Source organism: Pezoporus wallicus, unplaced genomic scaffold (assembly GCF_028554395.1).
Source record: "Pezoporus wallicus isolate ANWC-B61680 ecotype Strahan unplaced genomic scaffold, APGP_CSIRO_Pwel_v1 contig_6872, whole genome shotgun sequence".
Classification (NCBI taxonomy): domain Eukaryota; kingdom Metazoa; phylum Chordata; class Aves; order Psittaciformes; family Psittacidae; genus Pezoporus; species Pezoporus wallicus.
The window spans coordinates 196,974-341,152 of NW_026642757.1; the positions used below are offsets into that span (position 1 = coordinate 196,974).

The 144,179-nt window shown below is 39.7% G+C and overlaps 1 long non-coding RNA gene across 2 annotated transcripts; it reads left to right on the forward strand.

The window, feature by feature from the left end:
- Window positions 1-3,307: 3,307 nt before the first annotated feature.
- LOC130611483 (uncharacterized) lies at window positions 3,308-47,928 on the forward strand. Of its 2 annotated transcripts, none has more exons than XR_008975245.1 (3): window positions 3,308-3,534; window positions 16,857-16,968; window positions 47,764-47,928. It is a non-coding gene; the product is annotated as an uncharacterized LOC130611483 (long non-coding RNA). The 2 variants fall into 2 exon arrangements; XR_008975246.1 differs by lacking the exon at window positions 47,764-47,928 and adding an exon at window positions 17,185-17,280.
- Window positions 47,929-144,179: the final 96,251 nt, after the last annotated feature.

Sequence of the window (144,179 nt, forward strand, 5' to 3'; positions counted from 1 at the left end):
TAACAGAGACAGGAGTGTACAATCTGCTTTTGTGCTGGCTTTGGTACTGATTTCTTCTGTGATTTTAGTTAAGCCACTAAGGTTGGGTGTCAGATATGAATGGTGATACTTAATTCAGAAGTCTGAATATTTTATGTAGGGGTCCATCTAGGATGCTAGAAAGCAAAGAGCTTCATTCACAAATGTGGACCAAATAAAATTAGACAGAAACGGAGGTATCTTTCATAGCCCAGCACCCCTGATCCTTGCAGCAATTATAACTCAGCTGACTGGGGCAGCTGCTGATGTACCCTATGGAAATTGGATACAATTGCTGATTTCCTTAATATTTGTCAGTGTGCATATAATATCCTGATCCATTCCAGCGGCAGGGGTGAGGACCCACGAGCCAGGAAGCAGCAAACACAGGAATCCCTGGAGAAACCCCAGGGCAGGATGAGTCCAGGTTCTTCTATTCAGGCACTGAATTTGGAAAAAAACTGGCCTGCTTATCGTGTATCTTAGTGCACTTACCCGTGAAAAAAGGAGAATAATCTCTGTAATGTGTGAAGTGCTTTGAAGTCTTTTCTGAGCTGGAGGGTCAGACCATTTAGAGCCTTTTCCTGTGATGGCTTTCTGATACTTAAACAAGCAGCAGTCAGTCAGAAGAATCAATTTGTTGCTTCTATGAGGGCCATAATTCATCCTCCCTGATTGAAATGATCAGGGATGCAGAGGCGGCTCTTTGCTTCTGAGTAAACACTCCTTTTATGTTCCTTTAGCACAAATACCTGACACTAAGCAGGGATGCATAAAAGGAAGTCAGGCTGCAGGCTTTTACTTGAAGTAGGTGTTTTGTGATGGATTAATGGCAAATCATGATACATTATTTATTAGATAATAAGTGTGATAATTGTTCTTATTTATCATGAGTCTAGCTCAGCTCGTTCTCCTGTCATTCCTTCAGTCAAGCTGCCCCTGGGGATTCGCCAGATAAAAAATAGTCCAAAGGTCATTCCAACAATTTTTACTCATAATAGCATGCTGATTACCTCCTAATTGAAAAGTGTAAACTACAGACACTGTAAGTAATGCAAGTGACCCCTGTCTTCATGGCATAATATGGAGAGTCCCTGTGTGTCTCACAGCCAGCCACAGAGAACAGCATCCCCTTCCTGTACTACTCAAGTCTCCAAAATGAATTAGGAAGAAAGTTCTGTTACCATTACAGGGGAAAAAGCAAAAACTTTCTCCATAGCAAGAACATGATGTTGATGTGTAGATAACATGTTACGGAAGCAATGCAGATGTGATTTGGGCTCAATTCTGGGGTGCAAAGTAGCACAGCCTTTTGGGTATCTGTCAAAACCCATCTGTTCTTGTTCAGAAGGTGTGAAGAAAGTGTTTCAATTTTTGCTACCTCTGTTTATACTTCTTGTTGCGAGGTACTGCAAAGAGTCCACATGCCGAATATGTTCGTAATTGTAGGAGTAGAAGAAAAAAGTGGCATCTATGTCAAATATCTTCAAAAACTAATTTGCCAAAAAGCACAGATGTCATGATGCAGGAAACTCACTGGTTTATTCTCTTATCTCCCTAAGGTGTTCTGGAGGTATTGTCTTGATGGAAAACCTTAAGATACTGTGGATGACCAAATGCAGTATGAACAGTACTTGGCTCCACAATTTCTCTTTAAAGCCCATACCAACTCTGCACCATCATTTTCTACTAAATCATGCTTTTCCCCGAATTATTATCATGCATTCTACTTCTCACACTTCCCTCTGATTGTCAGTCCCACAGTTCTTGGGATTCTTCTTGCTAGAGTCTGAAACATCAAGTTTTTACGTTGCAGCTGCATAATGTTTGGCATATAGCCTCTCTCAACCTCCCAGATAAAATTCATATAAAAAAGAGTGTAAAAGACTTGTCTAGGTCTGTAGTTTCTATCAGCACAAAAGGAATGCCGAAGTGCAGAAAGCTTTTCTGAGCAGCAGATAGAGCAGCACATCTGTGATTCGCCTTCTACGGTGTTCCCTTTGGAAATACTTTCCAGCTGCTGGCTGGCAGTGACTTCACTGAGCTAATAATTTCACATTCTCACACCAAAATGGTTTCCTCTGGGTTTATTCTTGGAAATCTGGGAGATGTTCTGAGCCTACTGAGACTCAGGAGTATCAGAAGCCACCCAGTGCCAGAGCATGGCCATCCACAGGGCACTAACCACATGCTGTTTTTCTTGAAACAAGGCTCCTGAGATCAGCTATTAGGACACTGTATGCCTATTGTATTCTCCTTGGGTTATTCATCTTCCCCCTTCTAAAATATAAGAAGAACTTCAAGTTACCCAGAGTAGAGAGAATAATGCATAAAGCAACGACTCTTGTTTCTATTTAAAATAGGCCTGAATAACTGTTGTGGATAAACGGCACAGAAAAGCTGTTCCACATGGTGGGCTTTTTTATTACAGTTTGTAAGCAATGCTTTGTACACCACAGATCATATCTGGGTGGAAAAAATTTTATTAGCTTTATGCATGTACAAGACAACTGTTTACATTTGAGTTAGTCAGCTTGCTTTTCCCAAGAGAAATACATGTTCTTCATCTTATTTCCTTCAGATGCCTGAATGAGGTTAATTGTGCCCTAGAAGTGCCACTTTTATTTTCATTGATTATTAAAGGAGCCTTGACAATCAAGTCAGATAGAGATGTTTAAATCTGATCAGATGAATTCCAATTTCTAGTCCAGAGTAAGCACATCCCACAAGGAAATGAGAATGAAATTTAGTCCACTATAAAATTCATACTTTCCTACTAAAAAACCCCTAACAATATTCTTTGAATACAAGGAACTCTTATTTGCAGCTGTGTAGGTTGTTCAAGCTACACTTCCACATTAGTAATGCAGTTTAGTCCTTTAAACCAACAGTTTCTTTTTTTTTTCAGAACCTTCTATAGATGTTAAAAAATCAACAACAAAAAAGAAAAATAAGGAAGGAAAAGAAAAAAGGAGTACAAGATAAAAAAAAATTGTTGATGGAACCCAGTCTGGGTAATAGCTTCCAGGTGTGGTCACAACCATAAATGGTCAGGTCAAGATTTAGCAGCCATTTTCTTCTGAGAAGCAGTATGTGATCTTGTGTGCTCATAGTTCATTGCAAAGTGAAAATAGGTAAGCCTAAAGACAGAGATTCCTGACATCATTAAAAAGCATTATCTTGGAATGTATTTTAACATGATTCTCTGTATGTGGTCATGTTGGAAACATGCCTGTTATAAATTGCTGCCTTTTAGCTGAGATTTGTAGCTCCCAGGGAAAGTATGGTAATTTCCATGGAATGTGTTAGTGTAAATCTTTGCAGTGGTGTGCTTTATCCTCAGGTTCCTCAGAGTGGGATACTTTCTGATAGGGGGGGCACAAAGTTGCACTGCTTTGAATTTACATAGAAACTGTGTCTTAGTTGTTTGTTTTTTTTTTTTTTTAATGAACCAAAAAGTTACAGGGATTTTATCAACAGATAGGCTGTGAAGCAGAAAAGAGGACTTTTGACAAAGTGAGTGCAAGTTCATATCTTAGCATCTTTCTGGCCTAGTAAAGAGATCCTGCAGGTACTTTAGCTGATGTCAAATCTGTTTTAGCAATGAAGCTCCTGTTTACAACTAATCCTTCTAGGAATGTGGGTCTGTCTTGTTGACTTTTAGTTTATATTAGGATGAGAGAGCATAACACTTGTTAACCTTAATGCTCTTTTTCCTGATCGGTGGCTGTGAAACTACTCAAGAATCTTGCACGCTTACATCAGCAGAAATCAGGCTCCAAGATCAATACTTTTTACTTCAGAAAATCAAAGCATCTATTTATATTGTTTATCTTGCAATGAATAGCTGAAGCAGGTATCTAGAAACTTTGTATTTGATGTGTCTTAAAACTTAATCTATTTCACTTTTTTTTAAAGGATTTTTTAAGTATGCTTATCAGTATATACAGAAATAATTTGCTGCATATGTGACTGTAATTTAAATCAGCACTTATTATCTGCATATATGTTATTACTTTAATGTTTTTATGTTAATACAACACACCCTTGTTCTTCATTACCAAGCAGTAATGGGCCTTTAATGAAAAAGGAAAAGGTCTGGGACATAACCCTGCAAGAAGCCCCTGGCCTGTGGGCAGAGCTCTGTAAATTGTTACAGCTCCATTGCCTTCAATGGCTAGAGGTTAATGCCTCCCACAGCTAAAGGCGATCTGCATGCTGTGAGATACACCATGAGCTTTTTTCCAGTGGCTTATCCTCTGCAATGAATGTAATAGCAGCCTGAAGGACCACATCCAGCTGGCCTAAATTTGTTTGTGCCTGCTCAGTCATTGCCTGTCTGAGCTTGGATGACCCATCAGCCCCTTATGGTGAAGGTATGTTAGTGGTTTGTACCAGAAAGCAGGGAATTGTAGCTGCCTGCTGCTGGATTCACTGGAAGCAGCCAGTGGTGTGAATCCAGGGCCTGACTTGGAATCATGCTTCAGGAGTTCTTGTGAGGTGCTTTTGCTAGTCTATGTTTATGTTTTCCTTGGTAGGTATTACTGCAGTGGTACTGACTGGTGTAATCGCAATCTATCTATAACTGGAAAAGTACAATTTCTAAAAGGAATGTGACTCGGTGAAAAAATTATGCAGAATATGAAAAGGGCATGCAACGATTTGTTAAGGTGTAAATATTGCCTGGTGCTCTCTGCTGAGCAGTGGCATGTAATAGCACTGGTAGGATCCCTTGAGGCTTCAGAAAAAATGGATTATTACTGGATAATGCCTTATATTGCTGAGCTGATCCAAGTTCAAAGGCATGCGCTTCTACTTTGTGGCTCTTGAAAAGCTAATGATATCTCTCTGAAAGAATTATGTGAACAGAGAGATGTATTAATGCAAGCTGGAAATATAAGGAACAATGCCTTCTCAAAGGCAGATGTGTTGCTAATTCATTTGTTACCGGGCTGCACTTACATGTGATAGCTCATCTCTGGTCTCATAGTGAGAGTGAGCACAAATGTTATGTGTTACAGACCCAGACAGCTGTAGGCACTCGGAACATCTGGAACCTTTATTTTTCCTTTGTCTTGGAAGTATTAAAGGTAATGTAAATGTGACCTGCAAACCTGTGTCTAATGGTTTTAAAATTGTCTCTCAGACCGATTTGCCCTTTCTATTGTTTGTCTTTGAATTGTGTGGCTGTGCAGAAAACTCTCCAGATCCCGTGTCCTGTGAAGAGGGTTGGCTTCTGCTTTTTATGGGTAGTCTCAGAGAAGAAGGCAAGAGGGAGCTGGAAAAAGGACTTGAGCTAATGCAGGTATGGGCACAGCTGTACAGAGAGTGTAAAGGGATGCACAGTAATGCTACTGAGAATCGACTGCTTTGTTTATAGAAAGATATTTTCTTCTATTTTTTTTTTTAAGGGGCAACCTCTGATCCCATTTACTTGCTTTTTATGTGTGTTTTCAGAAACACATTCTCAGAGTATAATTTAGTGTATTTACAATACACCATTCAAACTAGAGCAGCATAAATGCATGATGTGACTGCAAGTTACCACACTGTTTATCTTGATATGTCTGCAACTTTTAGAAAACCCAGGGACCGGTGAGCATCAGGCAGATCATTTGGCATTGTGAGCTCTTGTTTTGCATGACAGAGATTTTTCTGAGGATCAGGAGGAATTTCTAAGCAAAGTTTGTTGTTTGAGCACATACAGTTCTGGGTCTTCAGAGTGTCCTTTTAAGCTTCTCTTGCTCTCAACTCCAAATCCTGCTTGAAGTCCTTGGAGGCTACCGCCAAAGGGTGGTTGGGATTTCGAGCCAACCTGTTTCATCCTAATGCTAATCAGTCTTGCCTCTTCACAGTGAGTTAGGCGTACGTATCTTTGTGAAAATGAGTGTTGTTTGATAACTGTGACTTGAAACAAAAATGAGTCTCTCTAAGGCACAGTTTTTAGTTTACAAATAAGTATCTGTGGTCAAATTTTGGCGTCTTTCTGCATAATATTGGGAGGGCTGGATTGTTCTGCAGCCATTCTCCTGGGTAGGATCATTGCTAGACACAGGTTCTTATACTGGAGAGGTTGTTGCTTTATACCTGTTAGAGGGAGAGGGCTGTCCCTTCCCTAGTGCAGTTTGCACTATTTTTTTTTTTTTCTTTCCTGTTCTCCTAATAGCAACAAAAGTCCAATTCCATCAAAGCTGGTGTGAAAGGATCTGACTAGACGTCTGATAACGAATTCAGTGGTCCCAGGATTACATTCCTGGTTGGCACTTACTTTAAGGTGGTGTTGCATCATGTTTGACATTGTTGTAGATGTATCAGAGAAATTGCTAGGAAGTTTCTCAAGTTGGTTTTAGTAGTGCAGAAAGGCAGAAGAAAACGTAAATTTTCTGTATTTAATGAGAAATCTGTCAGTGAGGGAGAGCCTTCTGAGATTGCATCTTAGTGCTGTATAGTCTGCTGGTAAAATGGGACTATAGTTGTTAGACATAGCATGATGAAAACACTGATAGGAAGCAACAGAGGGAAGGTGTCCTGATTTGACAGTAGAGAAACATTGTCAAATAGAAAGAAGCTAAACCAAACTTCCTATTAGCACTTTTCTGCCAGTCTTGGTGAGGAAGGGTTTCTTTCTTTTTAAAAGCAAAATCACATGCATACAGGCCGAATAATGAAGACGATGAGCAGTCCTCAGCTGTACAAGGAAAAATTATCTTATGCTGTGTTGTATGCAAGTGGATTTGTGCTTTTTGATGATGCACTCTACCAACCTAACTATTAAAGTAGTAGCACTTAAGTCTGGGTGAAGTCCATTCCCCTGCAGCCATCCTTATGGAAGCTGAGACTCCTTGCTTTGTCATAAGGATCAGTCACTGCACTTGCTTTTTTGTTGGCTTGATTTCTCAGTGGTATCTGCGTCTCTGAGTATAACTGGTTTGTAGAAACAGGTTCCTGTGCTTATCCCAAAATGATATGGCTTCAACCTATGCTCTCTTTTGCAGTGTATTTATGTTGGAAAAAATCTCTGCAGATCTAGTGAGAAATTCAGTGGAGTAGGGAGTGTGGGAACTTAAGTTATTCTTTTTGTATAAGCTTAGTAATGATCAGTAGTGCCACGAAGGGATTGAATTACCTTCAAGTACCAGACAGCTTCAAATTTTGATAGTGGTGTAGATCGTGATAGTGGTATTTTTCTAGATTCTACAGTGTTCAATTTCAGATGCTTGCTTGCTATCTCAGGAACTTGATGCGTGTGGCAGAAGAGTCTCAAAGTTTCTGGAAGCCAATGCCACAGATTATTGTGGGTTTTGGCACAAACCTCCAACAATTACTAGAATAAAGGGGAGAGAATTTGAGCAAAGAAGTGTACCTGCCTCTCATGAAGAGTACAGTGATCTGCATTGAGAAATATAAGAAACACTAAATTCTTCATGCTTCTGCATGAAATGTGCATAAAAAAAGACAAAGTCTTGGCGGATATATGTATTAAATACACAAATGCAGACACATATGGCTTACAGTATCAAAGTTCCATTATTACTTTCATAACCAATGGGGCATGTTTCTCTGCACTTCTTAAAGTTTTAAAAACTTTTAGTATTTTGGCCTTTGATCTTAAAGCCTTAAACTGCCTATGTTGGAGGATATTTTCTTTTCCTGATATTTTCTTTTCCTGTAAAACCAAAAGGGACTAATTTACCAAAGATAACACTGAAGGCTTACATTTACATAGTGTGCCCTTTCTTCCACAAGATGCTGGTCCCTGGGATTGGATTATGACTATCTGCTGGCTGTAATGGGAACTTCTGGCACATAGCAGCTGGTCAGCCATGCTCACTGGCAGACGTTTCTAGTCAGAACTTAATTCTGTATCTTCTAGTTCAGAATGAAAAAGGTTCTTACTATACCCAAACCTGGAAAAAAACCCCAACTGTATTGAGATCATAAAAGGAATATAGGGATAGGTAGCATGCAACTACTTAGCTGGTATTGGGCTGAGTTTTGGCTCTGTAAGTACCAGTAGCCTATTGACATCATAAGCTTTTATTGTGAGCTATGTCTGTGTATATGTCTGTGTACATGCTTCCCATATAAGCCAAGTCTCTTGTGCTGTGGTCTCCCGTCCCGTCCCCCCCTCCAGTCCTTTCATACATAAACTGCCTTGGGCTTTGACACTAACAGCAGCACAAGTTAATCAAATTCCAAGAAGTTTTGCCTTCTGTGTGCTGTTTCACTTCAGAGCAAGATTTGGGATGTGGAGACTCATATGGCACGTACGCTGTTTCAGGAAAAGAATGGGGAAAAACAGGACAGACTGATAAGTGACCCAGCTAACCTCTCTCCCTGTACACACACTAGCTTTTTTCTTCAATAAAGTCTCTTTCAAAGCAATCTCACTTTTTCATCAAAGAGCTTTCCAGTGCACTCCCAATGGGTTTACATAAATCTCACTGTTCTGGCTCTTTTTTTTTTTTTTCTATTGCAACCCCCCCCCCCCCAAGTCCTTGTGTTTCCATTTCTTTAAATCTTTTATCCTCAGGTTGGTACCGATGGCAGTAAGGATTACCTATCAGCACCTCCAAATATTCCACAAAGTCCCTGCTTGTTCTCACCCTGCAGTGCTTACAGTCACAGATGTGATGAAAGAAATTTGAAAGGCACAGCTAGGCAATCCTGAACCAGGCTCACTGCATTCCCCTTTTTACAGCTTATTGCTTTCTGGATGTTTCTTTTGACCGGTCATCAATCATTGTGGTGGTAACTCTGAAGTGATTCCTGAAATATCTGTTCCTCTGATAAAAGTTAACAATAGCATATATAGTATAAGCAAAGAAAGGCACTTTGGGCTTCAAGTTAAACAAGTGCTTTGTTCTGACACTGGTTTTCTTTTCTTTGTTTTTTTTTTTTTTTTTCACTTTTAAGGTAAAAGATTTTTCCCAGCAGGACCCCACTAGTTAGCCTGAGAGAGACCTCTGTGTGCATAAGTGACAATCAGAAGCAGTAGAGCAAGACTATTGAAGGCAAATGGAGACGCGTACAGTCTCTGACATGAGAGTTCCAGGGAATGAGAGAGGAGAGAAAAAGCAGAACACCAGCTTAGAGTTTCCTTTCAGTCCCTAAATCTTAACCCTTCTGAGAAGTTTTCTTAAAGAACACTCAACTTTGAAAGCCGGGCGAGCTCAACAGCAAAGGCAGATCATTGCCTAGCTGATGAAACAAGCCCTAAGTCCCCCTGTGTAATCTTTATAAATTCAAGTGTAAGGAGCTCCAATGCAGCCCAGGCAGCCTGGCTGTGCTTTACAGGAGCCTCTGCGATACTGCCTGCCCTTGCACCAAGGGATGGTGGGAAGGCTGGTAAGTAATTTGAAGATGCTGCAGTAATTTGTAAATGCAGGATGCTGCAGTAATTTGAGTTACTGTATATTTCTGTCAGGAGGTGCTACAGGCCTGGGTCTTTGCTTAAACACTTCTCCCACTGTTTGTGTTGCATTCAGTTTTTATGGGATGGGAGTTAGAAGTGAGTAAAAATAACTCTTGTCTTTACCCTGCTTCTGCACTTGTAGAGCTTTTCCAAGAGCTTTGATTTTCTCCTCTCCTTTGCTTGGGTTATTTCCATTTTAAGGCCTTGTACCCTTAGAAGTGAATCACCCTTGTAACTGAGTGGCAAGCTTTGAATCTTCCTCTGTTCTTTGATTAATCTGGTCCATTGATCAGAATCATTTTTGGGAAGCTCTCGAAACTTCTGAGTCAGGCTTTTGGAGATTAAGATGTTACCATGCTTTTGATTAACTCAAATAAAAGAGTTCTAGCAGGACTGATGGATTCTTTTGCTCCAGTAGTGAGACTGACAGTTCATTTTTGTCCATCAGCTCTGTGCTTTACAGAGAACTTGTAAATGAAGAAATTTATTTGTCACTAGTGGATAGAAAGGCAATGGAAATGGGTCCAGTTTAGTCAGACTTGAGTGGCTATTTTCAGCAAAGGGCAGTAAGTTCAACCTCTAAGCTGTGAAGTTAGGTCTAGAGAAGACTGAGGGCACATAGTGTGATAGCTTCCAAGTTGGCAGAGAGGAAGAAAATTATTTGCTCATCAAACCCAATGATAGGACAAAAATAGGCTTACATTGTGATGGGGCAAATTTGGATAAAATATTCAGAAAGCTTCTCTGAAGGATGTGATGGTAAACCACTGGAAAATATCGTTTGGCTGGCATGGACTCTTCCCTGCTGGAGGCCTCCAGAAAGAGTTTTTGAGACACATCTGTGGAAAATAACACAGGTACAGCAGAGCCCTCCTTGGGGCAGGGGGCTGGAATTGGTTATTCTCTGTGGTCCCTTCAAGCCCTATGACTGCATGACTAAGAGAAACCCCTGTAGCATGAAAACAGTAAGCCTGGCATTAACTTCCTTTGCTGAAGTGAGATAAGGGAGAAAAGATGCTGGGGCTTGATTTGTGTTCCTTCTAGAATGTCTCAAGGTGCTGACAGTATGTATTTCCTGCATTATGTAGGATGAAGAGGAGGGACAAATACAAGGGTGTCCTAATACAAAGTTCTTCATTTTAGTTACCTACAAAAAAGAAAAAAGGTAATCTGTGCTTAATGCACGTGCGCTACACACTACCTTTTAGTACCTTTAGCTAAATATAATTCTCTAGGCTGTGTTATGAAAAAGTCATTTAGGGAAAAAGTTAGCGATGTGTATGTTTGGTTTTTTTGCAATATCTGAGATGCCAACAATTAGGTGTGATTTCTTGCTCAAAAATGATAAGCTGGGGAAGACAGCTGTAGGAATTTCTTGGAACTCTTGAATGGCAGTGCCTTATGCTGTGCTTATATTGGAACAGAAAAGAAATAAGTTTCCTTGCCACATCTTGCAGGTTATTTTTGGTGATAAACCATGGGAGGCCAGTAAATGACTGGTTAACTCTATCAAGAGTAGTACAGGAACTATGCTCGCTGCCCTGGGCAGGGAGTGCACCAGATGCCCTTTCTGGTCCTGTTTTCTGTGCTTATATGGTGGTACTAGATTGTGGTGCAGGTCCAGGCTTACCACTATGTCCACCCAGTGGAGGTGTATTTATAAAGGAGGGTTGGATAGGCTTATGGGCAGGGCAAAGGCTTTAATGTCTTTCTCCGCTTCTCTGTGCCACCAATCTGAGACATGTAATTTTGCATCTCTGATGCAATTGCAGGTCTCCTCACCTGTACATCCATCAGCATCTGCTAAATGATAGGTTTTTGTTTAGGATTTGGGCAGAAGAGACTGAGATGTATGCATTTGGCTCCATGAGGAGACCTCCAGAGAACCATTGCTCATTTTCAGGATGCCCATTGTCAGGACTGGGTATGATTTCTGAGGTTACTAGCACTTAACATGTATATATGGTTCTGGCATTTAAAAAACTCTGTATTAGTTTTCTCCTGTGTTCCTCCATTTCTGCTGTTTGCTTATTGCTGACTGGGCAACAGCTAGCAGCATGCTTCCTTCGGTAGTTAAAGACCTAGTTGTTTTAAGGATGACTATTTTTATAGTGTTCTTTTTCTTCCGTAATGCATCCAGGTAATACGAATATAAATATCAATTGACTGATTGCATCTTTAAGGCTGAGAGAACAGAATTACACTGGATTAATGTGACTCACTAAATTGTACTGTGGATCTCATACAGTATTTCATCAACAGGCAAAGCCATTTGTCCTGTGTCTTCCAACTCAAGATAAGGCTCAGGCTTTCTCCTATATACACTCCTTTCTCTTATAGTCTGAGCACCAAATTTACCACTGCTGTAAAATGTGGCTTACTTAGTGTCCTCAGCGGAGCAATGTCTACCAGAGGTTAATCCTGTGGCAAACATCCTCTGTACTATGTACTTAGCAGCACAGATCTTGTGGATTTCTGCTTTCTTTCTTGTCATATGCCTTAAATAAGAGAGGATTTTAAATCTGTGCAGGAAATGGAGTCCTTGCTGTGGGCACAACATTGGATCCTATAATTCATAGGACAAATCTGTCCCAGGCTTGTACAGCTTGGGGGCTGCCTGCTACGAAGACAGCCCTTCCTTATGAGGTGTTGCAGCAGTTGTGTCAGCAGGGAGGGCTGAACCTGTATGTCTCCAGGATGTATGAAACCTTGTTTTATCATAAATGTTTAAGCACCAGTCTATCTGAATAAAAGTTGAGTTTTGTATTAGATTAGATTAGGTTTTACCAAGGTTATCAGGTTTTACCAAGTGGTTTGCGTAAGCTCAGCAGAGGGAGGTATTGAGATGTACATGAATAACCACTAATTTATAGTCTTAGCTTTTTGTGGGTGTTCTATCTGTGAGATGATTACAGCCGAAGTATGTGTTGGTGGACTAAATAAAAAAATAATTAAAAGAAATAAAATTAAAACTGTCAGTGTACAGATTATCTTGCCACTCGATCTTTTGCATTGTCTCTGCAAAAATTTCTCTGTACTTTCTGTATTGTATTTCTTCCACAACATTTGCCTGAAGGGCTGTCCTGCAACAACAGGAGAAGCAGAGCAGTTACTTTCTATGCAGGAAATATTCTGTTTTTAAACAGAATTTTCAAGAACTGTCATAACTTTTGTAAATGAAGAAGCAGTTGCTTCCTGAAATAAAGCATTGTTTTTATTAGCTGGCTCATAGTTTTAGTACCTAGATGCGAGACAAGAAAGGAAAGGTGTCTGCAGTATGTTACTCATTACTTTGACATCTCACTATTAAAAAACTTAGGCATCTAGTCTACAATAGATAATATCGCTCCCTCAATAGTAGATGACGACAGAAGAACCTGAAGGGATTGGTCTATCTAAAGACCGGTTTCTAAGGTAAAATGGCTTCTAAGATGCAATTTGCTTCTAGAGATTTTTCTTTCCCATGACTATAGGCAGAGCTCAGGTACCTGATTAAAAGTAAATGCCTTCATTTAAATGGTTAGTATCAGTTGGGTAAATCCAACATTATGAAGGTTCTCCCTTCTGGGAAAATAAGCAAAATAATTTAATTTAAACTTCATATCAGAATTGTGAGCTCTGAGCAAAATCAGAGTAAAGCATTTGTTTGAAATGATATTTGCTCTGGAATTACTTTGCAGTGCCTCCTTTTCCAGTGTAATATAAGTTTTCTGTGGTACAGTATGTGAGAGAGAGCCTGGCAGATCTGAGTCATAATGAGGACAGGAAATAACCCAGGTTGTTCTTTTTTTAAATAAAACATTCTAAGTTTTGGGTTTTATGTGTGTTAGTGGTGGCAAATGAAAAGATGCCACAGAAGAAAATTTTTGGTTTAAAAGCAAAAAACTCCCAACTTCTAGCTGTCTTTCATAAGTGGTTTAGAGAGAACTTTTTTTTTTTTAGCCTGTTTTACACGTGAGACTCTTGTGTCTCTGGAATGTGAGTGCTGTGATGTGCATTTTGTTTTAAGTTATAAATTCAGGCATGTGTGACTGAATTTGAATTTGAGGAGTATGCAAGGGAAGAGTGAGGTGAGGCAGCATCTATGTGGGTAAAAGATGACAAAGCTCTGTGTGTTGTAGGTCTGAACATTTTGTGTCTCTTGGTCTGTAGTTTCAGAAGAGCATGATGGCTCTAGAAGGCAATATACACCGCCTTGCCAGCTTCCATTAATGAAGAAACTTGTGAGCGCATATGGGTCAGGCTGATACAAGCCAGCAAGCAGGGCACCGAGTTCTTCGGGCAAGCTGCTGGAGGCAAAATGAGAGAGAATACCCATGGGATCAATTCACGTGTAGGAACCTTTCCTCCCAAGTTAAGATTATGGAGAAAACAAGGCAGCTCTGTAATCTGCCCTAATTGCAACAGATTAGGCTTGCAGTTCTTCTCTGCTTTCATCCGTTTGCAAGATACTTCTTTGGTTAGCAGAAACACCGTGTCAGTGATACATGAAAGTGTCATCAGACTGCTCTGTGGCCATTGTGCAGCCTCATCAGAATGCATGTCTGCAATAAATGTGAACTGCAGATAATTAAAGGAATAAAAGAAAAAGAAATGCCAGAATCTGAGTGGTTTGCTCAGCCTTAGTGGATGGAACTGGGGGACATTGGATCTCCTGCTCCACATAACTGTATAAACAGACTTCATCATATCCTTCCCAAGCAAGTCCTCTGAAGGAAATGTAGATGAGTGGAGCATTGAAGGCTGGCAAACAAACCTCTTTCCATCTATCTTTTTTTTTTTTATTATTTTCTTTCTTTTTTTTTTTTTTTGGTAATGAATAGGGGTGTTGTCAGCTGCCTGCATTGTGTTCATCACTGTCAGGGCTGGCAGCGTAACAGATAACTGTATGGATTCAAGGCCACCCAGGGAATGGCGCCTGACAGGACCTCATTCATCACTTCCATTTCAGAGGTCTCTATGGAAGAGCTGGCATCAAAGAAGTAATCAAGGCTCACAGGGCCATGTGAGGGTTTGGGAGGAGTGCTCTGCATTGCAAACAAACTGAGCTGTCAAATCTGTTTTGTAAATGAAGTGTTTTTGTGGAGACAGTGTGTTTATAACTGTCACCTTCAGCATACTCCCCATAATATACATCTACTGTGGCTACCTAGGTCTTTCCCCAACTTCCAGATAAAAAAATTGCAATTGAAGTGAAAAGTTAAAAAGGTGCATGTGGGGGGCATTTTAAAGTATGGCTCATCCTTAATGGTTTGTTTAATCAGATAGCCTGTCTGTCTTCAGCTCTGGTCTGGGCATTCAAGCTCCATTCATCTCATGTAATTGGCCCCGTAAGCATGATGCCTTGCTTTTGCGGTCTACACACATGGTGCAATTTGCCACAGGCTGCGTGGACTTCATGACAGTAAATGAGTCTGCCCTCAAGATAAAAATATTCTGTTAATATGGGACCAAGAGCACAAAGGAGGAGGCATTTGTCAGCCGTGAGAGGCTCATATTCATAGCCCTTGTATATGAAATCGTTCTGAGCGCTTTAGGTTCTTAGAATAAGAATAGGTGAGCAGTCTGCTCAGATGGATGCCTTCTCGCCTGTCAGTCTCTTGCGACAGGGAAGTTGTCTAGCTATCTATACATAAATTCAGTAAAGAAGGAGTTCATAAGAGGAAGTCAGTCTGCACTAAATTTTTAAGGTAACATTTGCCTTGGTAGTTCTTTCATGATTATTTTCTTCAGTACTCCTCTTAAAGCCTCGTGTGCAATGCCTAGCTGGGTATGCTTTGTTTTCTGGCAGCTGAGGTTGTGAAGGGGCACTGTCATTCTGTAACCTGTGTGTGTCCTACCACTACATCCGTGTGGCTGTTCACTGGAGATGACCCAGTGATGATAACCACTTTGTTCAAGAGAACAAATGTACTTAGGCATGACAATCTGAACATGCCCCTGTTTATGTGATTTCTGCACACAAGTTCTACGCTTGTCCTTGATACCCGAGAACATCAGATTCCTACTGAGAAATGTGCACAGTTTGACATGAACTTATGTGCCTTAGACTGGCAGGGTAAAAACTTACTATTAGATTACCAGTTTTCTTATGTACTTTAAAACACAGTGATTTATGCTTCTTAGAAATTACATGTGTGTGCTAAGAATAGCTTTACATAATACACGGAATGTTTTCTTCTAAGTTGCCAAGTTTTCTCCTGAGTTGTAAGCTCTCTTGAGGCAGCAAAATCTTAGTAAATCCTGGAAATAACACTGATTAAATGCAGCTTTGGGTGAGAGAATAAAACAGTGAGAAACAGTTCAAGGCCTTTCCCTATTTTGGTAGGATGGGTTACAATCAGTGTTAGCTGCCCAAACAGTTTTTAAAGGCTGTCCCATGGCAAAATATTTGCCACAGCTTGAGAAGAGTTCCCTAAGATGACCATGATCTTTATTTATACAAGACCATGCCACAGAAACCACCACCAGAGGACAGTCCACTCCAGAGTGAACCACAAGCTGCTTAACAGCAGCACTATTGCGTGTATAAAATAATAAAGCTATTTGAAGAGGAGATAATGGCTGCCATTGAGAGGGTCATTGATCAACAGGCTGTTGTAGGTTTTGCTGAAGGTGATGTGACTCCTGAACCCCTTTGCTTCCAGGAAAGTAGAGGAAGCAAAGGAAGGAATACACATTCCTATGTGCAGTGAGCACTGGAGGGAGCTGCAAGGTCTCCATTGGAAATGGACCAGGGAGCATGGGGTTCATCAGATGCTGAGGATGCAGGTTGATGGCTATGTTAAAGAAAGGGGATAAAAACAAAGAGACGGGTGAATGGTCCTGTCCCCTGCTGCTTTTCACTTTTATGCGCCTGTGCAGCCCAGAGGTGAGTTGGCATGGCTGAGAGCTGGTAGTCTAGGGGGAAGGTTTCACTTTCAGATGGGAAATTGATTGGGCCACCTCAAAGACCAGGGGAATAAGGGTATGCTTTCTAGTAGCAGTGAGGTTTGAAAACCTCACCATAATGTATGCTAGATGAGGGGTTTCTCTGGAACTTACTACAAACTCAGAGCAGGAGTGGTGAGAAGGAACTGGTTGCTCTTTAGTTGTGCCTTCATGCCCCAGGCTCATCCACCTTGGAGCTCTGTCATTGATATCTACTGTGTAGGATTGTGTTTACACTCTTTGTAAACAAACGATGTTGTAGCAAAGGGTACTTGTGTGCATACAGTTCCACCTAGCAGGCTAAGAAACAAGCTGAGAAGTCTTGAAACATAAGCTAGGTTCTCAGGCTAAAGGGTTTACAATGATCTAGCCCAGTAAAGAGGCACAAAACCCATTGCAGCTGTGGAGTCTGAGCAGGGTAAATTAATTTGAGAAATGTTATGTGGTTGTACTGTCACAGCTACCTGCAAATTCTCCTTCACATTTCTTTTAGGAGTGGCATCTCTGGGGACAAGTCACTACCTCAGTGGTAGAAGGATGCTTTTATTCAGGGAAGGGCATGTTGATGACGAGACTTCCTCCAGAACCTCACCTGTTTTTTAGAGGTATAATCATTCACCTTCATTTAACTTTGCTAACTGATCATACATAAACTTCAGTAGTCAGCTGGTGAGAACGTAAGAAGGTTTAACAACATGTAGGATGGGAATGTTGATTAATAGAAGAACCATTTGTAAAATTCAGACACGTTTGGGCTTGGCTCTAAAACTAGAGAGTATTCAGACCTGCTGTTGTAATTTAGGACCATCTTTTGTTTACAGATGTGTTTATTACTGGCATGATAACTTCTTCAGGAATTTTCTATGCTATGGCATAGTGGAAGTCTGTCAATAAGAATCACTGTGTAAAAGTCATGATTTTGGAAAAATTAATGTCCGAAATTTGGGGACAAACGGGTCTGAGAGGAAGAAAAAAAAACACCCCATGAGTATATTGAGAAAGAATGTTTGAGAACAGTGTTGGGTCTCTCAGTGAAGGACTCAGACTACAGACTAGAAGCTAGTAGCTTCTGAGATCATTTTGTTAAATGAACAGTTCTGTCTGGACCAGCTGCTATACAGTGATGGAGCTTTAGACAAGGGCATTGAAACTGTTAAGACAAATGATATAGTCGTAATAGAGTGTTATAATGGATACCCCGTCCAATTAGCTGACCAGAAGCAGCAGAAAAAAAAAATCTAATTTGCAGTTATGATGCTATAAAAATCTTGTAATCTGTGGGTGCAACATCCTAACTGCAATATTCACCCTTGTTTCCTTTTGCCACATGAACATGTATTTTTGGTATGAGTAATTGGATTCATTGCTACAGACCTAGTAAGAAATACATGTATTTCATTTTATTCAACATGCTTGGTCGTGTGATGTTCACAGGATGTGTGAAGCCATGCAAATCCAGTCACAATGTATATAGTAGAATCAGATGTCAGAATTTAGCTGTTTTTAAAAAAATAAAGTTCTCACAGGGACATATCTGGATGTTCATGTGAATCTTGTCTTATGGTTTGAAGATGAGTCTGGCTTTGGCTGTATCCCATTGCCTGGGAGCAAGGTCTGAGATTGGAAGGGTGCTTCTTGGAAAACAGCTATGTATAGAAGCATCATGCTCAGTGTATAGCAAGAGCTAATTTTTGAAGGGCATGAAAGCCCCACAGTTGATAAATGCCTTAGCCTTAGAGAGTTCAAAACCATTTTGATATTATGGGTCAGCTAGTATACTTGTCCCTCAAGTTATGTACAGAGAAAAGAAAAATTTCCATTGCTTTCCCAGCAATTGGAAACTTTAGAAAGAGCTTGTACTCCCTCATTTCCTCAAACATACTGTAATACTGAGATCAGCTATGCTTAGATAGAATTTGAACCAAGAGGCTGGGAATTGTGAATTGGGGATGAACTGCTCTGAGGTTACAAAGAAGAGGAGGGAAACCGGAATCTTTGCTGCTCTTTATTGCAATAGAGCCTAGAGCCAGAAACAGAGGCACAAAACAGAAGCAGCAAGGTGTCAGTTGTCAGCGACTTGTTACTGATCTGGATTTGATGTTTATGGTATGTGGACTGGCTGTGGGAAAAGGAGTCTGTTTTTCCTACTGCAGAAGGTGGAGCTGATGACGGTGAAGGTCATGCAACTTTATAGTCTCCTAATGAGGTAATAAGGAAGCAAGAAAAAAAAAAACCTATCTTATTACAAAAAGTGCAAGATAATTGGCATACCCTGGTTTTAATTAGTAGGTAAGATTTGCTATGCTGGTGAAAGGGAAGTGGGAAGACTGGGTAAAAGTTTACTGGGGTTCACCTATGAAAAAATAATTATGCTACAGCAGCACCTAAAACATAAATAACTAGAAGCAATTTGCTTTGATAACAGTGTACTAAATACCTACAAAATAGGAGATGCTGTGCTGTTGCAGCAAACTGAAGAGAGGACTGCCCGGAAGGGTATGGATAGGTTCTGCACTCTGCAGGGCTCAGAGGGAAGTTTAGGACAGAAGAGAAGAATAAACAGAGGCCTCAGCCATGCTGGCCTAGGCATTTTCTCATTTGTGTACTCCAGGGCTAACTATAAAGGGTTTCATATGCTGTCAACAAGACCTTGTATCATTATGCATTGTATTGTTGTATTGACAATCCTTTCTGGATAATGCAAAAGTTGAGGTATGCAGTTTATAAGTGCTAGGAGAGAGACCTCTATTTCTCTGCTAAATAAAACTGTTTTTCCATTAAAATTTGTGGTTGCAACTATGTATTATAAAAACATAAATATGGGAACACATTGAACTGGGCTATCAATACATTTCATGGCAAAGGTGACATCATATCCCACATATGTTTTGTGGTTTATTATGATAGTCCCAGAACCCTGGGAAGAATTTATGGCCTTCACAACTCGCCAATTATGTTTATAATCACTTGGAAGACTCGTTTGTATTTGGTAAGAATACTTTTTTTTTATATTTGTTTTAGATTTATTGTTTTTATTTATCTATACTACACTTTTTGAGTTTAAAGCTGACATTCAGCAATTACTTTACAACAGTTTTTCTATCATGCACCCAAATAGGATTCACCTTCCATAGCATTGAGCTATTTGTTAGTATCCCGTACAGATTTGAGTTCTCTGGCTGCAGTGTGTGGAGGGGGAGTGTTGGTTGGCTTGTTTGATGCAATCAGCAGTGTGTGAAAGAAATATTGCATGCTCAAGGTCACACTTGCGTCTCTACAGCACGTAGCATGAGCAGTATCATTTGAAATCTTACGTGACAGTTGAAGTTGCCAGAGCTAAAAGAAGAGGCTTCAGAATAGCATTGATTCAATTTTATTCCTCAGTTGTAAAAGATTTCTGTGCTTATGAAACCCTTCAGGCTTCCTTTTCCATGGCTGGCTTTGTGTTGGTCCCCCAGCAGGCATGCTGGGAAGGTGATAAGGCACTTGCGTTGGAAGTGCTCACTGAGGCATCTTCAAATGTAACTTCAAATAATTACCAAAGTGCTCCTTTTTCTATGCAGCCATTTAGAGATGGAGCCCAGGGCCAAATGGGTCTGTAGGACATTATCCCTCTACTTCAGTGGGTTCTGCATGAAACCCTCACCTGTACAGGTCCGCTTTTCTCTATTTGAATGTATTTCTTCACTCAGAGTACATCCAACGAATTTACCCTTTGTCTTTCTGGTGGGTCACTGTCAAATTTGGCCAATACAGAGCCAAATATGATAATTTGTTACTGTGGTACTTAATACAGGAGGAAGTGTAGTAAATGAAGGGAAATGTGTTTGTTCTTGGATTCTTCTCAGTTGATGCTAGAGTAGCCACTGCTCTGCTTTACATTCAGTGTGACTCCTGGGAAAGAAATTGAGCCCTTCAAAGAGACTTCCCCCGTGAAGTCAGCAATAAGGAGCTCCTGCATTTAAAGAATAGGCAACAGAAAAGGAGCATAAATCTAACATAAATGGGATGTGGGCTCAACTCTTTAGTTTGAAAACCAGTTTAGCAGGCAGTTCTTCACCAGAGAAGAGATTCCTGGTGATGTATGGGTGGAATCTCCATTTAAAAAAAATCTAGCAGATAATTTTTCTTAATATGTATTTTGCCATGTCATGTTTTCCGGTTGCCCTAGTGTGCACTGTCTCTGAGAGGACATGCTTTTCAGTTCCTCAGGTATCCAGGGAGAGGGGTTATGGAATTATAGAATTATTTAGATTGGAAAAGGCCTGTAAAACTGAGTCTAGCCATTAACTCAGTACTGCCAAGTCCCCCACTAAGTGATGCTGTTAAGCACCACATCTACGCGTCTTTTAAGTACCTCCAAGGATGGCTGCTCAAACCCTTCCCTGGGCAGCCTGATGATCCTTTTGGTGAAGAAATGTTTTCTAATATCCAATCTAAAGCTCCCTTCGTGCAATGTGAGGCTGATTCCTCTCATCACTTGTTACTTGGGAGAAGAGACTGACGCCAACCTTTCTTTTTGTTCTGATGCAGACTTTGTTCTTTCTCATGCTTTGAGCTTCATGACTGAGTTGGTTGTACTTTTGATTAAAAAATATATTTGTGTGGGTAGAAAAGGTCTTGGCATTGATGAGATGTGTGAGAAAAAAAGTATCAGATGTTTCTTTTTCCTCCTTTTTCAAACTAATCTGTTCCTTTGAGCTGGTGGGTAAGAAGGAAGGCTGCGCATCGGAAGCCTGCTCTTCCGAAGTAGTAATTAAAAATGATTTTGCTGCACTGTATTTGGCTAGTTATTTCACCTTTCTTAATTCTGAGAGCAAACCGTCTGCTGGCATTAGTGATCCTCAACATAAGAAGGATTTGGATCAAAATCCCACTTCTTAATCTTGTGCAGTCTGAAGTGTTTAACAGTTGATGAGGTTTGTTTTCTGAAGTTTGATATTTGTGCCTCTGGGAGTTTAAGCAGTGGTGTAGTCCCTTCAAAATCAAGAATTCAGAGAATTAGGTCAAAATGCAGTCGGCAAATTTTGCACAACTCTTTTCTTCACCTTGCACTGTCCTATTTAAATCTCTCTAAAGCGGCCAGGAAAAGTCTTGTCTTCACTGTTGAAGGAAGGATTGTGTTTTTTGCATTGCAATATTAAATGTGTGTGAAGAGTCCCAAACCGAAAACACAGGGAAGAAATAGCTTGTTTTATCACACACTAAAATAAAATTGACTTGTGGCTGGAAGAATGATGCTGATCTCTTATGCTTTCAACTTCCTTCTGAGGTAAAACCAATTTACTTTTGTTCTGGTTTTCTGTATGTGTAGTTATCCAGAAATGTCACTTTCATAATAATGAAGAGAAAGTCTTCCATATGGTTATGACCTCAGTTCCCAAAAGACAAAGTTTGTCAGTGAAAGTTTTTGTAATAAAGATAACTAATGAAATATAAACCTTTCTAACATTGGGAACCTGAACTATTACTGACAAAAGGTGCTGGGAAAGGGTTTCCAGGAGGTAATGTAACAGGTAGATTAATATTCCACTGAAGGGATTCAACTTTTTTTGTCAGTCCTCTATGGGAAGTGTAATTAGTGAAGCCTAACCCAACAAATTGACTTTAGTGAGTGCATAGTTCTCTGTTAAACCACTGTTAAAATAGCATTACAGGGGCATCTTTGCAGAGAACTTTTTTAAACTTGGGCCTGACTTTCCTTTGCCCCTTTCATTCTGCATAATAATCAGAAGAAATGTCGTACAAAGATTGCTGGTGTCACGCTGATTGCTGTTCTGCATGTGTCCCAGGAGAGCAGAGAATGGGTTCCTTTATATCTTCTTGCCTATTAAAGTCTCATTCACTAATTAGCCTAAGAATTCCCCTCACCTTTTTGCACTTACACTGTCGATGACTCTTTTGCAGCTCTCTAACCTGAGCCTAGGCATTTCTGCAGAATGTTTTTCCTCATAGCTCAGGCTAACCGCTGTTCTGGGCTGACAGGGCTATTTAGTATGTGAGCACTTGGGGTTGCCTAAAAGGCATCGCATTTAGGATCAGAAAATGCCTCGGAGGTGTATAATTAAACTTTAAGACGGATGGAGTTTCCCTTCAGACACAGAAGAATTTTTTTTTGTCAGGAAGAGATCTGAGATGTTACTTGAAGGATATGGGACTACAGCTGATGATCTGGGAGGAGGCATCTGGTTTTTCTGCTTGTGTCTTTCAGAGTTACCACAACTTCAACATATCTAGGTTGCTGCTATTGTGGCTCCAACTGAGGATTTTGGTTTAGCAAATACTGCCAGGTTAAAAGCCCAATAGCTCTTTTGTTTTTGTGCAGTTCTGCCTTCTTCAAAAGGTGTTAACCCATGGCTACCTTGAGCTATGATATTAACTCTGTTAGTATGTCCGTACGCTGCACACAGTGTTGTGACTGCTCCTCAGACTTGACTTTCCTGGTCTTTAGGTGATACAATCATTGCAGTTCTGTTTGGATGGTGAAGTATGGAGATTGTGAAGAGGTATTTAAAATTTCTTGAGTGTATTATTGAAAAAAAAGTAAAATAGTTTTCTGTAGAACCACAAAGTACCAGCCAGATCTTGTTTCTGTGATGTCTGCTGAGAGACGAGGTAGCAGTTGCCTGGATGTCTTGATGTGTCTTGGGGAAGAAAAAAAGAAAGCATTGCCATTTAAGTGAAAACTGTAAAACCAAACCCAGTAATGGTCAGTACATGGACTAGAAAGGTGCTAGTTTTAAGTATGAATATTCCTGCAACTGAACTGTGAACTTTTTTATCTTACCCTACTTATTTAAAATGTTTCTCCATGGAGTAAATAGTGTTAAGAATAAGGGCATTCTGTCACATGTTGTGCTAACTCCAGTGGATACAAGGGGCTGATCTTACCCAAGCTGTATGAAATCAGAGAGTTGGTTACTCTATAAAAGTTACTCGGTTCTAAGACCAGTTGTAAGTATTAATAAATGAAGTAATACCAAGCATCTTAAATTTTCATTGCATTTTTCAGTTCATCATATGGATTTATTCAAATTTCCAGGAAGAAGTAGCATAGGCTTTATGGTGTTTATCAGGAGAAGCTGCTGTCTTAAACTGTGCAAGGGTAATGTTTTAATATCTGACTGAATGTAATTCTTTTCATAATGAGTATGATTACTTGCCTCTGCTCAAGCCAACTTCATTTTGCTGGCGATGATGAAAGAACAGTGCTGAATTCCAAAGCAGCTCCTTCCCAGCTCAGGTTTGTGGTTCTTTGTTCTCTCTCTGAGTGTGGTAGTTAGTGGTTTGCATGCAGAAAGACCAGGAAAAGTGGTGATGAGGTGAGGGATGTGTCCGTTTGCTTGCTCAGTCTAGAAAAAAATATTTGGATTTTGTTTTTTCCCCTTCTGGATATTTAACTGAGAAGGAAGCTATACCTTTGTTAGGGTTTAACAACGTTGAAAATGTGCTTCTCTGATCTTTTCTTCCTTGAGCATCTTCGTGCATTTGTTTTGTTAGCTGTCTGTTCTCATAAAATAGAAAAAAATATTTGTAAATTGGTCTTCAAGAGATTAAGCCACCTTTAAATGTCTAAGGAGTAAATGAAAATTTTCATGTTTAAATGGAAAAAACCAAGCTAGAGGTAATAAAGAACTTCTACAGGTAATTAGTGTAAATTACGTTCTTCGATATTGGAAGAAGAAAACATTTCCAAAATGATTATAGAAGAATTTTTTTGTGAAAATTTTATGGGGAATTAAATAAAGCTTTACTATGAAAAGCGGTGTCATTTAGCTTAATATTTGAGTATCAACTGTGGTGAAGTATGGATTTCAACCCAAGCACCTCCTTGAAGCACTCAGAGCACAACACAATATATTTTAAAACACTAAAGGGCTTTTCTAAAATGTCTTATTAAATTTGTTTTTCAGAAATAAAATTCTGTTTATACCAAACTTATTCCAAAATGATCTCTCAACATGCCCTGGTTGTGCATATGATGATTTTGTTTTCCCTCTGTGTTTTGTCCAAAACAGATTTCTTAGAAACTTTATTTGTTGTTTGCAGTAAGAGACATTAATGTGAAACAGACTTTAAACATAAAAGTTAGCATCATCTTTCTGAATAATAGGTAATATAAAACTCTAACATAAACCAGGAGTTCTTATCTCTCTTAAGAGTCTCTACACTGTTTGTTATGGCTGCTGAGTCTCACCCTCTGATGGGTGAGGTGATCTTTAAGAGATAAAGGAGAAATCTCCAGGAGTGCCCTTAATTTGCCTCAGCATTTTGTTAAACAAAATATATAACCACAAGCATCAGCAGAAGATTGCTCCATCTCTCTCACCATCTGTGTATAATGGTAGATAACCTATTAAGAGTGCAGTGGTGGTGATTACAGGTGGGACTGGAAGCTTCACTTTTTGCTAGGGTTGCCTGACATTTCCCATTATAAGACTATTTTCTGTTCCGTTTGATAACTTTCCAGGATTTGAGCTCATTTTCCATGCTGGGTGACTGCCTCCAGCTCTTCTGTTTTTATCATCTGTTTAGAGGAAATTTCAGTGTTGTAGGTTTTTTTGTTTGTTGTTTTTGAGGAGAAAAAAAACAGAGAAAATGTCTTTTCTTAAGAAAATAATCCTAGTGACCTTTATCTTTGGAGGTCTGGCTTCTCCTTTTCCCCCAGCTCTTCAGGGCAGATTCATATAGCTTTCTGCAGCAGGTCTGCCCTTGTATATCTGCATGCAGTTTAATTGTGTTTGTGGCGGGGGTGTGTTGTGGATTAGTTCTTTATTTGTTTGTTTTTCTTTTGGTCTTTAACCCCAAATCCTGCTTGTTTGGACCATGTTGCAAGCCTTAAAAACCTGGAGAGCTCTCTATGGCTTTACAGTCCAAACCTCGGTGCATTTGGGTGGCTGTTGGCTGGCAATGGCTGCCAGACCCCAAGTGAGTGTGATGTTGTTGTACATAGGAGTGTACCTTCCTCATGAGGATGGTTTGAGGATGATCTCGAGGTTCCTGAGTGCAGGAATGGGGTCCCATGTTTGCTACATGCTGCATGTCCATGTCTGCATGTCTAGGCTATGTGCTGCAGCTGCCCATGGGAGACTTTTTTCTGGGGTACTTGGCACAGGCTTAGGGAGGTGAGTGATGTAAGGGGTTGTCAAGGTGGTTGCCTATCCCTTGGCTGCTGGAATGCATGGTATCTCCATCCCTGTTGTGAGATATTTCCTCCTCTGAAGGTGCTGGGAAGTGGGGAAGAAGCTGCTGGGTTGGGTACAAAAGGCGCGAGTGACAGGGTGGCAGTGGTACCAGAGTAGCTATGTAATGCCAGGATGAAGGATCCCCCTCTCATCACTCATGACAAGGAAGAGATGTTTTTTTTCCTGAAATCTTCTCTGTCATTCACAACATGCTTGCCACCCCCTCAGCAAATGCAGCAGGGATTTGACAAATGACGGTCTCTTTGACAGTGGCTGAACTAGTTTTGCCAGCAATACTCCTTTTGTGTTTCTGAATTTGGCACTGATTTTTTTTTTTTTTTTAATTTCCCAGCCCATTACAGGGGCATGTTTGGTTTACACCAGTTGCTAGCCTTGCCCCTATAGATTATGAAGGGATGCTCAGCTGCAAGGATGAGAAAAGGAAGAATGAGGAGCACTATAAGGTTACTTACTGTCTCACTACAAGTCTTCCAATGAAGAAAGGAGTGTACTTAAATTGTTTTCTTTGTTCTTTGTACATGCTAACTGCAAAATGTCTGTCAAGTTGTGAACCACTCATCTGACTGTGTAACTCCATAGTGTTGCCTATAGCTGTTAACTGTTTAGGCTTGAAGTAATGGCACTTAGAAAATGCATTAGTTTATTTAATACTCTTAACCTGTACCCATGACTTATATATTCTTCTGTATGAAACAAAACATGCACTTACTAAAGCCTACAATTTAATGTTGCTTACTTGCGTTGGTAATAGGGAAAACAAATAGTTTAAGTGCAGTTACAGAATTGAGTATGCAGCATGTATTATTCATGCCTTGCCAGCCCTCTTCTCTCCTTCCCTGCTGTGCTAATGCGGATGGTCCATAAGGTGTGGTATTTGGCAAACAATCTGTGTGAAGTCTGCTTGGAGTTTGATCATCTGTATTATACAACATCTAGCATTTGTAACGCAGCCAGAAAAAAAACCCTCAAAACACAAAAGTTTATCTGTATTTAAAGGAGAATTATAGAAACAACTTGTTTCTCACAGTGTTTGCTGTACCTCAGAAACATATCCAGCTCAGTTTCTGAGGGGGAAGCCTGGATATGGTGCTGTACCCAGCTCAGCATCCAGCTTCACCCGCTGCTCTATGTACCTGGAGGCACCTCTGGTGGGTGTCTCTTCCTTGAGTAGCTTAGCAGGAGCCACAGCAGCTGAACACCCCACAGGATCTGCAAGAGCAGCAAGAGCCGTTCTACCCAGATTTACGTTTACTTCTTGCAGCTCATGTTTTTCTGAGGCTGAGAAGGGATTACTGAGGAAAGCACTCAACAGGGGAGTAAATAAGAAAGGCAACGACTCACAGGCCTTGAGTACCGAAGTATACAATTTACCTTGTGTACTGAACATGTGTCAATTTAACTAGATTCTTGATGAAAGTGATTTAGATAGCTGGTAGCTTGAGTGTGGACACTCTAAGAGATTAAAGCACAGTTAATGCTTTAAATGAATCAAGTTTGATGAGAGCAAGGGCCACAAGATTAGACCTAAATAAGGATCTCTTTTAGGATACCAGTCTAAGGAAAATACAGGGAAGCTTGTTCCTTATTAGTACACCTTAAACTAAGGCTTTCATGCTGCTTGAGCAAATAGTACACAAGGTCTTGAAGTAAACAAGTAACAACTGGTAGAGTTGATTAGTAGGTTTTCATTATCTATTTATGGTTATACTATCTAAGTCTAGTCCCTGATGGTTTGATAAGGGGTAGGACTTTGTAAACATTTATTCATCATATGTCTGATATCTAGAGATAAGTCAATTCAGCAGAAGGGGAGAATTTCCTCATCTGTTTCAGGCTATGCTATGGTGTTGTGATGTCCCTGATTGTTTTGTACAGCTCAGAGTCAGTGAGACTGCACAAGCAATATGTATGGGGGTTATTCTGAATGAGAATAGACTGGACATTGGCTGTGAGATGTAGTAATTTAGATACCAGAATAGGCATATATTTAAATTGTCAGGAATGTTATGGTTTGACAGTTATTTTCTTACCTATGAAAGGCAAAACCTGAAATGCTGGTGTACTGTAGCCAGGTGGTATGGCATCTTTCGTACCTAGCACTGAGTTTTGCTAACTGGGCAGAAGAGATGACCAGAGATGAGACCTTCTTGTGGAGCAGCAGCATGGGGTGGCCTTGCCTGCCTCCATCTGTCCTTCTTCCCAGGCCCCTGTGCTAGCTCTGGCTTTCTACAAGAGCTTGGCCTCCTACTCAGTGCTCTAGAGAGCGCTGCCTCTGCCTGCACCAGCACAGCTGGAAGTGCAGCTTCTTTTTCACACTGCAGCCTCTGTAGACTGGATTTCAACTCTTAGCTGCCTGTATTCAATTTACAGGAAAATGCTACGATTTCTGCTTTGCCACTTAATTTGCCCATAAGTGAAATAAACTGTGCTTTGTCTGCAGGCAGTTTGCCTGTGCATCCTGTGTTTAATTCTTTCATAAACCTTTTAGCCTGGTGAACTTGCTTGATTATATTTTAAAATGCACTGAATCACAGCTGCTTATTCCTAGCCTCTATAGCAGTCAGACACAGCAGTGTTAGAGGAAATCATAGAAGTGTTACTGCAAGTACTGGGAGGCAGGGGCAATCGCAGCCCTGTGTGCCCTTTTGGTTACTTGGAGCACTGAGTTTCTTCCTCTCTGGCTTTCTTCCCTAACATTAGCAAAGAGTAATCTCTGTAAACCTCTGTTAACCGTGCTAACTGCAATCCTAGATACATATTAAACTTGGATTGCCCAATTCCCTTAAAGTGCTATTAAGGTAACAACAGTGAGTATGTAAATAGACTCCTTGCTCAGTACTGCTGTTTCCTCACAGGGTCATAGCTGCTTACTTGAGGGATAAACCCCAAGTTTATTTACATTTGTATATTTTAAGTATTTTGATACTCTGTGAAGCCAGCACAGCTAAGAATGTATGAGGTTGCCTTTTCTGGTTTTCTGAAACCACAGCTGAATTGCTAACACGCTTCCACTAAGATAACTTTTATTCCTGCAAAGGTCTCAAACAGAAAGAAGTGAATTTGACTTGTGATACCTGGTCTTGGTGAAAAGATAAGCTCACACTTCAGATTTGTCTGTTCCACTTCTATCTGTCTCTTCCATTTGTTTTAACTCAGTTGTTGTGTCTTACCTTGTATATAAAACTCATTTGGGGGGATGCTATTGGCACAAAGGGCTCGGACTTGACTGAACTATAGTCAAGGAAAAGTGTTAAAGAAGCAACAATGAATTTAATGCTACATAATGACTTCAGGACTGTCGTATTTTGTTTTTGAAATCGCCTTCTGCCATTACTTGCTTTGGTGACCTCAGAAGTTTGCTCCTAACAAAATTTCTACTCATCAAAAATGTGTTTTTGAAAGTATTTTGGGAGTCACTGAAGGACCATGAAGGAAGGGTTAACTTTTTAGATGTCTTTGAAAGCAATTTTTCAGATGGTAGACACATTAAAATCAAAATGCATTCATCTTTGTGCATCACAACCATTGCTTCTGAAAAAAAAATGATTAAGTCACCAAAATTAATCACCGCTAGACTGACTTGCCTGGTAATTTAACTAGAGCACAGCCATTGAGGTATGGGTTAAGTAAGTGGGTTTCCAGAATAATATTTTTTATTATGTCTTTGTCAGTCAGGGCAATTTATTCTGGAATTGTTGTCAGAGGAGACAGCATGAATAGGGTCACCCTAGAGTATGAAGCAGTCACTCATATCTATCAATCATGGATCTAAGCACATTTAAACTTGCTTGAGAAGTTCATTCTCCTGTTCAGGATTTATCTGATTCTTAATGCAAAAGCACTTTAAATACCAAATTGTATATAGAGCTCCATCCTGCACCTGATCAATCTTTCATGCTCTCCAATAGCTGCTGTGCTGCTATTTCCAAGAGATTGCTCTGAAGACAGCTTGGGCTGTGCAGAAGAGCCCAGGAAGGGGGTCTGTGTTTCCCTAGAAGGAAATGGGAGTAGTTTGCCATTACTGGTATCTGGTAAAAAAAGGAGAAGGAGGGATTTGGGTGCATGGGGAAAACAGGAGGAAGCATAGCAGAGAAACAAATGCTTCTCTTGTATCCTGTCCCAAAACCTAAATGAGAAAACCTATGGTGTCAGAGATGAGTTGTTGCTGCTCCCCCTCGCAGCTGACTTAACTTTGTCCAGCCTCCTTTGCTTCAGTTTATGAGGCTGCTGGTGCTGAAAAATAGTTTTAATCATGCTGACTGGGATGTCACCTTGGGCTTCAGCAGCTAGGCACAGTAGGCATGGCCAACACTTGTGATGGTGGTAACAGTCTTCCTACAGGTATACAAGGGGGTTTAAATCCCCTTAGGAGCTTCTGCAGTGGACAAAGCTAATTGTGTCACTGCTTTTTTTATGGTTGCAGTTGTGTCCTGCAATGATTCCTATCCCCAGAAAGACTGAGCCACAGTGTTTTCTGCTACTGATAGTTTTCTTCCCTTCTGCTCCACCGTTGAGCATCATTTGAGCTGTTGGGTGGAGGGGACATGCCATCCTTACACAGGGTACAGGGTACACACTGAGTGCAGGGGACTGGAGATGGAGCCATCTATCTTTGAACTTTTAAGGTCCATTCCTCTAATGGAAAACTGTCTTTCGCTGCTGCCTTCTCCTAATAGCCTCTTGTTGCTGCTTCAAGGCTGTGGCAGAGATGTATAACCGATGTGGCATGGTGGTGTGGCGTGATGCCTGTGATGCCGTTGTAGGCTATAGATTGCCACACAGAGGGATCGAACTGCAATGGCCCTTATGTCAGGACAGAGCGTGACATTTTCCATTTGTGAGCCAGCACTCCCTTCTGAAGTGACTGCTTGTTCAAGTGCAAGACAAAGTGTAATAACTTTGGAGCTACATGTAACTACGGCTGGCTGCACAATTACCAATATTTTATTTAGTGGGAGGGGAGGACGCAAGCAGGGGTCTAAATGAAGTAACAGCTTGCTTTTAATATATTTGGACTATTTGGGTATCTTTGTGCCATTAATATTTTATCATTTACTAGGTAGATTATTTCAAAGGGCATTTGTTTCTGTCTTATCCCACTGGCCCCAGCAGTGTGTGGTCCCTGTTTCCAAGGTGAGGAAGGTCAGTAGCACTGCTGAGTGATGTGGTAATAAATGAGAGGGGAAGAAGATGAACTGCCTGGTCCTGCCCAATCAGCTCCATCCTTTAGCTGCAGATTGACTCTAGGACATGCAAGGGCTGCCAAGTAGTTAACCTGCTGAAACAAAGAGTGCAGCTGCAATGAATAAACTGTCCTTTGGTGAAAACATCTTAATGCTTCCTTAATTACACCCCTGTAGGGTATACACATCTTAATAGCCAGCAGTGTCCACATGGAGACAGCAATTCAGACTTAACTCTTGCAAAGTTGCAGAGAGAATGGGTAAATAACCCTTTTACTGTAGTTCTTGAAAAGTCATAAGGGAGAAGAAACTGAAGTGGATTGGAGAACTGGGGTCTAAAGTGTTTGATGTTATTCTATTGCATTTCCTTTCTGCCCCCATTGAAATAGTGATGCGGGGGATAAAATTATCTCCTTACTGAACACATTCTCACAGATTGTCTATTTGAATAGGAAAATTTTACAATTCCAGCATAGCAACGCTAGAAAATTGCCTTTCATGAACAATACTATTCCAGTGTAATCACATGAAGAGGCAAATACAGCTAGATTTATTAAAATCACTGATTCTTGGCTATGCTAGTGTCTGTTTCCTCTTCAGGTAACAATGAATGTAGCTAACCAAATTGTCAGCTGAAATGGACATTGTAAAGAGAGGGTGATCACTGAGGTATGTATACTGATTTTTTTCCTTTCATATCTTGTTACAGTTAATAACAATCCTTTCACATATTCAAATATGGAAAATGGAATAATTTTTATCTGTTTTTAAAACTTGAAAGTGTTTCAGGTTGTAAATTATTAAAAAAAATGCTATTGCATTAATCTGTCAAGATTTTGCCTTCAAGTCTGTGGGATGCCTTCTGACAGCTGGCTAAGTGGCTTTTGAACAGAGAACCACCTGTTTTCTTGAATGTCTGGCAGTTGCACATTAAGCCTAATATTTAGGGGTATCTGAGCCTATAATTAGGTAGCATGTTGAGGATATCTGCTTTTGTAATGCTTTTATGAAAGTAGAAGTGATTTAACCTGGAAGCAAGAGGATGTGAAGTTACTGGAACCTAACAGCAAAGCAGATTTTCTGCTTGGACTCTCTTCAGGCTGTTTATTTCTGTCCTCTGCCTTGGGACCTGCGTACTCTTTAGTTTCTCTTGCTTGAGGTGCTGAAATACTGGCTGCCTCTTTATTTGGTCTTTTGAATGCTGCCTTCAATGACATGGGACCTAGAAGCCTGGATGCCTTGGGGCTTGAGGGTTTGTCATTATCTCACCTCTCATTTTTTCTAATTCTCTCTTGGATTCCCAGGTGGAACAGTGAAAAATTGACTTTTTGTTGAAGAAGCCAAAGGGCTGGAGATGTTTTTGGATCAAATGTTGTCTTTGGGAACTCTTGCATTTCAGAAAAGTTTTTGTTTCCAACTATTTACGCTTCGGTGCATTTTGAAATGAAGTGTTTCCAAGCATTTGGATGATGTGAAAATGAAAAGCTTTTTAAATGCAAACTGCATTTTCAGCTGTAATGACTCACCAAATTTGGTGTTAAAATAATTAATAGTCTCAGTTGCCTTAAGGCTGCACTTGTCAGGAGCACAATAAACATGGTTCAAACATTGCCCACAGTGTGCCCTAGTGTCTTCTGCACAGCCTTATTCAAGGGTCTGGCCAGGGACAATACGTGGCCTTCCAGCAGCCTTGTTGGAAAAGTAAATCTTTAGTCTGACCAGCTTCAGGCAACATCCTTTTGCTCTGTGCAACTTTCTTCGTTATAGGTAGATGCCAGATTTTTTTAACCAAACCTTTTTTAAACCAAATCATTAGTTCCCCTCCTTTGTTAAAAACAATATAGGCATGCCTCCTGCCCAAGTTAGCAGAGTTTTGACCTCAAAAGACAAAAAAAAAAGCTCGGAACTATGTGAGTATTTCTAGGGACTTTGCTGGAAGATATGAGCTTACTGGGGGGGAATATAAGATCTGAACAGAAGCAGCGTATGTGATGCAGCAGTCAGTATCTCTGCTGATATTCCCTGAGAATGAAGAAAAGAAGCTCTTCAGGAAGAAGTAATAAAGATCAGTTGAGACAAGAGCAATGAAATATATAATACAGACTCTCCTGGATTTCCGAGGTTAGGAATGTGGTTTGAGATTTGGCTCATTTCTGGAAAAAGACAGTGAGAATAGATAGGAACAAAGTTTCCATCAGGCTGCAAGGGGCATGCCAGGCTACCTGCTGGTAACATCTCGAGCATTTCCCAGAGGAAAGCTGTTGGTGTCAAAAGCTTAATATTTTTTTTCTGATCTTCAAATGAAAACTTCAGGCAAATGCAGTCGGCAAATGGTAATCACTGCTGAACTGCAAATGAGATTGGGGTGACTCTGAGTGGGCTTTGTAAATTATATTGCTAAAACTAAGAGCTGCAGTAAACCCTTTGAATTTAATCTGAACGTTGGCTGTCATCAGTGGGTGAAAGATTTTAGGACATCTGAGCTTTAATTCTTTTAGTTTTAGTGGTAGAGTTTTTTTGGGAAATGAGAGAGAGAATAAAATGCTTCCATCACAACAACATAAACCATCAGCCTTTGGCAGGCTATTCAGAAGAGTTGACACATTAAAATGAATGTAATATCAATATGATAATCAAGGCATACAAACCTCAAAACGGTGCAAGCTCACTTTTTCCTTTTGACTCATTATTTATACAAATCTGCACTGCCATTCTGCAGTGCTTACTACAGAAATACTGGTTTCCCCTGTAGCGCTGGCTTGCATCATTTTGCATGCTAATGCAATATTCTATTTCTAACTTGACGGTAATAGATTAGCGAATACATAAGGCTATGGTTCCTCTGCTAATGTGATTGCAGCCATGCAGAAAATGTGAGGTTTGTCTTAAACAGGCCAGCTTCTGAGTGTTCTCCTCATATAAAATTCGATGTAAATAATTTCTAATTTAAGTGTCTACTTTATTTTCTTCCTTTCAGCTTTGAAGCACTTTTTTACTTTTCAGAAAAACTCGATGTTTACTGTTAGTGGAGGAGGGTGGAAGTTAGTGCTGTTTGCCTTTGTCAGCTAATTATTTCAACCTTTGTCATTCTCCCCTTGAAGGGGAGGTGTATTTTAATTATTGCATGAAAGATTTATCTTGATTAGAACAGAAGAGCTTCAGTGTCTTTTCCAGAGAGGGAATGGAAACTTTTACATTTGGCCTTGGCTCCTCGTCTTTCTGGCACATCTGTACAGATGATGGTGAGTTATACTGTAACTCCCCTTGTTTCCAAACACCAAGTCATAGGTGGCATTGTAAAACTCATGTATAGTCTGCTGGGCTCTGAGTGTGACAGGGAAATTGAAGTGATTTTATTTTTTTGTTTAAAAGTAAAAAAAAGGCGGAAGAAGGCCCTTGTAAGGTCTTCTAAGAGATAAAGTAAGCTGTTTTAATGATGTAATCAAACCAAGCCTACACAGCATGGGATGTACATAGTACGTTAACAGTGTCTCTCTCTGGGCCGTAAGCCCTGGATGTGAAAAGCTGTGTGCCTGACTTTCCTTGCCTGGTGACCAGTACCAAAGTATTCACATGAGCAAGTCCTGCCTGGTGCTTACCTCAAGAAAAAGACAGGAACAAAGGGAGGGTTTGGAGATGCCAGAAGCTGGGATATGGCTACAACACAGTGGGTGCCCCACTGATGAGTTGGGGTGGCTTTGAACTGTGTTGGGTGTGCAGGACATCGCTAGCACTGTGTGCTGCTGGACAAGTGACCCCTGATGTCCTGTTTCCTCCCATGGTTGGTGATCTGGTTGATCAAGTGGCCCCATGACAGTGCAGTGCTGTCAGGGAGGTGGTCCTACCACAGGAGCTACATCTACCATGGTTGTTAATTGTTTCTACACTGCCCAGTCCAGAGATACTATGTCACAAGCTCTAATGTCTTTGGGTTGTTTTCTCAGAATAAGAAGGAAATAGATTGGGCACTGTTGAAATTTCGGATAGGCTGCAGAGATGTCAAGGGGAGAATAGCCCTTCTGAAGAATCTAAATTTTTTAAGCAGAGACCGGGCAACGCATTTAAGTAAGTCATTTAGGGTCCAGCCCTCTCCCCACTAAAACCTCATAGTTTTTAGACTTTGCATTTTTATGGTTATTTTTTTTCCATCAAGGATTGCTCATGTTGAGGGGAAAAAAATTATGTGTATATCAGTTTGCTTTGGGCTAATCTCAGGATGAGATACAATAGCTTAGGATCTGAGAAATAAGACTACTCAATTCTATCTTTCAGTTCTTTTATGTATTATAAGCAGATTCACTTCACTCATAAAATATCCTCGTACACTTTTTAAAGACGATTCTCTGTCTATTTCTATTATTCACAGGGCTTTGATATCTATGTGTCAAAGAAATCCAGACAAAAAATCACCTTACAGCTGAGAGCAAGTGTGGAACATTTTAGCTGAAAAAGAGATATTTATTTTTTTTTTATTAAGATATAAATAAGAATATGGATTATATTTGAAGCTAGTTCTTATTTATTCAGCACCTGCAGCCATGGTTGTGTTTTACAGAATAATGTAAAACTTATCCCTTTATTTTATAGAGCAGTTTCTCTTTGCCTCTGTAGACATCAGTGATTGGAGTGAATAACATTAATTTAATCCTGTCCCTTTCCACATTCATGACAGCTTCTCTACTGACTATGGTGAAGCCAGAATCTGTCTAATATGTTTTAACTTGGGTGTCAGACAGAACTTAAACCTGGGTAAAGCTGTTTCTTGCCAGTGTTCTCATTTTATTTTTACTTATCTGTGGTTCTCCAGCATGTAATAGGATGTTTATCCAGACTTCCGGGTGCCAGCAGGAGTGTTGCATGAAACAAGAGCTGTTTGATCTTACCTTTCCTCTCTTAAGAGGTATCCTGCCCTATACAAAACATGGTGAGGAAGTTGTCCTTGTGTATGTCAAACTCTAGTTCTGGTGGGACTCAATAAAACCGTGGGGACAAAGCCCTGCTGAGGATCTGCTCCCCAGCCACTGACCCTGGGCTCCTGGGAAAGCAGCCTGTGGTTTCTCTCATTCCCATCTGGTCTGAGCTGATGGTATCTGGCTCAAGCCAGACGAAACCTGCCCTAAGACCATGGTCTAGGGTACAGTTGAAATAATCAACTCATAAAAGGAAGACACAGCTAGATGATTTATAGCTATATCCTCTTCTTAATGAGTTAGGTAGAATCATAGAATTGACGAGGGTAAGGAAAAACCTTTGAGATCGTCAAGTCCAACTTTTACCCCAGAGCCAAGGCCACCACTAAACCATGTCACTGAGGACCTCATCTACACATTTTTTGAATGCTTCCAGGGATGGTGATTCCACCACTTCCCTGGGCAGCTTTTCCAGTTCCTGAGTATCTTTTCAGTGGAGAAATTTTTCCTAATATCATCTAAACATCCCCTGGCACAGCAGGGAATGGTATTTCCTTTCCAAGAACTATGTTAAGTAATGTTTTATTTTCTCATTAGCTCCTTCAATAGGTTTTTTTTAATAGTATGGATTTTTAACATTAGACTTTTAACTTGGGACTTAATTTCCTATACTGACCAACTGTGATTGTAAAATAGCATTTGAATGCTGAATGCTGTAGTTTTAAAGTGGTGTAATAATATTACTAATTGTAATTTGAATTTCAGTACTAGAATTTTTCAGAATGAGTTTTTTATGCAGTTTCTTTTCCAGGTTACCCATTTTTTCTGAAGCTGCCCCCCAAAAAGAGGCAAAAAGAAGTTACCAGTCCTGAGGCTTATATCCACAGGCTTGACCCATGGCCAGTTGACATGCAGCCTAATCAGTCTATGGAGGAATATGCTTTGCTGCGTGAGCTTGCAGGCAGCCTTAAGTCTGATGTGGACAAAGTGGATTTTTGTTGGTCAGTTTTGGTACAGAACCATGTACCATGTGAATGTGCTTGCATGCTTACTAGGGTGTGCCCAAAAGCTAGCAGGGCTTCAGCATCCTACCAAAAAGAGAACAGTCATGTTGATTAGAAATCTCAACAGTGTATTCCTGTGGTCTAGGAAAGGAATGTAAATGTGAGGCATCTTTGTTACTAAAAGATTTCCAATCTCTAAAACACTAGAGATTTTGAGAATCAAAACGAAGTTCCCCAGAGTGCTTACAGGCATAAGGTTTCATATCTTGTCTCTCAGATGGAGAAGTGGATTAAGTTTGGCTTGAAATGTTAATATCACAACTGAGAAAGCTGCTACATCATTCAGCCTGACTCCAGAGGGAAAAGACCAATCACTTTAGAGTTAAGATGCATGAGTGAAAAAGTGCACATGGGCCAAGAATGATTGACGTTGAGAGGTATTTTATTTTTGCTCCATTGGATGATACCTGAGAAGCTCCCTGGGTTTAGAATAAATAAGGGTCACTGAAGAACACTTCTCCAGGCTGCTGCTGCCACATAATCTATGGGTGTGATAACAAATTTCCATACTCTGGAGAATGGGATGCTGTATTTAAACTGTTTAAACCGTGAACTGGATTATGCAACAACAGCTTCCTTTTAGCTAGCAGCAGTGTGTAAAATGTGTTTAGTGAGACTCGCTGGAAAGAGTAGGCTAAACATTTGGTTTTAAGGAAACTAAACCCAGCAGTCCCCTAGTTTCCACAAGCAGCTACCACATAATTTAGGCAATTGAATCTGTCATTCCAGATCCTAATCTGATAATGCAGTGGGAGTCCTACACCCATAAAAGTTATGCATTCAGGCTATGGTTTGGAGAGTCTGGGTTTATTGTTATATTCAATAAAACATGTCAGAATGGATTTCTTTTCAGGAGATGATATATAAGCACTAAGTCTGGGTTTTGTAGCTATTTCATGAAATATATTTGTTCAAAAGTATCTTAAAAAGTTAATGCAGTTAAGACTTTGCTCAGCCAGGTTGTGCGACCTCCAAATATAAATGCAGTTTCAATAGAGTGACATCTCTCATAAAAGCTGAATCTGTCTTTCTTGAAATTCAGTTTTTGAAATGAGAGCTGACAATTGCTTGGACTGTCAAAAGTATCTTGGCCAGTTTAGTCTGAAGACAGTCACTGTGTGACTTTTCCTTTTTAGGTTGCAGAAGGCAAAAGGTCACGGGGAGGAAAGTATTTCTCTCCTATATCAGCACTTGCATTAGCTCTCATTAGGAAATTCTCTTTGTATTCACATCTCAGCTCTGGCAATGCCAGCTGTAGGCTGTGTAATGAATCTGTACAGGGGCTACAGGGAAAGGAAATGAAAGATAATAGTGTTGAAGCCCAGAAAAGTCACCCAGTGCAAGAGTATTATCTGTCTGAATCTGGTAATTCTATACCTGAATAGTATTTTGGGCTTCAGTTGTACTGATAACTGTACAGCAGGTTCCTATTCGGACATCAAATGAAAATCAGAACTTTTAGCTGGCTTTGTTTGGTTGACTTGAATCACCATCTTAGGTGAATGCTTATTACTTTTCCACCATGTTTTTTTTCTAAGAATTTCTCTCCCTCCCCTCCCCCCTTTTTTTTCTTAATTGGAAATAGTCCCATTTAGAGGTGTTAATCATCACATTAAAGACACTTTAGCGGTTGCGCTAAAGTGTTTTTTTGAAAAATCTGTGCTCCCAAAGCCTAATTTTCCCCATGTGTTAGTACAGTCACTTGAACCTCAAAATTCTGCAACTCTGGGAAAACTTCCTGCTTGTAAGAAGATGACAGTATCAAAAGTTGTATGAGTGGTTGTTTCTCAGCTTGTTCAGTGGTAGTTCCAGAAGAATCCCGTATGGCTTGATTTTGATGGTTTTGATATTAACCTCTACAAAGTATGCTACTTACAGAATGCTGTATTCAGTTTCTATCATAATTTGATTTCTATATTGATATTTAAGAATTCATTTTCAAAATTATGTGCCTGTAAAGGACTGAATAAGGCTGCAAAACCAGGAGAAAATTTCTCACTTTTTTAGCATATATAAAAGTACAAATTAAGGGATTCCCTTAGTATTCATGGTGTTCGCTTCTTCACTGCCAACACACAAGTATCAAAATGCATAGATTCTCTTTCATGCCTGGATTTCTGATCCTGCTGAGAAACTATTGTACTGCTTGTGCATCAGACAAACATACACATGTGCATCCCAGGAGACTAGGAAGAAATGGTTTCTGGGTTTTCTTAGCACTCCTAAAGCTGTTAAAACCCCTCAAAGAACTATCTTGTAGATACCACCATCAGCAGAGGAGGTGGCCAGATTTTTAGCAGCTCTTAACTTCATGGCTTGAAATAACCCCAAATTGCATTTGAATGATTTGAAATAGTATTTCTTAGTGTTATTTTATATATTGAGCTCTTCAGAAAGAATCTCGTTGAGCAAGTTTGCAAAAGCATTTCTAAGATGAGCACTGTTGGTCCTCATCTTACTAGGGCAAAACCCACAGCACATTGAGCTACAGAAGGCACCTGAAGTGCTATCACAGTGTTGTGATAAATATTAGCATTGCTTATAAATTTTAATTTTTCTACATTTCTGAAAAGCAATTATATTTAGGAGTAGGAGGTGTAATTCCATGCCTAAAGTCTGTAGTAAATCTCTATACTTTTTTTAGTTTTGGCACATTAGAGATTTTTTACATATACAAAGAATGGTTTGGTTTTTTTTCTTTTCTTTTCCAAATGCTGGGTTGGAAGTAATTTATGCCAGTTGGAAATCAAGCATAAACAATGTGTAGAGTTAGATCTACAGTTCTGCAAGTGGAGAGTGTACAGGCTACGAATAGCCATATCGAGACCAATTGCTTTTGTGTAACATCCTTTGTTTGCTGGGCATTGTGTGACAGTGATATATTCAATGTGCTCTTTGCCTGGTATTTGAAGCATGGAACTCCCTGGAAATGGTTTTTCTTTTCTGAGATGACAACCGATTTATAGTAATTAATGTGATAAGTACAGCAGCTATAGCAGTCTCTAATTCCTTACTCTTAGAGCTAGAAATGATTAGAGATAGATATATCTTAAACCACTGTATCTCCTGAGGAAAAGCCCTTTAAAATGTTTCATTCTTGTAGCAGGACTGGCAAAGACAGTGATCAAAGGAATTTTCCTTTGCTGGAGGGAATTATTCATGCTGGACGGAATGGAAAGAGTAAATGTAGGCTTATTTTAAAGATACGAATGCCATTTTGACTCTAGGCAGTGAAAAAAGTTTTGTGGGTTGATCCAAGACTGCCTTGGCCCAGGAAGAAGGGTGTCTACAGGCTCTGTCTAGTGTGGATGAGCTTACTGCAAATGTCAACCGAGGATTAGGAAAATGGAGAAGTAGTTTGGGAAGTGATACTGTTAGTAGTGCTTCTGCTGGGGAGGGTTTATTATTTTTCATTATGAGATATAAGACTGGAACAGGAAGCATTTAAGTGTGCAATGAAATATGTTTTTAACTAAATGTATAATTTGGGAATATATGTGCTATGGTTATTTAAGTGCTTTCAAAATTGCAAACAATTTTTTTCTCTATTAAATAGATCATCACTGAATTAATAATTGAAATTAATTTCTAGAACCTTTGTTTGATTTAAATTAACTTATTTTTAAAGAAAAGTCCTAAACTGAACACAACTGAGGTACTTTGTTGGATACACTTAACCATCTACAACCAAAGTTTATTTATACGTCTAATCTGGATGACAAGCTAATAGTGCTCTTTACGTTTTACAGCCTTTTCTGAGACAGCCATGAAAGCTGTTGGATGGCAGTTTGACTGTTTCACCGGTATGGATGTTTTTCCTTGAGATTAGCCTGCGGTCGTTACCTGACAGATGAGATTAGCAGATTAATTTTTGATTGATAGATGAAGGACTAAAGTGGATCTAAACCAAATATTCAGCAATTTTGGGTGGTTTAAAAAGAGGCCATGATTTTACTTGTTGAAAAGAGATTAGATCTTGAAAAGTACTGTGAAGCCAACCTGTTTTATTATCCTTCCCAGTAAGCACAACATTTACTCTGTCACATAATCACTAATAATTTAGTGTGTATAGACTTGCAGATGGTAAAGCTTTGTGTTGTTCTGGGTTGACTCTTCTGCCTGATTTAAAGACCATTGTGAAAGAGCTCTGAGGAGAATCCCAACATCTTTCACCACAAAGGTGAAAGCTTTGATGTGGGCACTGAAGTTAAAGCCTGCTGCAAGGACAGAATTAGGTAGCTAATTTCTTGTGAGTTTGACTTGGAATAAAGTAAAGATTATATTGAACATGACTCTGACAAGTGTTTATGGATGTTATATATCTCTCTTCCTCTTCTTTCTTTCTTTAAATAAATGGTATTTGCAAAATCTGAAAGTGCTTCTGAGGAAAATCAACAAGATGTGTGGTGCTTCCTGCATGTTTTAAACTCGGTTTCCTGTCAACTGTGTGGGGAGCTTTTCTGTGCCCCAGATATGTGCTAGATCTTTGAGGAATTCTATTCCAAATACTAAGATAAATCTCCCATCAGATCCACTTGCAAGATTGGTGTTCTAGCATTTAGCAAGTACCGTATCTCCTGTATTCTCCCTGCTTTCAGGCAGGCTGGCTTTTTTCATTGTGGAGCCAGAGTGGAGATCAGCCTTTGGCTACTGAAAAGCTGTGTGGCTGCTGTCCTGTGCCCACAGTGATGTGTTTGTGGCTCCCTGATGACTCTGGGAGAGGAGAAGTGGATGATACTCCAAAAGAGTGGCTTCCCTCACCACCTGAATTTCAGGTGATTGTAGTATAGGTTGCAGCGAGCACTTGTGAAACTCTGTTCTGCCTCAGATCTCGTGTTTGCAGGTATATTCCCATGCATTTCCTGGCTGTGTTGTGCCTTTTCTTGCTTAGCTTTAGCCAATATTTTGGAATGAGATATATCATCATTTTATATCTTGGAAGCAAATACATTTTTTATTTTTTTTTAAATCTGCCTAATTCCTATTTAATTACATTTTTTTAAAAACTCTTAGGATAGAGTGGTATATGCTCCTCATTGCTCCTGGGTGCAAGGAGCCCAGCTATTTCTAGCATGATGATGTTTACATGAAAAGTTATGAAGCTGCTGTTTTCACTCATGTGGAGTAATAGTTTTGCAGAAATCAGCTAGACTATTATTGAAGCAAAATACCACTCAGCATGAGGAAGGCTGGTAGGAGAAGGCAATGCACAGCTCAAAGCTTTAGCAAGTTCTTGTAATAACCACACTGTTTGTCTCCTTGTCCTAAATGGAGGCATCTGCACTGTGGCAGAACACAGGAGCATCCGTGATTGAAAAATGATGCCATGTGCTGATGTGTGTGCCGGCAAGCTCTGAGGACACATTTGACATGGTGTGCCTATTCTGTGAAGCAGCAATGAAGCAGTTAAGATAGATGGGAATCATGCAGCTAAAAATCCTTCATGTAGTTTGAAAACTCATCCAAGGTACTTACAGACCATTTTTATTGCTGTCCCTCAGGATTTGTGCACAGCTTCTGGAAAACACAGTGTATGCTGCTGATAGAGATACGTCTCCTTTTTCTGCCATCCAAATGCCAAACAAAGAGGAATGGAAACTAAATGGAAGCAGAGTGCTTTTGTTCATGAACTGAGACATTTGTGGCTATTTGTAAAATGCTGAGGAACTTGGTCTGCTGCTGAGAAGCAAAGATAACAAGTAAAACCTGTCACTGGCAGGGTATTTTGGGGTCAGCTTCAGTAGCAGGGTGCGTCATTCCCTGGATGCCCAATGCAGTGAGCAGGTCTTTGCCTAAACAACAGGACTGAGTTGCTCTTAAAAACAGTTTGACTTAAAGGAGCTGAGCATTACTTTGGCTGTTGAAATGACTCTCTGCTGAGTGATAAATAATGAGTCCAGTTTCACTGTGACAGAGCATCTGGCCTTGTGGTTTGTAAAACAAGGGCTGTGTATTTTTTGAATTAGTTAATTGTGAATAGCTATGCATAAACTGGGAGTTACTTCACTGCAGGAAGACTTTGGTATATTTGAAAAATATTATCAGCTTCTAAATCCAGATTTTATTTATTTTTAATTCAACCAAACAAAAACTTTTCAGACTTGGTTTGTTCTGAACAGGAGACTATGTTTTCTTTCTTTGAATACTGTCCTCAGAAGACCTTTTCAAAGACTCCAGCCATTACCTTTGTATCTAAGATGGGGAGTTCAGGTGGCATTCCGTGCTGACACTTTTCTCTGCACAGGGGTCTACCTCATACTAGCCATTGGTATAAGAACATTTGGGATTTTCTTTTGTGTTCTGTCAGAACAGTCACAGTCATTATTTGCAGGATATATCAGAGAATGGTCTTTTGTTGTGCTTCATTATTTGTAAGTAACTAATTGTAATAAAGGGTGGTCCTAGAGCTTATCTGGCATTACCTGTAGTTACAAGAAGAGACCCAACATGGACGTGTGGATTTTCTTTGCCTTTTGGTTTGTTTGTTTTGGTTTTTGTTTTTTTGTTGTTGGTTTCTTTTTGTGTGTGTGTTCATATGGGCATATGGGATATACTTGACTGAATCCATCTAGTTACACTGTAACCAGCGCTGCACCCATAGTATTGCAGTACATTGTAATTCTAAGACTAATGAATTACTATTGAATGCCTTTTAAATCTGTGTAGTGCCTTTTATAATCAAGTACACATCATGTTCTTGTACCTCTGGTTTTCTGATATGAATAAAGGTTTGTAGAAAGAAGTTTGGCTTTTTACTAGCTGGAAAAATCAAAGAAGCTCCAGATACTTATGTCAGATAATTCTTTTTTTCTTCCTTCTGTTTCAGCAAGAAAGTCAAAGTAATCAAAGTATCTATAAACACATTGCCATAATGTCTTAAATGCTAGCATAAGTCTAACTGTGGGCTCCAAAAGCAATCATTTTGTATAGAGCAATACTTGCTGCATTGCTAGATACATACTCCTTGGCTATCTGCTATACTTCAAAAATGTAAGATCATCTTTAAGTCTCATTGAGACAGGCCAAGGGAGGCTGGCTAGAGGGACATGAATTTAACATTTATAGAGGCACTTCTAATGTTAACATCCCTTTTAAAACATCAGCAATAAATGTTGGAGTAAGGTTTTCCTGGGAGGTTTATAATGGTAAATTAAACGTGTGTCATTTTCTGCTGCTGTTGTGGTCTGGTCTCACTAACTGGGCAGGACCGTTTTAACGCTCCACATAGTGTCTGAGTTACAGGTACAGCACTCTGGACTGCCTGGGAATCTTTCATTGCTACCTTTCTCCACATCCATTTGCAGTTTCACCATTGCAACGAAAGAGACCAATGAACAGAGAGAAAATGAAAGAGACTGTTGTATTAGAACACATTACTGTTCCCAAAATATATTGGACAATAAAATTGGTTCCTTGTTTTCATTACGAAGACACTATGGCTTATATTATATTATACAAATGAGACCATTCTTTTAACAATGACTGTAATGAGGATGATGTACTGAAAACCTTAGGTTGTTCATCTGACAGCATCAATATCGAAATTTTATATATTTTTTCTAATAGCATTTTATTAAATGAAAGTTTGCATTTAAAGCACAAAGATTTCTTTAATTTCAATCTGCTAATCAAAAATAACACATCAGTAGGAGTTTTACAGATGTTATATTGCTGGGCAGAAGAGGGCTACTTGCAGTGTAGCTTGAATTACCTTAGTAATGTGGCATTTCTACATTATGGTGGATATAAAAATAATTTTCCTAAATTAAGGGATGAAATTTTGAGGATAGAACTTAATTATTCTCTTTTAAAGATGTTTAACTGTTTAAGATGATGCTTATTTTTCCACAGATGGCCAATAGGATTTGTGAAGAAAATTAGGTTACCAAGTGGGAAGTGCTGGGAAACAAAGAAAAATGTCAGGATGCGGTGTGCGTAGGATTCAAGTGGCTGTAGTCATTGAGAGCATGATGTTAGACTAATGTTTGGAGGTTATTGTTTTGGGCATATCATCCTTTGCTTTATTTTTGTGATGTGATGGAGTAGAATTTATGTGGAAAAAGGTATTCAAGGTTCTCAAAATGTTTGCATTGCTGCTTTCCGTATGGATAGACTGGGTAGGATTTTGTTATTTTAACTGATTTTCACCAGTAAAATATTTACTGTTTGGTGACTGATGTGTCTACCACAGTGTTGATGTCTGAACAATTTTAACCTCTCTTTTCACTGCACTTGGCCCAAGTAATGAAAGGGGTATTATTGCATGTCAGAATTTTTTATACCAATGGGTACACACTTAAAATCAAATAGGGGTATGCATAGGTTTCTGATAAGGAAAATATGCATTCTGTTGTAAAGTTAAATGCATAAGACCTTGTTTTCTTTTAAGAAAAATAACATGATGGCTTAATTCTCCATTCCAGAAGAGCCTTCAGATCTGTCCTCTCTGCTCCAGTTACTCAGGATGCAGACCATACGCAGTTATTATGGGGAGCTCTAACAACCAACAAAACCTTTATCTAAACCTCCATATGGCACATCACTGAAGTATCTAGAAATGTGCACTTTTGTCTTTGGTCATTTCATACAGAAAATACAATTAGACTTGGCTGTCAAACAGATGAAATCTGTCATACTTCTCCTGTAGGAGCTGAACTTGGTCCAGCCCAATAAATACAAAAAAATGCCCATAAAATTGCAGGCAGAGCCTGTGGTTTCAGTGCATGCGGGCTAAGAATCTGTGGAGTCTGGCAGGTGTCACTTTTTGGCTGAACAGCCTGTTTTGTGATCAGTACTGTTTCCCTACTCCCCTACACTAAAAGCCACTGCAATAAAGCAGCAGATGGCTTTGCCACACCTTCCCTCAAAGGGCAGTTTCCTGCAGAAAATGGAGCTCTGTCGCTTTCTTAGGAATAACCTGAAAGTCAACATTTGTCCAAATTGTCTTACTAAAATAACCTTACAAAGTGATTTCTTTTTATTGTTCCTTCTTGTATTTTCGTACTTTTAATGTGGCCAACCTGTTTTAGACATGTCAAGAGGAGCAAAAAGCCACAACTCAATCAGAAGTTTTGTAATGTCTTGTTTTCTTGTTCCTGAGATATCGGGAATAGCCCATGTCTCACAGACCTGTTTGTTATTTGTAATCCTTTAGCTGATGCTAGACAGGCTTAATGCCCTCAAGCGAGGAGTCATGGTTAATTATGTGCCAGCAGCTTTGTCTTAGGTTATGTGGAGGGTTTGGGCAGTGTGCAGTTGTGCAGGTTCCTGGTTGTTGAATCCCATCTTTCAAGGATGAGGGCAACAGATGCCCTTTACAGACAGAAAAGGTGAAGAATAAAGCAATTTTGCAGACTAATGATCACCAGTGGTGTGACAGACAGTATATTATTCTTTTATTTCAGATGATTTCTGACAAAATGCCTTTACACGTGGGGGTGATGATTTTATTTTCAAAAGGGTGCAGCCCTTTCGTTACTGAATTTCTCAGTGCAGAAGTTCCTGCATTATAGTGTCTGCCAAGGGGTTTTGAGGGATTGCCTGTATTTTTCTTGACATATCATTGTATTATGTACTGTAAACCTAACAAGTAGGTGGAATTAACCGATCTTCACTGGTGTAATGACTATGTGTCATGACTTTGTGTCATGACAATATGTCATCTCGATCATGATTTGTGAGGATGAAATCCATTTGGTAAATTGATCCTTTAGGATGACATGTGTCAACATAGCATTATATGCCCTTTTTATTTTTTATTTTTTATGTCCTGTTCTACAAAAATGCTATATGACAGTTAACAACTACTTGAGTTTGTTGGTCTGACTTCTGCTTTCATCTCTCCAGTCATTCTGCTATTGCAGACAGTTCAGGAATTGTGCTGGCTGGTCCCCACGCGTTCATAACTGTGTGTCGTTCGTTAATTGTGTAGAGCCCTGACTCTACCTGAAGGAACAGCACTAGCTGGTAAGTCACTTAAAGATCACATAAAGATGTATTTGCTCTACATCTGCCAAATACACTTGACACTGTTTCTTATCTTACATTATGGCTGCCAGAGCCTGTCTCTGTTACACCACTGTGGTGACACATGGGCCCTCTTGGTCATTGTAAGAAGGAGTGTGTTAACAGCCTGTGCTTAACAGGCTTGGGACCATGTTATTTGCAGCCTGCTGGTGATCACAAGGTTGTGCTTGTGCCTTTGTGCATTAGAAGTGTCTTCAGGAGGTGGAGAGCCTTGGACCTTTGTGTGGTGCTGGGAGAGCTTTTTCATAGTGCTGCCTCAGGTTTAGCTTACTTTTTGCATTTTGGTCACTTGAATGGACAGCTGCCCATATTTTTAACTCTAGGGCTCAATCTGGTAAAATTTGTTGTTAAAGAACTGGTTTTTAGAGGCTTTCTCAAGCATCAGCTTCACAGCTTATTTTTGAGTAGGCGAGTGTCTGGACTACAGGAAATAGCTGCTACCATTAGGGTCAAAGGGGGAACACTGGCAGTGGAGTGGATGGAGGGACATGAAGTTGCTATTGCTGTCTTAATTCCAAGTATCAAGAGCAGAAGTTTCCTGGGAAAGTAGGAGGTGAAGCATGACTTCTGTCTATAGGTGGTGTGTATACTCAGTGGAAATAAAACTTAAATTTCCAGGTGCTGTTAAGGTTTTCCTAAAACCGTATTCAACAATATGATGAGGGGAGAGAGGGTGTGAATCACATTTTAGAGAGCTTCTTGCGTCTCAGTTTCCTTTCCTAGCATTGTGGTTTTGTTCATGGTTATGACAGCCCAGTCTTGACTTGTCATCATCTTCACTTGCAACGCTTCTATTCAGTATGAGATGTGTCACTTTGACAGGAGTCCATTCAGGACATTAATAGTGCACCAAGGAGTCTAGGATTAATCTAGAAAGACATATAGAATCCATTTAAGTGCAGTGCATCTCAGATACTAGCATGGTAAAAGTCAAACAATAGCAGAATGCTCTAAGGGGGTTATACATGCAGGTGTAGCTAATTCATGGGCTTTGTCTTCTCCTTTTTTCAGCTTCCAATAGTTTGTGCTGAAACTGAAAGGCAGCTCCTGGCAATTATTTGAAATTCTTGCTACTGTATGAAAAAACTTCAGCAAAACTGAGGGCGTGGAGAACAGTTCAACAGCAGATTGAATACAGGGTAAATGTAACTGTACGACTGTCATCAGCAACCTAGGGCACTGAGTCCTGTACCAAGAATTTTAAGCAGCAATGGAATAAACAATAAAATGTCCCTAGAAGTCTTTCTTTGATAAGCTGATAAGTGTGCTTTGCATTCTGCCTTGAAGACTGGTTTCTGTGAGGTTTGTTTGTTTGGGGTTTTTCCCTTCCCACTCCACCCCGCCTTTTTTTATTTTCTTTTTTTTCTTTTCCTTTCCCCATTTTTCTCCTCCTTTTTTATTTTTTGTTTTGTTTTAAGGCTATGATTTTAATTTTTTTTTTTTTTTTACTTGCAGTGAAACTGAGCTGATGGCTTCTTCCCCATCACAAAGACACTGCAAACGATTGCTTTCCTGTGCCTTTATTGCTGCTGGAAACTTTTTTAAAGATTAGTAGTCTGTAGTGCCATTTCAAGATTCAGACATTCATTCCATGCACCATTACCCATGGAAGAAGGAAAAATAGACCATTATAACTGTAAGTGCAATACTCTAAGCTAATGGACAGTATAAGAGATGTGTACTTTGCACATGCACACTATTCGTTTAGAGAGAGTGCATGACTTTGACATGCCTTCCTGTAATGGAAAAGCAGTTAAGAACATAGAGCATTCTTCTACAGAAGAGACAAAATTGCCACCCACCTATCTTATGTGGAAAGAACAAATTGAATAAGGTTTGCAAGAGAGGAATACCTCTAGGCTCAATTAACAGACATTTTGACACTAGAGTTCTAGTGTAAAGTACAGTAGAACCTATTTACTTCTTATTGATGGACAATTAGGATGGAAAGTGTGTGAATAAAATGGAATGTCCTTGCAAAACAGCAGCAAGAAAGCATCTCCTGTGTGATAATTCTAAGTGGTGAAGTGGTGCGCTTGTGGTCTTTCTGCTATAGTCTCCTTTGCTTTTACATGGTGGTTTTTAAGGCAGTAGCATGAACTTCATACACACATGCATGTGCACACATACAAATTTTTAATATATATATATAAACTTTGTAGTACTGTATATTCACAGATATTTCTTGCTTGAAATGGACTAAAAAGCGGGTCAATTGATGAATGACTTGGTTTTGGCCACATTCATATCAGCATTCTGTAAGATTTGCTTTCACATCATTAGTCTTTCTTCCCAAAGCTATTTTTATGTATTTTCTTGATTCACATGAAAGCCACCACTTCCATATGTTGATATACCACATTTAGTTTACAAATATTCAGTCCCATATGGACTTTTCCCCTCTATCTCATGGTACAAACAAAGCTAATCTTCCCAAGCAGTGCTTAGAAGTGACATCTTTCAGCTTGCACTGACTGCTTTCAAATACCACAGTATGTGCCAGGGCAGTAAAATGACCAGTTTCAGGCTTTAAATGACTGGGACCTGTCTGCAAAGTCTTTCAGTCTCCAACTATAACGTTTCATTTCCTTGCTGATCTGCTTATTGATAACCACAGATTACACATATCCTGTCTCTTTCTAAAGATGTTGAAACTGAATTCAGTTGTCCCATTATACCATATAGAAGGATATTCCTGTAGGCATTCAGTCTTTTTTTGTGTTGGGTCCAAGAGGTGTAAATAACTATATCCTCCTTGCAGGAGGGAGATAGAAAGGAAACCAGTTGCACAGCTTTCATGTGAAATTCTTAATCCACCGATTCTTAGTAGTTCCTTTCCTAGGCAACCTGTAGCTATAATCATATAGCCTTAATTTCCAAACTTTGACCTGACTAACGACTGAAAAACTTAAAAAGTTTTTGGGTCACAATAACCCTTCTGAAATTAGTGACATTTTGAAATGGCCTAGGTGATTTAGGTGTTTGAGTTTTCATTTTCTTTTAGAAGGCACTTTATGCACTACTTGGAAAATGCTTCTTGATCTGCTTACCAGTTTTTCCTTTTAACATTCACAGGCCGTCCAAATCTGTGTCTTTCTCCCAGTCATCTTAATCTACTTCATTCCCTTTCTCAGTCTTTTAAGGCACCTCGGTCCTTAGTTCATTTCCTCACCAATTTTAAACTCCCTGGTTCCTCAGTGTCATTTCCTTCCTAAAAAACTTTAGTTCTTAGGTTCTTCTCCTTGTCCTCACCAGGTAAGTCTGGATGCCTCAACTATTTTTCCAACATATCATTGACTGCCTTGTGATGTTGCTTCTGTAACATAAGGATGCCTGAGCATTTCTCTAGCTTTCTCTGCTAGGTTTTCTCTGACTACTAAAGATTTTGCATGGTCTTATCTTTGAGTCAGTGTGCTGTTAGATCTGTGGCTTTCTTAATGCTAGGCACATTTCAGATCTCTGTTAGTATGAAAAGAGCAGTTGACTCAACCGAGATTGCCACACCATGCTGAGATCTTAATAGTTTTAGCAAAAGCAATGTGATGATGGGGACTGACTTGTGTAAGAGAGAGTTAGTTTTAGTTCAGTGCACATATAGGAGAAGGACCTAGCTTGTCTCTCAGTTGGTTGCAGGCAGTGGTTCAATAAATATGATTAATAATGATACTTTATTGTATGAAATCTAATACCTTTTCTTTTCCAACACATTATATGAAAAACTGACTTGTGAATTTTATCACTGTATTTAATTGATAAGCATGGCAGGAATACTGATCATAAAACAGCAGGCTATAGCCTCTGAGGTCCCTGTGAATTATATTAATGAATTATGAGACATATGAATTATGTTCTCTTTTAAAATTTGTTATACATTATAACTCTAATTATATTTGGAATTGAAAAACAAACATACACACACACAAAAAAAAAACAAAACAACCACCCAAACCAACCTCAAACAAAAATACATATAAAATAAGATTTCTTTTTTTAAGTGCACAATATTTATTTTCATTTTCTTGTCCTGAAATCAATTGGAAAATTCCTATTGACTGGAATAGAAGTGGAGATTTTTGTAGCACTGAATGCATTTGAAAACTCTATTACTCATGTCTCTCTTTTGAGTGTTAAGGAAAATGTCTAGGAATGCTAAGAGCTGAGGATGTGGTTGTGTCATCTTCATCTGATGTGGAAGGGGTTTCTTTTAAGTGGATGGAAGATTAAGTGTATCTTTGTGGCACTGGATTTACTGCAAATTGTAAGGTTATTAATTAAATGGCCAAGGCTTCTTAATGATGTGTGCACAGAGAATTATAGCTTCATCAGGTTGTTCTATTCTGGGTCTGAACTGTAATGCATCCTCACTTTGAGATGGGTAATTGCCAGCCTAAGTTTGGTTATGCTAGAAAACTTGAAACTTTCATGATTTCTATAGGCCTAACTGTTCTCATAGGGTTATTTTGCTGTAGCTGAATAGCGGAAGCAAGGACAGATTGTATTAAATTAAGAGGGCTTTCGTAGAAGGTGAGAAGAGGGAAGCTTTGTGGCATTGCTAATTTGATTGTTGATCTTTCTTTTCTTAAGGAATCAGGACTAGAACACAGGGAAGGGTCCAGCTATGATAAAACTAGTTCAAAAAGTTCTCAGCTTATGGCATGCATTTGTGAACAAACAGTGGAGTTAACATACCTTTAAATTCACTCCCAAATTTTAAAACGTGGACATTCCATTCTTCCTGTGGCTGCTCTAATCCTTGTTTCTGGTTATTGGTCATTTCCTCTGACTGCAACAGGTGCCCCTCCTCATTCTTGTTGAGCCAGAAGGTTTGTGCAATTACTGTCACACATAAGGTTCTCTTTGATCTAAATTATCCCTCTTTACATTTACCTCACACCTGCCTCTGCCCTGGGGACATACCAAGCACTAAACCTCAGAGATGCATCTTTTCCCATATACCCCAGTGTATGATGCATCCCTCTTCCATCCCACCTGGTTCACCCATAAAGGTGTTAGCAGATGATGTCTGCTGTAGTGCATTGCCTACAGCTGTTCGAGGGAGTTCTAGGGTCAGATGATCTGGTCTAAGTCCTGTATCTAGGGCTACTGAATGGTGGCCTGCTCCTAGGCAAAGGCAATGCTTACTACATTTAATAAGAAAACAAGACTCTCAATAGCTAAAATAAGTACATGAATGAAAACAAAAAGAAAAAATGGCAGTCTCTGCCAGTTGCTTTATCTTCCATAGGATCAGTCGAGTCCCCAGCACTTTGTAGTGCTCCCTGGCACAGTTTTGGTAAGAAATGCTTTTATCTTTCTACTTTCCCAATCCCTGGCAAATTACTTGGTGGGGGGAAGTGGGGGAGGGAAGCTACATTCTTGCTTTAGACCAGGCAATTGCCGGTGCAAGTTGGAATTCAGCTTGTTAAGCAATAATACATGAGAAATAATTTCAGTAAGAGAAGCGAAAGAATGAATACTACTCAAATTCATTTGTGAAATATATCTAAAAAATACCATTAGGTACAATTCCCTTTGCTTAATATAAATACAACTCTGCCTAAGCCTTCAGCAGGTCTGTAGCCATGGCATTTAATTGCCAGCTGTCTTTAAACCTTGAGCAGGTCAGCAGAGACACAACGCTATCAGAGAGATTTTGTCATTTATGTATTATCATGGAGTGATATATAATGTCTTGCTGAGAAGGGTCCTTGTGGGTGTCAAATACTGCTGCTGCCTGTAATGGAAACAAAGGAAAAAAATAAAAGGCTGGCGAATAGATGTTTCTGTAAATGTAACTTTTAGTTTGCAAGCAACCTTGAGGCTAAAAGATAATTCCACCTCTGCTGGGGGGCAGTAATGGGGTGGCAGGTGAACAGTTCAAGCTCTGTGTTATTTATTGATTGAAAGCAACTCCCAGCATGTGTGCTGCTTCTGAAATTTATTGAAGCCAATTGAACATATAGTGTGTGATATACACAGACTTGCTCTCTTCTTCCCTTTCCTCATTTCAATTTTTAAGTGCTTCCTAGAGACAGATATAGAACCAGTCATCATGTCTGGCATGTGGTGTGCATTCAGGGCTGAAGCCAAAACCTATTGAAATCATTGGTTGTCTTTCAATTGACTTCAACTGGCTTTGGCTCAAGACTTCAAGATGAAAGAAAAAAAAAAAGGTGTATGTGTTTCTAAAAGAGCTGACATAAACCAAAACCTTGCTTAAACTCTAAAAATAAGTGGAGATAGGATAGGTGGAGGGAAGAAACAAAGGGGAATAAAGATGTGGATAACTTTGGTACCACATAACACAATTTCTTTGTGTGAATGCTTGAATTGCTAGCCTCACCTCCACAGAATTGGAGCATTGTGGACAGAGACATGGTTCTCTTGCCTCTACGGGCCCAAGCTGGAGGGTTGTAGGGGTCCAGGGGTTGTGCTTATCCCCACACTCCTCCTAGGTGAGGCAGACATGTGCCAGATGTATGGAGTTAGAGATGTTCAACCCATGTGGGTACATCAGGGAGGGCTTCTTCTCGAATGCTATTTATCATGTGTGTATTGATTCTGCCAATACTCCTAGCTGCCACAAGCTGTGTGCCACATGTAATGGAAACCTCTCACGTCTGAGCCAATTACTTTGGTCATAGGCAATTTGTTCTACAGAGGAGGGTGCTTTTACGGGATTTAGATAAATAATCATCTTTCTGTTCCAAGGAACTTCTGCCTGTAATGAAATGACACTTGTTAATTGAAACTCCTAATGACTTTCGCTTGGATGATAAGGGTGAAAATATTTATTTATTTTTTAATTTTTTTTTCCATTAGTCTGAAATTTTTCTTCAGATAAGGGGAAGGATTTTGAAAAAAAAAAATGGGCTCTTTTCTCTTTAAATTAAAAAAAAAAAAAAAAAAGAGATTTTTGGAGTGCTGCTCCAAACACCTGGCTTTTAAACTGGATTTTATTCAGGCTGCACTTGCCCCAAGAGGCCTGATTAGATCTCCTCTCTCTTCCCATTTCCACCCACAGACTTGCAGGCTCTGGTGGTGTCAGGGCAATGTTTGTTTCTGCTGAGGAGGGATGATGTGTTCCCCACTGAAATGTCACCACTGGTTGCCTGAAAGGACTGACTGAGATTGAGCACTGGTTCCCAGCACGGATCTGGGCAGCTGTGGGTGTGCTTAAATGCCTTTGAAGGGGAAAAGGTGGAAAGACAGAGGAGTTTAGCACTCTGCAGTGGTGCCAGCTGCAGCAGCAGGGAGTGTAGGGCTGCAGTGAGCATCCAGAAATGGGGATACAATTTCATTTTAGATGAGATACTTAGGCTGTGCCTCCCCCCCCCCCCCACCGTGGTATAGAATATTCCTTTTATGCTCTCAGGGGACAAACAAGCTCATGTAGTGCAGGGTGGTTTTTCTTCTAATCTGTTTTTGTTGCTGTAAACTTCTCACTTCTCTGTGCTGGCCTTGTCTGCCTCGGAATTAGTGCTTCTCTTCTTCCACAGAGACAGCCTCTGCTGTTTGTCTCAAACCCTGGAGTTACACACTCAGCTCAAGCCAGGACAAGGGTCTGCTAAACCATTTTTATTCCAAAGCCAGCAGATTTGGGCTGGCCTCAGACTGCTAATGATCAACAGGCCTCCAGTGTAAGAAACACTTTTTTTTTTCCTTTTCTATTGCGTTCATGAAGAATGCACTTTATTCTTTAGAAGAAAAAAAATATTCCTCCCCCACCCCCCCTCCATTTGGCTTTGGCAGCTTGTGAGAGATGACTCTGAATGATTTCTTTCACTTATTCCTAATGGGATTGACACTACGTCATCTACTTATTGTTCAGATAGATTCAAGAAATTTATCTCTTTCTGCATCTCAGTGACAGAGAGGATGTGCTGTGCTGATTTTGTACTTGGCAGGTTGTACAGGACATAAGGCTTTTGCATTGCATTATTGCTGCTGGCACAGCAGAGACAAAAAGATGGATGATTTGTTTATAATATTGCTTCCTATTCATTTCACTCTCTCTCACCCAGCCCCATTTTCTTCTCTGTGCCCATCCTTACAGACCTTCTTCAGCTTACGCATCTCACTGGTAAGATAAAACTAAAGTGTGTTGCAAATAAAAGTTCTCTTAGATGAGAAAGTTTCTGAATAGACTGCATTAATTCTCATGAACGTTTTGCAGATTTCAGATCAAAAGACTGTGCTTGAGCATTGGTAGGATTTTATCAGGAACAGGATGAGGTGGTGTCTTCCTAAGACACAAGGTGTTTTGTTTTGTTTCTCCAGCAGGAAATGCCTGGGTGAAAGGGATCCCCTTCGCTGCACTGTCACATTGCTCCAGCTGGGGCCATGCTTTGTTTTGCCACTTGCAACCCTGCTTGGCTTCTGTGTGCATTGCTGTCATTTATGGATGCTAGAAACGCTGAATCTTGAAAGCCTGGCAATAAAAATCTTTATGCTTTATAAACACAGCGATCCCACATCATTTCAGGCTGACACCTCGGTTCTTTTATGTTGTTTTTCTCATTCTGTGTTTGTCATGCCTTGCAAAAGCAGACTCCCACCTGCCCCTGCCGCTGCTGGTTTACCAAGACTTTGAGAAAGAAGGAGAAACTTGTTAATGGTTAACTCCACTTGATCACTTCATACCACATTCATCACTTTTAGTCATTGTGAAGGTGTCTAATTATCCTTTCACTGTGCTATTTTAATCCTTGGTAATTTCTCCTCCATGGTGGTCCTTCAGATATGGTCACCAACATTATTTCTGGAGGTGATACTGCTCCAGAATAGTTGTCTGCCATTGTTGCTCTGCTATAAGAGGTGAATATCAAAACTCCAAATAAACATGTACCAGCAGTGCAAAACTGTTGCCATGGTCTATCCTGCCTCTCTGTTTTTTTCTGGCTGCAGTATGTGCTTACAGCTCACACAGTATGTGAGCTGGGATGAGCCATGGACCCAGTACTGCTGCCAAGCTATGGGACCCAACTGTGCTTGGCTCAAAGTCCTAAGGTGATCTCACTGTACTCCTACAATACCTGGCATGGTTTATAGACAAGAGGGGTCAGGCTCTCTCTCCGGGCGTGGAGTGGATGGACAAGAGGCAGTGGTCATGTGCTGCAGACAGGGAGATTGTGACAGGACGTGAGGAAGAAATCTCCACCTCTGTTAAGGTGGCTTAGTGGTGGCATGGGTTGGTCCAGGAGCCCGGGTAACCTCCATCCTTTCAGATTGCCAGAGCATGGCTGGTCACTGTGCTGAATGACCAGACCTGCTCATGACAGGGCTGTGACTGAGGATACCTGGCCAAACCTTCCAACCCCCCATGGTACTGGGATCTTCTGCTCCTGTTAGCTATTTGTCATAGATCTACTGTTTCATCTGATTTGGTCCCTGTAAATACCCTCTGAAAGAGTATCCTTTTGTCTTCCTAGTTACGTATGGCATTGGTGCCTGTATTCTCTTGAAATTTCCAGAAGTGTCCAGAAAATTGGTACAACCATTGATTCTGGAGCTTCAGGCATTTGGGGTTTTAAAGAGCTATGGGTGGTAATCATTTACCTAAGAATCATTAAGAGTCACCTGTAACATGCTGCTAAGGAAGAGGAAACTGTACTGATAGATGTCTTGCTAATTCAGTTGTTGTATCATCCTCCAGACAATTTTGATTTTCTAACTATAGATTCTCCAGCTCTTCACAGATTTCTGCTTGGATTATATTCTGGTGAACTCACCAGAATAATCTGAGGGACTACAAGTTGCAACTTGATGTGTTATTGGAAAGCTAGATGTGTCTCATAGAAGAGTTGTTTTTAAAGAGTAGCCACAGCTTCATTTTTGAAATGTGTTCTTTTCATAAAGATATTAGTTTTCTGGATGGCTTTAGGGTACTATTGCAATTTTGTGTGAAAAAGTGGCATTTATTTTATTAAATAATTTTAAAAAAAGTCCTTGTATAAAAAAAGGCCAGCAAAATCACTGCTAATATTACATTTTATGTGAAATGAAGAGCCAAAAAGAGAGCTGGATGAGGCCCAAGCACTGCTAGCAACATTTCAGAATCCATTAAAGCAGAGAGGGTTACAAGATTGGACCATAATTATCTAACATAATCCCAATTTAAACACATAAGCATTTCTTTTGACTGGATTATTCCTATTGGAAGCAGTTTATAATTTTACAAATACTAGAGCTTTCTGAAGAAAACCACTGCAAAACTCTCAGTGAAGGGAAGAGGTAAATTGGCTTTAAAATTCCACCATCTGGAGACAATCTGGAAAATTGGTCTTTAAAACAGATAATAATAATTAAAAAAGCTGTCATCCATTTTTCAGCTCCAACTGTTGTTCTCTGTAGAGTCTAGGTTGGAATATGGCAAATACTTTAATTGAATCCTTGTCCCTTTGCACCAAGTATGGTGCATGTTCATGATTTGTGGTTTTACAGAAAGCAAATTTGGACACACAGCATTTCTGCATAAGGTTTTATAGCTATCAGAAATGCCTGAAATGGGGCAAGAGAGATGTAAAAAATCATGCTAAGCAAAAAAATCTAAATTAGGTAAAAATGGAAAAAAGTACGATGAGAAAAAAATGTTGCTGTGCAAGCTTCAGTACTGCAGTTACAAAAAAAGATATTCACAGATGTATCAGTTTTGTCACATTGCCAAAAGTTGTAGATAAAATATATTCCTATAACATTAATTGAAATCTCTGTATTAAAATTGATTGTGTGTGTTTCTAGATCGTAATTGGCTATAGCACCTGAAAAATATGCAGATACATGGGATGAAATATCTAGTCTATGATGCGAGGCGTAAGTGATTGAATGGTATGAGGGAGGTAAATGGTAGTTTAGCAAACCCTTAGAGCTTGGCAATTTGGTATCTGAATTAAAATTTAGCAGAAACTTTGTGTTCTTCAATAGATAATCAACAATCAAGACACATCCTGCTGTTCTTTCTGTTTGTCTTCCAGTTCCGCTTATTTAATGGTTTTCTTTCAGGCATCATCTCAGCACATAGCAGAGCCTGTGTAAGTTATAATAAACATTTTTCTCAGTTTTCAAAGCCTGGAAAATGGAGCTGCAAAGAGTAGAGCAATTAACCCTGGGTCACCAGGTAGTGCAGCAATTGGAAAGGGGCTGCTCCCAGTGCCATACTCAGCTTGCTGGCATGCTGCTGGGTGGAGGAAGGTCTCCTCTTCCTGTGGCCGGTGAACTGGGGCACTTGCTGGGCTTCTCACTTGCCCTGCTTAGCATTTAAATTTAGCAGTAAAAGTGTCAATCATAAAATGCTTATGCTGGACTCAACCTGTAAATCTGACCTTGGGTTTGTTTCTAAGGCAGCTGCTTCAGGGAAGATCAAATAATCCCTTAGGATCCATAGCATCCAGGTGTCATGATGTTTGACCTCTGAGGCATCCCGCCTTGCCTCTTTGGTCCTTATATTTGAAGAGTTGCATGTTTGAAAGGGTTGAATACTCTCGCTGGGAGTGGCAAAAATGGCCTAGATGCACTTAGTTCAAAACACGAAGGAGCTGTGCTTGCTCGGCACTGCAGATTTCTTTGGCAAAATAAAAGGGGGCTGTATTCTCATCTGTCATAAAACTCTGTTGTGTTTCTGTTGAAGAGAGCTGGTCTATACCAGAGAGGATCTGACCCATCTCAGCTTGAGTGTGAAGGAGTTAAGAATGTCTGAACATTGATGAGAGAACTAAACAATGAGCTCTGGAGTTGGTGGTGTCACAATGATGAAGGCAGCTATTTTATCATATTCAGTCAGAATGAAGAATAAATATGAACCAGCTTTATGAAATTTTTAGAGTTTGTTTTCTGTTTTCTTTCCCTATGTGGTAGTCCTGAAGCAGCCTTCCCCTTGCTTTCTTCTTGTCTTCCTGCACTGGAATAATCCTGAGCTTTGTAAGAGTTCAGATAAATCACAACAATAAATTTTGATGTAGCAGCCTAAGATGTAACGGCTGCATACCATCACGCTCAGACTTTTCTGTGGGGGGTTGAAATCCATGTCTGTATATTAACATTTAAGCTCCTCTCTAGACTTGTTTTTTTCCATCAGACTTCAGAAGTGAGAGAAAACTGTTTGAAAATCGTGTTATTTGTTGTTGCTGTTACCTTTTACTTCCTAGAAGCTATTAGGAAGCTATATTAATAAAAAGAGGGAGGTCTGCTTTTTGTGGTGATGCATTTTTTAAGTTAGTGAAAATTGCTGACTGGGAACCTGGTGTTACAGAAATTGAAAGCTCTTCTCAAGTTGTACATTATGGTTTTGCAGGTGATAAACAAGGCAGCTAGGCAGCTCTTCCAGGCAGAACTTTAACAATATTGTTCCAGTTGTGCTTTTTTTTTTTTTTTTTTCCCCATTATAAATCATTGGAGTAATTTTATTCTCCAATTATAGCTAAAATTTTATCTTCTGTAGAAAACAGATGCCCGATATGCTGTGATACAACACCAACACCATCATTTCTACGGGTGTTGGTAGAAGCATTTATGCCCAGGGCTAAGATTAAAGAACAAACTAAAATCAAATACTTTTTTTTTGGTACCTGAATTCCTGTCAGACCCAAACACTCATTCTTCTGGAGCTTGGCTTCTCAGTAAATATCTTCTGAATAAATGCTCCAATCAGGATTTTAAAGGTTTCAGATCATTCCTTATTTTGAGGGACTTTAAGAAGCGATGACTTAATTTATTAGTTGGAATTTTTCCAGTCTTACACAGGAGAAAAGTCCCTTGTTTGTTTTGCAGTCAGTGCAGAGATTGTATATGTGGATGAGCTGGAAAAATGATTGTCAGTGAACCAGGCTAAGCCAAATAACGTGTCCGTACAGACTGGTTTTCAATCCAGAGAATAAATATGAGACTAGATTCAGCAATCTCATCTGAACGACTGCACTTTATTCTGAGATGGCTTCATGCTTCCTGAAGTAATTTTCTTCCTGACAGCTCTGGAGGGCAGCATTGCACTTTGAATGAGAGGAGACTTGCTCTCCACTCCATTAATGTGAAAAGTGAAAAAGTGAGTAAACGAAAATAAAAAGGTATGTGAAGGGGGCAGGGGTACAGGGAAAATAATAAAAAAAAACAAACAAAAATCAAACTATGAGAGAAAAACAAAGAAAAAAGGCAAACATTAACACAAAATACTTGGGGTTTGGAGGGGAAGGGAAAGGGAGGAGGAAAAAAAAAGGTGTGGTGTTTTTTACGTTGTGTATTTGTCACAGTGGGTAAAGTACAGTTCTAAAGCATTGAGATATTCCAGGATATGCTGTACTGGATAACTAATAAACTCCTGAAATGGAAAACTACTATTTTTTTTTTCCTCCTCTTTCCCATGATCTCATGTTATTCGTTGCTTAGCTATCTCTTCCTCACCTTTTCTGATTCTAAATAGCCACCTGGAGTATTCATTTAAAACAACTGCTAAAAGATTAAATTGGAAGCACACTTTGCCTGCAAGTTGCCTCTTAAAGCAGCCTAAGAACCCTGTAAGTCCAGCTGTGCTTAATGAGAGCTGTGTAAGCAATGATTCAAGGCTGCAGGGAGGATGAGGCTGAAAGCCCTTCTTTTCTTCTCTTTGCTTCCCCCCATCTTTTATGTTGATGCCATTCATAGTTGACCTCATTCAAATCTGAATTGTACCTTCAGCCAGGGAAAGTAAACATGCAGCCTCAATGCTGGGTTAGATAGGTGAGAGCATGGTAGCTTGTAGCTGCTGGGCGGTGTAATATGTGTGCCACCTTTTCCTACAGGTTCTTTCTTATTTGCTTTCTATTAGGGCCACCTATGGTCCAAAAAATGTTCTCAGACTTTTTGCAAGTGGACTTATGCCACACAAAGCTGTGGCACTTTGCAAAGAGGTGATCAAGGTGTTTGTATTTGAGAGTCGGGTGTAAATACTGATACTGATGCTCAAACCTACTTTTGCACAGTTTGCCTTGGTATATTGCAACTTAGGTTCAGTACAGTTCCATTCCCATGTGATACCCTTCCATTAGTAAGTGATTTTGAACTGATAGTTTGCCTCATGCCGTTTCATGTCCGTATCTTGTTTGCCTTATGCATGAGTGTTTGAGCTTAATGCAGGGCTTGCTGGCACTGTGGGAATGGCAGCAGTACAAACCAGACTTGAAGTCTAGAGAACCAAAGCTTTTTTCAGAATGCCTTACACTGAGACAAATTTCTCAGGCTGGAAATGACACATGAGAAGAAAATATCTTGACTGAGACCACGGTTGGAGGCCATGGTCGGAGTCCATGGTCTTCCCAATTCAGCAAGGGGACTTGGATCTGGTATCCCACATGACAGGTGAGATCGTGAGCTCTGGACTGTTGATAGTCTCCTGTTTTTGTTTATGGAGGAAAAAAATAAAAATCCAGAGGTTAAGACTTGTCCTGATGTACAGGAAATCATTTGAAATTTTCAATGCTTTTTCAGGAAGAGCAAACTATTTCTCATCCTGCATTAAGCTCCACAAATGTACGTGAAAACTCTCACGAGGACAAAACTTTATGTTTGAATAGCAGCCTTGTAAATGACATTGATTTAATTTAAATGAGAAATTATTCTTTTCTCATATATTTATACCTTTCGGAAAGAAAGAGGCAACATGAGGAAATGTTTTACTCTGGCTGAAAGTACAGATAGGGCAGGATACAAAAGACCACATGAAGATTAATTGCTCCTGTTGAAATTTAGCTTGACTGCACAAGGTGAGATGGTTTAATTATTTAATCATAGTGCTGCCTTTAGCTTTCGAGGCCAGAAATGTAGTGATTTTGTTCCCTTCCACACACTCCCATGTTTAATTTATGTGACTTCTTGTACCTAACCTTCCTGCCCCTGTTTGAATAGGAAAAGGGATTAAAATTTATTTTTTGGAGTGACGGTTTATCCTTGTGCCTTTTGTATGTCTCATGTCAGTTTTAACTGATGGACTACACTTGTTATGATTGATGGAGTGCTGTGATATATTGAAGGCTTTGGCAGTTGTTGTAATTGTTCATTCACTCATATTCCAGAAGAGTCTAGAAGCTTTCAAGGTCTGCTTTATAAGAGCTGTATAAAAACCTTGTGTGGCTTTCAGTGTCTCTTCCTTCGATAGACATTTTCCTCTTAGGACAAGAAGTTTTCTTGTATTTTGACTCAAGTATTAAATAAGACCTGTTTCCTTCTACTCCAAGTCTATGCCAAGGTTGCATTGAAAGGGCTACAAGCATTCTTTTAAACCCAGAACGAATTACGGTCAGAAGGTACTGAAGTCACAGAGAACTTCCCATTGGCTTTGATCAGCCTGCAGGGTATCTATCAGGCAGATGTTTAGTAGCGGGCAGCATTTTCAGATGTGTAATTCATTGCAAGGGATGTTGCTTTGCTTTAGTGGACTGCCTGGTGACAAGCCTAGTTTACTTTCTTGTTTTCCTAAGGAAAGGATGCTGTGTATTCTCTTGCCTCTTGGCTGTACAACCACTTGGTCTGGTACTAGTGCTGCCATCACAAATCCTAAGGGCTACTGAGATTCATTTGATGATATATGATGGCACCGTACAACTCTCATTTTCACGTAATAATAACAGATAATGTACTAACTTTTGTGCAGCTTTGCAGCTCACATTTCAAAATGTTGGTTTATGTACCTGTAAATAATTATCTGGTGTTAGAGTGGTTTCAAGCCAAGTTCTTAATATGTGACTCTACTATGGAAAATGCTCAACTGTTGATTACCAGAACTATGCTGGCTTAGCTCACTGAGCACTATTCAAGCAGTAGAGGAAAAGCATTCTGCTGTAGTTGCTGTTGTGTCAATGCATAGCAGATGGTTTGAAATACTTTGTGTGGTTGCACCTCTGTTAGGCACACCTTGCTCCTCTTTGGTGACAAGAGCTGATTTCTGTTTTGTTTTTCTGATTAGTCTGCCTGCATGTCATTGTGCCTCCTAGCTGATCATACCTAACTCAAACTGGTTCTTCTTTTCCTGACTGCTTTTATGGTGCAGGGTTTGAACTTTGGGTGCTATCTCCCACCATCTCATGAAATAATAGTAGTGCTGTATGCAGAGTTTTATTGGTTCCTTAGCTGCCTTCATAACTTAGACAGAAGCAATCTAGAGATTTGCTGGCTGTTTGTGAGTCAGGAACAAGAGGGGAGTGAAGCAATCCAATTTCTGTGACAGCGTATTAGTAATATTTATTGCATCTTGACTTACATGGCAATGTTCATTCATCAAGCTTGCACTGTATGTTGATGGCTGCAGGGTTATATCAGTCGAACAAGGCAAAATTTGGTTTCTCTGCTTAATAATTGGGTTTCTATTTACAACTTACCTTTAAAATAAACTTTCTCATTTCATCAGCACAAGGGATATTGTTGCCGCAGATCTTATTGATCGTGTTTTATCCAACTTCCAGGGAAATGGCATCTTTGGTTAAGTGGCAATGCGTATTGATAGTATGTGACCTAAGGTTTCGAAAAATGCACTTCATTACGAGGACTTAGTGTATTGCTTCAACATTGCAGTTTTTCTCAGGATTCTAGTCCAGTATGCAAGGCAGAATTATTTTACAAATGAATACAGCATTTCCTCAAGTGAGATATTGACCAGCTATTGGCAACTGGTACCTAAAATTATCCTTTTACAGTGGACACAAGTGAAAATATGAAGCACACATTCAAGTATAATAACTATTATTGTCAGTAGAAATTCAGGTTGCTGGGACAATAAGCAGTCTGTCATGCTTGTAAAATTCCCACCAGATGGTGTTGGAAGCAATAGTAATGTTCAGGTACCTCCAGGGTTCCTCTCAAAGCAAACTGGTTGGTGTCTGCCCGGAGACCTTGTTCATCCCGTCAGTCCCCTAAAGCTCTAAACAAATATTCTTTTCTCATGAGTACTGATGCTGTGGGAAGGCAAACAAAATGTTCTTCCAGAGGGAAAGCCACAGGGAGTTAACAGCAATAAAGTAGCACTATATATTGGCTGCAGTAAGTAACACCTTCTCCTTCTCCCTGTAATTTCAGGGTTACTCTGGGTCAGATGTCTAGTGGCCCACAGGTGCTTTGGGCATGCTGACATGGCATTTACCAGGCAGATGGGATTTCACTCCTAGGCTAGGAATGGATACAGATCATTAATTTTGTCGCAGCATGAGGCTTGTGATATCCCATGCTGAAAAGGCCGTGTTGTGTCTTTTGGCATAGCACTTTCCCACCTTCCTGGTTAGCTTCACTTGCTGCTTATTACCAGTTGATAGTGAAACCCCAGATGCATCTGGCAAGTCCAACTCCAGATGCCAAGGGTAACTTTTGCTTGGCTACTGTGAAGGTTGCTTCAGTGCTTGGTTGTGTTGTGTTGGTGCCTCCAATGGTGAGATAGCCTCTGTGTCCTTACCCTACTGCCTGCAAGCCCAGGAGTGTAGTCTGTGATGCTGTATTTTGATGACAGTGCTCTTCCAGCTTTTTCCTTTCAGCTACCGGGGCAGTAGAAAAGGGAGATCATCACATGAACACTCTCAGCTCCATTGCCATCTTCTGCAGCTCCTGAACTCAACCTTAACCCATCTCTGGCCAAGGTGTCAGATTCCCTGCTTCCCTTCCACTGTTGGAATGGGGGGATTGGGCAGGTGGTGGATAGCTGGGGCCATCAAGATTCTTGTCTCTGCAAAACAGCAGCACTCTTTCCTCATGTGAGATATGTGCTGTTGCAAAACTGTTGGGAATAGGTTTTCCTCAGAAGGTGTCTCACCTCAGGGAAATAAAGTACAGTTCTGTTCCACTATGTAGCAAGGAGCAGGAGCTTAAACATGTTTTTAATGAAGAGACGCATCTCGAAAGGTAGATAGCAAACACACAGGACAAGCTCTGCTCACTTCCTGAGGGGGGAACTTTGCTCTTTTTACTGCAGATGCCAGCTGGTGGAGAGCTGCTTCCCTGCAGTTTTTATGCCGGGGGGCAAACTACACTGGAAGATACACTGGTGTTTTTGGGCTGCAGGCTTTTAGAGATTCCCTCTATTATAATGCATTACTTTCTGCTTCCACAAGCCCTTGAGTGAAACATTCTACAATGGTTTGCTCCACTTCGAAGAGCTAAATGTTTTGTGCCTTTGCGTCCAGAGCAAGGTTATATTCAGGTGTACAGCTCTGCCCACATAAAACACAACTGAATTGAAAACTGAATTCTTGTTTGTGTAGATAATGAACAGGTTTGTTTGCCTGGAGTAGCATGTGTTTCTTTTTGCCAGGTCAAAGTGTAGTCTGAAACTGAATACAAGGTTTTTTTGAACCAGAAGTTGGGGAAACTAGGTTAGACGTTGGTAGATTTACAGTCCTGGAAAGCAATAAAGGCAAGAAAGAAACTGTTCTCTGCTGCAGCAGTGCTTCCCTCCTGTCACTTAAACCCATCAAGGTTAAAAAGATTGCCCCATCTGAAAGAACATGGAGCCATTTCTGCCATCCACATATATAGAGAAGGTAGGCAGCTGGGATGAGAATAAGAGGACTAGAGGCAATTCCTCTGCTCCAAATAAATGGATAATAAATCAGAAACTGGTAACCAGAGCCTGTAGCAGACCATGAAGGTTTATTTTAATCTTCTCCAGAGAGTGTCTAGCAGCTGAGAAGATATTCTTCTGAAAACTTTAACCAGAAACCAGCTTATTATTTGAGTGGCATGCCCTTTTTTAAATGTGATGCTTCTTTAAAACCTAAGTCTTTTTTGATTTCTGAATCTGTTTTGCTATGTTATACTTTGAGCTCAGATGGTACAGAGATTTTTCTGAAAGGAAACTCCCTAGTTCCCGGGGATTTCTGACTTTCTGCAGCTTAAATTCGACACCAGTCTTTTCTCCATGTCAGCTTGCTCAACAGCAAACAAGATGGTAGGTGGCACATAAACCAGAGATAAGGAATTCTGTATGACTGGTAGGGGGTATATCCTCAGGGAACAACAGATGTGTGTAATATATCTGTTACCAAATTTGTTGAACCTTTTAATGTATGTACTTGAAATATTTGTCAGTAATGCAAAAGGAATAAACAGAGCATGTTATTAATTAAAAATTCAGACAAGTATATATTTTAATTATTATTCCTTTGCTTCCTGTGGGGTTTTGGCACAGGAAATGGAAGCATTCACCAGAGTGGCAAGATGTATTTAAAAAATGTGTTTTGAAGATTGCATGGGAAAGGAACTTGGGGAATACAAAGTGACCAAATTACTTTAATTTGTAATCAGAACAATTGCTCCTGGAGAGCTGTGAACAGAATTTTGTTCATCGAATCCATTAGTTCACTGTGAATAAACTCCATTAAAAAATTGCTTAAAAGATTGCAGGATTTTTTTTGTAATAATTAGTAAGCGCAGGGCACGTGTATATTTGCAGTAGTTTTGCAGGTGCTTTTATGAATAAGAGCAAAAACATGGGGAAATCTGCACAAAGAACAACTGCAGATTCACTGCCTAGTAATTTTGAAAATGACTGCAATGTTTTCCAAATCCCATCTCCAGTTTGTTTTGTGAAATGATACGCAGGTATCTCTTAGAAGGTGCTTGATATTAACACTTATATCGGAGCTCAGCTCCAAGCTTTAGCCCCTTACAGTGTCTCTGTGATGGGTCTGTGGGAGATGGTGCTCTGATGCCTGGTCAGCGGGGAGGCTACCTGAGGTATACCTCTTGCTGCAGTGTTTTTTGCTTGTTACAAAAGCAATGTGCCTCCTGACTGAGCTTTTACCATCTCAAGATGCTCTGTTTCTTCTGCTGTTCAAATGGTGGGTGGAGAGGGAGACTTTGCTGATCCTAGTGGTCTGAAATCCTGAGAAGCAACTTTTTCTGATTAATTAAGGTCAGAAATTTAAAACTTGAACTCTTCAAACTGTGAATGCAGAAAAAAAGGTAGCATGAGTACCTATCATGTCTCACCCCTGGTAAAACAGCCTGGATGGCATCAGCTCTTGGGATGGGTATGTGATTATGTATCCACTGTGTGTGGCAAGGCTGAGGATCCTGAGGAAACCATGCTCACCAGAGTGAGTGTTCACCTGCATGTGTTTGTGGATATGGGTAGGGACTTGCTAAGACCTGCTTGTAGAAAGGTAGCTAGAAACTTGCTCATACTTACTAAGATTTTGATGTAGTCCAGTGCTGTGGTTTGTCCTTTGTGTTGCTGATACTGATCGTGAATGTATAGTTCACTGATTGCTGGTTAATTATGTGTCATTAATAAATCAATAAACCACTTCAATCCTGATTTGATTTAAACCATGCGAGATGAGCAGTTTTTCCCTGTTACTAGAAGCACTACATCTTGTAGATTATACATGACCAGGGCACCCAGTAGTATCATATCTTGCAGGTGATGGCAGAAAACCAAACCACTGCCATCTCCATGGTTGCATAAACCCTATATAAACATCTTGTAAGCAACAAGGCTGTTCTTGGGCAGAGGGCATGGCTTTCTCTAACCTGTTTCTGCTGGTTCTTGAAAGACTCGATACCACAATGACTTGTAAGTCAGAATAAAAAAAAAAAGAAGTCTGTTAAGATACGTAGTTCCCAATATGTCTGCTGAACTTGCGCAAATAGATGTAAAACCCATAGAACCCATAATCTGAACAAATCATAAGAGATTAAAATAGTTATCGAGTGTTGCTGATACATCTCTTTGCTTTACCTACTATGTAGCTGGGAATGCTTAGATCACACTAAAGTATCTTTTTCTTATGTTTACATGTAGCTATGATCCTTATATGTTTTTGCACTGGGTAGCTGAAAGGGTACTTGTAGTCTTCACAAACACTGAAGCCAGAATGCTGTATAGCTTGTAGATTTCCATGCAACATGTGCAAAGGTATGTACAATTCTACATTGAAGTAAGAGTCCTCCTGATAGGAGCAGGCTTCAAATGCATTGTCTCTGTTGTGCTGTCATCTAATGAAATCACCTGTAAACTTCAGCATAGTGGTTTTGCTTATCTACAGGTTTTGGCATTTCAGTAAATCAAATCAACTTTCTACTTGAAGCATTCTGAGCCATCTCCTCTTTTTGCTCAGCTTCTCTGGTGGGGAAGATAAACTACAATCCCACTATTCAGCCTATGATATTGTGGTGGCAGTTCCCTTTGAGCCTGTTGGCAATTGGAGTATTTGCTTTAGAGCTCTACATCATATTGGAATCTATGGAGAGCCAATCTTTGCCTGACAGGAGATTTATAAAAGGCAGCATTAGCTGCAGCTTCCAGTCAATATGTTTCCTTCTCATTGACACAAAAAAACCAATAGTTTTGAAATATTTAAATGCAAAACTCCCTTTAAAAAATCATTAATATTTCTATCGCTGCTGGAAGTGATAATCTAATGAAAATAGGTTTGAACAGAACAGCAGGACCTGGCTGAAATTACTGCTTAATTCTCTCCATTAAATTAGAAGTAGCAGAACAGAATGAAAAAGGGGAATGTGTGTGTATGTTACTTGGAGAAAGATAAATGCCCTCAGTTCAACTTCAAAATACCTATCTTTCTTGAAGTCAGGACCCCTAATCCCAGCGGAGTCATTGTTTTGTTTCTTGAAGGACTCCATAAGCTTTTAGGTTTCTCAAAGGAGTCTTTACACACAGATGATGATGAAGAAAAGATAGCGCTTTTCTGAAAGGGCTGAAACTTCCTTTTTTTTCCTCTTCCAAAGCAGATGGAGCAAATATTTCCTTTGCTTTCCATGGGGTCCTATCAGTGGGTACTCTTAAGCCGAGTTGTAACAGACAAAGAAAACATGGTCTCATAAACTGGAAAGACAGCAGAAAGAAAGGAAACCAACAAGATCTGTTAATCTCATGCATTGCTATCTCTGCTTGGGGAATAGCATTTTTCTCATACAACAGGAAGTTAATGGATTCACAGAGTTTTAGTCTGACTTCTTTGGTTAAGTTTTGGTTTGGATTGTTCTAGAAACTCACAGATTTTACAAACAATTGGCAGTCCTGCCTATTTCTTACAAAATTTAAGATTTTAACAAGATTATTTTTTGCTTATTTGTCTCAGTTTCACTCAGTGTTGCTTACTTCACCAATCTAGTGTTTTTTGGTCTGAATTTGTGTTATAATGGGCACTTGAGCACACTGCTGGTACACATGGTCGAACCAAAGCTGAAGTGGTGCAGCAAGGTACAGTCTGGAGTGCTCTGCTTGCCATGTGGCTGCTAGGTCCCCCTGCACATATGTGGCTTGCATCTGGCTGGCAACTGGTGCAAATTTTACTCATAGTAAAGATATATGTTCTGTGATGGTGCAATCCTAGTTTTATGCTATGTGTCTAAGCTGATCTTAGTGGGCAGGGAAAGTGCACTAGATTCCTGCTGTAAAAACGCATGCATAGTAGTTACACAACTAAAGGCAGAGTCTCATATTTAAGGATTAACATGAAAGACAAAGACTTTTAATATCTTCCAGAGGAGCATAAGGCATGAGATAAGTCACGAGGCATGAACCCTGCTTTAATGGCTGTACTTAGCTTTATTCAGGTAAGTAGTCCTCTTAAATTACCACTTTCACAAATGTAAAGTTAAGTCCATACATGTGACCCTAAATTATAAGCAAAACATGATACCAAAAGTAATTTTAAGTCTCAGACATATTTTTTTATTTAAGGTAGGACAGGAAAAAAGAGGACTCTGCAAATTATTTCTTTGGGTGGATTCTTGAATTAAGCTTAATTTGTTTTCTGAAAAAACACAAAGGTTTTTTTTTTATTTTGTTGTTTTATGTTTTGGTTTTGTTTATCTTTTTCTCAATGGATTATCAAGATATTTCAAGGCTTTTACTTGTTTTGATGATTTTCAGGTTAAACTCTACATCTTACAGGCCCCTGACTTGTTTTGATGAGTTTCATATTAAACTCTACATCTTACAGGCCACTGTGAACTGATCTGAAAGGTCAGACTGATCAGTGTTTAAAACCTCAGTACAAAAGTTACCAATGACCTTCTTGCTATCCTACCACTAAGATTTGAACTTACCTATGCTGCTCATTGTTCATGAACCAGATCCTGAGTTGTGGTGTCAAAGAAATCCAACAGATTTCTGTTAACTCTAACATACGGTCTGATGTTATTTGTTTGATGAAGTTTTTCAAGTCTACTTTAAAAGCAGAAGATGAGATAAAGCTGAGAGACAGCAGCCAGTGTCCGCACTGGTATGCGAATCTGTTACATGTAAGTATTTTTAAGCAAGTTTCCCTGGGAAATAAGACTTTATATGATGGTGCAGTTTGTCTGTAAGTTTCCTCCATTCCCCTCATAAATTTTGAATGGGGGCCAATTGCAACTTAATTAGAAATTAGTAAGAATCTTATTTTTTTAGTTTAATTTCCAAATCTGCAATAGATGTACTTACATGGAGAGATGTATGTGAGTGCTTCTGCTGAGGAAGAGATAATTTGCTGGCTGGCCCGTCCCATGGGCAACTTCAGACTGGTCTCAGTCTGATGGAAGTGTCAGGAGAAAGCTGAAACGTATGGAAATGGTAGAAAACAGAGGGGTGCCAGGAGCCAGAGGATACAGATGAATCAAGAGCCAGACCTCATTAGTTCTGTTTCTTGGGGAGTGGAATGGTGGTGGTTGATTATTTTTAAAATAGAAATAGAGTGGATTGCTGCATAAAATAGCTGGGCAGAAGGAAAAGAGCAAATTCTCTTGTTTGCATGAAGTAGAGCCTTGTTTCTAATTTTTTTCTGCACTTGGAAAAAAGTCAGATTCTTCACTGTATTACAACCCCTGAAGCTGCCCTAAACTGTGCTGAGGATGGAGCCAGTATAACATGTAGGCAGCCACAAGCAATTTCTTTTTCTCTTCTTGCCCATCTGTTCTCCTGCTTGCTAATGCACAGTGTTTTCCAAGTCCACCCCCCAGATCAAGAGCAGTAATGAACATCACCTCTTTGTGAGAGAGAGCCAACATGCTGTCGTTAACACCACTTAGGGTCCTCCTGTTGTTTAGGCTTTCATTAACTCAAGTACTGGCTGTAGTGCCGACAGGATGACAATTTATACCTTATTACCAATGTTGCTGTAAATGGCTGCTGAGGCTGAGAGCAGTGTGGTTCTTCTGAGGATGACAAGAAAGTATCTCATCTTCTTTTTCATGCTGCCTCAGCTGGCCCAAGTTGCCTGTTACAGGCTTCACCGTTAACATTTGCCTCAGAGTGCATCAAAAATTCATCATTACATGACCAAACCAAACTTTTTTCTTTCCCTTCCTACAAGAGAGCCTTGTGTTCTATTTGTCTTCCGCCTTATCTTAATTTGTTTCTATTCTTCCCACTTGAGTTACCTCTGAATCATGTGGTTTCTGGCCATCCCACTGTTTATGTGTTTGTACAGAGGCTGCTTTTTCTGTTGATACTGCTCATCTTATGACTGCTGAACAGCAACAGCACTGCTAATTAAAGAGGATGGTGTGGAAAAGCAGTTTACACTTTGCTGTGCTGCATGGCAGGTCTTGTGCACTGCCATTAAGCACAACTATTTACAGTGTGTCAGGTACCACTGTCCAAATGATGCATAAAGAGAAGCATACGATGAAAATGAATAATTTGGAAAAGGCAACTTTAAAAATTATATATATATATATTCAGTATCTTTAAAGAAATAATGTCACTTACTGCTCCAAGAGTGACCCTGATGCACCTTCAGGTTGCCAGGACTTCAGGGATCTGTCCATGTTGGATGCTCAAATCTGCAGCAAGAGTCAGGTGTGATGGCCTTATCAACGCATCTTCTGCAGTATCTGTTCCTAGTCACATTTATTACCTACTTGTAGTTCAGCTCTTCAAAGCACCAAGAGCAGTCAGTGCTGATGCACCTCCCAAGCTGTTGCCCTAGGAGGCATTCAGCACAATACACAACTTGAACTGTATTTTCTGAAGAAAATAGAACACAAACTGGGAACAGGTTGGAGATGGTGTTTTTTGGTTGTTTTTTTCTTCTTTTGTTAAGGCTTTAAAGCAGTATGAAATGTAAGATTTCAGAATGCTTTATTCTGTAAGGTAAACACTGTAAGATTAAACCAGTGGAAAATTAGAAGTCGGAAGATAAATTTGTATGAAATTGAGAATGTAATTTAAGGTTCTTTATGTGATTGTTAGAAAAACCTTTATCATTGAATTGATCTAAACAGTTCTGTGTAAGAGCAGACAAATCTGCTAGGGACTAATGCAATATAAATTGTAAGTAATAATTAATAACTACATCAAAAAAATAAAGGAAAATTTAAAATCCTGTTTGAGAAAGAACAGCCTGATTATTTTTACATGTAGCTCAGTGCAAAAGTCTGTCCTTGGTTTCTGAGTGGTACCTGCATTTATTTTAAAGAGTCCAAGCAAAATTTTATGTTTGTTACTCACCCTCTCTCTGAATGGTTCCTCTGTTTTCTTTTTAAAATCATTTTATTTTTTGTACACATGCAAATAACTATAGAGTGATCAGTTACTGCTAGGTTTGAAATGGTCTGAGTAGTTTGCAAGAACCTTTGTGGAAAGGACCTGGAGGAATCATCAACCTAACTGGAAAAAATAATAGGCAAGTTTAAGTTTCAAGAATAATCTTTAGAATGCTTTCCTGATGTGGCATACATGGAAAATCAACCAGAGCTCTGAGCTCATTCTACTGTCTCTTCCCTTACTTTTAATTGAAGCTTCATGTCTAGTTCAAGAGGTTACAGTCATATTTGTTATTTATATTCATTGGAAAAGAATTTTGATCAGGCAAGTAATTTTTCTTTAGTAAATGTGACAAATTCATTTGGGCTTATAAATCTTTTCCTAATTAATCTCCGACAGATGGTCCAACTGCCTTTGACAAAGCTAACCTATAAGATCATTCATCTTCCTGCATAATTAACAGGGGTCTTTAAGTTTAGACTTTGAATATTGAATCAGTCACGTAGGAAATTAATTAATAATCAATCATCATGCAATCTCTATAGATATACTAACAGCTCGTTTAGAAACCTGTATGCTGTTACAATTGTGCTGCATTTTTTGTAAATGGAAAGATTTTGGGCAAACAATTCCAGCTTCAGTTAAAGCGAGCCTTTCTGTGTTTTTCATTTTAAGTAGCAATTGATACGCTAGTAATTGCTATAAAGATGTGTCTTATATAACTTGGTTTGTGCTATGCAGTAAGCGAAGTCCCTGTTGTGGTTTGTAGAATCTTCTCTAACAGAAAAATAAAACACCCCCCTGCTATCTTTGAAATTCTTATTCAATTTACAATATCTGTCATCAGGCATTAGAACGAAGGCATTTATACAAGCTACCAATAACCAGTTATGCTTGTGATGTACCAGGAATCTCTAGAGAAATCTGCTTGCCTATTATCACAAATTTGCATCTTTGAAAGACTGAATTTCACCGTCACACAAAGCAGTGTAAGGATCTTGTATATTTATATCTACTGTTGACATTCCACGTTTATTCTGAGTATGCATTGATTCTCAGTGTATTTTCATCAGTGCCATCTCGGAGTGCTTTGAACCCATGTAAATAGATCAGTGTCTCTCTCTTTTGGCTGGTCTTGTCCTTTGTGTTGAATGAAACTGCTCCAAATATGAAACTGTACAAGTTTTATCCAGATTCAAGGCTTTTTCTGGAGAAAGGTCTGGAAGCCAGCATCTAAAAGTGGCCCACTTTGATGTCCTCATCTTAAGCTGTGGGAATACTGAACTCACTTATACTGGAGATACAGGCTTGAAAGCCTGATGCTGGCAGGGATGGGGATTCCCTGGGTTGCTGACAAATCAGGAGGGAGTACAGCAGCACTGGAGAAATGAGAGAAGATGTGTAGGAATTTGTCCCTTTGCAGGGTGTCAGCAGGACATACCTTTACTATTTCCATGCTTGTTGTGAATGAGGTAGAGAATTCAGAAAAATGGATGGCTAAACCACTTCTTGTTTCCAGTAATATTCCCAGGGGAAAGTCTACTAAATGAGCATGCACTAAGTTATTTGGACCGCATGTTTGTTTGGTTTTTTAAATTATGTTTTGATGCTTTAGATGCTTTAAATGATGAGAAGCATGTTTTTCTGTCATCTGTGGTGTGTATTGGTCTACATGTGCTTTTTACAGTGCTAGTAATACCCCGTGTTGCTGTGTGTATGGTCCTGCCTAGGTTAATTATATCAAAGGCTTGGGTGAAGCTACAGGAGTGGTCGTATTTGGAAGAAAAAAAAAATCTATGTAATTTACTTCTTCCTGGCATTGTCTACCGTGGGAGACATCCAAAATGCAACTTCTTTGGAGCAGCCATGTCTAAAGCAATGCCACAGTGAACTTGTGGCTGAAAGTTCTTATTTTTGAGGCACAGGTCTGCAGCGGGCACAATGCCTGAGCATGTAGAAGTTGCAGTGTGCAGGAGTGCTGAAGTTGTGCTGGTCCATTAGTTAGTGTGCTGCCATGTTCTTTCTGAGGCAAGTTAGACTCTTTTGAAATGTCCTCAGGCCTTTTGTGTGGTGTTCAACAAGTGATTATAGTATCTTGTGCAAGTACGTCAGAGGTTAGCTGGTGACACTTATCTTCTGCTATTAGTAGCATCATCAAAACCAAGCTACCCATTTTCTAGTTGCATTTACAGCCTATAAATCAAGAGTGCACTTTTTACCCAGCTGAGGTGTATTTTGGAAACCAGCCTAGAGCCTGCAGTAACATCTAATGACAAGGTGCTGCTGTCCAGACAATAACCACAATGCAAAATTCCTGTGTTAGAAGGAAACTGAAATAAACCCTCAGCCATTAAATAATCCTTGTTTTGTTTGTATTTTTTGCTCGAGGGCATGGATTCTGTCTGTTCTCCCTGAAATGTTGTAATGGCGTGTTTCAACCATAAGCATGTAAAGCTGCTTCCCTCCCTCTTTTAATTACAGATACTTCTAAAGAGTATCCATGGGAGAATCAAGTGTGAGTTTCTTGTACATCCAAAATTTTCATTAAGGTTGAGGAATCAGTCTGAATATGAAGAATGATTTTGCAGCATGTTTATTTTTAGATCTGCTTGTGCACCCTACAAGCTAGCAGAATTAAAACCCTAAAAGATAAGAACTAGTTAAGCTACTTATAAAGGTTTTACTTTTGCTCTTCTGTTCCAGTGAATTTTTTAATGAAACACGAGAGCAGATAATTAACAGTAAAAGAACAATAAATCTGAGAATAATGAAAAAATAATTCACTATAATTCTATTGCAGTTAGTCCAGACTCTTACTTTTGTTGTTCAACTGATTATATTAAAGGCAAACAATAACTGCCTCCTATAGATTGTTTGTGGGAAGAGCTCTAGACTCTTCTTTTTTATTTTTTTTCTTTTTATTTTCAGAACTATATTTAATCTAGTTTCAGGGAAAGGGCTCCAAGTCCCCTCAGGCTGTTCAGAAAGTCCTTGATTCTTCTTATTTCATTACTCTAGTACATAAGGAATCAGTCATGCTATGAGGCTGCGTGGAGACCTCATAGCAGCCTTCCAGTATCTGAAGGGGTCCTATAAGGATTCTGGGGAGTGACTATTCATAGAATAGAATATAATAGAATAATTAGGGTTGGAAAGGACCTTAAGATCATCAAGTTCCAACCCCCCTGCCATGGGCAGGGACACCTTACGCTAAACCATATCACCCAGGGCCTTGTCCAGCCTGGTCTTGAACAGTGCCAGGGATGGAGCATTCCCAACCTCCCTGGGCAGCCCATTCCAGTGCCTCACCACCCTAACAGGAAAGAATTTCCTTCTTATATCCAACCTAAACTTCCCCTGTTTAAGTTTTAACCTGTTACCCCTTGTCCTGTCACTACAGTCCCTAATGAAGAGTCCCTCTCCAGCATCCCTATAGGCCTCCTTCAGATACTGGAAGGCTGCTATGTGGTCTCCATGCAGCCTTCTCTTCTCCAGGCTGAACAGCCCCAACTTCCTCAGCCTGTCTTCATACGGGAGCTGCTCCAGTCCCCTGATCATCCTTGTGGCCCTTCCCTGGACTTGTTCCAACAGTTGCATGTCCTTTTTATGTTGAGGACACCAGAACTGCACACAATACTCCAGGTGAGGTCTCACAAGAGCAGAGTAGAGGGGCAGGATCACCTACTTTGACCTGCTGGTCACGCTCCTTTTGATGCAGCCCAGGATACGGTTGGCTTTCTGGGCTGCAAGCGCACACTGAAGCCGGCTCATGTTCATTTTCTCATCAACCAACACCCCCAAGTCCTTCTCCGCAGGGCTGCTCTGAATCTCTTCTCTGCCCAACCTGTAGCTGTGCCTGGGATTGCTCCTACCCAGGTGTAGGACCTTGCACTTGGCATGGTTCAACTTCATGAGGTTGGCATCAGCCCACCTCACAAGCATGTCAAGGTCCCTCTGGATGGCATTCCTTCCCTCCAGGGTATCAACCGAACCACACAGCTTGGTGTCATCAGCAAACTTGCTGAGGGCGCACTCAATCCCACTGTCCATGTCACCGACAAAGATGTTGAACAAGACCGGTCCCAACACCGATCCCTGAGGGATGCCAGTCGTTACTGGTCTCCAGCTGGACATTGATCCATTGACAACAACTCTTTGCGTGCGGCCATCCAGCCAGTTCTTTATCCACCGAGTGGTCCTCCTATCAAATTGATGTCTCCCCAGTTTAGAGACAAGGATGTCATGGGGGACAGTGTTGAACACTTTGCACAGGTCCAGGTAGATGACATCAACTGCTCTACCCCTGTCCCTCAGTTCTGTAGCCCCATCATAAAGGCCACCAAATTGGTCAGGCAGGATTTCCCCTTAGTGAAGCCATGCTGGCTGTCACCAAGCACCTTGTTGTTTTTCATGTGCCTTAGCATGCCATCCAGGAGAATCTGCTCCAAGATTTTGCCAGGCACAGAGGTGAGACTGACTAGTCTGTGATTCCCTGGGTCATCCATTTTCCCCTTCTTGAAAATGGGGGTTATATTTCCTTTTTTTCCAGTCATCAGGAACTTCACCTGACTGCCATGATTTCTCAAATATGATGGCCAGTGGCTTCGCAACTTCATTTGCCAGCTCCTTCAGGACCTGCAGATGGATCTCATCAGGACCCATGGACTTGTGCACATTCAGATTTTTAAGATGGTCTCGAACCAGTTCCTCTCCTACAGTGGGTGCAAGGTCTTCATTCTCAACACAGGAATTGTCCATAGCTTCTTTTGAGAAATCCTGGGCAAAAACTTGGGATCATGTGCAATGAAATCACTGTGTCAGTAGGCCAAATGCACTGTGTATGCGTTGCACTTGTGGAAGAAGCTGAAGTGATAAGTCTGTGGGAACTACAGTGGCCATGTAGCCAGACCCTGTAGTGCAGGCAGTGAAAGTCCAGGATGTGTCACACTCACTGCACAGATGACAGTGGCCATTTGTCTGGGTGTGGACTGAGATGTTACACATCAAAAATCTTGAAAAATGCACTGAACTAATAGTAAATAGTAAATCAGCATATGCAGAGTATCCAGGACTGACCCCTGCAGACTTTATTACCAGTGTTCCGAGTTTTCCCAGTGTTTTTTTCAGAGCCATTTGAATGTGGGACAAATTCATGTTGAGAGACTGAAACTAACATCTGTGTGAAAACTTTCTTCTAACCAGTTTTATTTGATATGCTCAGGTTTGGAAGAGCAGGAAACTGCTCTAATTAGCTGAACCCTAGCGACCTAACGAAGTGCACTTGCCTTGGGAAGCAAAAGGTCTTTCCAGTCATCTGGTGGAATTAATTTCTCATGAATTTCTTCACTTCTCTGCTCGGGTCACATCTGTAACAGAGTTCAGTTTATAATGGCCCGTCTTATACATTGCAAGCGTATGGTTAAACTGTGTTTCTCTCAACCTTACTCCTTTTCTTTAAAGTAAATAAACTTTGGTGAAGTTTTCCTGTAGCTTGTATCCTCTCGACAGCTTTTCCTGATACTGATCTTTTGGCTCCAGATCTGGCTGACATAGATACACTGTCAAAAGTGGGGGGAGAAGGCTTGGCCTGGAAAATTGTGCTGGAAAACTGTGTGCACAGTAATGTGGCTCATTCGGTTGTACAGCTCAGGTTTAAGAGTGGATTTCAGTTTCAGCCTGAGAATTACACTTGCTCCCCTATGCCCTTGTATTTTAGCATGTACATGAAAACTGTGCTGGGGAAGGTGAAGGTGAAAGGCTGCAGGGTCAGCACTGCACTGGGTAACTGTCACTACAGGGGGATTATGCCAGCTTGCTTGTGGTAGGAAAGCTAAGGGGGTTAAATTTCTTTGAATTGTAATCCCTTTGCATTTTAATTAAATTTATGTGCCAAATTGCTTTAAAACATATACTGGCTAAGAAATACATACATATAGATATATGCAAAATATATAGGCTTAGGCTGTTTGACTGTATCACTGAGGCTTTGAAAACCCAGTATCTTTTAGGCAGAGAGTATACATGCATTTTAATGGATATTGTAGGGATAGAATGACCTGAACTAATTTTAACATTCGTGTAGTTGTATTCTAGTCCTAGCAGTGTGGAGCTGGCAGAAATGAGATTTTCACCAGCTGCATCACTGGTTATCAGGACCAAAACCCAGGCTCCTTCCCTCCCTCCCTGGAGCAAGTGCGTACGGGGTGCACAGACTGTTTTTGTCCCTGATAGCCTCTTTTCTCCTTAGGGCATAACAGTGCCAAAGGAGGAAATCTTTACTGGGATTGTGCTGTTTGTACCAGTTCTTTTTACTCATAACATAGTGTGTAGCAGTTCTTCAAGTGCTCCTTTATGGTTGATGTTGAAATGGGCCAGATGTTTTTTTCTCCGATATGTTTGTCCTAAATATGAATGTGATAGTGTTTATTTTTTTATCAGGACATAAAGAGAAGATTGAAAAAGGAACAGTGGAAATGTTGTTTCTCTATCTTTTTATATCTATGTATAGTGAAGTGGATGGTGTTGAATGCTCAGCGTGATACCATGCCATCAATGACATGTAGCATGTGCTGAGCTAAAGAACTCAATTCAGCGTTGCTGGGTTCTTGATACTCTGGTGGGAGCAAAACCAACAGGAGACACAAGGAATAAATAGGGCGTAGTAGGGAAAGACATCTACCTCTTCTTCCTCTGCCCAAGTACACACGTGGTGAAAATAAGTCCTTAGAAGTAGCAAACCCTCAATATTTTGGGACTGCAGTTCCTGTGAAGGGAAGCATTGGGTGCATTTTTCAGTACTACTTCAATAATGGTTCTGAACAGTTCTCTGTTCCTAGAACTTTCAGACAGAATGACATCCACAACAATAAGTGTTGTCGCAATAAATGATCTTTACTTTTTCCGCAGACTTCGCCACCTCTCAGCAGCATGTCAGTAGCTGCTATGCAAAATATTTGCAATCAACCCTTTGATCTTCTTTTTTCCTTTTTCCTGTTTCTTAACACTTTGTTTGTAAAAGCTGGATTTTCATGAATACCAGCACTGATGGAACTGAGCTTGAAGCAGCAAACTTTCATAAGGTAGACTGTATTTGTGGAAGCCTTGTCTTGCATTTCCTGAGTCAGTTTAGTGGGCTTTTAACTGGACTAGTAGTGACGACCATAACAGTCATTAAAAAGGATTCTGGCAGTGACTTTTTTATGGCTTCTCTTGTCAGTATTGCTGGAAATAATTAATCCACAGTGCTTAGGTATGAATTAAGGACTTATTACTTATATAGTGATTTTTATCATCCACCCTTGCCGACATTACTTTGTACTAGACAGCTGTAAGTTTCAAATTGTGCTACTCCCTCTTTGGTCAACAAATCATTCATATTAATGCACTTTCAGCCTCCTGAAGAGGGATACATTGTTTAGAATTATCATTAGGAGATATTACCCTGTCATCTGCAGAACAGTGTTTACATTTGGTATCCTGTGGCTGCTGGAAATGACCTGTCTGCATAATGCTGGGAGAGTGTTTAGAAGTAAGTACTGAAAAGCTGCGTTCTTTAATAAATGCAGACTGTGCCCAGACAAAGATTAGTTAAGCATGTATTAGGGAATTATCCTGTAGGATGGACGAGAAAACTCATTCTTGCGTTCCAGCTCATGCACCACCCTTGGGGATCACTTCCTTGCTTGTGAGAAATGCTTTTGCAGGATGGATTTGGCTTTGAAATGACCAGATGGCAGCAGTGTTTTTGTATCTACTTTTTGTGGTTTGTGAATGAACCTCATACAAGGTGATTCCTGCTGTGCTACAAACAGGAGCCATGAGAATCATCTCCAAGCTGATTTTTGGAGCCTTTGCCAAATGCAATTGGGCTGAGAACTGAGTTACTCCAGTGCATGAGAGCATACCCCCTGAATTTTAGGCACAAACTCAGCCTGCTGGTGTTATCAGTCACTGGTGAAAAATTGTGATTGTTCTGTTCAGTTTTTTTGCTGCTTTAGACCTATATAAATGCAGCCCAGCTTGCCAGATAGGGTATATTGCTTTCTTCATTTTTTTTTTTTTTTTTTATCCAACCTGGTCTACTGATTATTTTTTTTTCCTTGTTTATAAAAATGTCACAATAAGTAAAACAACTTTCCCATATCCCCTTAGAGTTTAGATACAACTTAAAAGAATAGAAACAGAACTATAGGTCACCAGTCACTGATATGATCAAGCTTAATTAATTTGATGTCTTATTGTGGAGTTGTCCCCATGTGAGATTATTCTGAGCATGTTCCCCAGCTATGTGTTGGATGTTTTTTTGTTGTTGCTGCTTGTGAGATCGTATCTTTTGAGAGACTATTTAGATGGCAGAGTTTCTGCCTGGTGGGAAAAGGTTTTCAGTGCTTGTCTATTGATCTTATAGTTCTGTTGCAGTGGGAAATGAAACATTGAGTGTGTTTATATCCTTAGAAGCAAAGAGCAGCCTCCTTCCCCCTGCTTTCTGAAGATGTCATATCTTGAAGGAAAGTAGAACAGAAAAAGAACAAACTTATTCTCAGAGCTTGGAAGACGATGAATTATTTATCCTTTGAAAGCTTCCACTATCTTTGCATGAAAGGAAGTTCTATTATTAAAAGCAAGAGTTTCTTTTTCTGCATGTCAATAAGAGGGAGATCAGAGTTGACTGATTATTGAGATGTCTTTTTCCTCAGAGAACTGGACAGCTCTAGCTGGTTGGCACCAAGAAGCTGTTTTTAAAACAACAAAGTTGTTAGATTCTCTGTTAATGTGGGATTGGAGCCCTGCTAAAAGACGTATGAGGACCAAAAGATGAAACGGGGCCTTGGAGAGGTTTATGTGTGACCACATAACTTAAATGTTTATCTATCTGTTAAATATATTTTTCTCATGTATCCAAAGCTTTTGGTTTAGTTTTTCAGCCAGACTGGGATTATTCTGACTTTCTTTGATTCCTTAGTGTCTACATGTACCAGAGAACTTGAAAATAAGCTCATTCCACTCAAAGACAATTAGCATCCCACCCTGGTACTGTTTCTTCTTCTGTCTTGGCTCTACAAACTGAAATTTTGAACTCTGTGTTTGTGAAAGCGAAGCCCCACAGACTGAATAGGCATCTTTTGTCCCTTGGGGCACTGTACCTCAGCATTTGTCCGTGTTTCTGAGGGGGCTTTGAGCAGTGAGGTATGAGATGTGCATCTCTTGTTACATTTGGACATTCCCTGTGTTTTGTGTGCAGTAAAGCACTAATTTCTGCTCAGCTCTGTCAGAAAAGTGCATACACACTCATCGTTTTCCACAATCTTGTCTCTCTCACTATAAGCTGTCATGAGTAATGACATGGAATCAAAACACTGGGCCAACTAAATATTTTTTTGGCATGTGCTGTAGTTTTGGAGCCAGTGTCTTTTCTCAGTGCATTTGCAGAGGGTAAGAGTTCTTGAGTTGGAAATACCATCTGACAGATAAACTTGTGGAAACTGATCTACACCTGACTTCACTAAGGTTGTTATCCAGGTAATGAAGTCACATAATTTGATTTCAGTGGCATAGTAATTTTGGGTTCATTACTGGATCACACTGTGGAAGGCACGCAGCATACACAGAAACCTCCAGCAGACCTGGTGTCTTTATCTCGGCCTTGGGTCCTCCTTTCCCCTCCGGTTTTAATATGATCCTGGTTCCAATTTGCTGCCTTTTCAGTTGCAGCATGGTGACTCCCAACACAGGATTCTGCGTGGATCTCTTCATATTCAATTAGGATGAGATTCCATTATTCCTAGAAGGAACTAGAAGTTAAACTTTCCTTCTCATTGGAAGGCTAGTAAAGTGTTTGCTGCATGCCTTTCTTATGTCTCTCTCCAAGCTGATCAAGAGATGGGGATAGAGGGCCCTTTTCCCTCAAAAGCTTTCCCTTCACAGCCTTACCTTAACATGCACTTCCACCGTTTTTCCACCTCTAGTGACCCCTCTTCCTGGGTAGCTGGACAAACCTGGAATAATTTTGGTAATGGAAACTGCTTTGAATAGAAGCAGTATTGCCTGCATGTGTATAAGATGCGGATAGACGTTTCCAGTGTACAGTGTAAAACAGAAGGTGCAAGCATGCTTTCATGGCAATTGCTTGCAGTGAAGGTGGCAAACTCAGTGTCATTGTGTGGTCCCAGTTATGTACCCTGTGTCACAGCCCTGACCCAGCTGCTGGTGCTGCCCCTGGAAGGTAATCGTGGGGCAATGGCAAAGTGGGGTCTTGTTTGGCAGAAGGTGTTTCCCAAGGCCTTGAAGGGGTTCAGAAGGTGTCTGCCCTTCAGGGACACAAACAGGCACCTGCTGTGAATCTGGAGGAAGCTCTTTAAAAGCGACAGAACACTGACCATGGTTATGCCATGTTCGGCGTGGCTAGCTACTGTAACAGAGGTGGTGTGGCCTGGGTGCCGGCAACTTCTGGGGACATACTCTTTGTAATGTTGTGCCCAGGTCCTTTGCTTCCTATCTGCCTAGTTCCTGCCTTGGCTTGGAAGGTTGAGTGGAGGGCAGGTATTCCTATGGGTGCTGCAGTCCCTTTCCCAGCTGCAGTGTATATATACAGCCACAGCAAATCTCATCTTCCCCCTCACATGATGGTGTGGCAGGTATTGCTCTTGCTCTTTAAGAAAAAGCAGTCAACATTTACTTAATTGAAATATTTACAAATTAGTTTCTGATGTGTGGGAACCAGTGTCTGTCCAGTCAAATCCCCCTCATTCAGGGAAGCAGGAGCCCATACTACTTGTCCTATCTAGGCTACTCTTCCAGGGCATCTGTAAGTAGCACTTGAAGTCAAACTTGCAAGAACCTTTAAAGGACAAATCCCTTCGGTTATAGGTAGCTAAGTAAGGAAGTGAAAGTTGTGTCAGTTTTAGTACTGGTTAGCATCCAGCTGTTTAGCAAGGTGACTCTCCTGCTGTAGTGAGCTACTCTGGTCACCACCAGGACTATATGTTGTTTTGTTAAGCAGGCACCATAAAATTGTCTCCTTTACTGCTTGGATTTCTGTTGTTGCCAGACTCAGGTGGTCTTAAATGTCACTAATGTGGGCTGCCTCATTTTTTGTTGAGTGACTGTGGATTATAACAGGTCTGTCAAGTCTCCCGCAGTTTTCACAAAAATCCAATGAAAATAGCCACAGATCATTAATTATAAGCATATGTGGAGCTATTAAAAGCTGCACCCTGGCAAAACATTTTCGCATATGCTCAGTTTGTAAGCATATGAGAGGCTTCAACCTCTTAAATTGCTTTGCTGGATTAAGATCGGAATTCCCCAAAGAGTCCAACACACATTTAACTACTCTTTAAGGCAAAAAAAACCTCCTCCAGATACTATTAATAATGCTTGCACATTAAACCACTTTTCACGCAGTCACCCTCAAACACTGTATGTAGTAGAATCCAGTGTATAATCAAATAATACAAGAGTTCAGATAAAGCTGACAGAAATAGGGTTCTGAAGCGATAATCTTGCATCACTGTATGTGCCACACAGAAGATAATGCAGTTCAATCTTACTTTGCTTGTTTCTCTTTACTAAAGCAGAAAGCAGGCTCTGGATGTCTAAAGATTCAGGCTGCTTATACCCAGTTTTTATATCTTTGTGGCAGCATAATGTTCTCTGGGGCTGGAACATGCAACTGCCCTTGTTTTCTAACAAATGAAAAAGTGAAGAAGAGATGCAATCGATGAGGAACGTATTTGCTACTGATCGTTTACCTCACAAAATGGAGGATGCAATTCAACTTGTGCAACATGTATATATCACATTGATTTCCATCAGAAGACAGGCAGAAAAGAGGTGCCCTGAAGGCCCATTCTTAATGTGGCTCAATATCTGCACCATTGTATTACCAATGTGCAAATTGTCACTTGTTGGAAAAAATATTAAGTCTTATGACCTTAATTTTTTCTAGAGACAGATTTATGCTTCTCCTTTTTCTCCTGTTTTCAGGTGCCCATTACTTGTTATCTTTGACAGCAAATCCCAGGACACTCTTGAGCTCAGGAAGAGCACTGAACCCCAGCTCTAATCTTTCTTGGGAGAGTCAGGCACAACCTTTGACATAGTTGATTGACAGTCTGTACAGTTGTGTCATGCAGTCGGTGTGTGATAGGTACGCTCCGGTTTCCCTACAGGACATGAATTTTGTAATACTTAATCTCTGAATCTCAATTTGTTTCATGAAGGAGACAGTAATGGGGAATTTCACCTCTAGGCAATGCAAATAATTCTGCAGTTTTGGTTGTTTGTAGATTACTAACAAGATTACTTCTGTGATTCTGAGGTAGGGTGTCTAAAGTATATTTGCATGCAGAAAAAATTGTGCTCATAGTTTTTGAGCATTGCTGATGGTAGCGACAGGTAGTAAGCACTATTGCACTACACAGCTGTCAGGGGAAAAGAACAGAAGTAAAAGCAGGCCCACTCTGTTTACTCCACAGCGTAGAGGTGGATTCTATGAGACTTTTTCCCCAAGGTATTCTTTTCAAGAAGATCAAATTAAAGCTGGATGGGTTCTGGTGATGATCAAAGAAAATAAAAGAAAGGAGCAATATGCTTCACTTTTATTATCAATTAACTACCTATAGATAAGTGGTCAAATATTTGTTCTCAATGCAGATGTGAATCAGAGCTGTTTAGAAAATTGTCTGGGGGGAAAAAGGAGAATAGCAGAAGTTGAGGTCCCTGGATATTTTGGGAGTAAATTTTTGACTGATCTGGATCTTCTTTAGTTATTTGGGTAAATTACTGAAAATATGTAAAGTTGTCAACATGACATTAACTCAAGGAATCACCCATTTCTTGCAGTCTTAAAAGTGTTAGAATACCAAAATAAACATCATGTTTTATATTTTTGGGATCCTGACCCTGAAAATAGGCATACATTTAAGACTTCAGATAGTATAGTTGTCTGGAATTATATGGTTACAAGAAGGGCTGGGATCTTGGTTTTTTTTTAGAATTATACGGAAAATATAATTTGTCCTTGGTTTTTTTAGGAAGTTTGGATGGAAAGAAAAGTGTCCTTGTCTAATAACATTTGTTTTGTTTCCTCCTTTGACTATAAAAAAAACCAAAAATGTGAGTGTTAGTTTTCGGGCACAGAAGTTGCTGCTGACTCTGAAGATTCAAAGTAAGTGGTAATGGGAACTTGGAAACTCCAGAACTCCTACTGTACACCACGGACATTTTCTTCACTTTATAGCCTAACTGTGGCAATTCATCAAATTGCAAATTAAGTCCTGATAACAGTCCAGTGCAAGACCTACAAAATTCTCCTTATTTACTTTGTTTTCTTTTTAAGCAAAACAAAAGGGATTTTTTTGAAGCATCACTTCAGCTCCAGGAAAGGAAAGAGAGGGTACAGCTTTTGTTTCAAAGTGCATTTGTGACAAGTATGAATTTGGAGGTCCTAAAAAGTGATAAGCTAATAATTAATTATTAAAAAGTGATAAGCTAATAATTGTAAATGCCTGTGAAAGGTTTACCTCTAGAATTCTGATCTCTTTAAACTATGACACTTTAAAGATGTGAAAAAGTCTGTTGCATTAAATCACCTAGCTGTAGAACCTCAATTTATTTCCAGAATGAAATGCAAAAAAAAAGAAAAAAGTAACCTGTATAATTTTACATTGTGACATAAATATGGCTTTTATGATACAGTTTAGATGAAATGGTAATTACAACATATTTAACATGACGAATTTGATAATTACGTATAGAAATTACCTTAATGACTAAAGTACAAAGGGTTTGACATAATATGGATGCGCTCATGCTAGTTTGTGCACAGAATACATGGCCATTCATGTCCTCAGCTGATGTATTTAATTTTTGCTCAATTAATATTTTATAAGGTTTTGGAATTGCATAGAGTGTCTGTTTCTACAAGAAACTCGCACAAAGTTCAAAGCAGAATGCAATGTGTTCAGTTTTTTTCTGTTTATTGTCTCATCTGTTCGTGGAATGCCTTTACATAAAGAGAGATATAATTTTATTGGCTGTAAAATATTTTTTGGCATTTGCTATAATGCTAGGGGTTTACACTAGTGCTGTTCATGCAGATGTCCTTTTCTTCTCTATGTGGTTTGTTTTGAGTCCTTTGTTGCTCTTGATGTGAGAAGTGCTGGTGTGAACTTTGGGGGAGTGTTATAGGTGCTTTGGAAACCCATGGTCAAAGGTGTCCAAGGGTTGATTTCATTACTGAAGATGTGATGCCAAATGCAAGTCTGAGCAACAAAGAAGCGAATAACAGCTGCAATTGTATTGAGGATTAGGAAGCAAACATACGGGTAACAGGGCAATTTACAGTGGCAAACATAATTATCATGTGAGTTGAGTGTATCTAACATATATTTCCTAAGGATGAGAAAGATGATGTCCTTGCAATGGTATGTCTCACTGTTGCATAGGGTTTTGCTCAACAAAATCTTCACAAATAAGTAATCTCTATTTCTTGTCTTGCTTGTTTCTTTAAAGAAAAAAAGAAAAAAAAGCTAATGGCTTACTAACCTTCCTCAGTCTTCCTTGTCTACCTGTTTCGCTACTTTTAATTCTCTGCTTGCTGATGCCAGAGCATATTTTTAATACATGGCATTATATGAGATGGCCTTTTTAGAAGCACAGATAGGAGATCTCAATTTTAATGAATTAGCCTCTACACTAAAATCCTTCAAAGCAGCATAATCTTGAACATGGTGCCCTTTGAGAATATCCTTGTTAGTTAGGTAAGGAGCTGAAAAGAAGCTGCTAATCTAAAATAGGTAAGCCTACAACCTAATTTTCTGTCATGGAAAAAATCACCTAAAATGGGTACGTATATAGTCTACTGTAGCTGTACCCAAAAAGTCCAGTTGTTCTTGGGGCTCTTCTGGTGTTGCATAGGTGGACACAAAAAATGGTTTCTATTGCTGTGTGCTGGAACTTTATCTTCAAATTGTCCATGTCCCTGTACAAAAGATAGATTGAATTCAAAAATTAATCCAGTAGGAAAATAATGGTTATTGTAACTGCCATTTATGCTGCTAAATCCTTGACTGAGTAATTGTCAAGGTATGACGTACTGAGGTTATAAAGTATATACATGTTAATGCTCACATTATCATGCTCACATGTGCTTTTAGCCTGTAGTAATTTTTCTCCTTATTTTCCCCTTTCTGTTTAATTCTGCATTGTCCACATCCGTTCTCCTGAAGTACTTCCTAGTGCATGAAAAGATGAGCGTGTTATGCTCCAGTGGGGCTGATACTCATGAGAAAGGGGGAAGTATATGTTGTTGTTTTTTTAAGTTATTCAGTAAGAGATAAATCAGCAGGTAAGTTGCCATAGCTCTTAATATACTTGTAGCTGGTCCTGCATAGGAGAGATCTTCAGTACACACAAGAACTTAGTTTCTGTCAGTAGAAATGAGGACAGGCGGACCTGTGTAGGGCTCTGTGCTGGACAGGCAACATTGCCAGTAGCAGTTACTATTTCTTCTTTACTTGTAGAAGAGGCCATCTGCTAAAGGGGAATATGATTCATTCCATGGTTATTACCTGGTCATAATTTTGTAAATCTAGATGAGAGATAATGAAACTTTATCCTGACTTCTTTTCATCTTTTCAGTCAGGCTCCTTTGTGGTAGACTCTAGGGCAAATGGCATACTTTCATTAGCTACTAGCTGTATTCCTGTATTAGTGTGGGTTGTAAAGTGTGAATTGTTTTTTTGGGAGTGTTCATAGGGGTTTAGTTTGGGTTTTGTTAATGTTCAGCTGTATGTAACTACCTGCAACTCAAAGACCTGTCTCTGAATGTGCTGAGATCTCTTTGTCTCATTGATTTTGTTTACCGAGGCTTATAAAGCATCTTCTTTAATAAGATAATAGTTCTTTAATGTCCCAACTGCAAATATCACCTATGCTTATACCTTGCCTTTACTTGGAAAATATCATATAAATATATAGTAGCTCCAAGTTATCCAGTCCATGCGGGTTAGTACTGGCATGTTTTGGAGTCACAATCCAGGGTAGCTGAAGCAACAGCTGAAGCTGTTCTAGGAAACGATGTGGCTCTTTGTTGATGTGCTGGAGCCATGAGCTGGCCCTGGTTGCACATGTACATCTTCCACTTGTGCTCCTCAACTTGTACCTGCCCCCTCAGAGCCTCTGGCATGCAGACATCCCTGTGAAGCTCCTTCTATTAAACAGAGCCCCTCATTCGCAGGGGACATGGACTACTGGACAGAGAGGTGAAATTTCAGCATGTACCAAAGCATGGGGTTTTGTTAGTGTTAAGAGTTTCACACAGAATAGCAGAGAGTTTTAATATTGCAATCGTGCAGCTAGTCTGTATTTTAGATGCATTTCTAACAAAGCTTCTGTGAAACTTCTTTAAAGCTCCTCAGCTATAATTACTATGGTTATGTTCATCTTTAAGCAAAGCTTGAAGCATTGTAAATGCAATGTTATTTGTATGCTATTCCTAAATATAACAGTGAGCATTACCATGTTTGTACTGTGAACGCTTTTAAGGGATTGAGCTATTTACTGCAACTTTTAATTGATTTGCTGCTACTGTTTAGAAAAGCCATCTCCTGCCACAGCATGAGGACCTTGTGATACAGTCTATCACTGGAGTTAAATTTGGTAGTGAAGCTTTAAAGAAGTTTTTACAGCATTACATCTTAGCCTTGCGGTGAACTGTCTGCAATTTATTGCTGTGTTTGCAGCAAGAAACTGGAAAAAGAAATTGATGTTGGAATCATTTTATCTCCTAATGTCTGCGTAGACACAGTTAACCAGTGGCATTGGCTTTGCTGTGGTTTTACAGCACTTTTAAAAATGATCCCTGGGAAATGAATAAATCAGTCAAACTTACCCATTCCTTTTCTGGGGATGGATGAGGAGCTTTTTCATGCAAAAACAATTAGGCTACTTCTATGCTTTGTAATGAATCTAGGTTAATTTCCCAATGTTATTTGTTTTTAACATTTAATTTCTGCAGATATTCTCTTATCAGGAAATGACTGAAGCTGTCCTGTTGCTGGCCTTTAGCAGCTGATACTGTGCATGGCTGTGTTCATCTTGCAAATATTATTCCCTAACACAACCAAGTTCAAAGGCTTTGTTGTTGTGGAACTTTGTTTAACCTGTCTTGCTGATCATTGGTGTGTTTTCCTACTCCCTGTAGGGAATGGGCCCTCGATTTTATACATGTATATGTACAGCATTTGTAAGTGGTGCAAGACCACTTGGACCACATCGCACTCGGCAGCAATGCTGTCAAAGCAGCTGAAAGTCTTCCTCTGTGTTGAGCAGCTCATGGGACAAGCGGGTACTCTGCCAAATGGGCAGTTAATTTAACTTGCTGCCAGTTACTATTACTATATTAAATTGTATTATACTGTATTACATTATGTTGTATTTGGAAAGACTTTCCAATTAGGTGGTCTGGTAGGTGTAACGTGCTGTAGGGAATCAGCCTGGATCAAAAGGAGAGTGGAAGACAAGCAGCTCTTTACAACTCCTCATCCTTGTAACTATCAAGTCATTCCCAGAAGTTGCTTGACAGGAGATTAGCAACTACCCTAGATATTAATGATACTTTGAGCATAAGAAACCTGTGCAAAGTGGAGAAAGGGAAAAGAGAGAATGGTATGGGAATTCTTGCTACCATATAGTTGATCCAAATGTAGGTAGCAGCTGAACAGTTTGTGCTCCAGCACATGCAGTGTAAAGAGTTGAGGAAATAGCAGAAAGTAGTGGAAAGGAACCCACAGGCTCTGTGTATTTTTGCCATCATATTTGAGAAATTCTGGAAGTTATATAGTAGGAACTTGTTTTTGTAAATGAAACCTGTCTTTTATTTATTGAAAGGCTTTTTCTGGGTTGAATGAAATGAGATATTTTAATTTCCTGAAATGTTTTTAGAACTTCCTCATGGCAGAAGTGGTGTTTCCTGTTGTTCATTGATATTGCTGTGATTTAGATAATAATGCATGCCTGTGCTTGTAGAAGTATTATTCTGGGGGTAGTAAAAACTCCAAGGATTAGAGACTGATGCCACAAAAACATACATTGATAAGAACTTTTAAACCCTGCAGCACCTTTCTGATGTTGTGAACTGCATGCAACATCAATAGCATATTGTGTTAAGAGAGGAAGAGCATACCTCTGAGATGGTAAGAGTTAGTAATAAATGGAAAAAAATATCCTTTTTTTATCACATTATACAGCAGAAAAAGTATTTTTCTTATCTTTCAGTATTAAGTAGCACAAAAAAGAAGAAATGATGTTTTTTGATGTAGCTAACTGAAAAACAAAATGACAGAGATTAGGCAACTATTTGATAAAAATAAGATGGGGGTTATTAGGACATTGGCATTTATATTTCTACTAAATGAGTATATAATGTCCCTTTTTATAGAAACGGGCCTCAGTGTACGTGTTTCTATATATCTTGACAAAGAAACAACCATCTCTAGCTACTACAAGTTTGCTCCTACAATATTTTGTCCTTAATGATCATTATCTTAAAAGGCTAATGATAAGGTTCATAAAGAACCCAGGGTGGAAGGAGAGAACCACAGGACTTTTTTACCTCTCTTATTTTGTTTAACATGTCATGTTTAGCTCAAAATGCCTTGAACAACTACCTCTTCCCCTCCCTTTATTTTCTCATAACAATTTGCTTAGCTGGAGTGTCCTTGTCACTGAGGCATCCATGTGATGCCCCTGAAGAACCTGCCTGGTCCACCTGAGCAGGTGCTTGACTCCTCCTGAGCATCTGTGCCCAAATTCTCCAGCCTTTGCTTTCCTTGTTGTTCCTTAATATATAAGGCAGATGTCTGTTTCTATCTGTAAGGCCAAAATATTTAAGAACTTGTTTCTGGTTCCCAGCCTCAGGAGTTCTTATGTGTTTTTAAAGTTTCACAAGCTTATTTTCAAGGTTAGTGATTAGGTTTTTTTTTCATTTCCACATTCTGGAAGGAGGTACATGGGTTGCAGGAGGTAGTTCAAATGAAAACACAAAATTGACTGCAAAATGCTGCATGTTAGCATTTTCTGAACACTTTTTGCTGACACGACTCAGCAGTCCTGGAAAGAATATGACAAAATCTGATTAGAGGACTTCTAATAGCGCAGCAGTGACTGGCTCAGGGAAGGAGAGACCGCTACGTTTTCCATCTGCAAACTTGTTTCGCAGGCTATGATAGCAGAAGTAGAGAGGGGTTTTTTTTGTCATTTGTGCACTAAACATGCCTTTATGCTTCATGTGACAGCCATTTGCACTAAACTGGTGGCTTCCTTGGTGTCTCACTGGACACGTGATGAAATAACTGGTGATAGTTTACATATAATGACGTAGAAACTATTTTTTGTTGTTGTTGCTTTGTTGGGGTTTTGGTGCTTGTTTTTGCTGCTTTATCCAGATGAGTTCCGACCCAAGGCTGTGAGACAAAAATGGGTTGTTGCAATAAGGAGAGAAGTTGTGGTGAATTCACTAGGGAGTCCATAGCTTGGAGTCTCAAGTCCAACAGAAGTGGAACTTGTACTCAGAAGTGCGGTTGCTAATACAAATGTTTGAGTTTGCATAAGTTGCCTTTCATTTTAAAAATAGTTGGCCGCAGATTTCAACTGTACTTGAACTACAGCCAGTGCTACTATAGCCTGTACTGCTGTGAAATAAGTGTACTGCCTTACAGTATAGGTGGCCACAGATGTCAAGAGAACAATTTCCCTGATGGGGTGGACCTCCACACCTGCGTTCTATGTCTTGATCCTGCCTCCCAGAGTAGGTAGGTAGGTTAGTGGCATGGCAGACCCTGCAGGCTGCATGCTAGTACTGCATACAATAAATAAGGCTAACAAGCCTTTATTAAGCACAGACCAGCAGCAGGTTTTAATAGCTTTTTTGGAAGAACTTTGTGCCTGCAGCTGGTTTTGGAAGTCCGTTTATTGAATATGGAACTCTGTATAGCTTAGAAATAAATGTGAAAATGAAAAAGGTTTTGTATCTGAAAGAATATATGTATATAGTATCTTCTCATGAGTTTGCTACAGTGTTTTCCTGTGAAACATACCATATATTTACAAAGAGTGCTTATATTTATTCTGTTACAAAGTCTTTAATGATAATTTGTTTGTGTGGATAGGTTTGTATCCTAAGTGGGTGTGGTAGACATGGCATATTGGAGTTCAGCTCAGTTCCATCATGCACTTCTATTTCTATACTATTTCTGGAATAAATCATGTACCTTGGTGAACACTGCAATGGTGTGGTGTTGCTGCTTCTAATGGGTTTTTAAGTACAAACCTAAGTTAGGAAACATTTGAGGTTCCTGAAGAATTCTCAAGTAGATTTTATGACAGGCTTTAATATTACCATTTATCAGAGGGGAAAAAAAAAAGCTTTTTGAAAATGAAAAATTATAATTTTAAGTAAGTTTTCCTTAGGTTTCTCAAGTGGTTTTTATTAACAGACTAAAACATAAGTCATATTGATGCATTATGTTTCATTGATATGAAAAGAAAAAACAAGATATGGTTCCCTTTTTATTATTTTTCCTATGTGGCTGTGTATAAAGATCAAAAATAATTTATCTGCTTATAGAATAAGCATGTGTGTGGAGACTTAATAACATCAGTCATTGTTTAAAATACTGAGGTTCAAGTAAAGAGGTGCTTGCTGTCAAATTCTCCTCTTTTTTGCCTTCTCTGCTCAATATGCTATGTTCAGAAAAAAAAACCATCAGCTATGCAGGTGGTCTCTGAGCTAGAGACAGTTAAGGACTAACCCCAAGACCCCTGGAGGAACCAGTAATGCCTAGCTCTATCTCTCTTCCCTTTAGCTAGGATGGAAAGGTAAGCTTACATCAAAGTAGGATGCCAATCACTAAAGACTGTATTGATGAAGGCTGGTTAAAGACAAAAATCTCTGTAAGCTGTGAGCATTCTAGGCATTTGTGAAGTTAACGCAGTAGCCATAGGACTCACCTGTGTAATGAAGAGATGGATAAAAAGGTGTTACTCTATTTAAAATGTCATTTCATATTGCTGGAGGCATTAAAGGACTGTGCTAGTCTGCCTTTTATTGTACAGCTCAAAGAAGTGAGGAGATATTTGGAGTGCCCAGACATTGGCATTTATGTTTTTTGTTCATGGACTCATTTGTCAAACTCTGTTTGGGAACTTAGAATGGTCCAAGATTTTAAATCATACTTGGATAGTTATTTGTTGCCTGTAGTTGTGCCGGAATTTATGCTAAGGTGTTTATAGACAATTACAATCCACATTATTATTCTTCTAAGTTCTGTAGTCTATGAAGAAAATGTTATTTTAGCTGGAAATTAAGATATAGAATAGAATAGTTCCAGTTGGAAAGAACCTACAATGATCATCTAATCCAACTGCATGGGTGTCTGGTGAGGTGAGGAAAATTTTTTCTCAATTCTTTTTGAGTGTCAGATCCCTGCCTGGAATTAGCAGTGAGGGGACTGGTTGAGCTGGGAAAGGAAAGCTGTTGGCTGTGGAGGCTTGTTTTTTAATGTGTTTGCAAATCTAACCTTAGAAGCTTGGGAATCTAGTTTGAAAAATGGAAAGGATTCATTTAAACAGTGTAGGGGGTTGGTTTTTTTCCCTTCAGTTTTGCTCCCATTTCATTAGTCAAGTCCTTAGTCAATAGATTCATTTGTCCCCAAGATGTTGTTTCAGTTGCCGAGCAAAATATAGTTCTTTGATACACAGAATAGCTGATCTTACTGCAGTCCAGGTGGCCAAACACACGTCCCAGCCCTCAGAAGGGTTCAGTGCTGTTGGTTGTTTTGGCACAGGGAAAATTGGTATGCAGGAATAGAAGTGTCTACTTGAGCATGTTATCTTTATCAGGGATACAGCACTTGGATTGTTTTGCTGTCTAGCTTTTGCAGGCAAATAGAGTGACAGGTGCATTTTCACAACTATTAAGATAAGTTACATAAAGACATAAACCCACAAAAATTCAGAGCCAGATTTCCATGAATTTAATAAAGACAAAATGAATATTATTTATATAGAAATATACTGTTATTCCATAACCCCAGGTATAAAATCTAAAGGAAACAACAACCTGCACTGTCTTAACTGACAGCAGTTCTACAGATTTCTTTGTAAAAGGAATACAATTTTCAGTTAAATTCTACTGTGTTGCATAAGAAGATCAACAGTTTATTTTCTGTAGGATTTTTCCATAAAGAGAAGTAGGGGAGAAGAAACTGTCTGGGGTGCAGAATGTAAGAAATATCTATCAAGTAATATTGTTGATTTGTGTAAGGCTTAACATAACTGCAAGAAAATAAGGCTACAACTGGATTATACCTATTAAGAGCTGTGATGTCTGGAACTAGCTAATTCTCCTCAGAATTTAAATATGAAACATCCCTCTGTGTGTCCAGATGTTGTTGAAGCCTGTATTGAGAGTGGAATTTAAACAAGGACCTTGTTAGAGAAGTTTAGGTCTGCATAATGGTTATTGCTCCCCACAAAAGCACCACCACCTTCTTGCAATTACTTGAAGCTCACAAACCCAAAAAGGGATTAAGTGGAAAAGGAGCAGGTAATATGCAGGAGCTTGTAATTTATATTCTCCATGCTTGATTTGTCTGAGAGAGAGAGCAGACTGAATATACCTCAAAAATGCAGAAATAGCACAGCCCATTGGGGATATACATCACATTTCTCTGATCAGTGGTATCTGGGGGATTCCAGGGTAGTTTTATCTGTTGCTTTGGTTCCCAGGTCTAAACAAAGCAGTGGCGAATTACAGACAATTGTTTCCCTGCCTTTTATAAGGGCATATACAAGTATATGTACAGCATTTGTAAACCCATATACAAAATACATCCATCTAGCACTGTGTTTTTAATAGGGACTTCAAGTTACACTTTTTGGAAGGGTAGAGATGGAATATGAAAAGAAGGGAACATGTTCATATTATATAATGTAAATGTTTCTAATGTCTGAACCTCCCTATTCAGGAGCTGTTTCTATTCAATGGTAACACAGTAAGGAAAGCTGTTGAGCTTGGAAGCAGAAATTAGGTATTCAAGGTTTGGCGTTGTGAATACTGCCCTAGCTCCTATTTAAAGATGTAATTTTCAGAAGCGCTGACAACCTGGCTGTCCACCCTTCCTGAAGCCAAGAGCCCTGTTTGTCCTACTCTTGCTTTAATGCATGCCAGTGACAGGTCAGGTCCATGCCCTTGTTCTCTATATGCTCCCATAGCATAAAATGCAGCATAATTGCAAGTGTTAATTATCCATATAGCCACCAATGTTGCATACATATATTTGTGCAGCTGTTTAGAGTACATGCCAGTGCACATCAGCTGTAGAAGTGTGTGAATAGAGAACTAAGTTTTATCAGGCATAGGACTCAAGCAAGAAACCTGTATGAAAAGAAATTGGTATGTGGTGTTAAATGCAGAGGACACAAAGTTCTCAGTGAAGCAATGAAAACCACCCTCTTAGGTAAGGCATTGAACTCAGAGGTTCAATTTTGATTCTGAGATGGTTATATAGATACATCAAAACACAGGTGCAGACAAATTAGAGCCCGTGGAAATTATCTCCCATCTTCCTGTACAAAATATCTTCATCCAATGTTTGGATGCCTCCAGAGACTAGGATAAACCTTTCTTCTCACAGTGACCAGGAGCAGATTATATGATAGCTGTCCACTGTATGCTCTGAGCAGTGGTAACATGCTATGGAAGCCTTCTTTCTAGGTGCCCAACACCTACCTCCTCCAGCCTTCCTTAGACACGCAGAAAGTCTCACTCCTAGGTTTACCAAAGCTTTGTGTTATCTCCCTGCAAGTCATCATGGTCATCCCAAAACAAATTCTTATCTGGGACACACACCGAGCTGACCAACAAGGATGGGATTCGAACCCACGCGTGCAGAGCAAAACGGATTAGCAATCCATCACCTTCACCCCTTGGCCACCTCGTCAGCATTCTGACTCTGTTCTCTCCCGGCTTCCCCTTCTTCCTGGCAGAGCAGGAGACTCAGAAAGTCCTTGGTCAGATGAGATCGGGCGTTTTCAGGGCGGTGTGGCACGTCCTGCATGCAGGAGCTGTCCGCTCCATCTGCTGGTGAAATTAGCAGGTTTTACCCTAGGGTGTTTGCTCTATGTATGCTATTTAACACGCATCTGTATTCATGGTTGGGCAGTTGCCAGAAAGGTACTAAGTACAGTCAGTGAGAGAGAAGTTTTGGGGTGCCTTGATTTCCCCTTCCTCCCTAGGAGCAAGGTGAAGAAGGGGATGAAAACCATATTGGGTATTTTCGTGGAAGAAAGAGTACATGGGGAGAGCAGAAAACTTTTGTGATAACTGCATCATTAAACTGAAGTAAAATTCCTTTTAGGATGGCAGACCAACATGAACAAACACTGTGTTTCTTGTCCAGGCACCAGCAGATTTTGGTAGGATGTAGTTGTGCAAGAGCTATTGAAGAGACACTCACATCACTGCTTGGAAAGTGAGTCAGATGGGCAAAGGTGCTGAAAGAAGGACAGGAGGACTTTACACTGTCAGCAGAACTTTCCTTTTATTAGTGGGTGGTTGTTTTTTTTTTTGTGGGATCTGTTTGGTTTGTTTGTTTTTGTTTCATTCTGTTTGGTTTTGGTTTTCCTTAAAATAGACCTATATGAGGCTTTGGCATACATCTGAACAAGGAATCCCTTCTGTACACTGCATGCATAGAAAGGGCATTTTATTTTCCAGGTTTGTGGAACTGATTTGTACAAGAGGGCTCCTAAGTGTAGGGAACCTGTATTTTGACTGGCCTCCTGACAACTTCCGGTTCAGTGATCGTATGGTCCCAGTTTGGGGTATAGACCAGATTTTGCTATGAATATTCATATTCCTTAGTGCTTTTGATGATTAGTTTGATATCCTGTTATCTGGGATAACCTTGTGAAAGTAGCTTTGAAATAATAATGACAATATGGTGTTTTGAGCAAAGAAAGTGTGCTGGTTTGCAGGTGATAAATATCAATATACTATAAACCAAGTATAAAATTATGGTTGAAATAGTTTGTGTTTTCACTGAAGCCGGAAAAGCTACACTTATTTTCTAACCCATAGAATCACAGAATTGTTTTGGTTGAAAGGGACTTTACGGATCATCCAGTTCCAATCCCCTGCCATGGGCAGGGACACTTTCCACTAGACCAGGGTGCTCCAAGACCCATCCAACCTGGCCTTAAACACTGCCAGGGATGGGGCAGCCACAGATGCTCTGGGAAACCTGTGCCAGTGTCTCGCCACCCTCATAGTGAAGAATGTCTTCCTAATGCCTAATCTGAATCTCCCCTCTGTCAGGTAAAGCCATTCCCTCTTGTCCTGTCACTACATGCCCTTGTAAAAAGTGCCTTTCCAGTGCTGTGTAGACCATGTCACTTGTGCCTACTTGAATGCTTTGCTGTAGTGGAGGCAGTGTTGGTGACAGACAGTTCAGGAACTTATGAAAAAACTCCAAATGTCACTCAGAAAGCGAGCTTTACCTAAAAATTTGTGTTGTTTCATTGTTAAAAAAAGAGTGGTATCAGGGTAGGCTGATGAACATTGTCTTGCTTTGAACACTTATCTTAAACCTCTGCAGACTTCTCTCTGAAACTCACTGAATACTGTTGTTTTTCCTGGGAGCTTCCCCTGTACTGGGCATCAATGTCAATATTTTCTGCTTTGCCAAGCTAGGCCCTGCAAATGTTTTTGGGGTGGTTTTTTTTTCCCCCAAAAAGGTAGGTTATTTGAGGAATTATTCTCAATTTGTGAAAACCGGAAAGACACCAGAAGAGACAGAAGTTTGTAACAGGTAATGCTAACAAAGACTTTCCTGGGGACACCTGAGAAACTTACTGGATTTGGGCTCTTGGGGCAGAGTACTCCTCAGATGGCAACTTCTGTCTGCCAAGCTGGCATATGTGGACACAACTGAGATTGCATAGATGGGTATAAAGCACTACAAGTTTAAACCCCCCTTTGCACCCATTTTTTTTTTGTCCTGTTTGTAGAGTATTGCACTGTGCATTTCTCGACTCTCCTCAACATTTTAGTTAATGGTCATTTGCTGTTTTTTTTTAGTAATGAGAACACTTGGGACCTTACATGGCCCAGCTCAGTCCTATGCCTGTGTCCCAGGTTGCATGGGGTTGTGCTACATGTAACTATGGATGTCAAAAGTTTCTTATTTTCATTGAATGTCTTCTGTCTTATTGTGCTTATAGAGAATAAAACATCCTGTACTGAAGACAGGACATGGGACTGGAGAGCGTGGTGTGCCATGCAAACATGCAAAAGCAGGTTTCTCAGTGCTGATTCACACCGTTGCAGCACCTCAGTTTGCATGGAAATGAGGATGAACTCAAACTTAGGGTCTGCTGGTAAACAAATAAACAAGGACAGCTTCAGATTTCAGACACTGTGGTAACCTGCTTCACACAAAAGCAGCTCTGTATTCCCTCTGTGTGAGTCAGAGGCCATTACCTCAGCTAGTGTTTGTTAATCTTTTATTTCTGCCTGCACAAAGGCAGGGTTTCATATACAAATGCTTGTAAATGCATATACAACCTACAGACTTGAGTCACTTGTGATCAGGAACCTTAAGCAGGTTGCCTGCTTCTCCAGGTCTATTAAACAGCTTGTTTAGAGATTGCGTGACTCTGGCAGGGCCTTGCCTCTTGCTGCCACTCTCTCTGTTGCATGGCTGCACATGGGGAGCCTGTAGAGCTGTAGGTACTCTCTATCTGCAGGTAAACATGATGCTCTTCCCAAGTTAAACAGCCATACGCTCCAAGGACAGTGCATAGTGTCAGTGTTTCACAGGACTTCTGTTTTTTTTTTTTTATGTGAGATGTTTTTCATTTGTCAGTGGAAGAGAAAGGATGACTTTTAAGGCAGTGAAGGAAAACTGAAACCTGCAACTGCTGAATGTAGTGCATGGTTTCAGACCTGTGTCCCATCCGGCAGTGCTGTTTTCCTTTCTCTACCAAAAGGGTTGCCACATTGACTTCCTTGCTATTCTGCTGCCAGTTTTGCTCCTACTTCCTCATTGTCCTTAGACGGGTGTATTTCTAACAGTCTCCTCTGTTTTTTTTCATATTTCATCTTCTTTCTTACTTTTCGTCTTTGTGTTTTATTTTTGAAGTGAAACAAAGTGAAAAGTTATTCCCATTGCAAATGAACTTGAAGGAAGTGAAGAATATATTTGCTAACAGGGAGGCTGTGGAATTAAAGGCTGAGGAAGCAGAAAGAGAGATTTGGTTAGAAAAGGGAACAGAAGATACCCCGAAATGGTTGGAAACTGGATTTCAGTGTGGAGTGAATAACAGCTAGATGGGGAAGAAGTATTTCCTCTCCACTATGGTGAAATAGACTACAAGCTAGATAAGAAGTTGCCATCCCAGGGAGGCAGACATTTTGAACATTTTAAATTTGGGGATTTTTCTTGGTGTTTGTAGATGTACTGGCAAAAATGCAAATAACATCTTAGCAACTCTGTGTATTTAAGACTCACCTTATCCTTTCAATAGATAGTAGAAAGCAAGTTCCTGGTGAGTCTCTAAGCACATTCTTAGTCCACAATGTGTGAAGAACAGAAGGGTTTTTCATGCTTGTGTTCTTTTATTCAATGGCCTCTCTGCAGTTAGGAAAACAGACACAACAGGCAAAAGTACAGCTGGCACACGGCACAATAAATGACTAATTTTTGCTCAGCAAAGTTCTCTAAATGCCGCTACGTGCTAGACTCTGTGGAGCCATTTCTAAGATCTCAAAAGAAAAATTAAAAACATCTCAAATACACAGAATTGACAGGAAAGTAAACTTTTGTATGGAAGGGACACAGGAAGCCAGATGGTGACTGTTGCACAAAGCCAAACAAATCCAGTCTCTGAATTCCTAAGGCGTATAAACCTCTGCAGAGAAATTAAATTTCTCTGAAGGAAACTGAACTTTATGCAAATTCACACTCTGTCATAATTCTGTCATGCAGAACAAAGATCTTGTAATTTCCCAAAGTTGTCCTTTCCTTACCCTTCTGAATACATGTTCAGAAGCATAAAATAAGTAGATTTTTCACCAAAGAAAGCTGGTAAGGAGAGGGAATAATTATACGTAACAGAGGGGAATCAACAGTAGTTAATTGTGCTCCTTTTGTTGTTGTTTGAAATAGTTCTGTATCCACGCAAACGTTTGTCTTTTGTTGCTGCATTGCACAGTTGTATGATGATGCAGCCAGCTCTTGAAAGGATAATGTGACGGTTCATCTGTGGCTTGAATTCACAGATTTTCAAATATGTTCATACATGCCTAAAAAAAATCGATCGAGGTGCATTAATACACACGTTATTGAAATTCCTTGACCAGTGAGCAGCAGTAATAAAGTTTAATAAGATGTTGTCTTGCATAAAGTGGGCTGTAAGTCTAGGAGTGTTACGCTGTCACTTTTTAAAACTCATTTTGTCTTCATCTGACATTTATTGCCCAACTTAGTTCACTCTATTTTGAAGAAAGATGTAATAAAATTGTAGAGCATGTGTCCTAGAGCATCTACATGACAAACAGAGTGGAAGGATTTATGTACGAGAAAAGGGATTATGGAAGTTTAGAGGGCTGTGAAGAAAGCATCTGTAGGGACCTAACATAAAGGTAAGGGATTATAAAATTCAGATGTTATATTTAAATATCTGTTATTACATTCTGATTTAGTTTAGTATCTAGGACCCCATGATGGGGTCTTTTCTATGCACACTGAGAGGATTAGTGAAACAGAATGGAAGTCAAGAGAATAAATTACCTGTCAACAAATTGAATTGTTCTAATCACGCACAACTAAAAAAGGTGATTATCTGCTTCCCAAGCTAGATATTGAAGTTCATTTTTTACAAATTCAGAATTGACTCAAACAGAAAAAATAGCATTTTTCTGGACAGAATTGAACCAGCTGGTAGGTGTAAGAGTGAATATAGCTGGGGATAGAAGCAAGTAAGACTTCTTCACTTTGAGGACATGGTCCTAAATAATTATTGAAAGTAATCAAACTAGTTTAGTTTGCCTTTTCTTCTTGGAGATGGAAGTCTGGGGTACTTTTTTCCCTTAAAAAACATTAAGTAGAAATTACAGAAGAATAAAGGAAACATGTTTGATGAAGTAGCGTTTCATGTTTTTATTAAAGTTTGCCTGAACTTAGATATATGCCAAAGTATTTTCCAATGTGTGTAGTTTTTCTTTGTGATCAGTTAAATAAAGCTTAGCAAAGTCATTCAGAGTGTTCAATTTAGCATAAATGAATGTGCTAGAAAAACTGCAGAGGATTGAGTGAAAGGGTTTGAGAAAAAGATGACAGTTACAATGCTTTCTCTTTTTCTTGGTTCAGGGAAACAAAGATTTTTGCTGCTTTGGTATCCTGTGCTGGTAGCCCAGAAGCATGTGCTTATCATCCAGGATGGATGATTAAATTTTCAGTGAAGCTGGCACCTAATGATGAGTGATGAGAAGTGATTAGAAGGTCAGCCCAAAATACTTACAGTTCATTGGTGCTGCTGCATAGTGATTGGTAGGTAGTTAATGCTCATGAAATAAAACTGCAATTAGTCTGTAGCAATTGACCTCCAGCTGAAAACAGCCTTGTGCAGAAGACAAGCTTTTTCAGGCCTCTTTAGATGTACCTGGGCCTAGTTTTCTCTTTTTCTCTTCTATTTTGACTGTTCTTGATTTATAGCTGTCAGGTAGTGAATCAAAGACTGGGTGCTGGAGCCCTGGGGCTCTCACCAGCAGCTTTGGTTTTCTCCATCAGCTAGAGAAACTAAAGGAACATGGTTTACTGGCTGAGTAGTCAGGTGTGGAGAGCCAGTAGCTTTTTTTGCTTAGCTTGTTACTTAGCTTTCGGGAAAGGTCATCTGTGAACCCACTGGTAGATGCATTCCTGCCAATTTTCACAGGTTCGTTAACAACTAACTTCAAACTTCCCTGAAATATTGCCTTACTTCCTTTCTTGCTTATTTGTCACTCATGAAAGGGCAGGTGAATGTTGATGAGGTTGAGAAATAGGTGTTGCCTAAGAGTAAACATGTGGAAAGAAAACAAATTTCACTAGTGTGGCAGGAGGTGATACTGGTGTGCATGGAAGAAAATCAATTATTCCTTTATAATCCACAGACTTCTCAAAAAACGCTGCTTCTGTAGGAGGAGTAATGGGAATGGGAACAAATCTCACCCAATGGAAAAATATTCAGCTCTTATAATGAGATTTACCCATTCTGTATGCATGATCTGTCCCCGGTGTGGGAGCTTCTCACACATTAGATGTGCTGGACTTCTGATCTGGTTTTGTAAGAATTGACAGTATAGTGCTAATGCAGGAAGAGGCTGTTTTCCTGCTGTTTCTTGCTACAAAGTACTTTTTCTACTCCTCTGCATAAATCTGAAATTAAAAGAACTTGAAAAGATTAATTGAGATTATTGAGGAGAATTTAGTGACATATCTTCTGTGATTCAGAAGGCTAAAATGGATTAACAAAGTGGCTTCATTCAGTGCCTGCTGCAGTGATTCTGTAACGCAGCAAAAATGTAAACCACAAAACAACAATAGAATAGAAGACCAAAAACTAAATCGTTGAATCTTTGTGAAGCAAAATTGTAGCATAAAATAAGTTTATAGTGGTAGCAGCACCAATAAAATATTGTAATCTTTAGAAATGACAATAAAAAAAGTAGCTGCAATAAAATAATTGCATTTGATTGATTTCAGAGACGCTTATTACTTGCTCTGTTGGTGTTTTGTCACTTGTAGTATAAGATGGCCATCCACAGAGAAATCTCCTGGTGGGAACAAATTGTTCAGCCTTAGAGACCTGTTAAAACTTTTCAGTTGTTTTGTTACTCAAGTCCTTTTAAGTGCCATTTCTTTTTTTTTTCTTTTTTTTCCTCCATGTCTTTTTGTAGAAAAATCTTTTTGATAACCTGGATTTCAGTATCCTCACTATACACATTTTATTGTCGGTCGTTAGGAGACCCAGGCTGTGTATATACTTTTCCCCCTTGCGTGCTACATGGCTTTGATTGCGTCTGAGTTCAGTATGCTGCAGAATCAAAAAAAAAGGATGAATTTAGTCTACTTAGGAAATAAGAAAGCTTAACAAGTCAGTACTGATCCTGAGTGCATTTCAGAAAATACTTGGTGCGTTATATAATGGAAAAGTAAACTCACCTACAATTTAAAGGCAAGAGGTTCAGAGCCACGAACTGCAACACATGTCACAGCAGTACAGGTTTAATGCCTGCAGTTATATCATACAGAAGAATCAATGAGCATTTATCACAAGTTAACCCAGTAAAGTAAGATAGAAAAACATATGACTGGGTGACCTTTGTAGCTTGCATGATGTCTTTCATCTGGGAGTCTCGGAGGACTGTAAGTATTGATGAGCAATGAGAAAATGCTTTCACTTGGAACTCATAGAATTTAACACAACTTGCCCAGTCAGATGAGAAATGAAACCCATAATTCAAGTCTCTGGATTTCCAGTCATATTTTCATTACTAGGCCATGTTTTCTTTCATTCAAACTTTATACAAGGCTCACCCTCGCTAGTCTTGGGTGAACTTTTTCCTTAAATTGCTTTGTACCTACTCAGAATAAAAACATAAATGAAACACAGGGCCTCTGAAAGCCAGACCTCTTTACTGTGAACTGTTAAAACCTGTACATACCCTCCATCAGAATGAAATTGTCTTCACTTGATTGTTGGAGATATGTACCATATCCATGAAACCATCAGATTAAAAGTCTAAAATTCCTGAGAAAAGTGAGTGGAGTGGGAATTTGTGCTTTGGGGTATGAAACACAATTAAATGGGAAAAACTCGGGGAGCTTTACCTTGTAATATGGGGGCAACTCTGAGTGGTGAACTCTGATCCCTGTCCTAGGGAAAGGATGTCTTATGCCAGTTTTATGATCAGAGAAATCATGAAATAGGAGAGGATAGTGTGGAAATATTTCTGAAGGTACAGACAAAAGGAAGATGTCAGGAAAGGTTCAAGAATCACTAAGAGCTTTTTGCAGGGTGACTTTTTTCCTACTTTCCTGCCACTAAACTTAGCAGGTTTAAGCCATGACCAGTACACAAGGGGATAGCCTGGAAAGACTTCCCCTATGTTTTCTGTTTTTAAAAAAAGAGAGAGAGAGATGATAAAAGAGTTTTCATTCTAGAAAGAATGGTCATTTGAACTTTTTCCACACACCAGTTTGCAAGGGAAGTATTGGAACTAGACATGAGTTCTGGCACACTTAAAAGTCTCACATAACACTTTGGGGATATTGGTTATAGCAGCTGACAAATCAGTACACCACCTCTCTGCCACACTCTCTGAAATAGCTGAGACCCTCCTGAATGAAAAGTTCACTTACATTAATTCCTTCCTGGTCCAAACAGTGGCTTTAATTTATTGTGCATTGCAGGCTCTGGACAGCTGTCACTGGCATCAGACTCAGGAGTGGCATGGATTGAGGTTTCCCTCTCCCAGCAACTTCAGCTTAATGCCCCCTTCACCAGCAGGGCAAGCTTATGACTGAATGCTTATGAAGACTTATGCTCTTCCCCTTCTCTGACAGATGGGTCCCATCAGCCGAGGTTTCTCAAAGTGAGTACCATGCTCTAAGCAGCCAAACCCCAGATTCACCAGATTCAGCCAGGCTTTTTAAAACCCCTTCCTTTGGACTAGGTGGATTGATAGAAAAGCTGTCTTCCCTCTAGAGTCTCTTACTGCTGCTCCCAGGGCTCTGTCATCCTTCTTGATACTCCTCAGACTGCTTCTGGCTGTATCACTGATGCCCACATGAAACAACAGCAGCAGGTAAGTCATTGGGCTGTATGAAGCTTGATAGTCTCTTAGTGGCACTCCTGATATGAGACCCCAGTGAGCAGCACACTTCTCTAGAGAGCCACTAGGCACATCTCTTAGAGCAGAGTCAGCTGCTACTACACCCATTGCCTTTTCTTAATTGTGCTGGTTGATATACAGGGAGTAGATGGGGCTGCCTTATAGCCATCAACTTAGAGTAGGTTATGGGATTTTTAAAAGTTAATTTTATTTTTTTTTCCGTAGTCACAAGTCCCAAAAAGGTGAGTGCCATGTATTGCTGTTCTCGGTATTTTGGATAAATCATGCTAGAGTATTGAATAAATTTACAGAGGTTGTCCTATGGCAGTGCTTGCAGTAAGTGAAACCATGAGGCTCTACACAGGAAAACAAGACCTTCAAGAAATCTATGCATATATGAGTATTTGTGTATTTGTTCGTGTGTGTTTGCAACCTGTAAGTTAAGCACTGTGGTATGAGTGGAGTTCCCAGGTGAGGTTGGTGGGGGCCATTAAGTGCTTCAATCCTGCTGGTACTCTCAAGGGCCCCGACTCTGAGGTATGCACTGGCTTACGTTGTTTGGGAGACCTAACCCTACAGTAAGAAATTTTTTTTCCCCAATTTATGTAATTTTATGAAATGAGGTCAACTCTGTGTATCTATGATATGTTTAAATACACTGAAGACAGAATGGCACTCCACATTCTGTACTTTAACAACCTTAACATGTAGGGTTTTTGGACATGAAATCTTTCAGTAGGTATTATTATAGCATCTCTATTTGTTTATAATTGTATCAACTGCCATTTAAACCCCCTCTGAAGCAGCAATGAATTGCTGCTCACAGCAGCAATGGAATGTGGGTTCCAAATTCAAAGTGGAGCAGATACACTGAGTGGTTGAGATGTAAACAGCAAGGAACAAAAGTTCCTGGGAGACTCCCCTGGGGGAGGGGGAACGGAAGGAAAAGCAAAGCAGTAGGGAGAAATAAGAAACAATTACTATGACTTCATCTTTGAAATTTTGAGTTTACTGAAAGGGAAGGTGATTGGGAGACTTGTTTTGAAAACACACTTCTGATCTGTACTCAAATGCTAAAATAGAGACATTAGGGCTAACTTGACAAGAAAAAGACTGTACTAGGATATGAAATTTAAAGTGAAAAACTGAGAATACAAGTGAAGTTGAAGTTCATGACTACTTATGTACATTTTCTGTTGCTTTGTGAAGACAAAGGAATATTAGGTCTGATTTGATAGGGGTTTATGTACTTTTCATTTTAGTAATAGTCACCAAGTAGTCATGGTCTGAATTTATTTTAGAGCTAGCACAAGACACAATTGCTTATATAAAAGACCATTAATATAGAGATATGCATTTGTCTTAGCTGATACTTGCTGAAGAAGGCAAATCTAGGAGATTAGAGGACATTCTGAAATGCTCACTTTAGATTTTTTTGCAAATTAAGTTCAAACAAACTCTACCAAGTAATTACTTTTAGTTATTTATTTCAGATCCAGCCTTCTTCGTCTACTTTCAGTTGCTCTTCCTATAACAAAGTTAAAAGGTGGGGATGTGAAATCTTCCCCTGACTAGATTGAACAAAATGTTTTTCATTGACTTCAGTGGGCTGGGCATTGAATGCCAATTCTCAAAAATAAGGAGTTTGATGTGCTCTGAAAAGCAGTTCTTTTTCAACCCTCTCAGGTTTTGTACCTGTACAGGACAGCACTCATATTACTTGTTGTTCTTCAAAACTGTGGCCTTTAAACTTTTAAGTAAAGTAGGTTGAAGATTCCATGGGGATGTTAATTAGCAACATCCTTTGTTTGTGTAATACAATACACTCCATTTAGTTTTGGAAATGAGTAATAGACAAGTTGCGTTTAAACGGATTTTCTTCAAACAACCCAGTTTATTTCCATTGACACTCAATGGATAATCCTTTGTTTAATAGGGATATTAATGTATCTAAATGGGATATAGATTTTGTGATGACACCCTAACCTGCTTTAAATCACAAGCAGAGGTAGCTCTTAATCTTTGGAAGTGCTTTAGCTTATGTATTAAGCTCTATCTTAAGCTACTTTTACAGTGTATTGTGCATGGGAAACTTAAGCTGCAGCCTGTATCACAAACAATCCAACCGGAACACTTATGGTTGTGTATAGAGACTGTTTGGGTCCTGCTTTCCATTTGATTATTTGGCTATTGCATGTGTGTTGAGGAAAAAGAGCCTGCACTCATTGGGGATGTGTAATTATACAGATCTGTACTGCTAGGGGTAGAATTTTGCCCTCTTTGATCATCCCTTTTATTGATCAGCTTGCCACAAAGGTTAAAGGGAGCTGTTTGCTTTGAAAGCCTGGAAACAGCTCATCTGACAAAGTGTAGTACCTTTATTTGTTAAAAGCTTTTCAAGCTTATAGACCTGGAAGAGCCCCAGTAAAATCAATGAAAAACTATCCAAGATAAACAGACTTACAGATGAATAAATGCTCACTACTATTTTTAGTCTGAGCTCACAAAATCTCTTCCTGACTGCCTGGACTTTTTCTCTAATAAAACAGCTAATTCTCCAAATATTAATAGAGGTGTATTGGCGGATTTGGGGCTCGCACTTCTTCTTGAGCTTAAATAGAGGGAATGAAGCTAGACAAAACCTTTTCCAAAAAGGGTCTGTAAGTATTTGTTTAGGAAAGTTTCTGTCTCACCAAGGACTGCTCTTTCTACAAACTCTAAGCAGCAATGCATTAGGGAAATAGTTAGCAACACTGCAGCAAATGAAAGCTTCACTCATTCATTACTTTAGCCAGCACAGGAAGGATTTCTGTACAAGTAGACATAAAACAGTCCTCTAATTTACTAGTGCAATTTTTCCAGAGCGTTGAGCACTCAGGGCTGTGGTAAAACATATGGTTTAAATGAAGCTTGGAAGACCATGGGAAGAGATTGTGGAGAGTCTCTGGGACAATCAGACCTCTTACTCAGACCATGTTTTCTCATCTGCTTTATTGCTTATTGCTTATCACTTTACATAGATTTTTTTGTGCTAGATACAAAAACCTCTCCTGTGTTAACGTGTTGGATGTATCTCATTTGAATGACCAGATGTACCAACATGTTCTGCACTGGAAGTCTTCATTCTCCTCTCTTGGGTGGTTCAGGGCAACAGGATGCTACTGGGCATTTGTTTGTGGTTGTATCTTCCTCTTGCCCTATGTATCAAAAAGCATGGGGTTGAGTATCTTTTTAAACTACCTTGCTTTGATGTGGAAAACCCTAAGCCTGCAGAATGCAGCTCCCTTGCTGTGGCACAGAGTCAAATGTATATTTGGAAATTTTGTTCCTCTTTGAAGTGGGTATAATTTTGCCTTACAACATAGCTGTTTTTACTTGTATGTCCCTTTGTACTGAAGTAATTTGATGGTCTGATGATACGCTAGTGTGATTTTAAGGAAAAGTCTGCTATAGGGGTGCACTGTGACTGTGCTCCATCTCCCATGACCAGAATTGAGACATCTGTGAGGTACCAGCGTGGTTAGGTTGCCCTTGAACTACATGTAGGTTGGACTTCTACCTGTTTGGGTAAAAGCCAGAACTACCTTTCTGGATTTGCCTAAGCCCCTATGGTCCTGCATTCTTGCTGGTTGCAGAATGTCAGGGTTTTGGGACTTCAGATTTTTTCTTGTTCTAGAAGGAAAGGTCTGGTCTGAGGCCCTTGGTCTGTGGCATATCTATGGGAAATTGGCCAGAAAGAAAGGAAGAGTGTGAAGACAACGTGATGCTTGCCTCATCTTTCACACAAAAAAGCTTCTCTTTGCAACTTGCATTTTGTGGAGTCTTCACCTCATATCCAGACAGCCTCGACCCTGCTTTCATTAAATGGGTGGTTTCATGATACCTCAAGAATGTATGTCGTTTTGACTAGGAAACCTATTGCTGTACTGATGGTTTATATTTAGGCATGTGCTTCTCCAAAGATTATACACCATCTCATCCTATAAGGATGAGGAACAGTTATGGGGATCAAGAAACTGATCTCCCTTTTGTGGGGTCTCAAGTGAGGTTGCTTGCAGGGCTACAGCAAGACAGCAGATGGGAGTAATAGATCATAAACTGAAATGACACCTTCAGCACTGTTCCAGAATTGTGGAGGGAGGGGACAGGATTTTGGCATGAACCTCTGCACTGAGCTTCTTGTCTGGACCAGCATGAAGATAGCCTGGAAAAAAGTAACATGAATAGGAAAGATGACTCTGCCTGATTGCCTGGAGCTGTGCTGTGGTTGGCAGCCAGAGCAGGGTCCTGGGGCCTCAGGCCTTCATGGTGAAGCTTCCAGCAGTCCTCTAGAGCAAGCAGTAAGTCTGCTTGTGCTGGCTGTTAGGGGGTGCTTAGAGTTAATGTGTGGTTTTGTTCCTGGGATTGGTTGTCATCATCTTGGGGAAATGTGAACAATGAGAGTTTAGACTCAGCTCAGTTTCCTCCATGTAACAGCTTCATCAAATATATGCACAGAATTTCAGCTTTTCCATTTTTCTGCCCATCTTATTCCTTTGCTGGATCCTAAAGTACTATTTTGTCACCATTTCACTTTGCATCTCTGTCACATTTCTCCATCTGACTTTATTAGCCGGCATCCTAACAGTCATAGGCTCAGAAGAAGACTTCCTTAACAAAGATGTCTCTTACTGGGCAGAAAACCTTGTATGAGCCGTCCATAGCATCTGCTGCATGATAGGGAGGGATATTAATAGGTACAAGTTTGGTAAGGCTGCTCTCCAAGGTCTTGCACAAATTTGTGTATCAGTAAATCCCAGTCACTTTTCATAAATGGCTTTTAAAAAAATTTCATATTCTAAAAAAAAGCTTTAGCAGAAATGTAACTCTTGAAGGTCTTTTTACGTATTAATCCCAAACCAGTTCACACGTTCTCTGTGAACTGCTTTACCTGTGTTACTTGCAGCAGAAGTAGGCACTGTATTAAAAAACACAAATCATGTATGTTTTCTCCCTGCTACCCCCTCCATTCCTTTGCTACATCATAACAGCCAAAAGCTCTGTGCAGGGCAGCACTGATGCTGAAGGAGGTTCAGGACTTTCCTAGTCACTATATAAACTGAGTTTCAAGTGTAGGCGTCTCATAGGGCAGGGTCACCTTTTGCCTGAGGGGGAACAGGGCTCTCCAAGTCCTGCACTATGCTAGTAAGCACTTGTCTCTTGGTTGTTGACAGCTGAGCATTACCTTCACTGTCAGCCTGGCATGAAGGCCTGGGTGTAAGGTCAGCATTTATGAATTAACTACCTCAATAGTAGTGATAATACCCACTTGTTGCTCTGGGGGAAATCCCATAATGTAGATGAGCCCTATGCAGTTCTGGTAGTTCTGTGATGCTTTTCCTTTATCCTGTTGACAAAAAATGTGCCAGAATGTATGTAGCAGTAAGAGAACCATATCTGTGATGGTTGAGCTTCACTAAGGTGAGGTGCACAGAGATTATATGGCTGAAACTTGGTTTTGTGCTTGGTGACCTAGACAATGTTCAGCCGCAGTTTACTGAACTACGAATGCTCTCAACCCCATTTTGCACATAAAACTTTTCTCCTTTTTGGTGCAAAAAGAGCAAATGCCAGCAACACAGAGTGGGAGGGAGAGAAATATGTATTTCTGAATTTTGAGCTGCTTTGTTTTCATTGTGTTTTGTGTGGCTGTGGGTCACGAAGTTGTGCAAAGCCATTTCTGTTGAGAGCTGCTGAAAGACAAAGCTACAGTAAGACAAAGACTCAACATTTAAAATATAAGTTTTCCTGTTATTCTTATGTACATCCAGGTGTCAATCAGTTGTTAAGTCCTTATGTTTCTGACTATAAATATCTGCATTTTGTGGCAAATGTTATTTTGATTTTGTAGTGATACATCATGAAACAACTGTAAAATTAAAAGGGCTTGGTTTTTTTTTTCTTTTTTTTTTTTCTTAGTAAACAGATTTAGAAACAGAGAAAAGCAGTGAGAAGAGTATTCTGATAATGTGTGGAGACTGTTTTCCTCCTTCAGTATCACTAGCTCTCATGGACTGAATGTCTCATCACAGTGTGCTGGGTGGCAAAGTGGAAAGATGCTTCTTAAAAGCATACTTTTTGGTTTGTAAAAACACTTACTTAAGACAAAGAGAACTCTTTACCGAAACACTAAAGCCATAAAGTGAGGAATTATGATGCAAGTCTTCAAAGGAAAAACACTGGGCTACAGGCAACACAGTCGGAAGCACAACAAAGGACTTCTGAGGCTTAGCAGAGGCACGCAGGATATGGGTTGGCTTGCCTGCCTGCATGGGGTTGGGAGAAAGGGTATTGGAACAAGATTAAAACATTGTTCTTAGTAGGATTTCTCCACAGTTTGCACAGCCGACTGGGAACGCAGAGCAGGCCCAGGCTGTCGCCATTTATCTCTTTCCCCAAGTGCTGCTGAGGTGAGGAGAGTGGGAGGGCTGCTGCTGAGATGTGTGGCCAAGAGGTGTGTGCTGGCTTTGCAGCTCTTCACAGGAGGATATGTGCTTTTAAATATCTGCTCATGAATTCCTTACAGTTATATGAGCACTTCTGCCTTCATTTAAAATTTCTGGAATATGTAATACTGTTTAGACAGTACCTTCTGTAATACATAAAATGGAAGGCAACATGGGGAATTCCTGTGTCCCTCCATAGTGGCAAAATAGACTGTGAAATGAAAAAGTACAACTGCTAGTCTGAAGAGACTTTTTTTAGGCCCTAAACCTGATGCAGTTATTGGCTTGAATGTAATTTAAACTTGGAGTCAACAGGACAACTCACCTGAAATTGCACGTGTCCTGTTCTGCAGGACTTTTCAGAGAAAAAGCAGGGTTGGTTTATGTGCATAAAAACCTAGCACAGGGTTATGTCAAGATGGTGCTTCTGAATTTATATTTTAAATTGTTTTCTCCTTGAAATGGGTACATTCCACAGATATAAACTCCTAATCCTACAATGGTACTGATACTTCAGTACAGAGATACCTTGGCTTCTCTGTGTGAGCATTAAAATGTGCATCAGTAAAAGCTGTTTGAGCTTCTAACAACTGTTTTCATCACTGTGCTGACAGCATTCTTGAAGCAAAGATCTCTGAGCTACTGTAGTGTGAAACTTCACCCATGATCCTGATCACCTGTTGTCACTGAAAATTCATTAATATTTTTCATAGCAGGAAGTTTACTAACTCTGATGTTTGGATAATTACATCGTGGCTACATGAAGTATTACACCACAGTATTTTCTGTTGGTAACTCTTTCCCTTCTCATCCTAAAATACTCTAGGTAGTCACAGTTTTTTCTAAAGTATTTAAATGTACTTTTATTTGCTTCAGTAACTTTAAAGTGCACAATTAGTACATGCCCATCTTAGTGGGTTGATTGGGTGTTGGCACTGGGTAAAGCTACAGTGTTTGTTAGATTGAGAAATGGGCTATCTGGAGAGAGTGGGTGCTGTGAGGCATGTCCCATGACTTTTGTTGAGGTGTCACAGCCCCCTTTGCCTCTTCTTCTGAAGTTAGTCATAAGTGCCTTTGAAATTCAGTCCTGAATTGGTGCGGGTGTGCCCAAGAGCGAGAGAATTATTCTTTTTCATCGCTTCCCCATTTCAAGTTTTAGTCTTATGACTTGCTTCATTAAATCAGGTTGTGCAGTTAACTTATCCGTATCCTGCCTTCACTGAAATGTCTGTGACCATGTTGAGGTACCTTAAGCACAACAGGAGTGTGTGATGATTTTTGAAAACTGATGTTGAGTATCATTGGCTGTTTCTTGAGTTTACGAAATCTAGGGCCAGCTTCCACTGTAGTGTGTGATGATTCAGAGAATGACAGGGTGACTTTGTGGTTTCATAGCAGGAACCGAGACTACTTCCTTTTCTAAAAGAGTGATTGTCTCATCTGAATTTCTAAATCTGGAGCAGCTCCAGGCTATCAGAATTCCTATGAAAGAAGGAAAACTGAGGTGGTGTTTGCAGTGATTGAAACAACACTGGAACCAGTGAAAGCTGTTGTTAATGATATCTGCCTACTTTTTATCAGGAAACAACATATATTTGTGTATTGTGCTCAGGTGTTGCTGTAGGTGAAAAAAATAGTTAAAATTGTGGGTGCTAACAAACAATGAGTATATGTGGGTGAGTGTCTGAACTTCCAGAGTCAAACATGCTATTCCCTTGAAGATGATGGAGGGTTGGATTAGGATCATGTCTGTGTGAAGAATCTAGATTCACGATAGTATTTTCTCTTTTAAGCCTTTTCTGGTGTGGCATTAAACATAAACATTAAAGATAGGCCTTGAACATCCAACAACTTGATGAACATTGGTTTCTAAGCCTCCTTTTCCTGAGTCTGTATTAATTCAGGCAGGCACACCCAGTCTTAACAGGCCCTCTTCTTTCCCCAGTGTAGTGTTTGTGTGTGGCCTTCAAATCTGCTCAAACTCAAAGGGAAAATCAGATAAAATAACTGATGGAAAAGTGAAAGTGTAGCATGATTTAAATGCACTGATAGAAGAAATACGCATGAAAATATATTTGAGAGGTGTTCATAGTAAGTCTGTACTTTAGACTGTGCAATGGCTTTGGCATTTGCTGTTAGAGAAGAAATATCAGGAAAAGCAAAGAAAACAAGGTCTTTTTCTCAGAGAGGAGAAACAAAATCCAATTGACAGTTATCCATCCAGCTGTATGGATGGACAACCAAAGCCAGGAATTAGGAAGGAGAGAGATAAAGAGGGAAGAGGGACGATTAATTTTAAAAATATGGAATAAAATCCAGAAGAAATGCTGGTGAACATGAGGGTGAGGAAAGGCACTTGGATGTGAGAGGGAAAAAAACAGACCTGAAAAGACATTGAAGAGCTTCTGATGCAATTAGCGTGCTGTAAAATGTGTATTACTAATTTCTGCCATCTGACTCTATCATATTTGAAATCCAAATGGCAAAAAAGTTGTCTTACTTTTTGTAACCTTTGTTTAAGGCAAATGGCTGTGCTGTGTTGGGAATTGGAGAGCAAGCAATTCATCAGTGTGTATTACAAACTGTTACGCTTTTACATTCTCCATCAAGACCAGTCTATTTGTCACTCCCTGAACAGAAGATACTAGAATACTTCTGCACTTTCTAGTGCAGTGATAGCACACCCTGCTTACACCAAGCAAGGAAATTTGTTTACATGGCACATATATAGAATATGCTTCAGATTCTACTCTCGGTGTGCTTCAACGAGGACTCTTTTTAACCTAGCCAACTGGCATCTTATCTTCTTTTTTTTTCTTTGTTATTCTTGTTAATTTTTTAGCTTCAGGTTCTTCAAAGTGAATCCTTTATCTTTTATTCCTCCAGCTGCAAACAAAAGGTATGGGAATTTTTTTGTGGGGCAGTCCGAGCTAGCACAGTTTTCGTATAGCCCATTAAATGTACAGATTTCCATTCCTGATTCCAGTGACCGTTTGCCTGATACAGACACAACTCCAAAGCAAGCTTCTTTAGTAATAACTGTTTGGCTTACAAGCAGCAGGATCAGGTTTGGACACGGTGGAGTGGCGGTACTTTCTAGTAGTTGTAATTATGCTCTCAGAGAAGTCTGTCACCTGCAAAGCAATAGGAAAGTGGATTTTGAGACCAGTGAGGACATGTATGACTAGCTCAATGTCTATCTGCTGTCCACCACTTTCAGTGACTCTAGTGTGTACCATTTGCATTTTCCTCCTGGGGCAGGGATAACTCATGGAAGGGGCTGGAGGCTTGAAGTGAGATGAGGGCAAATGTAAAGAGCTGGGATATGCCAAAATCACGGGGACAAGCTTCTCTTTCCCACAAATACAGAAGTGGGAGAAAGAAGAAAGAGCACAGGTAACTGGAGACAAAATCTACACCCTCATAAATCTACTTCATTCCATCAGGGACACTTCTGTTCCTTGCTGTAAATATTTACCTCTCTCCTTTCTGTGCTGTTGTATTGCTGCTCTCTGGTTTGTTGCTGGTCTGTGTAGCAACTCAGGAAAGTGACTTGCAGGCCAAAATATTGAGACCTGGCCCAAGGATAAGACATCCAACCGGTAAACAGCCTCCAACAGCCCCCAGTGTGACAGGTATTCAAACAAAATGCTGTGATTTATTCAAATAAACAGGCTAGATGATGCTAAAGTGGAGCTCACTCCAGCAGTGGCTGGAATTTTCCATCCCTTAAAGAAGCTGGGAGATCCCGTTAGATTTGTTTTAAAGTTATGCTGTAATTTCTGGGGAAAACTCTTGTGTAAGCTGCTGTTTGTGGCCCTATGACTTCTCAGTAGCTTTCAGGACCTGTTTTTTGGGGACTCCTGGGCTGCAGTTGTTTCTGGCACAGCCATGTCGAGGTAACTCAGACAGCACAGGGAGCCATGTCAGCATCGCAGGTCAAGGAGAGAATTTGAAGAAGTCCTCTTGTCCCTCTCGCTGTCTGCTTTCCATTCCCTCTTAGTCCAAAGGCAAAGACTCAAGGCTGGGGAAGCTCTAGGAGAAAATGTGTGGTGCCATATGAATTTAGGGTGATCAGAATCTTGTGGAAATAGCAAGAAATTTGTTGGATATCTAAATATGGGAGGCAGGAAAGAGATGTTTGGAGGGAAACCAGCTTTCTGGTTTAATATGTCTGTAACAGCCATTTAAAAAGTGTTTTTCCATACTCAGGAGTCAACATGTTTTTTCTAACCTAGATCTTCCACAAATGAGGAACTCTGGATTTTCAGTAGTTTCTTGCTACCTTTTGGTCTCAGAGGAGTGGCAGACTTCTACTGGGGGGTTTAATGCAGTGCAGGCTCTCCTGGTGAAGTCCTTAGCTTACTTAAAATACATGGCTCCCATGAGTGAGAGGAATGGGACTACTCTGCTTTTGCTGGCTGAACTTTATTTCATTGCACAGGACCCACCAAAATCTTCATATTCCACAACAGGCTGGAGGGTACGCAGTGCTTTCCAATGTATTGAATAGACTGAAGAAACTGACATCTGATATGTTTCAGGTGAAACAGATCCCTTAATATGGGGTGTTTTGTTTTCCTCAGAACTTAATGGACATCATTCTGAGAAAAATTGGGAGAGGGGTGAGGGAAACCATTCTCTTGTGCTGGGGCTATAAATATATTTCAAAGGTAGGTGCCTTTTATAGATGTTTTAAATATCTGATGTTAGGGTGATTGTTATTTGTGGTTTTACTTAGCCCTAGAGGTGTAATACTTAATGTTGTCAGAGCAAGAGCTTGGATTCCACCTCAAGTCTGAGCCTGTAGTCTGCCTTTCCTACTTTGTATTGTTTGGGTTTTTTTTAAATCCCTGTTTGTTTTGACCTGCACAGGCAATTAGTATGACTCTTGTTAAAAGTGGGGCGTGATGACTTTGTCAGGCTGGGTGCAGCATGGATCACCACACTTTTCCTTCCAGCTGTAATACAGGGGTCAGTTTCAAATCCTCAGAGAAAACTTGTCATGATATTTAATAGGCTTTGCTTATATGAACAAAAATGACTCATTTAAACCACTATCAACATGATGGCTCGGGCTCTGTTAACAAGATGAAATAATCAGATTGTAATCAGAAATTTAGATGTATTTAGATGTATTAAGAGACTTCTTTTTAGAGTCATGTCATCAGACAATATATTTAGGAGTCTAACAGAGTGAGTCTAGCACAGAGGTATGTAGCCAGCTTTTTACTGCATTGCTTTATTTTGAAAAATATGGAGAAAAAAAAAATCCATAAAATCTCAGGCTGTATCTTTGGCATATGTCATTCGCAGACGTGGCCACCCAAGCTGATGATTCTAGCTGGTAATAAAACTATCCTCCTAAGCGTAATTTTTGACTGTGAGCCTATAAAAGCTCTCAAGAAACTGGTGCAAAATCTTTGCTATTGCTTGCCTTTTTTTTTTTTCTTGTCTACAAAAGATAAGAACAAAAAAAAAAACAGATTCTGACCTTTCCCTGAGTATTAATATTCCAGTCCCAGTGGCAGCACTGTGAACAGGAGCCAAAGCTGGCAAATAGCTCCTGCTTTGCAAGAGAAATACACCAGCCCCGTATCTTTGAGGCTTCCCCTGGTTTCAAGCCCTCTGGTACAGTCTCCACCAAACTTGCATTTCCTGTAAATGTCTACAGAGTCCTTCATCCTGCAACCATGTTTAAGACCGTCCCAGTCTTTACAGTGCTAAATAACCAATGCCATGTCCCTTCCAGAGGCCCATCCTGCCTCACATGAAGATGTTGCGGCAACCCAGGTGATGTTTCTCTTCCAGCCAGCTCTTTCACATACTATTATGACCTTTTGTGGATCTGTTAAAATCTTTCAGAAGAACAGTTTGTTAGATCTGCTGCAACAACAAAGTCCCATCCTCTGATGCCCCTGCAGAAGGAAGCTTCAAAAAGAGAGGACATAGGAACCAGGGTGCTTCTAAGTGACTGCATGATTTGAATTTTGTTTTTCTCTAGTAGAAAATGAGGATGCATCGCTTACATGCACAAACAGAAATGTGGATGGTTTCCTGTAAACTTTTTTCAGGAGGCAAACCATGCTGGTTTTTGACACTGTACTTGAAAATTTTCTATGATTAATGTGACTTCCAGTTATTATTTATGCTATATTTTATGCTGCATGCTCACTTGTGCTGAGTATATTCCTCTTTACATCATTAGGATTGCTCAGCAGACGTAGATCTGAACTGCAAAATTGTGTTGCTGTTTTCTTACCGAGTAACCGCTAACACACGTGCTCTGAGGACATAGTGACATCAGGGTACTAATGTTGATTACATACCACCTCAAAGCCAATTGTTGTAGCACTTGAAGCTGATGTAGTCACTGGGTAGAATCAGCAAATGCCTCCTTTCCATGCTTTGGTGGAATACATCATAGGACACTCAGTGTATTGTCAATACTGAAATTTAGCATGAAAAAATTATGAAGACCAAGTATGTAAACATATAAAGGCATGTTTTGCCTTTTCTATTCAGTGTTTTTTGCAGCCCAGAATTATAATTATACCTCGTGGTTCCAGGTATATCTAATACTATGTCATGTTGCGTTTGTGAAATGAAAATGAAAAAAAAATCACAAATTAGGGACAGTTGCAATTTTTAAATAAGAAGAGGCATGAAAGTGAATAAAAATTAGCACCTCCAAATCAGTCTTCTCCTTGACTGCTCCTTGTGACTTGTGTGATTGCAGTCCTGCAGGAGCTCTGGCTGTTCTCAGGTGGGTTGACATCACCCTTGGCATCTCATCCTCTCCCTTGCTGTGTACTTGAAAGTGCACATTGTCCAGTTCACATGAGGTATTAGTGGTATGGAGCAGTGTGTGAAGTTTCCCTTCCCCTCCCCCTTCCCCCCGCCAATATAAAAAGGCAAATAGCTGGGCTGGGTCCTAATGTTTTGTTGTGTGACCTTGTCTTGTGGTAATCTATCTTCAGAGACCTTCACTTGGAACCCCCTGATTGTCCATGGCCCACAGCCCTCTCTGAGATATCTTCAGAAGTGTTCCCATCCCTTTCCTCCCTGCAGCTAGACTTGAGCTGTCTTTGCCTACCTCTAATCCCCTTCCCATGCTGAGACCCTCTTGGATTTCTTTTCTTTCTCTTCTCCAGGTAAGAGGACAAAACATAGGAGGTATTTTTATTTTGAATGGAACATTGGTGTACTTGGCAGTGTTAGCTTTACAGCTGGACTTGATCTCAAGGGCCTTTTCTAACCTGAATGATCCTATGACTTATTTAAAATCACCCTGAGGGTTTGGCGCTGTGCAGGAGCTGCAGAGGTGGCAGGCAGGACAGCAGCACAAGGCTGCTGGTCATGCTGACCTATTGCAGTGATCCTCACCAGGGGACCATTGTATGTCCAGGAGCTGGTGACCCACATAACAGCTGCCTTTGGTAGGCACAAGCTTGTGCTGTGCTATTAGACTGCTTGCCCAACCTGGCCTTCAGGCTGTGCAGTGCTGCACAGACCCATTGGAAACAGGATCACCTCAGTCTGCTCATGGCAGTGAAGAAGCCTATGAGTACCTCCCACTCAGAACCACCTGCCAGGCCTAGCCTTGCCTTTAACTATGCAACAATGAGTTCTCAAGCCAACATCCTTCTTGTTTGATGCCAGAAATGATGAAGAGGTTTATTTTCTTTTAAGGAAATTATATAATAGCTAAATAACCAGAAAGGAGGAACCTCTCTCAACCATATGGATGGTATCTATAGCATGGGAAAATCCACCCAGGATCTGTCTGATGCTGCATGAATGTGGGGTTCTCAGAGTCTTAAGAGTCACAAGACATACTTGCTATCTATATCTATATCTTTTTGCTCAATCTTATTAAACCAGTTATTTTATTAAGCCATTTATTGCTGGACCTTCTTGCTATGATCCAGAAGGAGCCCTGCGCCTTACCCCCATCGCTGAAGACCTAGGCAGCAGAGCTTGAAGTCATGACAGTGTGAAAGTGTGGGTGTTGTGGGATTAAACCTGGGGGCAGCTGGCCTTTGGCAGAAAAAAAGAGCCTATGGCTGAAATGTGGGGCCAGAGTGCTGTTTTCAAACACCTGCACCTGATGTATGCCTTGTCTGGGTCCCCCTCCCTGCGCTGTGGTTTCCTTGGGAATGAAATGTGGGTTAGTTGGCAGACAAGGAGTCATGGCACACTCCAATCATATCCAGTGATTCCAGTTGCTCCCATGACAGGCAAAGCAGTACTACAGAGCCTGCTGCAGATTGCATCCGCTTCTCAGTACAAGCAGTAGTGACTGCAGTGGGGTTTTGATGATAGCTACCTGTTAGCTGAGGGCTGGTGGCTTCTAGGGAGATGATATTGCTGATTTAAAATATATAAAATGTAGTTTTGCTGGCTTGATCTGAATTTGTGACTGTCCACGCATAAATCTCTGATAAAACCTGTGTTAGTCTGTGAAGCTTTGTGCCCATAAGCTAGAGCTGAAATGTTTGAAATGGGTATGCTGTGACCTTTATCAGTCATAACAATGACTCATTTTTTAAATATCATCAAGGAAGTGCTGAGCTTAGGTGCTTGGTATGCTTTTCCACACATGTTCATGAAGCACGTGCAGCAATTCTTGTTCTGTTTCCAGCTATCAACACGATAAAAAAAAATTGTCTAAACCCTCTTATTGTCATGTGCTCTTTTTCATCTTCATTCACAGCCTGTACTTCATGTAAATATTCCTCGGTTAGTAAAACACGTGAAAGCATTAGTTACTTTTAGATCTCTGCTTGCAACAAGAACGTAAGGTAATGTTTATAATGTTCCACAAATTCGGTGTGATGTTACAAGCAGAAGCGTGGGGTGTTTTTTTCCCTGTGTTAATGCTTTGCATTCAAACTTTACAACAAACACAAAATCTCAAACTGGCAGGAAGAATATCTTTTAAAGCTATGTTGTCTCATCTTGGTAGGGTTTTCTGACCAAAATAATTATCCACTTCATGAGATTTTAGAGTAAATGCCACTATAATGGGCCAGTAACTACTTTTTGGCATCAGATTCTGGTGCCATCCTCTTAGGCACTTTTGTGACTGTATAAAATTTTACTCTGAGGAATATTTCTAACCATTAAGATTCCAAATTTAGAACTTTGTTTTAAATGTTTAGAACTTGATAAGAATTGTGCTAAATATTTGCTTAGATTTCACTGAGATTGTCTCAGATTAGATGAGATCAGAGTTGTGTTGAAAAGCCGGTATGTAATGCTTAGCTTCTCTAAAGAAGTAATCATTTATATACGTTTTTCTCAACTGCATTTCTTACTTCTCTTAGTTTTCCTATCTGGGATCCCTCACCACTTGTGCACAAATGCAATAGTTTGTGAGACTACCTGTAGGAGATACCGACCAGAAAACTGTCCAAAACCCAAGGTAATGATACCCAAAAAGCTGAGATTAGTGATTCAGGTTACTGCATGATCCACCAAAGAGTTATAAGGGGTGGCATGACTAAGGGGAGGGCCTTTGCATGGGGTGAGCAGCAGGAATGCCAGCTGGGGGTCAGGACTTCTTCACAGCCCACATTGCCACCATGGAAGGCAAACTGTGTCCTCACAGTTCAGTGGATGCTGTTGTGCATTTTTATGGGGTTGAATATTGTCCTCGTAATTCTTGGGGTAAGCTACTGTGGAAATTGTTCTTCTTGTTTTACATAGAGGAAAGAAGGCAATGTCAGTTTTTGTCATCAAGAGTATTTTGGGATTTTATAGGCTTCAGACTGCTGGCTCATGTAAGGAAGATTTCATACCCCAGCTTCACATTGCAGTTGATCAGAGCAATTTTGGAGTTATGAGAGAAAATTCAGTATCTGCATATAGTTTTGGATCTGTGACAGTTTAGGTTGGCTCACATGTTGAACTTGAGAAAATGAGATGGGCTTTTCTAGGACTCTGGGTGTGCTTTTGCATGATACGGATATAGAGAGCAGGCTGTGGTACTAGCAAGTATCACAATGAGACCATACACACTTTACCAATAATATCCAGTCTGTTGTTTTGGATGGGTTCTGGGAGTTTCTCTATGCTCTGCTTTACCTCTTACTCCCCAAATAACCCAATCTCACAAGTAGGGGCTGAGAATGAAACTCAAAGATTTAATTCTTTGCTGGAAGCTGGACCATGCTGTGACAGTGGACCGCCACCCTTTTTCCTAGCTTTCATAGGAGACTACTCAAATCCCTCTTCTCAGGACACACAAAATTTATGCATATCACACAGCTTGGGATACTGAGACAAGACTGCTGAGCTGATGGTACCATCAGTGTTATTAATTTGTGCATAATTTTGTATTTCATACATTGAGAAATTAAGTACCACCAGACTGACAAATACCTAGAAGTACTAAAGAAATTACATCATATATGTATGGGAATCACGCATGTCCTTCTTACAAAAGAACCTTAGACAGTATGGGAACAAAGGTCAGATGGCGTTGTCTTGAAGGAGATTTGCCTTTTCTCTCTGTTCCAGATAAAACGTTATTATTGTGACCCTGCTGCAAGTTGTGTCATGATATGTTGCCTCAAGATGTGTTGCATTTTATTTAGAAGGCAAAGTTGAGGCAATATAGCCATAATCTCAAGCATTGGTTCTGCAGTTTTGCTCAGACCCGTTTAAATGAGGTTCTTCTAGGGATGCAGAAAAGCTCATGTGGGGGTATTGTCTCCCGAGTGGCTCAATTTCTACTGGGAGAAAGGTCAAGAAAGCCTTGAAATGTGGTGATTTTTATTATTTCCTGTAATTTACACACTTATTTCCTGTACCAAGGTATGTTTTGCCATCTGTTTCCAAGGTACTTGACTGAAATGACTTATTCACCTGCTACCATTTTAACATGAGTTGAGGGGTAATTGGTTGTTTTTACTTAGCAAGTTTAACTTTTTTTGAGTCTAAGAATTACAACAATAATACCACTGCACATTTATTTTATGATAGAATAATTGAATGTTCAGTGGCTGAGTTATGAGGCTGGAGAATAAGTAGTTTATCACAGCTGAATTGGACTACTGCTTTGCAGAACACAGGGGCAATGATGTTATCGCTTAATTATACACTTCTAAGACAATCTTCTCAGCCTTTCTTGTTTAGCTTCCTGAGGCACAGGGCCAAATGTGACCTTGAGATCTATTGCTTGAGAGCACCACAGACTCCTGTAATGCATTTCCAGCTCTGTGCTTTGTATTGCTTTCAAGAGATGCCGCTTGACCATAGAAAATAACAGTCACTTATTTTCATCATTTTATTGCTGGGAACAAATGAGAAAGTGTTTTATGCTCACAAAACTGTTATTAAACAGGGGATAAGTAAAAGCTGAGATGGGCTTGAATTATCCACTTACCTTAAAAATTGAGAAACATTTGAGATCTGTTGGAATTATGATATTTTGAAGGGGAAAAATATTGAAAACTTGCCCCACTGACATTCAGATTTAATGATGGAAAAAAAACGTGTCCTTAAAAGAGAATGTAAAGTTTTCTAGGTTATTATTACTGTCACTTTATATGAAGAACTATGGATGCACAGACATCCCCCCACGTGAATGGTTATTAACGTTAACAGCCATAGTTAGTGGTATGCAGTCGCTTTCCTTTTAAGTGTCTTCCCCTAAAGTTTAGCTACCTTTTTCTAACTTCCCTCACCTTTAAATATTTGAAATATAAGACAATGGTTGTTTATTCCAGAATAAATGTATATTAAAGAATGTAATAGAGAAATTTCTGTTTTCAGACCAGGTATAGTAGAATAGCAAGGCAAAATCAGTTTGGAAGGAGATGTCATATTTTCATATACATCACAGGGACAGATGCAGTCATAATATGCTATGGAGGGTGGTGGAATGGAATGTTCACTACCCTTCCTCTTCTGCCTCCTGCCAAACTGTTTCTGCTTTATCAGTCAAGGTTCTCTTTAGTTTGGTGTAATAACTCAGGGTTCTGTCTGAAATATGTACAAGCATGCTTGGCAGCACACATGGTTGTACAGTGACAGTGTGGAATCATGAGTGCATGGTGGTTCATAGTCATGGGTATACTTTAGAAAGAGAAGGAGAAGGAGAAATTCCTATTGAAAATTCCTATTTCATCTTTGGGTGCATTTTTGGAGCTGCACATCTGCTGCAACTGCCCCCTAAAAATGAAGGATGCTAAGAACAGGGATGTTGTGAAGCTAACCGATCCTGGTTTCTGAGGGTTATGCTACTCCTGCATAGCCTGACAAGAGCACCTTCCGATCAGCTTGTCAGCAGTCTCTGAAACAGCTGTTTGATGGCATTTGACACTGTGTCAGACTTCTACAAGTAGCATTTTTGCAGCATGCTATTTAGGCACTTCTGCTTTCCAGAGATGCATCTCGGTGTCTTCATTAGTATTTTGTGTGCAATGTTATGTGATATGACTTCTCTCTGTAGGTGGGGAGCAGTGTAAGCCCCACAAGCTTCAGAAAGGAAAGGCTGAACACTCATCATGTGGGATCTGCCTTGCAGGTAGGTATATGTTGGTGGTGACCTGGGGGAGCAGAATATTGATTATTACAGATTCCACCGAAAGCAGCCAAACTGGCCAGTCCAAAATTTTTCCATAAGTGTCATCTAATGAAATTCTTATCTTTTAGTGGAAGGATCAGGGGACACTGGTTTCTATGTGGAGGCTGAAACGTAGGAGAAATGAACAGATTTAGTAGCTATTGTACAGCAACTGTTATAATGTTACACTATGCAAACCAGATCAGATTGTACTTGTGCATACAAACCCTACTTAAATCTTCTTTTAAGCAGTCTGAATCTGGGCGTAATTTATTGGGGTTTTGTTTGTTTGTTTTCCCCAAGTATTATGGATTGCCTGGTTAATAGTACCTGGAACTCTGCCAGCATCAAGTATAAACTGCACATTCCTTTTAACTGGCAAATTTATAAAGATTTACAGACTTGTTTGATGACAGCTAGCAGAATTTTCAACAAATGCATTCTATTTTGATTTTTTTCTGCTGCATGTTATTAACTTGAAAGGATTTCACAAAAAGACATTTTCATCTTATTTAATTCCTGGAATACTTTAGCTGGCAGTTACACTATTCAGCTTACTCCTTACTTTATATTCTAATAGGCTATATGGTCTTTCTGACTTTAAAGAGCAACTTCAAGGGGGAAAGTTGCTTAATAAGGTTTGCTTGTAGAGATGCTCAAAATTATGAGTTTGCTGGAAGCTTCTTTATCCTTCTCAAAATAAATGAAATAGAATGCAGAAAAGCATTAATGAGTGTTTAAGCGGAGTACTGAATTGAAGGATATAAGTGATGCAATATGGAATTAAAAAAGTTAAGGGATTGTCACTCGTAGCACCTCTAGCATGTTCCATTTCTTACGAAGTTTTTTCATGCTTAAACCAAAATTAAGCCACAAAACAGTCTGTCAGCAATGACTGTGTGCTGAATAAAATGTATGAGGAGAGAAATGTTTAGAAACTCATTAATATAGTAAATTCCTTCACAAGATGTTAAAAGGTTAAATACTTCATGCATATGCAGCATCACATAAGGTCAGTGGGCTGGCAATGGCTGAAGTTAGGTCTTTTGGTTGGGGTCCTTTCAACCACTCCCTTTCCTGCTTGGTACTGCCTTCCTGTTCAAATGGACCCTGTACTGATGCAGCATGGTGGAAAATACAGTTGAATGATAATGGGTACCAAAACTGGGACTTACTGTATTTTCTTTTTGTACAGTTTCAATGTCACGGTTAAATGTTTGAACAAAACTGGGTTGTTTTCTATCTTATAAATCAGGCGGTTCTTCAAGATTGGACTTGAGACTGGAGCTTGGTCAGTGTCAAGCTGTGAAAATTAGGCTGGTGAAAGATCATATAAATAAATGTTTGCTGCTGCTATCAAAGTTTTAACAAAGAAGCTTCAGTGGCCTCCAGGTTTTCTCTCTTATGCTCCTTGTAGTAATTATCAAGCTTTCTAATGTCTGCGTACAAGTATGTTGTTTGTTTTGCCATACATATCAAGATGCTAATGTTGCCTTGCAAGAACCTCTCTTTGTCTTATTGTTAATTAGGAAAACACAATTCCATTGACTCTGGTTTTTATGTTACCCAGCAATTAAGCAGCAAAATATTTTTCTTTCTAGTGCTTGTTCTTAGAAGCTAGAGAGCTTGGAAAGCTGAAGATGGCTATTAATCTTTTCCGTTATTTGTGAAAGTTATTGTATCTGTCCTTCTCTCCTCACCCCCTACCACCACACTCCCCCCTCCCCAATTTGATCTTTTTCTGTAGAACTGGATGATGGTGTTTTCATTTTACTTTTTTGGGCTGGAGTGCTGATGCTGCTCTTTGAGACTTAACAAATAGACAGATGTGTTACGCCGATAATAGCATTTCTTTTCAGATCACATCCTTTCATTTCTGTGGAAAACTGTGTTTTGTATGGAAATATATTTGTCTAATGCTTCCAAGGCCTCTGCCCATTTGCTGTACTTTTTAGCTACTGCTTGGCTTTTATTGTACGTTTTGGGTCACTGATCAAAAGAATCATTGCAAGCACTAACTCAGCACTTGAAAGAAGAAGGTAAAGTGGTTAGTTTTTGGTTGCTTTTGTTTGTTTGTTTGTTTTCTTTTTAATAGTATTCTAATTGGCAAAACTCCAGTTCCAGAGCCTATACTCCTCTCTAGCATCCAGTCCACAAAAGTGTCCTTGAATGGGCTGATGTGACTTACCTAGTATAAACTATACCCGTCAGCTTTCTCCAAGTGAAACAAAATGTTTATGGCAGCCTGCTGAGAGGACACTTTCAAATCCTGTTAAGATCTTGTGGCGTAGTACTGCTGGCTGCCTAAATAAAAACTTGACAGGATAGCTCAGTTTATTGTTTCCTGGGGATTAGTATTGTATCCCTGATGATTTAACATAAGTGATAAATGCACTCAGAAAACCTGTGGTATTTTGTAAGTGATCTCAATCTTTGCAAGGCTAGAATGATGCTGATGAGACAGCTGAAGATGTTCTGGTCATCAGCTGGAATGAGGGAAAATTTCAGAGTGGTAATTCACATTGCCTTGATTTCCCCCAGCTAATCCTGTACATGTCTGCTTTTGAATTTTCCTCTGCATTACTTTTCTTCTGGTTTAGACAAGCTCCCCACTCTGCATGCTAAAATGTTAAGTCAGGAATCAGAAATGGTATGAAAAATACGTATGAACACTTTTACTATCATGGGTAGTTATTTATGGGGGATGGAGAGGAGGTTGGTTAAGGAAGTCTTAGCTACAGGTCAGTTACATCCAGATGTGTGAGCTTGAAAAACCTGTGTGCAGCTCCAGTCTATGACTGTCTGGGGTAGATCCCTGCAGCCCACATGACTTATGACTGCACTAGGATTTCCCAGCTGGCTATGGTCTGTTTGTACATATACCTAAAAGCACTTTATTTCTATTGCTTTTTGGCAGCTCGTGTCTAAGACCTGTCTCCTTGAGGATATTTGATCTGTTCAGTTTGATCTGTTAGGCAGATCAAACACATCAGTGCCTATCCAAACATAGCCTTGGCTATTTTAGTACACAGACAAGGGAGCAGTGAGAATATGCCTCACCCTAACAGTGGGGGTTAGCAGCTGAAGTAATTACTAAAGACGTGGGAGATCTGCTGTGCTGGGGACGGGCTAAAACTTACTCTTGGCACAAAATCTTTCTGTGATAAGGTTAGGAAATTAGAAGAAGTCTTCTGGGTATTTGACTTGAGGAAACTGTTCCAGCCATAATTTCAAGAGTGATGAGAGAAAGGAAGAGTGGGGGAAAAAAAAACCCTAAACCCTGTCATATTGGCTGGCACATCCTCCTGAGAGTCACTGGATACCCTTAGTACCAGGTTGAGCCTGTGATAAAAGTCTTAGCTGTAGAGCTAATATTTTTCCTTTCCTGCTGAGCTGCTTTGAGATTTTGTTCTTGCTCACAGGGTTAGGACAGGGATCTTTATCATACACATTCTCTAGAAATGATCATTCACCTGAATGTATGGAGGATGAGCTATCTTCACCATTCTTCCATTTGGGAGCATCCTGAATCTTTTGTATGCAAAACCTCATTTTGTATGGAGCCAAACCTACTCATTAGGAGTAGGATTAAGAAGACATTCTTCTAGGTGTTGTATAAATGCAGTGTGCTATTCCCCTACTCTAGGTCACTTCAGCATTGATAGAAGTATGCTGAGATGGGGACATTAGGTAAATGTGCAGAGAAGATGAATTTTGTGTGTTCCATTTCTTAAGTCCCATTTTGGGTTCCTTTGCTGTATTTGCTCTTTACAAAGGCTAAGGCTCTGGAAGCAAAAGAAATGATTTTGGCAAGATGGAATAATTGTGAGGACAAGCTTGTGCTGTAAGGTGCCCTCCTAGATTTCTTCTTGTTTTCCTTGTGAAGGTTTCAAGAATGTATTTGATGGGTAGAGGGAATAGACTGTTTTTGCTTTCCAGGTGTAATTCTTAAGTGGACTTATGCTAACGTTAAAATTCTGTCCTTACAAAATGTAATCAAAGATAGGAATGTTTTATTCATAGCTGGGATATAATTTAGGACCAAAAGGGACCATTATGATCATCTTAGCTAACCTCCTTAATTATTATTTGCTCTTGTGGAAAGGAAAAAAAAAAAAGAAAAAAGAAAGGAAAAAAAAAGGAGAAAAGCAAACTGTACTTTTTTTCAGAAAAATCAGTATAAGCCAAGCAAAGTTAAACTAATTTTAATGCCTTACCCTGTAATTACTGATTTATATATCATCGATTACAATGAAATTTGTGTTCCATAATAACAGGAAGTGCCTGGAGATAATTTGCAAGAGTATCATGTACACATAGTGTAAAGTAGCATAGATTAAATTTACATGCATGCAGTGGAATGCATGAAGTAATGCAGTGTCACTATATAAAATTAGGGTAAAGATTTATTCTACACTACCATCTTCTCTTACAGTGTTTTCAGTGAGCTGATTTTCATTAAGGTAAGATTTTTGGCGAGGTCCTCTGAATTTGAGGAATACGGTGATTTATTTCTTGCTATCCATATAAACCACTTAGCTTTTAGCGCAGCTTTAAATGGCTGTTTTCTGACAAATGCAATAAAGGTGCGTTTGTTCACTTCCCACAAGTTCTATAGATATGAGTTGCATTTGTGGGCAGAAAATTTCAAGTAGAAATATAACAAGAAAATATGAGATTTTGGTGGTTATCTGAAGATGTAGTGTCAAAGAAATATTTCTCTGTGAAGTTAAGACCCAGGTGATAGGTCGGTGTTGTCTGCACTAGAGATGGCGTTTTATGGAATTTAGTTGAACAGTTCCTTTTCAGAAGCAAATCTTCATATAGCAAACCTTCATCACCCATGGTAAGAAATTGTATATGGTTAGGGTTGCTATCAGTTCTTTTTTTTTTTTTTCCTGGCCATGCCCACTTTTTCTGGAGCTGTGTTCAGGCAGATTTATGGGAGATTTGGTGCTTCACAAATGGGTATTTCACAGTTCTTGCCAAAGGAAAGAACCAAACTAGAGCTTCTGCAGAGAGAGCCAGAAAGCTTTCAGGCTTGTTAGGCTGTGGTGCCCAACATGAGGATGAGAGTGTCAGCAGAAGGCTGCTGTTGTGTATGTGGAATATACTGAGCAGAAAGTACCTTTGGGAGGTCTGGTTTGAGAGGCATGTTGGGGAACAAGGAGAGGAGTAAGAGAGCTCTGTACTGAGTAAACTCTGCATTATAACCTGATTGACAGGGTAATCTCAATTTTCCAACCTTTTCTTTTTACCTTTGTGAAGTCCAGTCCTCACATATTGTTCCTTCAGTTCTTTAAGCTCCCTGTCTCAGGTGAATCAATGCTGGGTTTCATACACCCATTGTTGGAAATGGCAATTCTGACCAGTGTTCCCAGGCTATGTCACATACCAGGCCACCCATCACTCTCCATCTACCAAAGCTCTCTATGGACCTGGCGTGAGGGCGAAGATGGAGGTAGGAGGTGGTCAGTCATGGAAACTGTCACAGATGGCAGTGTGACAGTAGGGAAAAAAGGAGCTGTTTCCACCAAACTTCTTTAATCATCCCAAATGCAATCCATTATAAATCATACAGATAGAAGCTTAAATTATATAACTCAAATTAAATCCAAGGTTGAAACACACTGCAAATGGATCCACACAACCTTAATTCTGCTCCTTGGTGGCAACAGAAATAGCCACAATCTGCTTGTCATACAGCAAGTGCTGTGATGCTTTAAAGAACTTGCAAGCAAAGATGCACGATCAAACAATCACCCTGTAAACCCTGTGCATGGTTCTCTCTGGAAAGTGAAGCTTCTGGGATCATTTCACTCACCCAAACAGTATCATCTGCCAGCATTCAGGACAATAAGCACAAACTGGTATATGCATCAATTAACATGTTTAAAAAACCCGTACATTAAATAGCAAGTAGTTTTGTATATCATGTTATCATGTCTATCTCTTCATCTGTTCTGCAGCCTGAAATTAATTTTCCTTTCAATATCATCACAAGATTTATTTTGCGGGTATATATTTGTGTATGTGGGCACACATACAAAACAAAACCAAACCCTCTCTTTCCTGTGGAGATCTACACATAGGATTTCTGAGAAGCTTTACTACTGCAGTAATATTTTGAGGCACTGCCATAGTGTCTGAAAATGTGCCTTGCTCTAGGAAACAAGCCAGGAACTAATTTACAAGGTCCATGAGAAATTTAGCATCTTTGGCATTTGTGTTTCTAATGGCTGAAAAGGCACAGAAGAGGGAGCAGAGCAGGGAAAAGCAGAGGAAGGAATGGAGTGGAGAGCATGATACACTGCTTGTGCTTTCTTTGAAAAATTATTTACATCAACTGTAAATTAGTTTGGTTAGGTGAGAAACTGAACAGACTGCTGAGAGATCTGTGCAGCAGTGAAATTTGCTTGAATCTTTCCTGGAAAGATTGGAAATACAGGACAAAAGGGATCTCAAGAGCTATTGAGCAAAATTTCCTGTCATCACCAGCTCTGTCACTTAATCTTTCCTAATCCCATATTTAGTGTTCTTTTCTATTTAGAGGTTTCATTTTTCCACTAACTTGCCTAATTCATCCCTGTCCCTAACTTTAATTTAACCTGTCCCTACTTTTAATTTCATAGACACAGTTGTAATGGGCATTAGTCTGCTGGGGTTTATCCTGGAAGACCTGCAGCTGATTTTTAATCAGTATTTTTATTTCTGCAGCGTAGCAGTCATTCCTAGGAAATATATAGAAAAGCATTCTGGTGTCAAATGGAAAACCTGATTCAAATAGGAGTTCTTTGTGCTCTATAAGTTCTCTACATTAGGAAGCAATTTTATTTATGATTTGCTGAATTGCTTTGGCGAAAATTAAAATGTATAATATTTGCTCTTGATACTTACAGCTTCTATATTATGTTTACCAGTGACTGATTCATGACTAGTACAAAGTTGAGTGTACTTTCCAAGCTCTTTTATTCTGTTGGTTGTCACTTTGTCACTTTAGAGGCACTTAGCCACAAAGCTATAACATGTAAGAGTATTTAGAAACTCTTCTTTCCCTTTTTTTTTTTTTTCTTTTTACTTAGCAGAAATAATTGGCCTTTGATAACAAGGGCTGTAGACACACAGCAGTGCAGGAAGGAAAGCTGCCTGCAGCAGGAGACAAAGCAAAGGAATCGGTAACTACAGTTTGTCCTTTTGTGATGGGTCAGGGATGCTGTCAAGACTTGGAACCACAGATACTGTTTCCCTTTCAGTAACCTCTCTGTTCTACCAGGGAGCTGCTGTTGAGCAACATTTGTGACGCTGTTTCGACTTACGTGATTACTATTTAGCAGGCAAAGATTATTTCATTTTTTTGCTACTTGAAACTTAAAATTGCTTCCTGGCTGCTTTTCTACTTAGCCTGAACTGATTTTAATACTGTAATGAGTTCAGAGTATGAGCAGAAAAATATCCCTCTGGAAAGGTCTTTTATTTTTTGGTTTTTTTGTTCTTCAGTCAGTGAGCAGAGAGGCACTAATTATTTGATGGTGGTTGATGACTGGTAGGACAACTTTCAAAAGGAACAGAATATCACAGGAAATTGTCCACCAATAAAGGGCAAGAGGAAAGAAGCAAGCGGTGAGGCTGATGCAGGCTTCAGAAGGGTAAACCATAATCTGAACTGGCTGAGGCAAGGTCAGACGTCTCTGCTTAGCAATGTCCTAATTAGTGAAGCTACTGATGAACGATGAGAGCAATACTGCCTGTCTAATGTTAATCACATGAACCTAACTCACTTAATTGGATTGTGTTTTGCCACTTTGCAAATCCTAATTATACAAAGAGGCTGTTTAGCAGCAAGCACGCTTTAACTCTACAAGAGATTTTTTTTTTTTTTCCTGTCGTACTGTTCTTCATTAAAATAAGTCTCTTTCAAGAAGTATGCTTCTGCTCAAGTTAGACGGCTTAAATGATGATGGCTATTGGGACTTCATTTTTTCATCTTAAGTAAATATTTACTGGTAAATTCTGGCCAATGGAGTGTTTCTACAGTTTCTTTAGAGTTGAGGTATGAATGGAAGAATGCTGTTACAAGGCAACGATCTCCTGCCAGTTTAGAGAAACCAAAGCAAAGCAAAGTTATTGATTGCAAAGCAGGGGGAAATTGATTGTATGACAGTGTTTTCTTACAACAAGGTTGTAAGATACTCTTTATTTCTGTTAGTTAAAATGAATAATATAGATTTACCCATATAGTTATGGGGGTGTTTGTGCAGAAGTGATTACCGCACTATTACTATTTGTATTCTCTTTGAGCTATAACATTGATTGATTTGGGTTTGTAAAGGTAGAGGACCTAAGACTCTTCATTTCCATTGTGTCATTCAGCAAATCAGGCTATCTCCTCCATAAGGTTGTGTTAAGAAAAAGACTATCATCTTATCTCTTTAGGTGGTATGTTTTTGTGATATTCAAGGATCAGAGGAAGTTTAGTGGACTTTGTTTCTTCTGGATTCCTAAGCTGGCTTTCTCTCTAATTTTTGCTTTCTTATTCATGTGTGTATCTTGCCTTAGAGTTTCTGGTCATCTTGCCCAGCACCTCTTACATGGCAACTGGCCCAGAGACAGGGTATGAACTTCCTTTTCTTGATGGTGAATAAAACAATCTGGAGAGTGCCTGCTGTATAAATGAGATTACCTTCCTGACAGCCAACATGAAATCTTATCTTTTAAATTACTGCAATTGTTTGTTCAAACAAATGTCCTGCCTGGCTGTAGCTACCTGCAGGCTCACTGAGTTGGGGTTGTCCTTTCCATCATCTGTTTTTTTTTAAATTTTTTTGCTTATGCTGAGAGTGTTCGGCCCTAAATGTTTGTGTTTGTACAGTGGACTGATTAAAAGCTGCAAGTATTGGCATAAACTGGCTCCCACAAGAATGTTGCTCAAAGCCTTGTTGAGCCTGGCCTTTGAACACTGCCAGGGATGGGCACCCACAGCTTCCTTGGGCAGTGTGTTCCAGTGTCTCTCCACCCTCACAGTAAAGAATTTCTTCCTATATCTGACCTAAATTTCCCCTGTTTAAGTTTTAACCCCTTGTCCTATCCCTACAGCCCCTGATGAAGAGTCCCTCCCCAGCATCCTTATAGGCCCCCTTCAGATACTGGAAGGCTGCTATGAGGTCTCCACGCAGCCTTCCCTTCTCCAGGCTGAACAGCCCCAACTTCCTCAGCCTATTCTCATACAGGAGGTGGTTCAGTCCCCTGATCATCCTCGTGGCCCTCCTCTGGACTTGTTCCAACAGTTCCACGTCCTTTTTACATTGAGAACACCAGAACTGCACACAACACTCCAAGTGGGGTCTCACAAGTATGAGATTCAATGCAGTGTGAATTTGCCCCAGAAAGCTGGGTTTCATCACTTTGATAGCTGTTGTTTCTAGGTGCAAATGTATGTTTATTTCCACAAAAGGTAAAGGTCTTTTTTTTTTTTTTTTTTTCTTTTCCAGCAACAAAAAAGAAGATGACAGCTGCCATAGACAGCACTTCTGGTAGGCTTCTTCTGTTCTCAGGAGTATCCAAATCTATTTTTTTCACACACAAACCCCGGAATTCCTCTCTTAGATCTACAAGAGGACTTTAAAGGATTTTGAATATTTATGAAAGAAAACCAGCCACAGTCAGCCGGTAAAGAAACACAAAAAGACTTCTGTGGGGTTTTTTTGCTTGTTTTTTTCTTTTTTGGTCAACACCTTTTTTTTCCAGAACAGATATTGGAAAAGTTCTGCATAAAAACAATACAAGTTAATTAAACAATCAAAAATTAAGAATTTTACCATTTCTTTTTTAATGATTTAGCTTCACTCTTTCTTTTGGATTTTTGAAAAAGGCCAGAAATTCTGCTTTCCAGTGTGGTTCTTTTTCTGTAAAGAAAGTAGCCCTAAATATACCTGCTTGCTGTTTCTTGGGTTCCTCTTTATCCTGGTCATTGCTCACTGAGCTGCTTCTAATGGGATTGTTCATCTTTTACTGTTAGAGATTTATAGCCTCAGAGGCATACCTAACTGTACCCTCCAAGTACCTTAGGCTAAAACAGAATTGTAAGTAATCTAAGGGAGGAGGGTGAAAATCCATAAATGGTGGATTTCCAGCGCACTCTGAAATCCCTTTCTCTTTCTTGACCATGTGCATCGCCAGTCTAGCCAGGGAGTGCCACTACTCATTCCTAATCCAAGTGCCTTGGTTTACTGTCCCTGAAACCTGAGCAAAGTGAGGGTGTAGGAGATCAGAAAAGTGTCTCTTTGGTACAGTAAGCTATTCACATCTTATCCTGATGGAGGGGTTTAGATGTTCTCTTGCTGTCTACTGTCTCAATTATAAATGCCCTCAGTCCTCAGACAACTGCCAGCCATCTGTGTCTAATTGCATTTTCTTCTCTTTAGGTATCTACCTTTCATTTTTCATCATATACTACCAATATAATCTAGTCTATGATATTTCAGAAGAATTTCTCACTGAAACATTTGAAATGCCTTACAAAACTAGATGTGAAGAGGGGCCATGAGAGGTAAGAATGAATGAGGTCAATTACTTTGTCCTTCCTTTTCTCTTTTTTTTTCCTTGTTATATTCAGCTTGTTATTTCTATGGAAGGTTCCCTCAAAAATAATATGTGGATTTTGGTCTCTGAGAATTAAGTACAACAGAGCTAAGTGTGATCTCCCTTGGCAGATCGCTCCGTATCTAATTTCTTGGGTTTGTAAATGATGTTATCAGATCATGAACAAATGACCCTCTCCAGTTGTGGGTTCTCCAAGATGTATGATGGTGTGTCTGAAAAGCAATGGATTAACCGCTTTTGTGTTATTGATGAGCAATAATATCAGAGTAACCCCAGCCCCTCTCAGATCCCCCAGATGCCCTCCTAAAGAGAGGAGTTAAAGAGGAATAAAAAGAAAAAAAAAATTAAAATTGTAAAGTACATACCCATATGTTACAGTTGTATTATAATATTGCTTAGGAAATCTTCTGGCATTTTGAGAACTGGACAGTGTCAAGGAGTTTCAAATCCACATGTACCAGAAAAGACCAGCCATGAATCCACTGGGCAGGCGGGGGGGGGGGGGGGGGGGCAGCTGCTACTGCTGACACCATTTCCACCCTCGAGTTTAGCGCTGGGCTCACTGCTAGAGGTCAATATGAGATAGGCCTTACTGACCCTTTAGTCTGTGTCTGAAACTGGAGGTTTAAGGGCAGTGGTGGTTTAAGGGCTGAATGTGAACAGTATTATCATAACATGTTTAGCAGAGGGCAGCAGAGGAGTTAAACATAACACACTATATGTATTTCTGCATTTATCTACCCACGCTTTGGGAAGTGAAATATGGATCAAAAATAAATAAAAATTCAAGCACCTTGGGAAAGCAGTATCTAACCCAAAATTAATCACTCCTAAATAAAACTGTAGATACTTCTGCATTTTTCAATACTGTTACGGTATTGGATTTTGTTTTTTTTTTATATAAATCATGTGTTGAAAACTACCAACACAGTTATAGGCTGCTTCCTCATTAAGGTAAACAACCCTTTCTCCCTACCCCCAAAGCAAACAGGCTTTTGAGAGCAATAAATAATTTATGGCAAAGAAGCTGTAATCACAGGTAACATTTTTGCCTTGTTAGTGTAAAAAAGGTAACCTCTGTGTTAAGAGAAATGGGCACCCACATGACAGAAACAACCAGTACCTCAGGAAGTGATGCAAATAGGTCTGATGCTAAATACTGAGCATAGGAACGGGTAGTTCTAAATTATGGAATAGAAATAATTACTACCCTCAGGCTTCTGGATACTTGTTTAACTTAATTCTTGTGAACATGTATGTGTAGAAGCACTTACTTAGGCAGTGTCTGGGTTTCCAGTGCTTCTGGGGTCAAGTGTTTGACAGTATTTGTATGGTGATGCACAAGGACCACAGCCAGAGCCATGGGCTCTCTGTGGGTGAGAAAACATGAGCTGTAGAAAGCAGTCTGAGCTGGAGTGTTTTGTTGTTAAGTTTTCATCTCTCAATTGAATTCACTAAAAAATGTTGGCTTTTGGAAGTATGACATAGGGTTATGAGGCACCTAGGGTCAGTTCGGTAGGGGCGGACAGATTTTGCAGTAGCAATCAGAGCAAGTGAAGTAGTGGGATATCTCAGACAATAACACAGTAAATATTTAATTTGTGTTATCTAAACAGAAACATATCTTTCTCCTAACCTTGAATTAGTTGCATTACAGCAGAAGGATATGGCAGAAATAGAAGTGATTCAGAAGGCAATGGGAATTATTAGAGGCAGAGGGGCTACTAAGCAAACAGGTATTTTATAAGGCTTGCCTGACCTAGTTAAGGAAGGAGGACACAGTAAAACATGTTAGGAGTGTATAAAATATGAACTGGTATGGAGAAGCTCAATCAAATGCTTAGCTTTTTCACATAACAAAAGTACAAAGGAATATTGAAATAAAAAGGCAACAAATTTAAAACAGATAAAGGAACAAATTTTCATGCAACATTTATTTAATCCATAGAAATTGCTGAGGCAGGAGGACACTGTTGCCAATAGCTTATTTAGGTAATAAAAAATGACGAGACACACAAGAAAAGGAGTTCAGTTACACAAGCCAGGAAAAAAGTTACATTATATGAGCAATTAATCTGGCTTCAAGGGAAAAATAATGATCAACTGCTGGGTGCAGGATGAAATATCTGAGCCTTGAGTTCTTAAAAAGGAAGAAATTCTCTTAAATTCAGTAGAATTTGGTCCAATTAAGGCCTTTGTGATTGGCTTCATCATTCTGCCCTCTCCACATGATTGTATAATTAGGAAAAAGTATATTTAAATAAATACCACTTGGTGCCTAAACACAGTATTTAATGCTAACATCTGTCTGTTTAGCTTCCATTGTTTAGGAAAATGTTATTGTGAAAAAGTCAGCTAATGCTTGTCTTAACATACCATACTTATCCTGCCCTGTGATGTTAAAGCCAGCTTGCACTAATAGCTTCGATTGGGCCATACTTTTACAGAACAGTTTTAGGCAAGGATCTGGGCATAAAGACCTGTGTAGAGTCATGCTAATAGTTGAGGCTTCCTGCAAGAATGCAAAGCCACAGGGGTTGTAAGGTAGGAGGAGAATATTTATTAGAATATTTTTGCTCCTGGGCTACACAAGTTCTGTCATGTTGATATGATACCAACATTTTAATTAGAGAATTCCAGAATGAAGGCTTTTAGCAGGTATATGCTGTAGTATTATGCTTTTATTCATTTAAAACCCCCCTACCTTTACCTACCCAAGATGTAAAATCCAGTGAAATTACACTGGAGGAATATAGATCTACCTGTAATGTGTTAGTAATAGCTGGTGTTAAAAATTATTTGAAATATTTAAATTATTTTGAGAGGAAATCCACAATATTCCAGTTTTTTGCAGTGTTCTTGGAACAAACCGTTAAATAAAAAAGATTCTGTCCCTTATTGTCTCAGGTCTCCTTTCTATTACCCTGTCTAAAACTTTTTAAAACATAGTTGGTTTATATCAGAAGTGTTTTTGAAGCTGATCTTGCATATTTAAATCCTCTTTTAAGTTTTCAAAGCATTTTTCTCGTGAGGATGTCATGCTGGCTGTTTTGTATCCCATGACGGTCAGTAGCAATTTAGCTTTCTACCTCTAAAAAGACTTTTCAGGACCTAATTTTGTATAGACTTGTGAAATGAATGGGTGTGAAAATTGATGTGATTGCATGTATGAGAGTATATATCAAAGATAAAATAGTCACTACTGAATTTCCTCTGTCTGCAAAACAAGAAGGTCTCACATTTGACAGGCTGCTCACTTATATCTGATAACTGACGATTTCTTCTCCCTGTTCGGTCATACCGTGAAGCCTTTATTATCCTGCTATTGTCTTGCAGGTCAGAGGCTGCAGAACAAATTATTGTGATAAATGTCAATAGTTAATTTAACTCCCATTAAAATTTTCTGTGTCGTAAACCTTAAATTAAAGACTAATGGCGTCTCTTTTATTATTCTCCATGGCAGTAAAAACAGTGTTACATCTGGCTTTGGCTTGCGGGGAAAAGATGAAGTGACTTGAAAAACTGTTGCAAAAAATATAGGGGCAGAGAGTGATGGCCTACTGCTTTTCATGATTACCTGACACTCTGCCCAGCACTTTTGATAAGAAGGTGGCTGATCTGCTCAGCCAGATCTTGACCCTGCCCAGTGGCCAGTGGCCTTGCAGCACAGCTTGTCTCCTTTGGCACAGGTTGTTGTGCAGGTACTCAGACATCTCAGAGCTGTTTGAAATTCCTGAAGGTGTTGCTGTTAATTGCAGTCAGACATAATGAACCATGCAGAAAGTTTTCTCCCCTGTTCCCACAATGAGATGGAAAAGAGAACTGATTTTTGCTTGGAGTTTTGTTAATGACAGGGCCAAGGATAACGGGCATCTCATTTTACAAATAACACAAAACCTCAAATTTTTACTGGAGCCACTCTAATTCTTATTGAAATTCTAACTCCATTTGCTGAGGATGGACTGGAGCCAGGTTTTAAATCATTTTTATCTATTGCCTTTGTGCAGTATCTGCCTCTGTTTTGAAGAACTGTATTTTCAAACTCTATCCTTCTTAAAAATAAATGTGTTCTAAGAGGGTGATCCCCCAAAACTCTAGAATGTGGACTAGAATGCTTGTGTGGAGGGAAAAGGTCTATGAAGAAACCAAAAGTAAGGGAGCTGGAGGAGATGGACAGGGATCCTACTTTCCCCTTGGCATTTCTGATTTTGTGGCCTCCCTGTGACTTGGAGTTTCCAGCAGAATGGGAGGTGCTTTTCTCAGTTTAATACGTAGCGTTTTAAATCTTAATGTTAAGGTCTACATTGGTTTTAATGTAGTCACTTAGAAAATGTGAATTTAAGCATGTGAGCAAGGCATTGCCTAATAATATGAGCTTATTTTTCACTTACAGTTTCACTCAGTATCGAAGAGCCATAAGGCCATGATTCAGGCTGAAAATACTAGGTATGACTGTAGGTCACTTTGCTTGGTTGAGAAAATCCTGTATGGGGAATGCAAGCATGTAGCAATGGATATTTATTGTTGACTTGTCGTCTCACAAACTATATGTAATGAGGCTGACAGTGCTGTTAGCAGCTACAGTCAGATCTAAATATTCTTGATTATAAGCATGTAAAAAAAAACAGGAAAAAAGAAAAAGAAAAAAACCCACAAAAGAAAAATATCATGGAAATGAAATGTTTATGAAAGGCCAACAGAGGCATTCCCTTTCTTTGCAGATGACAAACCCTGACCGGGCATTAGATGGTCACAGCAAGGAGATTGTGTGTCTAAGTTTTTAACGTTTGACATTAAACACAGAAAACTTAAGAAAACTTCAACTATACTTAATGTTTAGATAGGCAGAAAATTAAAACACAAAATAACCAGCTAGGCCTTAAGCCAGTGCAGGTATCCTAAATCCTTTAATGAAAAAAAAAAAAAAAAAGCTAAAATAACCGTCACATTAAAACAGATAACTTTAAGTTAACTTTAAATTTCCTTTCAAAAAGTAGTTAATTACTAACAAATTATCTGCATCTGTTAAAACAGTAACTGAATATAACTTCTCAAAAACTTAATTACAAGATACTTCATCTCTAACCTAGTAACATAAACAAGAGATGATGGAGAAACACTGACATGAACCAGCCATTTTGTCCTTGAACCCATAAGAGTGACAGATGACCACCACTGGAGACCACAGTGGCAAAAGATAATCTGATAGTACCAGTGCAATGTCATAAGAAGATACAGCAGTGTCACACAATGTTGATTTTTCTTCTCTGTAAGCTATCTCTGAGGTAGCTTGATAAAGCACATGAGTTTGGAGATAAAGGCTAAGCAAAAAGGAAGGAATACGGTTGTGAATGGTTTTAATGCCACAGCTTTGTTATAGCTGATGTTATATCATTTTCTCATTGCCTCTCCAAGTGCCCTGTGATGATGAAATGTTTCATTTTTTCTGTTCTCCAACCCCATAAGTTCTTTTTTGTCAAACTGCAGCATGTTTGTGAAACAAGGATGAAGCTCTCAGTGGAGTGTTAGAGCAAATTTGTTTTGTGAATCTGAAAGGTCTGAAATAGAGGAGGTCTATTTGGCTTCCTCCAATGTGTCTCTATTGAGTTGCCAGGAGGTCTTTAGTCAGTGTTTTTTCGTCTTTTTACACCTTCAGCCTGTTCAGAGTTTCAGGGCAACCAGAGTGCTCTGCTGGTATAACTGATTTGTTGTCAAGCCCAGAAGGAGTTGAAGAAAATAAAGCAAAAATCCATTAAAAAAAAATAATTACAGGATTTAGAGGAAACAGGTAGGAAACCCTGTTTCCTGTATGTGTGCATCCCGTTGGCACATCTGCTTTCTGTGTTTTCCCCGCTATAAAGGGAGATCCTCATCAGCTCTTTAACTTTTAGAAAGTTTGAGTTCTGAATTACTTGTGTAGCCCCTGTGTCATGCTGCATGCAGACCTCATAGCAGCCTTCCAATATCTGAAGGGGGCCTACAAGGATACTGAAGAGGGGCTCATCATCAGGGACTGTAGTGATAGGACAAGGAGTAATGGGTTCAAATTTAAACAGGGGAGATTTAGGTTAGATATAAGGACGAAATTCTTTGCTGTGAGGGTGGTGAGGCACTGGAACAGATTGATCAAAGAAGTTTTGAATGCCAATTCCTGGCAGTGCTCAATGCCAGGTTGGATGGGACATTGAGCAACCCTCTTGTAGGAGGTGTCCCTTGGCAGGGGCTTCTCTTCCAACCCAAACCATCCTATGATTCTATGAACTGATCTCAAACTGGTAACCTGGTCAGTTGTCTGTGGATTTTCTTTAAGTTGTTATGCAGGAAGAATTTTTAAAATGTGGAAATATGTCAGTAGGTTCAATTGTGTGGGTTTTATATGTTTGTTTTAAAATACAACATTATGGCAGTATTAAATTTTCAGGAGACTTGGAATGTTTGATCTCAAAATGAGATAACCTTGGAGTTATCTCATAACCTGAAAATGAGACCTTGGATTCAGAGTAACTGATACTGGAAGAGGATGAAAAAATAAATACTACAGAATTTTTGTAAAATATTTTGATATTGTGGATGAAATATTTCTGTGAATAATAACTAGGACTAGAGTTTTCTCCGTGTTTGAGCTTTTTATTTCTAATGTATACATTCTTCTTTTGAAATATTCATGAAAATTACTAAGGTAGTCACTTTACTCCACAATCTATTATTTGAAAAAAGGCAATTAGGAGGGCAAATAATTTAATATTACTTGACAGATCGTTAGCCTGTAAGCCTGTAATACAAAAAGGAAGAAAAGGCAGAAGCCTAAGGAAACAGCAGTTATATTTGGACATAAGGAAGAAAAAATATCTTAATAGTGAAGCTTGGTAATAGCCAGAGCATAGGCACAAGGAAGCAGAAAATTGCTGGTACACACAAAATTTGGATTGTGTCTTGCCACTGAAGCTGAGTCAGCTTGAACCTGAACACTAATTGGCACTCACAGGTTGCTCTCTGTACTTCTCCTTCATGACCTGGACTTGTCTCAGGTGATGGCATGTGCTGAGTACCTAAGTGAATGACAGTTGTGATGGGCAAATTTGGGTCTCATTTCCCAGAAAGCTGTACCTTCATTAGGGAAAATGTTCTTTGAATGACTGAAAATAGATTCAAGTTCTGGTGAAGACAAAATAGCTGGAAGATTTAATGTGCTAAGATTAGACTCATACAGCCTCCCATTTCAGGAGGAAGAAAATGGATGTGTGATGCAGTGAGGGGGTACAGCCTGGAGCATGAGAATGAGACGGACATTTCATGAGATTCAAATAGGAAGCTGCACTGTCCCATGAGTAGCCTTGTAAAATAGAGATTTTCTTTTAAAGAGTGATTTAGGACTATCCCAAATCTATAATTATACTCCTTGGATTTCTAGATCACATAATTAATAATATGGGAACAAACTTATTACAAATCTTTCATAATGAAGAAGGAAAGGTATAGGAAATACCTACCCATGTCAAAATTCTGCCAGACCTGTGAATGCTAATACATGCACTAACTGTGTGAAAACCATTCCAGTATATAACAGCAGTAGCAGCAACCAGAGATGGATGCCTGAAGGCAGGGAATAGCGCTTTCAGCAAGAAAAAAAAGGATATATGTTTTTCTTGCAGGAATTTACAATGGTGTCACGGTAAAGTCTGGGCTGGAACTAATAACTGATCATTTACTCTAAACAAGTCAGTAAAATGCAATCTATTGTCAGTTTGGGGGGGGGGGGTGTGTGTGTGTGTAATTTTATGTATGATAAACCTCCAACTGAACAGTCACTACCTGAAAAACAATTTGCTAAATATTACATTGTGATTTTGGATGGCTTTTAATTATAACTAGATAAAATAATAAATTTCCAAAGTATTTTTCTTTTCTTTCACTTTTTTAAGAAGAAAGCAAAAAATTTCTAATTAAATTAAAATAGAAGAAAAGTTTCTTCTTCCACTTTTAGTGCTCATTCAGAACACTAATCTTTGGTTAAATTTTCTCCTCTTCTCTTTTGTCCCAGTATTAATGGTTGCCTTTAATTACTTTCCTTTTCTTCATAGCAAATTATTAACAAGTAAAATCTGTAGTAGTGATTGATACAAATGTGAAGTTTCCTGTATTATCCTAGAAACTTGGATTCTGAATAGGTTAGAATAATATGTTATTCTTGAATACTATCTAATTATATATGTGGATTTTTGGGGGGTTTCTTTTTTTTTTTTTTATTTTATTTTTTTTAACAAATCCCTAGAAGAATAGCATCACTGGTCTCTTTCTTTATAGTTTAAAAGTTCTCATCCTGCACATGTTTGCATAACAGTTTAGTAGCTACTAACAGTTTATGAACTATATACACTTCTGAGTTTCAAGTTCTTTTTCAGAGAGGCCATTTAAGATGTCTTCCAGATTGCTAGTTGAATATTTAGTTATGTGAGAATCTTCTGTAGACACAGTTTAGTATAAATCTCATTAAAAATTATAAATATATATACACATGAAACATTTCCTTCATTTAAAGTGAGGAATGGAATTTCAATTATGTGTTTGGACCGACTTTGCATTGAAAAATGGAGATGAATAATAAACATAGATTTATGGAAGAAAGATATTTTAGCTGGAGAACAGGTGAAACAAATTTGATTAATAATAGAGTATGTCTGTTCAAAATCCAAATGGAGTGTAAATAAGATACAACATTTGTGGAAAAATATGGGAGAGATCTTCTGAGCCATATGGTATCTGACAAGGCTAGGACCTCTCAGTAAGACTCTTATTCTAAGTTTTTCCTTCTGTTTCATATTCTCCATGTGTATATTTAAGATTGATGGAATCCGAGACTTCTGTGCTGCAACACCTTCTGGCAAGGCTCTCCTTCAGCTGCTTACCCGTGCCTCCTCTCAGTCAGAAGAGGTCCCTGCTTGAGGAGTGCTTGCAGGTGCTGGGATTCATCTTACCTGACTTCAGGTGTCTCTGACAGGGGTCAACACCTGCATCAGAGGCTGTCACCCTAAAATCCCTATGGATTTAAAAGAGAGAAACGTGTATTTTTGTGATGTGATTCCCCCAACCACTTTTCAGTTCCTTCTGACCTGTGCACATTTTCTTTCTATTGACTGTAATGGAAGTCCAGGATGGTATAGGATAGCACATGTAGGTATATCCCACTTGCCAGAGGGATGACATGTTTCTGTATGGTAATTTACATTTTTAAGCCGTGTTGTCTATGTGTACTACTGTCACTAATAGAGGATAGCAGAGGAGAAGGCGAGGGATCCTTTAACACCAATTTTGTAGGAAACGAGATCATCTAAATAGGTAGGTAAACAAATAATTTCCCCTTCCCCTAGAATTTAATGTGAAATTAAA